The sequence below is a fragment of the Podarcis pityusensis genome (assembly GCF_964106645.2).
Source record: "Podarcis pityusensis genome assembly, chromosome: 8".
NCBI lineage: Eukaryota > Metazoa > Chordata > Lepidosauria > Squamata > Lacertidae > Podarcis > Podarcis pityusensis.
This window is the reverse complement of record NC_138033.1, coordinates 26315184-26437079: the sequence shown is the minus strand read 5'-3', so window position 1 is coordinate 26437079 and position 121896 is coordinate 26315184. Positions and strand designations below refer to the sequence as shown.

The 121896-nt window shown below is 45.3% G+C and overlaps 4 protein-coding genes and 1 long non-coding RNA gene across 18 annotated transcripts; 1 reads left to right on the top strand and 4 right to left on the bottom strand.

Moving 5' to 3' along the window:
* The first annotated feature begins 1348 nt into the window (after window positions 1–1348).
* Window positions 1349–23156, top strand: MTFR1L (mitochondrial fission regulator 1 like). 9 transcript variants are annotated; one of them, XM_081016835.1, is made up of 9 exons: window positions 1433–1579; window positions 4128–4487; window positions 6996–7089; window positions 8913–9017; window positions 11154–11263; window positions 12373–12584; window positions 16237–16549; window positions 21317–21359; window positions 22756–23156. In XM_081016835.1, exons 3-8 carry the CDS (start codon window positions 7075–7077, stop codon window positions 21348–21350), a joined length of 789 nt encoding a protein of 262 aa, XP_080872961.1. In that variant the 5' UTR covers window positions 1433–1579; window positions 4128–4487; window positions 6996–7074; the 3' UTR covers window positions 21351–21359; window positions 22756–23156. The 9 variants fall into 9 exon arrangements, with proteins under 9 accessions (XP_080872962.1, XP_080872961.1, XP_080872957.1 ...); XM_081016831.1 differs by lacking the exon at window positions 21317–21359 and adding an exon at window positions 6081–6160; XM_081016829.1 differs by lacking the exon at window positions 21317–21359 and adding an exon at window positions 5835–5868.
* A 2311-nt stretch (window positions 23157–25467) lies between these two features.
* On the bottom strand, window positions 25468–55716 carry LOC308483200 (membrane progestin receptor alpha-like). Of its 3 annotated transcripts, XM_081016799.1 has the most exons (4): window positions 55190–55716; window positions 31791–31929; window positions 30848–30974; window positions 25468–26533 (listed from the first exon to the last, which is right to left on the bottom strand). In XM_081016799.1, exons 1-4 carry the CDS (start codon window positions 55699–55701, stop codon window positions 25620–25622), a joined length of 1692 nt encoding a protein of 563 aa, XP_080872925.1. In that variant the 5' UTR covers window positions 55702–55716; the 3' UTR covers window positions 25468–25619. The 3 variants fall into 3 exon arrangements, with proteins under 3 accessions (XP_080872925.1, XP_080872926.1, XP_080872927.1); XM_081016800.1 differs by lacking the exons at window positions 25468–26533; window positions 30848–30974; window positions 31791–31929 and adding an exon at window positions 47556–52232; XM_081016801.1 differs by lacking the exons at window positions 25468–26533; window positions 30848–30974; window positions 31791–31929 and adding an exon at window positions 47556–52213 and having other exon boundaries at window positions 55190–55328.
* Window positions 55717–59547: 3831 nt separating this feature from the next.
* On the bottom strand, window positions 59548–80975 carry STMN1 (stathmin 1; the record flags this gene model as incomplete). Of its 4 annotated transcripts, XM_081017709.1 has the most annotated exons (6): window positions 59548–60008; window positions 60689–60880; window positions 61303–61475; window positions 62330–62394; window positions 69245–69447; window positions 80835–80975. In XM_081017709.1, 4 exons carry the CDS (start codon window positions 62340–62342, stop codon window positions 59937–59939), a joined length of 450 nt encoding a protein of 149 aa, XP_080873835.1. In that variant the 3' UTR covers window positions 59548–59936. The 4 variants fall into 4 exon arrangements, with proteins under 4 accessions (XP_080873835.1, XP_080873834.1, XP_080873833.1 ...); XM_081017708.1 differs by lacking the exon at window positions 69245–69447 and having other exon boundaries at window positions 80914–80957; XM_081017707.1 differs by lacking the exons at window positions 69245–69447; window positions 80835–80975 and adding an exon at window positions 64737–65152.
* LOC308483645 lies at window positions 69352–71656 on the bottom strand. Its single transcript, XR_013989742.1, has 2 exons — window positions 70394–71656; window positions 69352–70238 (listed from the first exon to the last, which is right to left on the bottom strand). It is a non-coding gene; the product is annotated as an uncharacterized lncRNA (long non-coding RNA).
* A 16253-nt stretch (window positions 80976–97228) lies between the features above and the next one.
* Window positions 97229–112356, bottom strand: PAFAH2 (platelet activating factor acetylhydrolase 2). The gene is made up of 10 exons (XM_081016821.1): window positions 111784–112356; window positions 109191–109341; window positions 108067–108163; window positions 106006–106074; window positions 105543–105684; window positions 104336–104449; window positions 101844–101935; window positions 100515–100685; window positions 99130–99278; window positions 97229–98904 (listed from the first exon to the last, which is right to left on the bottom strand). Exons 1-10 carry the CDS (start codon window positions 111871–111873, stop codon window positions 98810–98812), a joined length of 1170 nt encoding a protein of 389 aa, XP_080872947.1. The 5' UTR covers window positions 111874–112356; the 3' UTR covers window positions 97229–98809.
* Between the last annotated feature and the right edge of the window lie 9540 nt (window positions 112357–121896).

The following is a 121896-nucleotide window of genomic DNA, read 5'->3' as shown; positions in this document are numbered from 1 at the left end:
CTACAGTACTGTATTAGCAGCTTAGCGGGCTTAGTGGATCAGCTGATAAGCGGCTTAACGATAAGCTGATAAGCGGCTTAACGATCAGCTGATAAGCGGCTTAGCATCAGCTGTTAAGCGGCTTAAAGATCAGCTGATAAGCAGCTTAGCATCAGCTGTTAAGCGGCTTAAAGATCAGCTGATAAGCGGCTTAGCCATCAGCTGATAAGCGGTTTAGCGGCTTGGGAAAAAGGGGGGGGAAAGGAAAAAAACCCCGCAGGAACTCGCAAGACATTTTCGTCTTGTGAAGCAAGCACATAGGAAATTCGTTTTGCGAAGCACCTCCAAAACGGAAAACCCTTTCGTCTAGTGGGTTTTCCGTCTTGCGAGGCATTCGTCTTGCGGGGCACCACTGTATAGAGTAAGCTACATCCCACGGAAGATGAGAGCAGAGGGAAAGTGGTTTCTTAACTGCAAAGGAGGGCAGGAAAAGCTACATCTGTGGACTGGCCCATATCGTGAAGCTGCAGATTTATTTTTCCGCTGTGCACCCAAATCCTATGCATGTTTATTAAGAAGTCTCACAGATTTCAGTAGATTGGAGGATCACAAACAGACCAATTTCATAGCATCCCTTCTATTCCAGATGTCCAAGTGTGAGTGCTGTTGCTTATGTAGCAGCAGACTTGAGGGAACGCCAAAAATCTTTAGGGGAGAAACACCCCAAGCAGTTCAACCAGGACTGAGTGAGGTGGGAGGGAATGGAATGGAATATCCTGGAGCAGGGCATTGAACACTCCAGGCAGCAACATTGTGTTGCGGGACTGCTTCTCTCACAATTGATTTGTAGCACTGAAAGAGTGAAAACAAAGGGTTGTATCCGACCACTCCAAGTAGACCCAGTGAAATTAATGGATCGAAGTTAAGTTTTGCCCATTAATTTTGATGGGTCTACTGCAGTAGGACGAGCCTTGTTTACAACCCTGTGGCACCTTAAAAGACCAACAAATTGATTATGGTGTAACGCTTCCGTGGTGCGCGGAGTATTATCCTGAATTGCAAGCGCGCTTATATTATGGTTGGGGTGAGAGAGCTGGTAAAAGTTAAGATCCGGAAGAAATGAAACGCAGAAAACTACAGACGGTGGTCACGGCATGCTTAACGGTGCGTAATGAGGCCGTTATACTGAGCAACCGGCATCCTCCTCGCATCCTAGGAGAGGGCCGCATCAGTGGCGGAGCTTCTGCCTCAGGGAAGATGCTTATGCCCGTTTCCCGCCCTTTCTTGGAGAGCAGCCCAGGTAAGCGGAGAGAAGGGAACTCCCGCGGCTCCCCTCCCCTTTCCCGCACGGCGCGCATGCGCGGAGAGGGACCCGAGGGGTGGGCTCCGCCGCCGCCGCAGCTGTTTCCGAGCGGAAGGGCGACGCGGGGTTGCTGGGAAGCGGCGGCTTCGCCTCGCGGCGTTTCTTTTCTCTCCCCCCACTCCTCACTCGGCGGCGCCGTCTGTTTTTTTCCGAAGGCGGGTCGCCCCTGCTCACCCCGAAGCGACACAAAGCCCCCCTACGAGGGGGGCGAGGAACGGCCTCCAGGCCGAGGGAAGGGTAAGCGGCGGAGAGGGAGGCGGCGGCGTTGGTTGTCACAGGGAGAGGCGTGTCAGGAGGACGTGCGAAGGGAGGGAGGGTTTCCCGGGAGGGTTTTAATTTCTGTCATGGCCGAGGAGGCGGGTCTCGGCCTCCCTGCCTGGCATCTTTCTTTCCCTCCCGCCCCCCACATTTTTAGAAGGCCCAGCCCTTGGGGCGGTGTGACGTCAGCATGGACGGCAGTGCCCCTGAGCAGGTGCAGAGTGCCTTCCCCCCTCTCCGCCTTGAGGGAAGGGCAGAGGGGTGGCCGCGGCAGTCCGTTGCAGCAAAAGCCGTAAAAGAGGCGTGTGGCGCCCTAGAGGAGGCCGACAGCATTATTATGGCGTAGCGCAAGGTTTTTGGGGGGTGGGCTGCAGCTTTGCTTCCTTAAATGCATCTGATGAAGTAAGACTCTCCAGACCATGAAAAGGTTACGCTGTGGGAAATGTGTTGCAGCACAGTCCTAACTATGACTACTCAGAAGTAAATCTTGTTGAATTCGGTGGGGCTTGCTCCCAGGCAAATGGGGATAGGACTGCAGCTTTAGTCTTCAAATTGCATCACAACATTATTTGTTGGTTTTGCTATAGAGAATTTATTCTCTTATCTCCGCATTCCAGTACTAACTACAAAATTGGGGGCTTCTGGGAGGAACGGCTTTTAGATCAAATACTGTACTTGAATCTTATTAATAACTTTTGTATAAGATTATCCATTGTGCAGAGCCATTTAATGCTCTTCTCTGTGTGCTGTGTACACACACACACACACACACACACACACACATTTTATCTTATTTTAAAACAGGGCTGGGGAATATGTGATGTTGCTGAACTCCAGCTGCCATCAGTCCCAGGCAGTATGGCCAGTTGTAAGGGATGATGGGAGCATCTGGATGGCCACAGCTTGCTTATCCCTGCTTTAAAACTGTCAGTCTGCCTTGAGTACAGTATATTCAATTGAAGAGTACAATATAAATTGCCTGAAACATGTTTGTGCAGAAGTAGCACCTGCTGGTTTTTCTTGGAAGCTTGTGCAGGATTGCAACCTGACAATGTAGTTGTATGCACATGCCCTCAAAAGTAAGCTGCACTGAGTTTAATGGGACTTTCCCCCAGGTAAGTGTGTAGTTAATTGTAACATTAGCCCCTTGTACCAAAAATAGCTTACCAAAGGACTTTATCCCTACCTACTTAAAAAAAAAAAAAAGCCTTGCTAGGCCTATTCATTATTTAGTAAAATGTCTTAATGGCATAATAAATGTGCGAGGTTGATAGTAGTAAGTCCTCAGTCTTTGGCATTTAAGAGTCTTTTTTCCTCAAATTGTTAAATGTTTCCCACAGGGATCAGGTTGTTGATGGAGTGGTAATAGTGGAGCTGATGACCCACCCTTCACCATAAGGCAGCTGGCAGCACACTAATTTTAAATGTGCAGACACACTCCTGGCAACTGCCAAAACCAAGAGTACACCTAAGCTGCAAACCTGAGTTTTTAGGGGAAGAGTAACACCCACCACAGGTCAATTCCCTATTCCCTGATCTTTCTTTCAACTGACCACAAACACCTCTGGCTTGTCTGGATTAAGCTTCAGTTTGTTCACCCTCATCCAGCCCATTACTAGCACTAGACACTGGTTGATAGAAAGGAGAGGAGATGTCACCTGTGGCTACCAGGTCAGTGCTTAGATGCAGGGCTGTTGAAAACTGATAGATGCATCCAGTATAGTAACATAAATTCTCAGTATGGTTCAGCCCCTCTCATGGCAAAATTTGGGAATTCCTGGACCAAAGTGATTCGATGCAGAGGGCACTTTGCCTCTCATATCTTAAGGAGCTATAACTATGATTTTTCTTTTTCAAGTGTTTATTTGTTAAAACATATCTACCCCACCATTACACTTGAAAACAACGCTACCTAGGCAATTCAAAGCTTTCTTAAAACAACTCGGTTGAACAGCAATAAAAAAACAAGACAAAAATACATTGACTAAAACTGCATCTACTGGTTCTATGTTTGTTGCTCAGAGTGCATTATTAAAAAGCACATATAAAACAAAACTGTTTTAAAGCAGATGCCTAAGGGCACATAAAGAGACAGCTAGGCAGACTTGCTGTGGTATGGAGTTCCATAACTTGAGTTCCACCTCTGAGAATGCCCTGCCTCTGTTGCCCACCAGGCCATACCTCATATGGACACAGAGCAGAGGCCCAAAAGCATCCAGACAGGTTTAAGAAGGTGGAAGTGGGCCATTCAGACAGTTCTGTGCGCTATACAGTTGGGCCCACTCCTCCTTCAATAGACAAGGTTGGAGAGCACTTCAAGCATACAAGTCGAGAATCCTTACACACACAAAGAGAGAAACACCCCCTCCTTCCCCATTCACCAGTGTAAAGTGAGCGAAATGTGAGTGCATTTTGATTTTTCAGCTGAGAAAGCAGTTGATTTGTCCTCAGCAATAGATTTTAATCTCTGATCTGCTGTTCCTGCTACTGACCTTGTTAAATCTCTCTCTGGCTTCTCTTCTTTAAGCTGCAGGCTCCTGTGCAGACAGTGCCTTCACTCAACATAAACAGCATGTGAGCTGGGGGTAGATAAGCAACAACTCTACTTAACGCCTCTGGCTGAGTGACTTGCCAAAGAGCCCATCGCTGTCATGCATGGTTATCCTTGGTTGGCTGAGTTGTGATATCATTAGCCGTGTGTGCCAGTCTGTTGACCTTGTCTCAGAGCAGAGGAGGCTGCTGAAGGCTCAGCTTTCTAACACTTTTATCAGACCTGTTGCTGCTGAGGAAGAAATTTTGGTGGCTTTTTTCTTCTGAAGAATGTAACAAACATAAGAGGAAACTAGAAAGTCATTGGTTAGCACACTGGGAGATCTTATTGATGCAGGTACCAATCTTTTAATTAGACCTAATATTACCATCACTTTTCCTTGTTTGCTTTCTCCTCCTTGCAACCCACTATAACTGGAATTTCCTTCCACCTGACACTCTTGTTTTTACATTGAAGTGCCTTTACCCTGTCTTTTCCCAGTGTAGACTCTTTTCCTTTCCTGCCTCACATACCTTGCATTTTCCTTTTAGGGTGCTTGTACAGGGACAGTTTATAATTTTTTTGCAGAGCACTTAGCACTGTTAGTGGTAAGGTTATTTATAAAATATTATTAATGGTCATATTGCTTTCTGTAGCACTTGTATAAAGTGCATTACAGTCATACTTCATAGCTGTGATGCATGTGGCTATTGTTTCCCCTTTAAACATGGACAAGCTTAGGTTGAAAGCTGTTTTTTGCTTCTGGTGGCTCTATTGGGATTTGAACCCAATAGTCATATGCAAGCCAGTGCCTTTTTGCTCAGAGCTGGCAAGCTGTATTAAATCTGGACAATGTTTCATTTGTAATCACTTCAGATAAAACTTGTAATACAGATCAGTGGATCTAAGGGCTAAATGTTCTCATGTGTGATCACTGCTGCTTACTTGTAGTAGACTATATGTAAGATATGTAAGACAGTATATGCAATTTCTCATGGCAAATGTTAAAAGTATTGTAGGATACTGTATCCTACTCTAGTCTTGCCCAGTGGTGCATAATTCTGGAAAGTTTTGATATAAAAATATTTCCTATGCAAATCAGGTTAATTTGCACTGGAAGCTTTCCTGATGCCTTGGGAAATTATTTGATTTAACAAGTTTATGCTATTTGTATTTGGTAACAAAAGCTAAAGATGTTGAAACTTCCAAGCTTGTCTAAATTTTATTTGCAGTTGGCATCTATTCACTGTTACTAATTAACTTGGGAAACAGAAGAATTTCTGCAGAAAAACAGAGCACTGGAAAACAATCTTTTTTGGAAACTTTTCTGCCCCACATCAGTGGTCTTATTTTTGTAGAGGCCAATAAATATCCTTCAGAGGATGAGTTTGTTTTCCAAGTAGATCTCCAAAACCAAATTGGTCTAGTCTCTAGTGAAATTTGGTGAAATCGGAATTTACGTCACCTTTGAGAAGCTTTATACCTTGCTTATCTGGTTGGTTGTAGAAATGGCAAAATTGTTATTGGGCAGCATGCAAACAAATAGCTGAAAGGGGAGAAACTGGAATACAATATGTTCTAAACAGCTGAGTAGATACTTTTGAAATATATTTCCCATAGGCAATTCCTGGTGGTCTCTTATTCTTTCAAAACTTTAGGGTTTTACCCCTGTCTTGGTAAGTAAATGGGTTTTTCTTTCTGCAGAGTCAATCGTATGAAAGTGGGAACAACTACAAAGGTGTGGATTGCTGATTTGTTCTATATACATTTGTGGTGAATGTGACATCACCTAACAACTCCATCATGAGAAACAGCTGAATTTCTTTTGGTTGTCCTGTGAGTCCCATTTTTAGAGAAGGGAATGCTGTAATTCTTCAGCAGCGCTTGCCATCTTCTCTGGGGTCTCTAATTCTTATATCTCCGTTTAAAAGGGTAGAGGGAGACTAAAAGGAAGAAAGGCCCTGCATCATCCCTCTGTTGTGAAGAAATCTACTGTCAGCATCCAAATCTAACAGACTCAGACAATTTAGGTGCATCAGCCTTACCCTATTGTGATTCCTTTGACAGATTATTAATGCTTAGGTTGGATTGTATGCTTGGTAGGCTGGTTACAAAGGGAGAAAACTGGAGGAGAATCTTCAGAAATTGTAGTATATCTGTGGCGGAGCTGCTGACTCAAAAGTCCCAGTTTCCATTGTGGTTACTGAACTATTTGATGCATATTTCCTAACTAAGTTCCATCTTGATGGAAGGTTCATTAGGGTACCACTTGTTCATTATCTGCTGCAAGGTTATAAGGGCAACCAGCCGTTTGCTGGCCAGAAGGGTGGCTTAGCTCTCCTTAAAGAAGACATTTGTCTTTCTGCTTGAAACATTAGTCCTTCTACCAGGATAATATTCAAACACAAGGATAGTCAATGTGGTCATTTCCATAAGTTCTTGGACTACCACTCCCATCATCCCTATTCATTGGTCATCCTGGCAGGGTCGGATGGGAATTGTAGTCTAATAGCATTTAGAGGGCACCCTTGCCTCGTTCTGATTGTAGCAATTGTTGGGCAGTGAAGTTAACTACCCCGGGAATTTGCAAAATCAGTTGCATTAGGTTTTAAGACATTATATGTGCCTGCCAGGAACAGTTTCTGTAGAGTGCATTCTGCTGCACCATGTGTATGGTGAACTACATAATTGATGATATTCTGCCTGACTCTTAAGTCTGTGAGCTAGTTTAATCCTAGAATACAGTTACATAACTGCTTAAGATGTAATTGGGATTCTTCGTATCACTGCTTATCCGCTTTAATGAGACAAATTTAGAACGTGCCCTTGTCTATGTTCATAATGAGCAGATAATTTTCTTCCAAGGGTGGAATACTATGAAGCTAGTGCACAATCTGGAGCTGCAGTTTTGACCTTTGACTTACTTGTTCCTGTTTGGTCAGAGATGGAAGCAGATTCAGTAAGTACACAGCTGTTAACATCATTTTTTATTTTTACTTTTGCAATATTGAAGACCTTTAAAGCTTGTGTTTTCCAAAACATACTGTTCACTTTGAGAATATGGCTCTTCTGAATTAGGCTTTCTTTCCAGGGTCTATACAATTTCTGCTGCTCATGAGACACTGAAATCATCCTTAAATCCAACTGAACATTGTTGGAATTCAATTTCCGAAATCTCTTGGGCATCTTTGAAAACTGTACTTTTGTAAAATGATGATGATAATAATAATAATAATGTTCTTGTGTTCAGTGTGTATAATCGTGCCTGCCCACGTGACAGTTTTCTATTGCAAAGCTCCCCAAAAGTGAGAAAGTTAAAAGCTTGCACCCATTTTTTTCCAGGGGTGGCTCTCAGTCTGAACGTACGTTAGGTGAAATAAGGAGGGAACGCGTCCCCATTGCTGAGGCAAATGGGCCGATTCCTTGTTTTGTCTCATGCTTTTTTAATTGTCGCAGTGCAAATTGACAAATGGGGTATGCTAGCCTGGTTGGACACCCTTAGAGCAATGTGTTTGGAACTTAGTGATGACATCATGTAGCTAAATCTGTTAGACTATGTGGTGCCAGAGTGTCATTGCATTACAGTTCCCATCAGCCCCAGCAAGCATCGCCAGTGACCATGGATGATGGGAGTTGTAGTTCAGCAACATCTGGAGGGTCAAAGTAATAAATCTCCTGTGGTGAAGTGAATGCTTGGACTTTCCTCCTTCATGTAGCCTAGTCCACGTTTTCAGCAGTATATATTTTAGCACCAGCAGAGATCCTTTTGCTGTCCAGATGTTACTGGATTATAGATCCCATCAGCACTGACCATTGGGCTTGCTGACTGGAGCTGATGGGAGTTGGAATTAAACAACATCTGGAAGGTCCCAGGTTTTTTACCCATTTTCTAGCAAAGCATTTGTAAATCAAGGTATAAACTCTTTTACTTAAAATGAGAAGTCAGCTTAGTGTCTGTTTTATCAGAAATGTGTTTCGCAGCCTTGGGGCATCAGTAATAGCATGAAAAATAAACATTAAAAAATGTAATAGACAAACTGACAGGTGGCCTAGGCCCCAAGGTATGTAGGGGTGTATTTATAGTACCAGCTGTTGACAACTTTCTTAATGGATTAAACAGAAGTTCTCTCTTACTTTAAACAAAGTGACCTTAGCCACTCTAGCAAGGAAAACATTTTAAAATAATGGATTCAAACCACAATTCCCAGAATTGTGTCAAGGCAGACACCTCTTAATTTTTTACTATCAAAATTGCATGGTTTGTATTATTTAGGCCTCCTTCAAAGCCCTTGCCATTGATTGGTTGTGATCAGCATACAGAAATAGGTTCCTGCACATAGTATTGGTGTTAGAGAGGGTGCAATACATGACAGGATAGAATGTGGTCAGAGTGGAAACCCTTGCAGCAGTCTGCTAGTTCATTAGCACAGGTGTCTGTATGGGATGGTTTTGGTGGCCTCTCCCAATAACAAACTGACTGCAAAAAGCTTCTGTCAACTGTTTGGCAGGGGTAGATGCAATGACCAGTTCAGCAGGTTCTCCCAGGTCCCTTTATACTGGAGTGATGGGGTTCTGATCTCTCACAGGCTTCTGATCTCTCTCCTGGGGCTCTGTGTCTACTGTAAAACCCGGTAAATTGCACAGCGCAGCAATTGCTGTGCTTCTATTCCTCTGGGCCTGGGCTATTCACAGTTTCATCCACAAAATGAGGGAGACTATCTAAAAACTGAACTACTGATTATTGGTTAAAAATATCATTACGTGTTTTGTTTCGACCCTCAGACTGTCCCAATTTGGCAGAACAAACCTTATGGCTCGGCACGCAGCTTTGTGAGAAAGATTGGGACAAACCTTCCTTTGAAGCCGTGTCCTAGAGCATGCTTCCAGGTAAAATACTGAAGTTCAGATGAATTTGCACACCTGTTCAAGGCAGGTTTAAATGCGGAGCCCTGCTCTTCAGCCTTGCTTTTCTTAAAAAAAGAAGTTTCTTTTTATTGCTACGTGTCAGTCTGTCAGAATTCTTCGTAGAAAGGTAATAATTACTATTCTAGCAGTGGTTTGATGGTTTTTAGCCACTTTCAAGCCCGTATTTTAATGACTTTTTCCTGTAATGAAATAAGTGTAGCTTGTGACTTTCAGGACCTGCATAGGAAGTGTAGCATGCTTCTAACTAAACAAATTCTTTTTGCTACCCTTTAGGATATGTTGGCATACGATTTCTTGATGTAGGGTTCTATAGCACTCTTATTTATAGCCCAGTACTGTTCATGTTTTCTCAAAAAGAAGTTTCTTTTACTTTAATGGAAGCTACACTCTACTAAATGTGCATATATAGGACTGGCATCCTGGGAAATGGGGTGCAGCTCCTGAGAGAAATTTGGCTTGGTGATCTAAAATCTTGACAGTCCTACCATAAGCTTTAATACTTTTTGCCTTAATGACTGCTTCATATGCTGGTATATGTACGGACTTTATTTGGACACAGCCTCTTCATTCTAGGAAGTCCTCAGCTAGCTATAGTTTTGTGCTTGGTCAGAACTGGGAAACCATGGTTAACAAAGCCTGGCTCGATTCAAAGCTGCCAATGATAGTTTCGCAGTTCAAATGAAACAGGCAACTACAGTTAATGGAAGACTCAGTTGGTTTGCATGCTGGCTCATGCAAAGGAGCTGCATATGTGGCTAAAAGGTGCAAAATGTGTGTATTGCCTGGCCACTGTTGGAAATGGAATGCTATACTGGGAGGACCCTTGCTTGTCTAGCAAGATGATGCTTGTGTTTGTATATTGATAGTTCAAGTTTAGGTTATTTTTAGTTTATACGCTGCGTTTCCAGGGTGGACTGTGCCCAATGTTGCTCACAGTAAATAGGAAAATTACATGAAACCAGAAAGCAAGTCCTAACATCCTCATTATTATTTTGAGGGGGGGGGAGATTTTAACGGGTCATGTAGGTGGGGAGTGTTTAGCTATACTAGAACTTGTTTATAACCCCATAAACTTAGAATTCAGATAATGTGTGTTCTTGCCTTCTCAGACTTTGGGGCTAGGGGTTAGTATGTCTTCCCAGCTGTCAAGCAAGAGAGCTTAGCCTGGGATACCTAATAGCAAAGAAAGTAGGCAGTTCTACATAACCTCTGCTGCATGAGGCTCCTGAACTACAGCATTAATTTCTCCAGCTGTTGAGAAGCTTGCAAAAAGGTAGATAGTTATGTTGTGTTGTAGTAACTCATTACCTCATCTTCTTGCCACTTGCACTATTGTAGGCTTCAGAGGCCATACATAGGCCACTTTTCCAACTCCTATGTAACACAGAGATGCTTGGAGGGCTGCTTATAAAGTATTAAAATGTGTGCACGATGTATCCCTTTTGGAAATCATAAATTTGCGAATAACCTATCATTGCTCACTTAGGTTTGGCTAATTGTTTGTCTAGCGCATGATCTCCTCTAGTCCCACGTGACACCTCAGAGGAGCATCCAACCTTCAAGTTGATGCAAATTAGCTACAGCCTCTAAATGATCTGTAGCATGATTGTTGGTGCTGAACAAGTTGCCCACACATCACTCCCTCTAATAGTGGAATCAGTGCCGCTGTACCAACAGAGATGGAGCCAAATCAGGGAAAAGGGGGAGGTATTGGCAAGCTCAGGGGAACCCCAAGGTTCGCCCAAGGCAATATATATATATATTTTAAAGGGTGAGAAGGTGCAAAGCCTTTTCCACCCCTGCATGTACTGAATGGACACCAGGATCCAGGGAATGTTAAGTGACAGCTGGAAAAGAAAAATGGCAAAGCAAACTGAAAGGAGTCGTTTGGGTTGCTTGGGTCTGTAATGGCTCATGGTATCCTGAAGGAGGTCATGGCTGGCTGGCTAGAATCCTGACTCAGATCACACCTGTTGGGTAATGAAGAAATATTGCATTTTGCTGCAGGTCCCGTCTCTCTCCTTAAGTCAGAACTGATCAAAAAATGATTGTACAGCCCCATGATAATGCTATTTTCTTTTCCTTTCTGTTCCTCAGGAATTACCTAATGTTTCAGATCTTTATTTAAATGACACGCCCCCTGTCCCCACTCTGGCAGACGTAGCATGGATAGCTTCAGATGACGAAGAAACATATGCTAGAGTCAGGTACAACCCTTTCTCCTTTTCTTCTCATGCCTCCTGACTTCTTCCTTTCTTGGTCAGTTATTGCTGGAAACAGGGCAATATTGAGGTGGCTTCCTATCTTTATCTTTCTTTTAATAGTAGGTCTTTCAAGGTAATGAGGCATGGGTGCCATTTCAGAGAGAGGGGGGGAAAAAAACTTTTTCATATATCTTGGTAGCCAGAGAGGTGCTCCAGACCTAAGGGATATTCATGTAAGGTCATAAACCCGGAGTAGGGGACCATTGGTGCTCATGTTGAAGAAAGAGTGACACTGAATTAGAAGTTGACTCTTACACAAAGTGCTAGGGGGAGCTATTGGTGTAGGAGAAAATCCTGCATGAAGAATTGAGCTACTTAAAAGGTTTAGGCAGGTACAGAAGGCATTTGTAGGACACACCAATATATGGATTGTGAAGTGGCAGCAGGCAAACAAAGAGGAATAAGGGCTAATTCATACATGCAAGATGATTCAGTTTTGAACTGCTTCTATTGGAAAATACTATTTTCAGGTGGTTTCAAAGCTCTGTAGGTGGTGTCTAGGCTGTCTTAAGCCTTTTTTATTGTCTTAAATACCACCCGTCTTTCATTGCTTTAAGACTTAAATTTTACTCAAGAGTAATGCTATTGAAATTAATGAACCTAATTTAGGGTGGAATTTCATGCTAGGCGTACTCAAAGTAGAACCATTGGAATTGATGGACTTGACTAAGTTAGGTCTATTTCAATTGATGTGCTCTGAATAGAAGTTAGTTGAACTCCACCCTTAGTTATGTTCACTAATTTCAGTGAGTCTACACGGAGTAAAATTTGGTTAAACACTTCTTCATGTCTTTATGAACTTGAATTAGGGATAGTGTTGTCTAAGAAAACATTGCACCATGGGTACATATTCAGGTTGGCTTGAAGTGATGGGAATTTGAGAGATAAATAATGAGAGAGAAAAGAGACTAATGGGTAGCTAAAAATGGGGTCCTGTAGTGATGAGAGAAGGGCCAGTCACAGCTAGCACACTTTGTATGATATAATGAGCATGGACTACTATTATTCACTGGGGCCAGTTTCATTTGAATTTCTGGGATCTTGACTTGTAGGACAGACACTCGTCCACTAAAGCACAAATGGAAGCCCACGCCACTTTTCGTTATTCAGCGGAATGCCTCTGTCCCAAATTTGAGAAAGCAAGAAGAAAAGCTGCTGGCTTTGAAGAAACCAGGTTTACCCGCTTTGAGTCGGACAACAGAACTCCAAGATGAACTGAGCCATCTGCGTAGTCAGATTGCTAAGATTGTATCAGCAGAGTCAGGTAGGTACCCAGCATCAAGCGCTCAGAGGAAACGTCTCAAAATCTTGTGCACAAATTTGAAATGGTGTGGGTGTGGGTGGGTGTGTAAGCGTTTGCAAGCCTACAAGAGTGGATACAGCAGATGAGCAAACAACTTGGAAATTATATTTCCACTTTGATAACCAGAAGTTGTGGCAGAGAGGATGGTAAAAATTTGTTTTTTTTATTGTGGAGAAAGCATGATGCATGTTTTGTCCTGTTCTCTTCTAATTTGGGGTGGAGATTCTACTCAGAACAAACACATTAAAATTAAGTGACCAAAGTTTTGCTTATTAATTTCAGTGGGTCTGCTCTGAGTAGGACTAGTATTGGATACAGCCCTTGGAATTGTGTGTCATGTTTGACAAGTACATAGTAAGTTTGGAGATTCACTTGGGAAGTGCAGTAAGGGTTTGCTGTCTCTCCTGGTGAAGAGTCAGGTTGTTAACAAAATGGTGTAGATATGACTAGTTTAAATTTGGAACACATGAGAGGGAGCAACATATGCAGGTGTTGCCTGCCACCTTCCTTTGTTTGACCTCATTCCACAAATTTCCTTAACTTTCTTGTATGGCTGCTGCCTTTATTCCATGTTGAGAGGGTACCAGAAAACTTTGCCCCTTTTCACTGCAGTGCCACAGCAGTAGGGAACCTGCGACTCACAGGCAATTAGGGTTAGGTATTCAGACATAATGTTGAATTGTGTAATGGCCACATTTGAAATGTGTATTTTGTAAGGGCAAGACTATGAAGAGCATGGAGCACAGTTAGACTAGATAAAGTGCCAAGCAATTATAGTCTGGCAGCTTTAAAAGATCACTCTAATAGCACAGTATAGCTTGAAAGGTGGGAAGTTCTTATTCTTTCCTGATATTAGTTGTATATCTAGGCCCATCACCTGAGTAGCTGTTGATATTAGACATTGTGTGGTTTTTCTCCATCATGTAGCTTTGGCATTATTCCTTGGGGCCAAAAGGTGTTCTACCTACCAAGCTTATGTGCTTAATTTTAGATATCCCACAGTCAGTAAATCATTTCGGCAGTTGGTTTCCCTCCCTAAAGCAGGTTTTGTAGCAAAAACTTTTATTGGTCTTTGCCAGTGCATATCAATCTATTTGATTACAGCAGGTTTTTTTTTTTAAAAGGGACAGTAAAATTCCAAAATCATTGCTTGTTTAAAAATATTATTCAAGCTATTACTATATTAGATAAATGAAGTCTGCACTAATTTTCAAAAGTTTGACACACACATTTCATACCCTTGTTTGTCCATCCGTTCCCTAAATCAGAGGAGGCCATACTCAGCACTGACTTGGACATATAGCTGAACCATAATTGAGTATCATGTGCATCAGCTGTAGTGAGCCTCATGGTGGCGTGTGGACACACCATTCTCCTGCATGCCAAGAGGAAGAGGCTGAAAACTTCCTCTTCTGATTGAAAATAGAGTTCCTTGAACAAGCTAGCATTATCAACCACAATTTGGTTCTTTCCTGTTCTGTCTAACCATAGTTTAGTCAGGGCTTCTGGATTCATACATAAACTCCTGGTTAATCTAAAATCCAAGGCAGAAGTGTTAACGTCTCCTCCTACTGGCATGCAAAAGAGGGAAGCTGGGGAGCATGCAAACTGAAGACTAACCACGGTTCAAGCACATAACTCTAAATTATGGTTTATCATTAAGTTTGAACCAGCCCTTGGTGTCTTTGCCACAGGAAGTAAAGTTGGCAGGAGCCACAAAGCAGGGCCCATCTGTCCAAAGAGACCCACACTGATGTTTCCTTGTGTACTTTGAGAAATAAAGGTTCAAAGTTTTTGTTTTATTTACCCATTACTATTAACCGGGCATCTGTCTCACCCACTTTAAAATGCTATGGTGCTTTTTGGTTCCATTTTATGAATGGCAACTTTATCAACTGGTTTTATTGTATTTAAGCTCATAACATTACACTTCTATATAATGTGTGTGCCCTTACAGCATTTTGATAAACAGACCAGACATAAATGAGAGACTTCTATAATGTTAGAAGAAATTGCACAGAATTTGTCACAAATTCTAATTTATAATGGCCAGGATCCTATGATTTCTGCATCCCCGGTTTTTCAGGCAAAATATTTTGCTTAATTTTTAATACAATGTACCGTATTTTTCGCTCTATAACACGCACCCGACCATAACACGCACATAGTTTTTAGAGGAGGAAAATCCGTAGGCATGCCACCCGTAGGCATTCCCTCCATAACACGCACAGACATTTCCCCTTACTTTTTAGGAGGAAAAAAGTGAGTGTTATGGTGCAAAAAATACGGTAATTTGCTTATTTGTATTATTGTTGAGCCAACCATTTGCATGGTGCTGTACAGAGTAACAAACAAAAAGACAAAGTCCATGCCCTGAGAAGTTTACAGTCCAAAATTTACTATGAGGAGTGTTAGAGGGAGAAATAAAGGTAAGAGTAAAAAGGAAAGAAGATGCATTCTGCTTCATTCTGCTTCATGCCCTTTTCTTGTAATGGCCTATGACAGGGATGGGGAACCTTTTCTGGCCCACATGTTATCTCCTCGCCCCCTGATGGACCAAATTTGACAGGGTGGTGGGGCCACCCACATCACTTTGATGTCAGTGATGCTTCCAGAAGATCAAATGGGGAGGGGGCTTCTTGGGTTTGTTAAGCCACAGTTCCTCTTATGACTAAGCTCGTAAAACAGTTGTGTTTGCACGTAACTCTAAAGTCAGTGTTGTGAAGCACTGATCACAGACTGCCACCGTTGCATAATATTCCCTTAACAGAGCATCAAGGTAATAGATTTCCCAAAGATATTACCGGATGACTTTGAACGTAGATAAGGAGTTGTGTTTGTACCAGCACAGGCGATTTGTCCATTTAGATCAGCATTGACTGGCAACAACTCTCCAGGGCCTTGACAAAAGGAAGGTCTTTCCCATCACCTGCTGCCATCACCTTTCCATCCATTTTAGCTGGAATGCCAGGGAATGAACCTGAATCCTTCTCATGTGCTTTGTTCTCCTCCTGTGATATCCCATTTGAGATCTTGCACCCCAGGCACATGAGCTCTCACAAATGTGTGTCATTCTAGACTAAAAGACAGATATCCTGGTTCCTGAAATTGCTTCAGAGTTAGGCTTTCCACCCTCTCAAGGGTGGCTCTTAAGGAAAGTGATTCAGTAGAGGTGATTGTGTGCACAGGGCTGGGTTGGTTTTAACTGGGAAGGCGAGGGATGGGCCTTGGTTGATGCCAAAAGTGGCCTCCTGTGGCTGTGGGCCAGTTCTCTTCCTATCTGTGATATAAAGTGAATAACATGCTTCTTCTGAGAACTTCATGCTCAGTGTTTGGGGTGGCAAGACAGGAACAAGATAATCTTAACAATATACAATGAAATACTGCCATATAGAAGATGGTGGTTGTAATGGGAGGGTGTGAGATGGAAAAGTGCTTCACCCCTTTTGCAGCATTATAACCAGCATTTGAGTAAAAGCAAGAGGCAGGCTTATGATGTCCATTTGTCAGGAGGTTTGCCTATAGGCTTGGCGTACATGTTCTGTTGCAGAATATAAAACCTGTAGTTTGGCACTAGGTTTATGTCAATGTGTATTGTTCTTTTTTTTTCCAGCTTCCACTTCATTAACACCTGATTTATTATCACCAGGAAGTTCAAATGTCTCTTCTCCCTTACCTTGTTTTGGATCCTCATTCCAGTCTACAACTTCCTTTGTCATTAGTGACATTACAGAGGAGGAGGCAGAATTAGAAAGCCCAGAGCTTCCATCTGTTTCCATGCTTTGTTCTGCAACCTCTGAATGTTGTAAAGCAGACCCAAAGGATTCCGACGACGAAGATTCGGTGTCCCTGTCCAAGGCCAGCAGTTTTGCCGATATGATGGGCATTCTTAAAGACATTCATAGGATGAAACAGAACAAAGACTTGTAAGTTTTTGTTTGTTTGTTTTCTCTTTTTCCATCCCCAAAAGTGTCTCTCTTTCTTTTCTGATTGGAAGCTTTGCAGTTTTGCTTTGTGTGATCTCTGCTGATCTTTAGCACTGTGACTGATATTTGCAAGGGTTAGTTCTTATGTACTTTCCCTGCATCACCACAACACAGGCTTTTAAAGCCTTTCTTATAATAGGCCCTACAATATTGATCTCTAAGGACAACTGTGCAAATCAGTTCACCAAAGTTACTAGCCTGCCTGTGCTTATCACAGTCAATTTTGGCTAATAAGAAAAGAATCAGTTTTGGTAAAGCTTCTTTGCCTGACTACCAGGGCAATTTAGTCACCATGGTCAAAAAGACAAGTAGCTTCTTCTAAACTGCCTCCAGATTGAAGTTATTATAACCACTGCCCTGAAGATCTGAATGTTCTAAACTAGGGAAGGGGAATCTGTAGCCCTTAAAACACTATGGACTGCAACTCCCTTCATCTCTTAAGCATTGGCCATGCTTGCTGGGATTGATGGGTCAGTGCATTTGACTGTTAACCAGAAGGTGGGTGGGTGGCTGTGGTCAGGAGTCCTGCATTGCGGAGGGTTGGAACAGATGAACCTTGGTGTCCCTTCCAACTCTATGATTCTGTTATAGGAGTTGGACTCCAGCAGCCTTTGGAAGGGCCATAGGTTCCCCATTCCTGTTCTCACTGGTCTGCAAATAAATGCTGAGATTATTACTATTCTAGCAGCTGAGACAAGGGTAACATGAGAGCTACAGGTCGGAGGTTTTGCCTTGTCTCTTCCTGTTTGCCTGCTTCTCCCTCTGCTACTTCCCAAATTGCCCATTGTACAGTTTATGGTTAAAATTGCCTCACTATGTGTCATTCTGGAGATGGGTATAAAATGTTGTACTTCGATAAGCAGAAAACCACTTGCCAAGTGTTCTGCAAGTTTCTAGGCATGAAGCCTTCCTAGGTTGCTACAATATATGCATATATGATTACATGATTAGCATGTTGTGGCCCTTCAGATGTTGAACTACAAATCCCATCACCTGTGACGGTTGGCTATATCTGATTGAGGCTGATACGATCCAGGGTGCCACAGTTTCTCCATCCCAGGATAAGGGAGACGTTAGTTTAAATCCTTAGTCAACCATATTATAGCCATTGGCTCCAAACAACAAAACCTGAACTTGTTTCTTAAGGTTAGTAGCTAGCCATTCTTTATCACATAATTGTTGTAAGGGTAAACAGGGATCACCCCCATCCATCTATATCCTCCTGAGCTCACTGGAGGAACAATAGAATAAATAACTAAAACAGTAAGCTGGGAATGCTTGCTAAATAATAGATAGTTTTTTACATGCAAGTTTTTGTGTTTTATTTATTTAGACTATTTATATACCACCTTCCAACAAAAAAACACCCTTTTATGCATTAATATTGGGCAAAAATCGAAACCTCTTTCAAGCTAAACTTTTCACTATTGTTTCATCTGCACTCTGTTTGAACATAGTGTTTCTTGAGGTTTGGAGGGTTCAACAGGCAGATGGTATCATAAGTTGAATTCATTAGAGAGAGGGAAGTAAGGGGAGCACATTTAACAATAATTACAATATTTCTTATTCATTTAATGCACAATCCAGTTAGAGCAATTTAATTCTGGTAATAAGCAGTGAGGTACCATGGAAACATTGAATTAAAGTGTAATTTGTTTGATCAGCTGCCCTTGGTTTGTCCCTTCTGGTTTCTTAAGGAACAGAATATTATGCAGAAGGAAGAATCACATTCTCATTTGAGCTTTCTAAAAAAATTTGCTTGAGTTTATTGGAAACTGGAATAGGATTCTCAAAGCTGAAATTGATCTCTTCTCTGCTGTTGAGGTTATTCCACTCTATATATTAACTTTTAAGAAGAAAAATCTCAGTTACAGTAAAAGGGGTGCAATCGCTACTGTTTTGACCTGTTGCAAGAATTAGCAGCAATTGCTCTACCTCCTTTCAAAAGTTAGACTCATTTGCCTTCAGATTTGAGTAACTTACAACATCCAGTAGCGGGGAAATTGCATTGCTGTTCTTCCAAACAATACGTAATGTAGCTGTACTTGCACTTGTTGGACACGTATCATCTCATCTCATCTCATCTCATATCATCGTGTCAATGTTATTCCTTGAACAAGTAACTGCTAATTCTTTTATTAGACTTTATTTTCAAATCTCAGATCTTACAGAACTTGTACAAAGTCTAAACTTAAGCAAATAATAGCAGAAAGTCTATCTACATCCATAACTGTGTTTCACAAACCCATATTTGTGACCATGATTCTTCTAAAAGAGAGTCAGTAGTTTCCATAATCGAGTAAACGTACCCATATGTATCTTTTCTTTCTTTAATTATACTTTCAACAATTGCCTCCATGACTATTTGTTTCTTTTTTCACAATTTTTTATTTATTTTATTTATTTATCCCTTCAACCTTAGGGCAGTCAGTGTACATAGCTTGACTTTAAGCAATTCCTGGCCCATTCTTATTAAATAGCTAGACTGGGAGACAATCGCAAAGGAATACAGCAAGGCATGGGGGAAGAGGGGCCAGTTTTAGCATAGCTCAATCAAGGTGCTCTCTCATTTTTATACCAAAATGTGGCACGGATGTGAATCAATACAAGTGACTTGCCCTGTCAGTGTCCAGTTTGGACCAAAGAGCATAGGGAAGCTACCGTATTCCATCTAGCCCAGTATCGTTTACTCTGATTGGCTGCAGGTCCCCAGAGTCTCAGGCAGAGGTCCAGCTGTGCCGTCTTTTCTTAACTGGAGATACTGGGAATTGAACCTTGGAGTTTCTGAATGCAAAGCTTGCATCTAAAGCCCACTTCCCTAAGGCCAGTGGCTTTCACTACATATTTTTTTTAAGAGGCTTATCTTTACAGTTTTAAAAAGCAATCCAGATTTGTAGAACTTTTTAAAAATGCCGTTTTAATCTGCCTCTTGTGTCTCTTCAAATTCCATTAGTTGCATCATATATAATGTGCACATCCCTCCTTGCCATACCCACAATGACCTGAATTGTGAGTGCTGAAAGTCCATGGTAAAATGATGAAATTAGCTTCCTTCTTAGTAGAAAACAGGAAATCCTGCTTTCCCCTTTTTAGCAGCAAATGGGACCCTGCCCTGGCAGAAATGTGTGTCCTTCGTTGCAGGGTGGAAGGAACTCTGGACAACAAATGTTGCAGAGTATACCTAGCTACAGCAGCGAAGCCACTGGACACATCTGAGACAAAGAGAATTAAGGCGCTTAAGAGCTGCCCCCTCCCTTTGTGCTTTGCAGTGAGCAGCAGCAGACAAGGGCTATTATGGGAGAGAACTGTTCAGCTGGGTGCAACCTCATCCTGCTGAGCAGAGGAGACGGTTGCAAACACATGTCAGATGCCCACGGGAATGTTGGGACTGGATCTCAGCACTACAGCTCTGCACAACTGGTCCCTCGGATAAAATTGAATAACCTCTGATACAATGAAATATGAATCAGAAAGGTTTGCCATTATCCATTGTGCCAGCAGTTTGAGGAAGTTTAGTCTAAGCATCTGTGAGAAAAACAAAGAGACGAATAGATAAAAGGAGTTTACTGGTGCTTTTGCCAGTCTTACTGATAAATTACAAGAAGTTATAGAAATTAGAGTGGGTGTCTGTCAGATGAATTTGTAGAACAGCAGAGTCAAGGGTTGCCCTTGAAGCTGCTTCGTCTTACAGCAATGCAGACCACTGCATTTCTCCCTGTGCATGACACAAATTTAGAGCATGGCGGGTGGGTAGCTATAGCTGGGCTTATTCTTGAATCTTTGAGTTGCTAAAGTGCTATCAGAGTATAACATTCCTTAATCTGTAAGTTGCAGAAGCAAGCAGGGTGTGACACTGTGTAATGAGTGCAACACTTTGGACTTGCTCTTGACCCAGCATATGCTGACTATGAAGAAATGATGAGAATGGTGATAAATGGAAAGCTGTAATTAAATCCATTTTGGTCAGGGCGAAAGTAGCCAAGTGGTGCCACTCACTTAAAAAAAAAAAAAGGAAGGTGCAGTGCTGCTGTCATTCAGAATCCTTGTGAAATGGTTTGCCCTAAACTAAATGGGTCAGTTTGCCTCCTTTCAATTTTTCAGGGTGTGGGTTTTAGTTTAGGAACTGTATGCTAATGGCTGAAATTTCAGGAGCAATGTGGTGGGGGTCCTAGGGTTCACATTTCTTACCACTTTTGAAATCTTGAGTCCCATTGTCATGCTTATAGATGAGGTGCTTAATGAATGGTAAATATATAGGTGCCCCCTTCTTTTTAATCACATGCTTATGCATGTTGTAAGTTTTAATATACTCTAGTCATGGTGAAAACAAAGGAAAATAATAAATCTGGACTGGTTCACACAGAACAAGGAAGTGAATGGCTTTTGTGTCAGAGATTTTATTTTTTTAAATTATTATTATTATTATTATTTATTACCAACTTATGGTTACCATGAGAGAGGAGAGGAATCTGCCAAGTTAAAAGTCACAAAGCCGGTATGATGAGCCTGTGGCCCTCCAAATGTTGTGGGCTACAGTTCCTGCCCCCATTGGCTGAGATCAATGGGAGCTGGGAATCCAACAACATCTGGAGGACCACAAGTTTCCCATCTTTGGAATGAAGGAAGATACAAATGTTCTTTTGCATGGAGGAAATCCTATGACTTCTGTGCCTCTTGGGCTCAAAATGACTTTTCTTTGTCCCAAAGCATGCTGCTCCTATTTGAGGTTGGCACAGTATGAAGGAACTTGGTAATGTATGCAGCAAAACTGAAGAAAAATGGTTGGAGTCCTTTTGATAGATTTACAGAATAATGTTGCTTAAAATCATCAATATTTAAGTTGTTTTTTGGGGGGTGGGGAACCACCACCCTAAGAATCTACCAGGAGAAAATTAATAACGTTTTGTAGAGAAGCCTTTCATTTGCTTACCCATAGGGATTCCCGCCCTCACCCCCTAGTTAATTAAACTGGTAAACAAAATTATCTAGGTATCGGGGGAATGTAAGGTTGTTGAAAACCAGAGCTACAACAGATGTGAGTAAACGTGTTTGAAATAAGAGAGCTAAAATTTAAAACTGGACAGATTCCAGATCCTTATGATGCTTATTGTATAAAGGAATCAATGTTCTTTTGCACACGCAAACCGCATACATTTACCTCAGAGACTTTAGTTGTTGCTGTGCGCTTGAAATTCCACACATCACCCTGTAGTAGCCCATATTGCAAATCCATGCGTACAGACATTGGTGACTCTTCACTTCTGCATAGTGTGCTGGGCAGAGAAGCAGATGGTGAATTGCTTCTGCAAGAACAGGAATGAGAAACCTCCCCCCCCCCCGCCCCCAAATGCTGCTGAACTCCCAACTCCCATCAAGCCCAGCAATTCCTGGCTAATGGCTGGGAATTATAGGCATTGAATTTCAGCAATATTTGGAGAGCCAAAGGTTCTCCACAGAGTTGAGTGTGTAATCTGTTCTTTATTGCGCCAGCTTCATCCTGGTTTTTGTACTTTTGCCAGAAGGTAGGCTTCATCCTTGCAGATTTTTTGGAGAAGTTCTCTAACTGTTACTAATTCTACTCAGACAATAGAATAGCACTTCAGGGTGCAAGAGAGAGATTGCTTTATTGGGTGCTTCCTCTCCCCCATGACATAAGGTTCCTTGCACATTGAAAATTAGCCTGTTGGAGGAATCCAGTCTAGCATTATCCTTGACAGTTCTGTCGAGGGGAGGAAGCCATGTCTGGTGCATCCAGTGCATTTTGTAATTTGTGCATGTGGAATGTCGCACAAATAATCATGGCTGTGGCATCATTAGGGATCAGCGAAATCTCTAGAAAGGCCCTAAATTTGCTAGGTAAAAACTTGTATGCTGGAAGTAATTTTTAAAAGTCTTTCCTATTTTTACTGTTTACCTAATATCAAATATATGGGATTTGATGGTGACAAGAATTAAAAAAACACAAACCAGTAAGAGATTTGGAAGAATAGCCCCTTTGTTGAAAAACATGCAGTTGAACCACAACTAATTTGTTAGCTTACTTTATTTTATTTTTTAAATCCTGTTGAAGAAAGCAATTGGGGATGGTGGAGCAGAATGTGGTTTGCACTCCTGTTAATACCCTTCATCTTGTATCCTCCTTTCAGGAACAGAACTTTACTGAAAGAGGAGGATCCTGCAGTTCTTATAGCAGAGGTTTTAAGAAGAAAGTTTGCCTTGAAGGATGAAGATGTAAACATGAAGAAGAACTAAAATTATGCTCATTGGTTACCTTGTAAAGTAAATTATCGTTCTCCTAAGATCTTTCTCCACAGTGGCTGCCTTCCTTGAACATCAAAAGTCCTTTAGGGATTAGGTTTCTGCTCTGAATGTGCGTGTGCTGGAGGGGGGGAATAATTCCTACCCAAGCAGAACTGTGAATTTGCTGTTTTCCACACAGCCAAGAGAGACTTTGAAAAGGTAAATGGTTTTCCACATTTTGAACTGAAGCATTGTTAGCAAAGTAGCGAGATGAATTAAAAAGGATCTATTCATAATTTTGCTGCAATTCTGAAGCCTGTGATAACTTACTGATAGAAATGTATCCCTTCCACATTCAGGTAGAGATGTTTTTAAAATTTAATCATTGAAAGATGCATTTTCCCTATTTCTCCGGACTTAACTTTTCAAGGCGATCAAGTACCTTTTCAAAGTGGATAGATATTCCAGCACTGGCTGACAAGGAAAGGGAGGCACACCATATAGCACTTGTAACCAGGTGGAGAGGTGGTAAACTTGCAGCATTCAACCACATGCTTACCAAGTGTTAGCAAGGCTACCTCCCCTCCAGAGTGTTTTTTGGGGGAAACCTAGGAGTGAAAGTCTGGGCAATGTAAGAAAATATTGACTCCCCATTAAGTACATGCATTACAAGTGAGCTTTAGCATGGCTATCTGAATCCATCCTCTTGTTGACTTGGAGAGAGAAGCCTCGTAGCAGTCTGTGCCTGCCTATGGAAGTTAGATTGCTTTTACCCTGCAGATACTAAACTGATACTGTAGCTGAAGGACGCGTCTTCCAAAAAACTTTGAACTTAAGGTATCTCATGTGAGAAGTATTTTTTATTTTATTTGTGTAGGATTTTGAAGAGCAAACCAGCTTTTGCACCCAGAGCAGTGGGGAGCCTGTGTCCCTCCAGCTCTTGCTGGACTACACCTCCCATTATCCCTGAGCCTTGGTCATGCTGCCTGAGGCTGATGGGAGTTGGAGTCTGTCATCCACTGGTGGGGCACAAATTTCCCACCCCTGACTTAAGTGGGGATGCATCTGTACTGCAAACATGGTTGAGCGTCATTTATTTTATCTTTTAAGTTCCTTGGCTCCTTCAAAGCTTGTAATTAAGGGATAAAAAATGCAGAATATCAGAGAGCAATTACGGAATAAGCAGCAGGATTGGATTTTGTCTGTTAAAGGTAGGGTTGTGTTTAAACTCATGGGGACCTTCTCAGCCACTGTTTATTCTATATTTAAGAGCAATGACAGATACCGTAAGCAGTTATATTGTGCCTCTGTCCTCTATACAGCTCTAGGAGCATCACTGCCATTTTCTTTAAGCCACGGTTCTGAATCTGGTGCATCACGTTTTCCATGTAGCAGAGCAGGGTTCCTCTTTCTGCATTTTTCTCACAAGAGCCTTGTAGGTGGGTGAGGTTAAGAACTCATTGAATGGGCAGTTTTGACCCCTGACCTTCCTCAGAGTTAATTTTGAAATCAGGTCTCCCTTCTTAACGTTTGACAGCAGCCTCTCAAAGTAATGGCTGCACTCAGAACTCCTGTCCAGTCCTTTGGGAGAGCGCAGGGACGAGGAGAGGATTTTTGCACGCATTAGTGCTAATGTGTGGGTCTGAAAGGGACTCAGTTAACTTTAGAGAAGTCAGCAGCCTTTCTTAAAAGCTTGTAGAGGCTTAAGTTGTAAGGTGAGCGATTGACATGCTGTCACTTAACCTGCCTAAGCTGTGTCCTCTGTTAATGTGGCCTGTTTGGCAGATCATTCAAGGTTTTATATATCATGTATTATAAGCCAGGAAGTTGCAGTCACTCTCGCATGAACCTGGGATCACTCAGTTGGTAGAGCATGAGACTCTTAATCTCAGGGTTGTGGGTTCGAGCCCCAACGTTGGGCAAAAGATTCCTGCATTGCAGGGGGTTGGGCTAGATGACCCTGGTGGTCCCTTCCAGCTCTACAATTCTGATTGCTTTGGCATGAAGAGCTTGCTATATACTAAGCCAAAATTCTCCATTATGTCAGTTACAGACAAGGGCCATATAAATGCTTCCCTTCTAGTGTGTTGTAAGCTCAGTGCTCGTTAGCCATGCAGGCTTTCTGTAGCATCCACACAACACCGTTAGCATCAAAATGCTAATCTGTATTCTTTTGTCCTTTATCTTTTCCAGGGGAAAAATCTGATAAAAATAGTAAGAAACCAGATGAAATTTGCAACGTTAAAGCAACCTCCCCCCCCCCTGCATACAAAGATCCAGATTTTTTAAAAGGTACCAATTCATTTTAAAACACAGAGAACAGAGTCCAAGGCAGCCTCCACTTTAATTCTACCTCCACCTGATAAAGAAAATTCATAGAAAACTGAATGGTAGGTAGTTGGGAAGCCTTGCAAGGAGCAGTGGGCAAGGCACAGTGTAACAATTAGGAATACAAGCCTTATCCCACAAAGCAACAGTCTTCTTGCTTAAGACAAAAATGACCTAATAGAGCACATGAAGAAAGACCCTGCTTGTTTAGAATGTAATCTGGGTTTTCTTCCTGACACAGCTGCATATTTTCCAATTGCAGCTTCTGGAACCATTAACAATACTCCATATGATATCCTTTCTTTATTAGGCAATGTACAAGTTATAAAGAAACCGGCATGCAGAATAAGTATGAACGCTACATATATACACCTAAGGTCTGCATCAGTTTGTTTTGAAAGTCTGCATTAGGGGCATTTCTCTCTCACTGAGCAATTATGAGTTAGTGTTTAATGACTCTATTGCCTTCCGAATCCTCTGTGAATAACAAGTCATAACATGACTTCTCACTACTGTCTGTTAGAACAGACATGCTCCCACCTGGGGATAGGTGGGTCCAACTCTCTGCAGAGCAGCAGGCCCCCAAGCAGCCATGGTAGGATGGGCTCATTACAGAGTTGCTTTCATCACCAAGAAGCTTCTTTTGTAAAGATGTTTTGCCTCTCCCTTGAACAAAGAGGTGAGAAATGACTTTGTGACCCTCAGAGTCCTGCGTAAACATTGGCAGGCCTACCTGGCTGTCCTCAATCCCTTTATCAGAATTGCAGACGGCCTTGTTGATTTTCAAACAGAGCCCAGCAACAGATTGATTGCTACTCTTCAGAGGCTTCACTTCCATTGTACTCTGCTCTAGCTGAGGATTTATGTTCTCAGAGTCACAGGAGTGCATGAAGGAGCTATAACAAGAGGGTGGGCATCTGTGTCTTCTCGGAGTCTTGTTGTCCTTGCTTGTAACTGTCAGGCTTTGGCTGCTTCGAGGAAACAAGGTGGTATGTTTTTCTCTTTCCCAACCACTATTTTTCTCTCTCAAAGCCAAATCAGAAAGAGTTCTGTGATCAGGATCCCTTTTCTCCTCTAGCTGCTGAATGAAGTTTAATAACTGACGATCTTTTCTCTCCACAGCAGAGTCTCTTATTTCAGTTGAAAGGATGCAAGTGGTAGTCTGGGCTTCAGGAGGGGTAGAATTGCAAGGAGAAATGTGTAAACCTGGTGTTTGTTGGGTCCATCCTCCTCCTTCCTGAAGCATGTCAGCTGGCAACATGGTTTTTCCACTCCTAAACAGTCCATGGTTGTTCACCTTGGAGGCACGGTTTGATGCAACAGCCAGCCTTCTGTTTGGATTGGTTTTCCTTTCCTCTGCAAAAAAAACAACCCCAATCTGAATATAACCAGACAGATCAAACACACAGCCTGTACAAAAACTTAGTATGATGCTGGAATGGCAAATACAAATCAGCAGCCTTCCATGGGCAACTTTTTAAAAAATAGGTATCACATAATTGATTCCATGACAAACTGCTCAACCCTTGCCTCTGAACAGATTAGTAACAGTACAAAACTACCAGTCCCCTGTGGAATCACTATTGCCTCAAAGACTCAGAAGAACTACCCACCCCAGAGGAATCCACATGGGCACCTTTCTTTGTCATGGGTTTCTGCTACCAGTTGTGGGGGGAGGCCCAGAACAGTGACTTATGCAAACAACTTGCACATGGACTCCGACACATGCGAGTGGATGAGTATATAAGCAAAAGGTACTGCAGCTTTTCAGGAAAAGTGTGCCTTAGCCACCATAAGTTTGGGAAAGTTTGATGTAGCAGTCCCCCGTCCCCCCCAAAAGACACCACTGTTGATAACTGATAGAAGAAACATTAGAAGTGTTGTTATAGGCTCCCCCTTTTTGCAGATTTGTATCCTGGAAATGAAGGATCGTTGCATGCAAGGTCTATGTTTCAGTAGGTTTTAAGTTACTTTAAATTAAAAGAGCAGGAGATTTCTGGTGTTGCTGGATGGCCATGAGTGCAAGCAAGATTTTCCCTATTTAAATCAGGCATAGGCAAACTTGGCCCTCCAGATGTTTGGGGACTACAACTCCCATCATCCCTGACCACTAGGCCTGTTAGCTAGGGATGGTGGGAGTTGTCCCAAAACATCTGGAGGGCCACGTTTGCCTATGCCTGATTTAAAAAGTTGACTCCTCTAAACTCACTCCACTGGCCCTAAGCAAGTCACTATTCTGCCTTTACCCACCCACCTTCCTGCAATATGAGGGCAATAGGTCTGATCAATATTCTGCCTAAAAGGAGGACTGTTCAAGGAACACCAAGAAGTTTGATGCTGCACCCTTGTTGCTGCCGCCTGGCAAGTTAATCCTCAGACTGATGCCAGCAGACCACACTCTTATTTCCCCCCAGATCTCTGCAGCTCTCCCGTCATACCCTTTCATGGGACTGCAATCAACAAAACAGCTGGTCTGTCCTTTTTGAGAAAAGTGAAGTGAAAGCAAAGTAGGGTCACTTTTTGCTGCTCTTCTCAATTACCTTTTCCCATCTGCCTCCGGTTCCTCATAGAATTTTTCAAGTGATTCTAAATTTGATGTAGAGTGGGCAGTTGCTACCTCCTCTCTGCACCCTTGTTTGCAGACAATGGAGAAGCAAAGCTTTTTAAAGGACACTGTGTGGTTTTGTATAGTGTTTACACAATGCAAGGTGCGATGGAAGTGTGAAATAATAAATCCTCTTACAGAAAGCATTGCAAATGTTGTGCAAGTTATTAAACCCTATACTTTCCTTTTCATTGCTGTTGGGATAATGTGCAAACTACTGCACCTTAAGCATTTTGGCCAGCCTTCGCCATGCTGGTGCCCTGCAGATGCTTTTGTATTTCAAGTCCCATCAGCCCCAGCCAACATGGCAGCAGGGTGACAAAGGCAAGTTTAAGCTTTCCACTCCATGAAAAAGAGTTTTGTGGTTGCACAGCAATAAAATTTTCTGAACAGAACACAGAGAAGTCTCCAAACCCCACAAAATTAAACACGATGATAGCAGTCTCAGTATAGTAATGGAGAGGTGGTCTACATTTAAGGAATGGTACAAGCATGTTGGAAAAGAGTATTTTTCCCTTCATAGGACAGCACATCTAAAGAGTTAAATATTTAGTCAAAAGTAGCATGGCTTGCATACCACTTATATGTGCCAATCCAGCTAGGACATGCGTGCCCATATCTATCCACCAGGCATACAGGTACGGAACACTAATCAGATATTTCACAATCAGTCGTGCATAAAAATGAATGAGATTGGATTTGGTCACTGTGCTCCCTATCCCAAGATGCTTGGCACTATTGATGTGTACCTGACCAGAGGCCAGACACGCAGCTGGATCAGGTCAAAGTGTTTCTCTCCTCACAAAGTCCAGCCTTGGGGTATTTGACTGTAGTTCCAGCCTATACATTTTCACTCACGTGAGTAAAAATCACACCAAAATTTTAGAGATTTGTTTGGAATGGGGTTAAAATTTAAATAGGGGATCTAACCTAATTTGCTATAAAAACAGAAGGCATCCATTCAGCTGAACACCCAGTGCTCTGCTTCTTGTAAAGGTAAAGGGACCCCTGACCATTACGTCCAGTCGTGACTGACTCTGGGGTTGCAGCGCTCATCTCGCTTTATTGGCCGAGGGAGCCAGCGTACAGCTTTTGGGTCATGTGGCCAGCATGACTAAACTGCTTCTGGTGAACCAGAGCAGCGCACGGAAACGCCGTTTACCTTCCCGCCAGAGCAGTACTTGCACTTTGACATGCTTTCGAACTGCTGGGTTGGCAGGAGCAGGGACCGAGCAACGGGAGCTCACCCCATCGCAGGGATTCGAACCGCCGACCTTCTGATCGGCAAGCCCTAGGCTCTGTGGTTTAACCCACAGCACCACCCGCGTCCCTCTGCTTCTTGACAAATCCAATATTGTAAACAGAGGTGCTTCCATTTGTTTTCAGCATATGGAGCCAAGTGCAGCAGAAGCCCCACTGACACGTTGCTCATGTATAGGGTGCAAGCAGGTACAGTAAGGGTGGGTGTCAGGGGTTCAGGAGCAGAGGCACAGGAAAGGGAGGAAATAGAGAGCGAGGGGGAGGAGTCCGAAGGTAATGTTAGCGATGACAGCGGTCCGAGGTCTCTGAGTCTTTCCAGCGAATCGGAAGATTCACAGAAAGGGGCTCCCATGGTCAGAGCAAGGGGGGTGCCGAGGGGGACACCCCAGGAAGAAGGGGCCAGAGGGGACTCAGAGAGAAGCAGTTGGAAATCAGGACCAGCGTCCACACCAGAGTGCAGTAGGGGGGAGGAGTCCCAGGCATCGGGATCAGGCGGCGCACTGCCAGTGGGAGGACATGAGTCAGGATTGGCCACGCCTCCATCGGGGAGCGAGGAAACGGTCGAGAGGAAGGTTGAAGGCTGGGCGCGCGCGCCAAGTTCAAATGTACAGGAGGGCGGTGCAGTTGGCAGCCCGGATAGGGAGCCAGGTCCCAAAGCCCGCCGAAAAGACGGGGAGGAGTCAGGGGGGTCAACGTCAGCGTCAGAAGAATCCAGGAAGGAAGGGACCCCGGGGGGTAGCAGGACCCAGAGGAGAAAGGAGAGACGGAAGAGGTGGAGTAAGGCTAGAATCTTAAACTGGTGTACAGGGGGCGGAGACTCAGATGGAGCTTCGCCGATCTAACCATGAGACGTAGAGTTGCACGCAGCAGCTTGAGAATGGAAACTGTAACTCAATAAAGACTTTTGTTTAATGATCGCTGGCTAGCGTGATCCTCTGTGAGCTAGGATCTGGAAGCAGCTCTGACAGTGGGAAAACACTCGTATCAGATCCTCAGAACTCTGCCCGGGACTTGCGTCTCCGTGGCCCTGCTTTGCACCCTTGAACTCTTAATGCCTCTTGCTTGCCTGGATGAAGAACTGAGAGGGCTGTATGCAGAAACTAGCCTACTGCACAAAAGGTATCATTTACATTCATTGCTCAGCTCACTTTACCTCTGGCTCCTCCCACCCCGTGGCATGTGGCCCTTGAAAAGTCCAATGAGGCACTCGGACTGAAAAAGGCTCCCTGGTGTAGAACAATGAATGCTTTAAGCCCTGCCGCCCGCCCACAAAATAATCATTGCATACGGTTGTGGAATCAGAAATCCCCATGCACAAACCCCTGCTCACAAGTAGGGGCTCTGCCCAACTGGGGCACTTGAATATTTGTCCTGATAGCATGTACCTGCTACTCATGAGTGGGAGCTCCTGCTTTGAGATTTTCTGCTCACACCACCACATGCAACTGGGTTATTTGCAGGGAGAGAAGAAACATGATGTCAGAGGCAGTGCTCGGAGTGCAGCTCCGCACCTTACTCTAGACATGAATAGGGCTGCAGATTGATCTGGAAGAGGCTGGAGCCAGACTAGGAAACCCACATCCCTGCAGATGTTGCTGGATTCCCAGTTCCCACCAGCCCAAGGGTCAGGGATGTTGGGAATTGTAATCCAGCAACCTTCGTAGGGGCGGCACAAGTTCCCTAGCCCTGACCTTGAGTATTTTGAGCATCACATCCAGAATCCCAAGTTCCAGTTGCCCGGCTTCCTCCCATGACATGTTTTGGCTTTTGCCCTCAGCTAGAACACAAAAAAAACACCAACATACCTGCTTGTTGTGTGCTGAAGAAGGTGGAAATGGTGGTTTGCTTGGTGCACTGAAGAGGTGCTTTTGTTGGAAGAGGACAGTGCGAAAGTTGGTTCAATGTTCTTAATACTGGCTTAGCCATGAAGCTCTGGGTGGGAAAGCAGAAATTCTATGTCAGAATTCATCACCATGCAGGAATTCATCCCTTTGAATAGCAGTTGTTGGGAGTCACAGGTGGGGAGTGTTGCTGTCGCACTCAAGTTCTGCCTACAAGCAACCATGAAAACAAAGTGCTGGGCTAGATGAGCATTTGGCCTGATCCTGCAGGGTTCTTACGTTCAGTGTGGTGTAGTGGTTAAGAGCGGTTGTCTCGTAATCTGGGGAACCGGGTTCGCGTCTCTGCTCCTCCACATGCAGCTGCTGGGTGACCTTGGGCCAGTCACACTTCTTTGAAGTCTCTCAGCCCCACTCACCTCACAGAGTGTTTGTTGTGGGGGAGGAAGGGAAAGGAGAATGTTAGCCGCTTTGAGACTCCTGAAGGGGAGTGAAAGGCGGGATATCAAATCCAAACTCTTCTTCTTCTTCTTCTTCATCCTTATTGTTCAGAACTGATTTATTCCCATAAATGTTAGTTCCATGGGAACAGGACTTGCATGTGGGCCCTGTGACAAAGTGTTGCAGCACCTATTTAGGGGTCCTTCCAACCAGTCATGGCCCTCCTCCAGGACAGTTTGTTCCAGGTTTGGGCAGGCCCTCAGGCCAGACAGCCTGCATGGTGTCTACCTCCTCACTGCACATTGCCCAATATTAAGTGATATCCCAAGTATACACAAACCACAAACTCACCAAGTAGTCTTAAAATTATCAGCTGGCACCCAGGAATGACAAAAAAAATTCTCCACCGTATGCAGATCTTAGAATGTGGAGTTATAAAAACATATTTTCAGGCTTGTTCCTCCATTACCTGTATTTTGCGTTTTTTAAGGGCTGATGTATCCAGCCAGACACCACAAGACTCAGGCTGCTTCTGCACTGGGCTTTTGGCCTTCTGTTTCATGAGCAGTTTGTCTTCTGTGCTCAGATGATGCAAGGCTTTCTGCAATCTAAGAAGAGAGGAGAGGCATGCATACTAAGTTATACCAGCCTCTGTGGCTGCAGAGGAATGGTTGAAAAGTATACACCTGCCTCAATAGCTTCAGGGCTGAAATAGGCAATGGATAAGGCCAGCCTATATTATTGTTTCAACACGTTGATACCATCTGCTTCCACACCCATCTCAGTGGTTGGTTGGATGCAACCTTCATGGTAAACAATTCTGCGCCTGACAATGAATGTGGAAAAGCAAACTTCCCAGGAGCTCCGCCCTCCCCGTTTTATCCTCATATGAACCCAGCCAGGTAGGTTAAGCCAAGAATATGACTAGCCCATAGTCTCCCACCAAGGTTCATGGCTAAGTGGCAATTTAAAACTCGCATCTCCCTATTCAGATCAGCGACATGTAAATTCCACAGCAGCCACCCCCAGCCCCAAAATGCTGCAGACCTCCCCACTACCTCTGTCAGTTGCTATTGACTGCCAAATCTTTTTAAAAACCTTTAATTGGTTTTTTATTTTTTACAGCCTCCCACCTTTGAAGGGAAAGGCTTCTCTAACAGCAAACTCAGTTCCCCAAGCACTGACTCTTACGTTGCCATGCACATTCAGTGAAGCCCCTGTGGTGTAGTGGGAAGGGGGTTGGCCTGAGACCTATTCCCCACTCAGCCACGGAGCTCACTTCAGCCAGTCACTTCCTCTTAGCCTAGACCTATACCACGGAGGTGTAAAGATAAACTGGGGAGAGCCACATACACCACATGGAGCTCTTTGGAGAAACAAGGCGGAGGTATTGGCGGGCTGAAGGAAACCCAGAGTTTTGCACACACAAACAGCTGAGGGCGAGAGGGAGGTTAGGAAGACCAAACTATCCCAGGAGAACTGAGCATGCTCAGTGGGCACTGAATGCTTCCTGGTAGAGGATGGCAGGCAACATTTTGACTTGCAACCTTTTTTTAAAAAAATAAAATAAAATCCCCACCCTTCCTCCAAGGAGCTCAGAACAGCGAGCACAAAGTTCCCTCCTCGCCATTTCGTCCCGGGGAGGCTGAGAGAGAAGGAGCGGCCCAGGTTTTTCTCAGGGAGGGCGGGATTGCAATCTGCGTCTCGGAAGCACTACACCGCCCTGCCTCCCTCCCTTCGCCCCCCTTGCATTTGCAACAGCATTACCTGCATCCGAGGAAGCGCCAACAAGAGCCTCTCCCACCAGGAGACTTTGCGCTTCGGCCCGGACTCGCCCTGTTGCAAAGCGATTCCCAGAATTCAACGTTCCCGCGTCTCAAGCCCCGCCCTTCGCCCTAGGAAATGCCCAATAGCAGAGGAAGCAGGAACCTTGCCCCGCCCACTAGCCTTGTTCCCGCCGCCTTGCCCCGCCCCCTTCTCGCTCTCTCTCAGCTCTCTCCCAGCGGGTCTCTGTGAATGTTTTGCGACATTCCGAGCTAGTCGTCTCTGTCCCCGCATCCCTCCCCACACTCTCTCCAACACACACACAGCCCCACCCTCTGCCTATTTACTTTGCAAGTAAGCCCAGGCCAACAGATGCAACAATTTTAATAGCTATAACCACGGAGATTACTCCCAGGGGTCCAAGACAACTCTCATTGTGCCAGAGATCTGGACAGACACACCAAATACGAAAGTGGCTGTGTAGTTCAGTTTCAAAAGTAATCCCACAAAGAGCCAGTGTGGTGTAGTTGTGAGAGTCAGATTTGGAACTGAGAGACCAGGGTTCAAATCCCCACACTCAGCCATGAAGCTCACCAGGTGAACTTGGGTCAGTCACTACCTCTCAGCCTAACCTATCTCACAGGGATGTTGTGGGGATATAAATGCAATAAACAAATTAAAAAGTCAAAGCAGACGTGTTGATTCAGAAGGTGGAGCAAGGGGGGGGGGGTACAGAATCCACAATCCATACTGGGGCAATCTCCCTGCATTAGGCCCACACATGACAGTCAATGAGTGTACAGCCTGTGTACGCAAATAGCTGAGCTGTACACTCCTATGTTATTCACATGTAGCCTTCGACGAGTGTAGTCTGTACCAGTGTACACAACAGACTGGGACAAATCAACTGAAAACATTATTTCCGTATTTTAATATTTTGTTGGAAGCCGCCCAGTGTGGCTGGAAAAACCCAGCCAGATGGGCTGGGTATAAATAATAAATTATTATTATTGTTGTTGTTGTTGTTGTTGTTACTATTATTATTATTATCAGCTGGGAAAACATGAAGACAGGAAGCCCACATTTGGCCACAGTCTTAAGCCTAGACTGTGGGGCAGAAATTCAAAGGAGACTGTGTTAGGTACTGCACAGGTTTCAGGAAGCACCACCAAAGGCTGCTTTGAAAAAACACAACTTTCAAAAGCATTCATTCTTTATCAAACAAGCTTTACTTTTCATGATGTATGACACCAGTCTGTGCTGCGGATTTTATTTCCTGCATATTTTAGCATAGGTTTTGATTATATTTTACCACATTTCACACAGGACAGAGAAGGAAGTGCATAGCAGCACAAAGTTAAATGATGTAGGGACAACAGCCATCAACCTAGATGACTCTAAGGGGAATTAAGACAAATTCATGGAGGATAAGTGCAAGTAGATAAATAGGTACCGCTCTGGCGGGAAGCTAAACGGCGTTTCCGTGCGCTGCTCTGGTTCGCCAGAAGCGGCTTAGTCATGCTGGCCACATGACCCGGAAGCTGTACGCTGGCTCCCTTGGCCAATAAAGCGAGATGAGCGCCGCAACCCCAGAGTCCGCGACTGGACCTAATAGCCAGGGGTCCCTTTACCTTTCTTAATACTATCAAAGGCTACCAGTCACAATGGGTATATATTACATTCTGTATTGGGGCAGGATATGCCTCTGGATCCCAATTGCTGGGGAACACAAGTGAGGAGAGCCATGCTGCCCTCATGTCCTTGCTTGTAGGGCTTCCCATGGACATCTGGTTGGCCAGTGGGGGGATGCTGGAGTAAATGGGTCCTCTGGTCTGATCCAGCAGGGCTTGTCTTATGTTCTTAGAACGAGGGCTCCCAAGCTGGTCCCTGGAGCATCCATGGACTGAGAGCTTCTTTCTTCACTATCCATAAAGTTGTGGAATTCCCTCCCCACAGAGGTGCTTTACAGCTTTCAGTGACTGCTGAAGACACACCCATTTACCCTGTCCTTAGATGTATGAGGTATGTTTCCAGGACCCACCCTATTCCTCTGACTGGAATTTGTTTTATCTGTTTCTAAGGGTGGGTCATCATATCTCAAGGTGTACATTTTAATCCACATGTGTGTCCACTATCCACGTGTCTCCCTAGGGCCCAGGCACCCTCCCAAGGCAAAAAATACTATTTATTTGTTTAGCCAAAGCCATCACAAAAGATAGAACACTCCCAAGAAGTTTAGGATCTTTCTACTGGAGTTGTAATGAGCATCTGTTATGAGTATGTGTTTACCCTTAACCTTATGCCCACAAGAAGTTCACACACACCCTCCATGCACATTTGCGTACACACATATACAGGCTGGGAGCCTCAAGTGGGGCCCCTCACCCAGGGCAAAAAAAAAAACTAGCTAGAAGCCACACACACACAAACACAAACACACAAACACACCCCCATAGCTACAGCTTTTCTTGAAGCCTAAAAGAACACAAAGTCTGAGGTGAGAAACAGGTAATGAAGCTTAAGCTTTAGATGTTATAAGAATTTTAAGGTCTTAGATATGTAATAAATGTTAAAACTGTTAAGATAATCACTCAAATGCTTGATATCACCAGTTCTGCTTCAAAAACATCACGGCTTCCACCTCTCACCCTTTAAAACTATCTATTCTAAACTCTAAAAACCAATCTTTCCATCTTTCTGTACCAAAAAGCAAAGCTGGGCTAAATTTCAACCCATCACCATACACCAGAACTTAAGAATTACCGGTACCCTCCAATGCTTGCAGATACACGTAGCCATAAATTGGCAGAGTTGGAAGGGACCCTGGGGTCACCTAGTCCAACTGTCTAAATTACAGGGTTCACAGCAAGATTTGTACTATCAGAGAGACACACACATGTAAGTACAGACGCACAACTGGGAAATGCCCTATCATGCAAACACACATGTGTACTAAAGGAAAAAAGAAGGAAGGGGAAGATTAAAGTACCAACTTCATATAGAAGCCTTTAATAAACCTTAAGATAAACAGTTTTAAGAGGGAATTTACTTTCTTAAACGAAAGAGTCTAAGGGGTGCTTATAACGCATAAAATACCCAGATTGGGCAAAGTTTCTAGAGAAGAGTTATAAAATAAAGAGTGAACAATTTCCTGAACTTGCATCATAAGGGTAAGCCTACTATATAGGATAGGAGTAACTTAAGGGTTAAAATAAGCACACACAGAAAGTGAAAAGGGGTGAGAGTACCTTCCACACCAAAAGGAGTTCCTAGCAAACACTCTCCCCCCCTTTGCAGTTTCCTCATGAAAGGAAGCTTACTTGGGAGTAAATTTACCTGTTAAGGCACAGAAGTAAGGGGGGACGGGACTGAAAGAGACTGAAACGAGGGCGGGGGGCATTTTCCAAGAAAAGAGGTCAGGAAATCCTGGCTGACCTTACAGAGACTGATATTGGGAGTCAAAATGGTTTCAGGGAATCAAAATGGTTTCATGAGGTCTTCCTGTGCTGCTCCAGACATTGGTACATTTATGAACATTTATTATATATATATATGACCTTAAAAGTCTATTACAGTACCAAGCAAACACGTACATAAATATATAAACCAAACCATGTCTGGAACAGCACAGGAAGACCGGGCTGAAACCATTTGGACTCCCGAACTGACCAGATGTTTTTTTCTGCAAGGAGGGAGGGGGTAAGGGAACCTTCCCATTGTCTCAGGAATTTGGTAATCACCATTTCAAAGGAATGGCCAGACTACCAGGAAAGGCAATCAGATAAGGCATTATCAGATAACCTGGCAGACAGGAAAAACAACAACATTCAAATTTCTGTTGTAGACCACCTCTTCTGTGATGTAGGTATGATGTTTGTGGGGGGTGGTCTTGGGTTACACCCCTTCTGTGATGTATGTATGATGTATGGAGGTCTTGAGCTCCAGGGCAGGGAATTTAAAATGTCTATATAAGGGCGGGCACACCTTTGTTCTGGGTCCTCCTGCGTGTGAGGGGAGCACCCTGTTGCAACAGCTTTAATAAAGATCAGGTTTACTAGCTGCTTTGCTTCTCAATATTCTCTGGTTGACCTCAATTATCTTCTCCTACCGGTAGAGAACCCACTTAAGGACTCTATATGGGCTCTTGGATACCCCATAAGGAAAGAAGGGCAGATTTTGTTTACAACACAGAGCCCTTGATCCCGTGGGGGCCCCAGAAGCAACATTAAACCCAGTTTGAGTTGCACTACTCAAGTTGATTAATTTTTTGTATTTCAATCATAGGGACCAACTCCCACAAACCATAGAAGAGGTTCAGATTGGCACACACCATTATTGTTATTATTATTATTATTATTATTATTATTATTATTATTAGTGGCATCTGTAAAAATACAATTTAAATTGTAATAAAACACAATAAATGAACTATTGGAAGCAATGAAAATAAAATGAAAAATCATACAGCATCTAACACATCCTATTACAACAGAAAAGTCATTAACTGACCCTCAAGACCCTTAGCAATTTTCAAGTGGTCCATGGAGAAAAAGTTGGGGAACAGCTGTCTCAGAACTTACAGGAGAGTGTTCTTTGCCAAAGCTGCTAAGAGAGTCTTTGCGATAAATTGGGTGAAATAATTAGCTGTTTCTTGAGCTGAAGGCCAACTGACGTAATAGTACTGGTATGTTACTGAAGTCTAACTACTGTGTATTTTTGTTATTTTCCACTGGAAAGACTTCCAGTGACCTTTACTTAATGTAGATAAACGGACTTTGAACAGAGAAAAAGAAGCAGCTTGTGAGACTCCTCAATTTTATCTCCCCTCTCTCCTAGCCAGTGGCGAAGCTGCATGCTCTGCTACTGGGGGTGGCGAGCAGGCAGGGGCGTAGCTGGCGCCCCCATGAGGGCATGCCACTTTCAGGGGCATGGCGCGCGTTCTGGGGGCATGGTGCACCGCCTGTGGGGGCTCGGCGCCCAGCGTGGGGGGTGCGCAGCTTGTGTCCGGGCAATGGCACCCTACTGGAATAGTGATGCTGGGGGCGGTCCACTCCCTCTGCACTCCCGTTCCTCTGCCAGCGCTCCAAGCAGGTTACTCAGGATGCCTTGCCAGGCAGTGCTAATCCTGGGAACAGCACTGCCCGTTATCCAGCGGAACTGAAGAGCATCACTCCTTGGCAGCCATTTTCTGATCTCTAGTCCTCCATAGGAAGCTGCCCTGTACTGAATCAGCCGGTTGATCCATTTGAGTCAGCATGGTCTACGCCCAGTGATGGGGAGCTTCCAAATGCATTTTAGGCATCTTAATTTCGCCCGCAGGACTGTTTTCCCCAAGCCACTCTGTCCTGCACCTGCTGTCGTATATGACATCAGCTGTGGGACGGGTAAAGATGGAGCTCCCTGCCAAAAGTGGAATTTGCCAAACCCCTAAACCTTTGCCTGTGTGGCTTGATTTCAGATTGCCCAGGGCAAGCAAAACACTTTACCTAATGGCATGATGATATCAGGCAATTGACAGATGAGCAGCCGCATCCACCTGCCCAAATGGCCTGCAGGCTGGGCCCAGTTCCCCCTCTTTGACTCTTGATCGATGCTGACAGCGCTCCATGATTTCAAAGTGGGGACATTCCCAGCCTTATCTGGAATTGAACCTGGGCCTTCTGCATACAAAACAGATGTTCTACCACAGAGTTACAGCCCTTCCCTGGGATCTCAGCAGTTCTTGCAATGGGGATGGTTGGAGCAGGCATGGCCAGCCCTGCCCCTGGGCACAGTGAGTCACAGGTATCCACATTTTCCTTTTCCCTCCTGGCTTCCCTGCAACACACCAACCTCTCTGCTCCTCTAGATTGCAGGCTTGAAAAGTCCACCTCACTCTTACGTACCAGAGGGTGGGAATAGGCACACTTCCACAGGGGAACTTGCAGCAAAATCCTCTCTGCTCAGAAGTAAGTTTCAGCCCAGGGATCTCATACTCCTAATGGCTTAAAGAGAAGAAGGCGGAAGGGGTCTTCCAAACCACGGGGGCAACCACGGGAAAAGCTCCCTGTGACAACCTTAGTGGATCCAACAGGCCTGCAAATGGGGAGGTAGTCTTTAAGAAGATAATTCCATCTTCTACACAAGTTTTTTTAAAGAGCAGGACAACAGAGGTCCTCCTTTGCCTCAAGTCCCCCTGCCAGGAAGAGAATTGTAGCCACTTGCAAGATGCTTTCAATACAAAGTCCGACCATTCGCCTACGTAGTTCAGTCAGGTATACCTGGAGATTTATTTATTTACCCCATTTCTATCTCACCTTTTTCTCCAAGGAGTTTACATGGTTCTCCCCGTCCTCATTTAATCCTCACAACAACGCTGTGAGGAAGGTTAGGTTGAGAGGCAGTAACTGACTAGAAGTTACCCAGGGCCAGATTACACCCTGTAGAGGCCCCTAGGCAGTCAAAATCTCAGGGCTCGCAAATTATCTCCTAATACTTTTTTTATTTTTCCAACCAACAGTTTTAATAAATGAATTTTATTACACAGTATTATTTTCATTCGTTGTTGTGGGGGCCCTAAAAGGCATGGGGCCCACTCTGTGTATTTGGGAATCCGGCACGGAAGTTACCCAGTAAGCTTCATGGCTGAGTAGGGATTTGAACCCTGGTCTCTCAGGTCCTAATCCAATGCTCTAGCCATTGCACCACCACTGGCTCTCTGTTCCAGGGACTGAACCTGGGACTGTCTGCAGGCTCTACCACAGGGTAGACTAGGGCTCAGACAGACACTACCATAGAGTATCCCTAGGACTAACCCTAACAGGAATTAGAATTGAAGGTCTGTGCCCCATTAAAAAGCAGTGCATTCAGGATGCACAGTTTGGGGTGGGGTATTTTGGCTTCCCCCCTCTCAGGCCCCCACATGTCTTGGCCTTTCTCTCTGTCAGGCATCCAGCCCAGACAGGGTCAAGCGACCACATAGGCTTTTTATCAGCTATTTAAACATGGCATACATTTAACCTCGCTTTGGGCTGTCTGACTGGACCTTTGCACAGCGGGTGAGAAGAGGACGATGGACTCAGCTATTGGGGGTACTGATAAAGCCTGCTCAAAAATCAAGGTCCCTTCATTCATCCCTCTCTGTCCCCAGGGACTCTGATGCAGGGACTGTCTTCCGATTTGGCAGGCTGGGAGGACTGCACCATTATAAGACTTGGGAGACTTTACTCCTGCCAAATTATCTTCCAACCACCAAAGAGGAAGATCTGTTCTGCACATTGGAACAGGGTTTGCTTACCTCTGGCCCTCCAGATGTTTTTTGACTCAAGCTCCCATCAGCCCCAGCCAGCATGGCCAATAAATTATCCAGCAATCATCTGGAGAGCCACAGATCACCCCCCACCCAAAAGAAAACTTTTTATGCCAGGGATGGGTAACAATTTTAAGTCCAAGGGCCACATTCCCTTATAGGCAAACTTATGAGGGCCACATATGAATAGTGGGTGGGATCAGAAGCAAAAGTGAGCGGAGCAATGAATTTGAGTTTTGCCTTTGTCCAGTACGTTGATTCCTAAACACACTCACACTTCCCTCTCTATCCTCTGTCCAGACAAGGAACAGCCATCATCAGATGGACACATTCCAGCGATGCAAAAATACTTGAGTACAGAGCAGAGTCTGTGAGGGGTGTGGCTTGTAGAAAGTCCTGAGGGCCAAATGGAGAGGCCTGGGGGCCGCATTCAGACCCTAAGCTTGGAGTTCCAAACCCTTGTTAATAGGGGATTAGACCAATTGACAGAGGATAAGTCTTTCAGTGGCCACACCATGTGTAGATTTAGGCACAAGACATTGCACTCCCTTCCTTCTGCACTTCTACTTCTGTTGCTGCCTCTCCCTCTCCCTGACCTGCACAGTTTTTGCTGCCGCCACCAGCGCTCTCAAAAAGTGCTCCCAAAATTACAGGGGCCATGTCACCTCCCGCCCCGTTGTCATGCTCTGAGAAAAGGGTCTGACATGGGTGGTGGTGAGGAGCAAAGATTTAGTCTGCTGAAGCAAACAGAAATGACTAAAGACCCTAGCAGCTCCTTAAAAGAGGAACAAATAGCATTTAACAAATTAACTTTTAACATGTCTACCCTGAAATAAATCCCCTGGAATTTAAAAAGGTTTTTGCCCAGCTAAGTGAGTATAGAATTAAACTATTAATTGTCTTTTAAGTAGTTGTAGTTTTTTAATAGCATTTTCTATTTAAAGTGGCCAAAGATTATTTTGTTATTTTTAGACATGGGACTTATTTGTGGAGCTAATTAGCCCCCTTGTTTTTGCACAGCTTCTGGACTTTTCTGGATCAATCAGGCTGCAGGACGGCGGGGCTGTTGGCGCTGCGTTCGTTTCACTCTGGCTTCCTGCTGTGGGTTGCAGAATGGAGGCAGGGTGCAATTGCTTATCGCATGTGAGCAAAAGGAAGGAAGGTTCTTCTGTGGTATATACAATGACGCACCCTCCACGCCACATCTGCTTTGAGGAGTACCAGCTGGAGTCAAGGCAAGGAATCCAAAAGGGGCCAGAGGCGCCTGGGGAGCTCTCCTGAGCAAGCTCTGGGCACTCTGGGGGTCTCTGCCAACCCAAGGGCCGCAATCCTTCATGGGCAACCTTCCAAGGGCCACATGCCAGTGATGGGCAGGGCAACAACTGTTACTTCTCTATGTACAATAGGTGACAGTCCAGCCACACAAAAAGGAGATGTTTCTACAGGCCCATGGCAAGCTATGTGTTTCTTTTTAAGCCATGCAAGGGCTAAAAATGCAGATAACATTGTGTCTAAGTGGGCCTTCATCTGCTTGCAGTAGCCGGCAACAGAGGGCAAACCCCAGCTGGACACTTTAAAGAGCCCTGTGCTTCCAACAAAGCTTTCTCAGCTTGGATGAACAGAGTTCACATCCTAACTATACATTTAAAGCACTCTTAGTCATGGAGAATCCTGGGAACTGTAGTTTATTAAGGGTGTGTGCACACTCAGAGAATGACCTCCAAACCCTCCTAAACATCTCCGCAGATGCTTACGAAAAACTTGGCCTATCGCTCAACATTCAAAAAACCAAAGTGCAGTACCAACAAGTACAAAACAACCACTCTGCAGTGCCACAAATCCACTCAATGGTGTCATGTTGGAAAGTGTCAATCACTTCTCCTACCTGGGCAGTTATCTTTCCACAAGGGCTGACACTGATGCCGAAATCCAGCATCGCCTGAGCTCTGCGAGGGCAGCTTTCTCCCAATTGAAGTGCAGAGTGCTTGAGGACCAGGACATTTGCAGGGAAACCAAAATGCTCATTTACAAAGTTATTGTACTACCAACCTTACTGTATGCTTGTGAAACGTGGACCTCTTATAAACGCCATCTCCAACTCCTTGAAAGATTCCATCAACAGTGTCTCCGGAAAAAATTACACATCACTTGGGAAGACAGGCGAACTAATGACAGTGTACTGGAAGAAGCAAAGTTCACCAGTGTCAAAGCAACGATTCTTCAACATCAACTTTGTTAGACTGGTCATGTTGTTTAGATGCCTGATTATCGTCTTCCAAAGCAACTACTCTATTCCGAACTTAAAAATGGAAAGCGTAGTGCTGGTGGTCAACAAAAGAGGTTTAAAGACTCTCTCAAGGCAAATCTAAAAAAAAGTAGTATAAACACCAACAATTGGGGAAAAACTGGCCTGCAAGTGCTCCAATTGGAGAACAGCCTTTACCAAAGCTGTCATGGACTTTGAAGACGCTCGAACTCAGGACGAAAGGGAGAAATGTGCTAAGAGAAAGGCACATTTGGCAAACCCTCACTGTGATCAACTCCTGCCCAGAAACCTATGTCCCCACGGTGGAAGGACGTGTGGATCCAGAATTGGCCTCCACAGTCACTTATGGACTCATTGCTAAGACCATGTTTATGGAAGACAATCTTACTTGGCTACGAGTGATCGCCAGAGAAGAAGAATGGGGGTCAGGCCTACCAGGGATCAGCTGCTGTGCTCATTAGGCGTGACACCCTGCCTAGTGCAGATCATATTTTTAGTAATGAAGAGTTAACTCCAACTAGCATGATGTGATTTACTGCTGGCTCGCTTGTGACAGTGGAAGACATTCAGTAAAATAAAACTACCATTTTTAAGCTTTTGGGGCCCTTCCAGGCGACCTGTTAGTATACATCCTGATTTGCTTACATGGTGATTAGACTATTCCGATTTGATCATTGGGAGGTTATGCAATAATGAGCATTTATCCTGACTTACTTGCATGCTATGTTTACACATCTTCCCATTAACCATTAGTTCATCCCATACTTTTCATTAAATTTCCCTGTGACGTTCCTAACCACAAAAGATCCAGTTGTTCCTTTTAAGTGGATCTGTTGTCCTAGGGAAACAGAGAACCTTAATTCACTTTAATTGCACAACCCTAGTGTTCAAGAATGGGCTTGAATCCTTCCCTTAAAATACTGACAGTCTGGAGGCAGCTTTTATGACTTAAAGAAAGAAAGAAAAAATGTGATGATGGTTCTTCAACATCAATATCTGTATAAATACCCTAACAGTCCAAAGCTCTTTGGGGCTTTTGGCTGCTATCAACAGACATTGTCAATCATTTAGCAAATGTCATGTGTAATCTGCCTGATAAATTCTGCTTTGGTTTCTTGGGTTCAGAATATACACAGGAAACCTCCAGGCTGCTGCAACCACATGCCTATTATACAAACAATTGTTCTTGAGAAGAGGAATTCTTATTAGGCAATAGTCCTGATCTCCACCCAAACCAAGCTAAGCCAAGCACATAGCATTAGCATCAATTTTAAAAAAGCAAGTCTGGATATCGACAGAGAGGGCTACAGTTTGCAAGCTTGGTTTGCATGGATAGAAAGTGCCAAATTCAGAGCCTGGCATCTCCATTCCAAGGCTGCCTCTCAAGTACCAGAGCTGGGGAGATCTTTTCTGTAAAAGCTCCTGCAGAGCCAATCTGGGTATCACAGAATTGGATCACAGAATTGGATAAGGTTTTGTAGGTGATCTAGCATGGAATATTAGGTGGCTCTTAGACAAAATTCTGGCAGCTATAGACTGAAGTGGAGATACATTGTGCTGAAACTCTCTGTTTGAAGCCCACCCCCTAGTTTCAAAATGAGCTGCAGGGATTATCACCTAATCTTCCTCCACACACTCCATCATCCAAAGCATATGGACTAGAAACATAATTTTAAAAACATTCTCCAAATGTAAACTGCTATTTACAGAATGCTGAAAAACAAAACAAAAAAACCCTGAATTTCATTAGAGGCCATGCTTCTATTTAGTCTTGAAGGAGCTGCAAAATCAGCATCACTTCCTGAGTCTTACAATGTAATGATGTTTTTTGCAAGACATAAGTATTTCAAGCTTGATATGTCTTGTAATATTTTTGTAACATGGGCCTATTTTTAAGGATTGTCCCATAACTATTTTTTTAAAAAAGGTAAAAAAAAGCACTTGAGATATATGCAACAGATAAAAGAAGACATTGCATAATTGTGCCTGTGGAGTGTGACTGGTAAAAATTGGGTGCATTAAGAACTGTTAAGGAACAGTATTGTTGAAATCCCCAGTTCTCAAATAGCTGACTCTTGCTCACAAGTTGCTGAGCGAGAAAAACCTGCTGGCAGTTGTCATCCAGAGGCTCACGTGTAACTTGTCTCCCACACATGTAGAAGCAACTCTTAGCTTTATTAAAACTGAAAAATAGCTCCCGAAGGCTGCCAATGGGAATGGAGAACCAGGGGTGCAAGCATCTGCTTAATCCTTTCCCTCCAGCTGTTTTTCTGCTCAAAATCAATCCCTCCAGTTGCTTTTCCACCCAAAGGGAAAAGAGAATTATGCTGCTGTTCCTCTGTTCCCCATCAGTCTCCTGTGACTGCTTTTTCTTACAAGCAAAACAAGAAACTGTTGTGGACATCTCTGATGGAGCCCCAGGAGACTTTGGCCAAAACCAGGCAATGGATGGCTGGCTTTTCATTGGCGCTGGCTGCTAATCTGAGGGGGTTCTTGGCAAAGGGACCTTGGTTATTATATAATAGGTTCCCCTCCCTGCCCCCTGATTTGTGGGACAGAATACCATATAACAAAGCAGTGGGTTTTATTTTATTTTTAAAGTGACAGAGCCCGTGTGGGTGCCTGCCTCCCAGTAGCTGCCATTTTTATTTATCTGCAATGCCCCCAAATACTATGTCAGTCTAAGACATTGTGGGGGAAACAAAATGGTAGCTACAATAAAAACTTAAGAACATAAGGTGAGCTTGGTGGGATCAGACCAAAGGCCCAGGATCCTGCTTTTACAATGGCCAAGCAGATCCCTATGTGACGCGAAAGAACAGGGCCGAGGCTCAACAGCAACTCTCTCCAATTTCAACTCCTAGCAACTATTCAGCAGCATATTGTCTTTGACACTGGAGGCAGAACATAGTCATTATGTCTAGCAGCCATTGACAGCATTATCCTCCATAAAGAGGATGGGTATCATATCACAGGTGGAACAGACTCCCTCGGGAGATGGTGGACTCATTGGAGGCTTTAACGCATAAATTGGACAGCCAACAGTCATGGATGGTTTAGCTGAGATTCCTGCAATGCAGGGGATTGAACTAGATGACCATCAGCAGCCCTTCCAAGTCTACAGTTTTATGATTCCTCCCTTGCAATGCTCTGGACTGCCTGAGGCATTCCAGCAAAACAAAATGGCAGCCACCAGCTGAATTATGACTGCTATACCTAGGTCTGCCCTGCAAGCAGTGTGGGGGGCTGAGGCCATGCAGGCAGCAGTGTGAGGGGGCTCTACCAAGGTGCCAGTGCCAGATGTTGGATCTGCTTCTCATCTACTGTATGCAGGAATATGTTCCTCCTCAGAAAGCTGCCTGCACACTGTTGTTGGGAGACCCTGTGGAGCCTTTTCTTCACCAGTGGTCAGATTGTGACACCCCCACCCCCCAAAAAAGACACAGCTGATCACAAATTGGGAGAGTCAAATGGCAGGTCAAAATTGCCTTCCTTAGGTCTGCCTTTCACAGAACTGTTTGTTGATTTCAGTTCCTTCTGGATTCCCCTAGTTTGGTTGCTGGTAAGCTTTGTTACCGCTGCTGGATAATTATTTGACATTTTCCTTTAAACTGCATTTTTGTTTTAAATGGTGGTGTTGCTAAGTTGTCTTCCTTGAAATCCACTCTCCGGGGAAGAAATGAAAGTTATGAGTTTGCAGGTACCAGAATTTAGAAGTGCCAGACTCCCATCGTTCATGAATTTAGTAAGTGTTAGAATTTAATCAATGCTTGAAGAATCACTAGAAGTCAGATTCTTAACAGCTGGACTCAGCTACTGTGTCAGGAGATTGCCTGAGAAATAGGTCATTAACAGAGAACAAAGACAAGGAAATGGGCTATCAGCAAAGCAAAGACCCTGCGCCAGCCCCGCCCTGAGATAGTGAGTAGAGACAAAAGGAGAGCAGTTGTTTAAGGTTGCAGTGGTGATGATTTGCCCTAGCAGAAAAGGTTCCCGTTTGTTGCAGCATGTTGGAGAGAGGAGCTGGAGCACAATGTGGACTGCCTGTTTGAATCATAAGGTTGCAGCAATGGGAGAGAAAGGACTCTCTTGGAGTGCAGTGCTTTGAACCCCTCCTTCGTAGGCTCAGGTCATATATATGTACAGTGGTACCTCTGGTTACGAACGGAATCTGTTCTGGAGGTCCATTTGTAACCGGAAACCGCTCGTAATATGAGGCGTCATTAGCGAAAGCACGCCTCTCGATTTCCGTTCGCATCCTGGAGCAAAGTTCGCAACCAGGAGCAGCTACTTCCGGGTTACCAGAGCTCATAACCCGCAGCGTGCACAACCAGAGGTACCACTGTATAAATAAACCATATTTCATATATCACAAGGACATCATGTTCTCCACTGTGCCTCATTTCCCAAGGAAAAATGAACTCTGGAATCTCACACTGCTTGGAGACTGGGGCACCATGCAACACTACTTTCAGAAATAAATAGACTACTTAGGAAACAAGCTTAATTCCTGCAAAGCATGACATTATTATAACCCTCCCTTCTGTATCCAATGTCCAGGCAGTTCGTGTTGGTCCTCATGTAGCCTAACCATCCATGTACAAGAAAGAGGTAGCAGAAGACTTGAGGGAACCCCAAGGTTTGCAGAAGTACAAAAATACTTCAGGGTGGAAAATCATAGAGGATAGGAAAGGGAAGACCCTCCTCCCACAAGAGCATATCGGGAATGAGAATGTCCAGTGGTCACAATGCCGGTTGAGAGGAGAGAAAGCCAGGAGGAAACATCAATATGTGTTTGGGACTATTGGTAACTAATTTTGCACCCCTATCAAAGTTGTCTCTACAGACGATGTCCTAGTTATGCTGCTATCGAAAGGGTTGCTGTGGGGATGAACGAGACAGAAGACTATAAAACATTTGGCTTGTGAAAATTGCTTTATAGAAACAAATGGCAGAAACAGGCCCATTAAAACGTATAAAATATAAGACAGACAAGAAAAAACACACACAACATGACCTTCCCAGCCTTAGTTCCTGCAAAATTCTGTCTAACTCCCTGAAATTTCTTTTATATGAAACTCTGAAATTGCATCATATTCATTAGGTGAACACCAAACACATTCAGAAATAGTGTATATCTGGTATATCTCTCTTGAAAGGATACCACTTTAGAATTCCGATGTGGGAGCATGTTGCAAGGCTTCCCCAGAGAGAGAGAAATCACTGCCATGTGGGAAAGGAGCATGTTCTGGACCAATCTGCTCCCTAACATGATAGGTTTTGTTCTTTAAATTTAAAAAATGTTCATGATTAAGTATGGCCATTTGAAGACATTAAGATCATCTTTCCAAAATGTTGTACAAGACCAAAAGTGGCTGTGTTGAGATATAAACAACAACCCCCCAACACACACAGGGATAGTCACATGCAGCCTTCAAAATAATGCCATGCAGCCCATGGGGCTTTTGCTCCTAACCCCTCTTCATCTTCTCTGCTAACTATACAGTCATGAATGATGCCACATTTCTGTGTCCAGAGAGGTTTCTTCCCGCCCCCTCACTTTTAAGCACCAGAAATAACTTGAACAAGCAATTCCGCCAGGTATTCTGAAATGGCACTCTTCCGAGAGGTCTACTTTAAAAGCAAGGGCTTTTTAGTCTGACTGAAAGCAAGACTCAAGCCAGCTAAAAGCCACACCTTTGATTTAAGAGGTTTGAAGAGCACCCATTTCCAACCAAGCCCACCCCACCCCTTTAAGGAAGCTCATAAGTGCCAATCTACACAACTCTTCAGACAGGGTGAAGTCAAATCCGATGGCTGCATTTTGAAAAGCAATGAAGATTCCAACCAGGTGGGTGGCCACATCCTGTCTCAAGACACAAGGCATTGTTGTCTTGCCACATGCCGCCGGTAGTTGGGAGTATTTCTACAAACTTGCTTAGGGGCACTGAAGTGCAACATTATCAGCCCCTTTAGGCTGCAATTCTATGAATGCTTACTTGGGAGTCAGGAGCCCTACCGGACACAGTAGTGCCTACCTCTGAGCAAATTAAGGAGGATGTTGACAAGCTGGAACGTGTGCAGAGAAGGGCAACCAAGATGATCAAGAGTCTGGAAACCAAGCCTTATGAGGAACAGTTGAAGGAGCTGAGTATGTTTATCCTGGAAAAGAGGAGACTGAGAGGAGATTTGACAGCCATCTTCAAATATCTAAAGGGCTGTCACATGGAAGATGGAATCTTGTCCTGTTCTGGAGGGTAGAACTCGAACCAATGACTTCAAGTTAAAAGAAAGGAGATTCTGACTAAATAACACAAAGAATGTTCTGTCAGCAAGAGCTGTTCAACAGCGGAATGGACTCCCTTGGAAGGTGGTGGACTCTCCTTCCTTGGAGATTTTTAAGTAGAGGTTGGATGGCCATCTGTCATGGATGCTTTAGCTGAGATTCCTGCATTGCAGGGGGTTGGACTAGATGACCCTTGGGACCCCTTCCAATTCTATGAAATGTTCATAGGCTCTTCCTGATGTTAAATGCCTTTAAACCAGTGGTGACTGACCTACTGTCTTCTGACTGTTGTTGCACTAAACTGCCCTTATCACTGACTATTGCTGGCTGGGGCTGATGGAATTCCAGTAACACCTGGAGGGTTACAGGTGAGCCACCACTGCTTTTAATGAAGAAGGAGAAGCCTTTTTTCATCAACTGCATAATTAACATGGGGATTTATCGGCACAAGATTTCTCAATGGTCACAAGCACAGACGGTCTTTTAAAACAAGACACACACAGGCTTGCAAACCATAGAATCGTAGAGTTGGAAGAGACCACGAGGAACATTTAGTCCAACCCCCCTGCAATGCAGGAACCTTTTTGCCCAACGTGGAGCTCGAACCCACAGCCCTGGGATTAAGAGTCTCATGCTTCACCAACTGAGCTGGCACCTCCAGGCAAAGTACACCCTGGTGTTCAGGGAAGTGCTATCCCCAAAACACCCCACCAAAGAGCTTTACAGGCATCTCTGGTTGGGGATGGAACATGTGCTCAGCGGCAGAGCAGAGGGCAGTAGGTCACAGGTCGAATCCTGGCTGCCTCCAGTGAAAAGGCGCAGCTGCCAGTCAGCGTAAATCCTGGGGTAGATGGTCACATGACCTGGCCTGGTATGGCAGCTTCCTGTGTTCCTGCTGGAGACAGAATGTTGCTTTAGATCAGGGATAGGGAACGTCAGGCCTGGGGGTTGAACGTGGCCCTATAGGCCTCCCTATCCAGCCCCCTGGACTGTCACCAGGCCATATGCACTCCTAAGCTACACCCGTCGCCAGCTGAGCTTTGCATCCTCCTTGAGTGTCTTTGGTTGGCTGAAACATGTCACTGAACTCTAATAATGCCTCTTTGCTTGCCTGGATGGAGGACAGAGGGGTGTGGGTGTTTAGGAATTACCATCCTGTACAAAGGATGCCCACTTTTGTCTCTGGCCCTGGAAGGTTGCCCAGAATGGAATTCAACCTTCAAGATAAAAAAGGGTCCCCAGCCCTGCTTTAATTGGTCCTTTGGCCTAACCACTTGTGTGTGTGTGTGTGTGTGTGTGTGTTCATTTTACTTTTAAAATCCAGCCACAAAAGCCAGCCCTACTCTAGATAAACACATACAAGACACTCATTTTTCCCTGGATGCATCACCTTCACCTAAATTACTAGGGTGAGTTTTACTCCAAATATTACCATTCGGCTTTACCCCATCCAAAGGGTTATGGGGTTCCACTCCTTAAGGCACGTAAACATGGCAGCTTCCCAACTAGCTGGATGATTGTTGTTGTACCTGACAGGAATGATATTTTTCTCTGGGACACCCCTACCTTGTGGAAAGTCAGAAAGCAATCTGTGAAGGCACCACAGTCTGACCCAACCTTGCTAGGGTCCCTTCCCCCAGCAGCTGTGGAGATGCACCATGGGGTCTGTGACTGCATAGGTCAGGCATGCCGAAAGAGCATCGAGGGATGGCTTTGGCATGGAGCAAAGTTGGCATGTGCCCAGAGGCCGTTGATGCTTGAAGGACCCTCCCACCTGGTCAGGTATGGACTTGGTGCTAGCCTTCGTCCATCTCTCCTGGAACTCTTCCACCACTGAGAAGACCAGAAGGGAAGACATATTAAGTGTGTGAGTAACTGTCTCTCTCAAAGGGAAGGCAGGGGGGAACAGAACCACCTCCTGGGAAGTCCTATTGCATCCAGGAAGCAGGCCTCTTCCTCCCACAAGATGGCTGTGCTCATGTCACTTCCTTTCTGGTGCAATATCTGACCCACCCTCGCTGCTGCTCAGATGTAGTAAGCAACCCCAAAGTGAGCAAGCGACGTGCTCTTAACCATAGGAAGAAACACCAGCTGTGCCAGGCAAAAATGTCCAGTCCCCTGAATTACAGTGACACAGGCACACCCAAAGCGGGAACAAGGAAACTGGCAGGTCAACACCCACCCACCCTCTATTCCCCCACTCTGTCCTTCTCACTCCTCTTTCCGATGCAGTTTGCGCTGCACTCTGGCAGTCATGAGGAGGGCCGTAAAGAAGCAGATGGATGCCACAAGAAGGCATAGGGAAGAAAAAAGTGGAGCCAGGTCGCCGTGGAGCCGTGAGTAGATGGGCCGCCTCGTTTCGTAATCCAGAAGCACCGCCTCCACCTGGGTAAGCGTGCAAAGCATCAGGAAGACGTGGAAGATCTGGTGCCCCTGGCCCACAAAGTGGCACTTGCCGGGAAACCACTTTTCGGGGTAGGGGTAGGCAAAGAAGAAGGCCGCAATCAGGAAAAAGAGGACGTGGCACTTGTGGTATAAAACGGCCACGTCTGTGAGTCCGGAGGAAGGGGAGACGTAGATGCGGTGCAGCACCGGGCTGATGTCCAAGGCGTACGCCAGGGCAGAGGGCATTTCCTGGCAGAGCCTGCCCCGCAGGGAAGAGAGGTGAGGGCTCCTGTATTTGGCATAGCAGGAGCCGGCGCACGAGAGCCAGGCAAGCAAAATGGCTCCCGGGATGTAGAAGCCCGCAACCCTTATGTGCCACTCGGGCTCAATGGCGTAATAGTAATGCACCAGAGCACTGCTGTACTGGTATGTGGCTACGCCCACGTAGTCCAGGAAGAAAAACGCACAGTGCCAGAACTCAGACTTGGCCTGCAGGAGGTGTGCCAGGGTGCTGAAGGTTGTGTAGATGACCGAGGAGGCGGCGATGACGAAGAGGGGCTGCGTGTGAGGGTCGCCTAGGAAGTCCACCGCCTGCGAGAGCCGCCAGAACCTCACCACCAGGACCAAGGCGGCCACCAGGTGCGTCCAGACATTGACGGCCTCGTTGTGCCGCTGGAAAAGCGACAGGAAGTAGTACTTCCAGGTCTGGTTGAGCGGCCGGTAGCCGGCCTGGATGTAGGGCTTCTGGAAAAGCCGGGGCACGTCCGATGCCTCCACCGTGCAGGAGGCTGAGGGGAGGGCCTCCTCCAGCAGCCGAGGGACTTTCCAGAAGTGCTGGGCACTGATGAAGAGGCGGCTGAGCTTTTCGGACACGATCGTTGCCATGGCAGGAATGGGCAGGCCCTGCAGAGCAAAACAACCCCTTTCAGGAAGAAAAGAGGAAGCAGAGTTGGGTTTGTGTTGGTTTGCATTTTGAAACAATGGATGCAATAACTGACAGTGGTTGAAACGGGAGCCACTGGGGGAACAGGGGGAATTGGCAGAGCAGGTGGCTGCTTGGGGAACAAAGGAGAAGCTCAGCAGTGTAATCCTAACCCTACTTACCTGGGAGTAAGCCCCACTGCAGTCAATAAGGCTGAGTTCTGAGCAGTCATGGTTAGATTGTAGACTGTTAGCGTACAATCCTAAGCGCAGTAGGAGGAAGCCCCTTTGAGCAAAGTGAGGCAACTTATAGGTAAACATGCAGAGGAATTGCACTGCCTGGCTCTGATACCTAGCTGGAAACAAGACCCTTTGAAGGAAGTGGGTCTTGCTTCTGAAATGAAATGTGGCTGGAATTGGCCTTGCAAAAAGGAGCGTATTCCCTTTAGAGTAAGGAGGGAAAGGTGTAAACGATGTAGGCAGTATTATAACATGAATCTATGTAACGTTTTTTCACTCCTGCTTTGATTACATCAATCACTTTTGCAAGGCAAGAGGTGAGAAGCTGAGAATGAGCTTGCGAGGAGGCATACCATGGGCAGACTGTCAGGCAGAGAAGCGCAACAGCAGCTGATCAGTGGTCCACTGTTTGCAGACTAAACTTAGTGGCCTGGTTCACAAATAAAGCTAAGCCATTATTAACGTTAAGCAAAGCAAAGTTCATAAACCAAGAAAAAGCCATGGGTTGCAGGTGTGCCTTTTTGTAGTTAATACACAATAATCAAGCCATTGGGTTGACTTGAGCAATCAAATCATGATAGAGGAAGAAGAACACTGGAGATACGGGATTCTGGCCAGCTGGCTAGCAGTAGCCAGCAGCTTACTTTGTACAACACCATTCGAGCTAAATCCATTACAACAGGCTACCTGAGCAATGGGAAATTAGGATTCCAACACCTGTATCCTTTAAGATCCAAGAACACTCAGCTTCCATCCCAGATTTTACCAAGTTCTTTCATCAAGGCGGGGGGGGGGGGAATCCTGTTTCATGCTTCTAACTTTTGTAACTACAACTCTAGATTTTTGTCAAATAGATTGGTGTGTGTGGGTGTGGGTGTGGAAATTCTTCTTCCCTTTTTTTTTTAAATCCCCAAAATGAATGCAATAATTAATCAACAACAAAAGCATTGCCTGGCCCTGATTTCCACCACCATTAAACTGCAACCCGCTCAACCTCCTCCTTCCAGGAAACGCCTTCTGTTCAAAGGCATTTTTTCATCTGTTGCCAAAGATGGGCTTGGTCAGAATTCCTAACACCACGAGCACCCCCTCCTAGCCAAAGATTCGTCTGGCTGAGATCACTTTCTTAACATAACAAACGTGGGTTTTTTTGCAGTGCTCAGAGGGAAAATGCCAGGCTCTCTTCTACTCTGAATCAAGCCATGGGGCGCCAGAACCTGACTAAATACCAAGGCAGGCAATTTAGCAGTCTTAAGTCAAGATGGATTTAGTGAGAGAGATTAGGTGGCAGCTGAAGGGAGCCTTCTCTCTGAAACCCTGGAGCCCCCTTTCCCAATGGGGTGCCCTCCAAAGTTTCAGGTGAAGGGCTGGCTCTCCCTTCAACTACTAACTGATTTCGCCACCTGCCACCCAAAGAGTGGCTGTTCCTCAGCACTTCTGAGCAGGCCTTGTAGATTGAGGCTGTGTACCTGTTACTGTTAAATATGCTTACAAAAATAAGACGGCCAAGTCACCTCACTACACCAACTCTGCTAAAAAGAGCAAGACAGCCTGCTTATTCAGTGATAGGTGGCTTTTTTGAGACAATGAAAGTAACATGAGGGAATAGGCACGCGTCAGTCTTTGAATCAGCTGAAAGTCTGATGATCATTAGACTTCCAATTCTCCCACAGGCTGCCAACAGCACTAATAGCAACCTCTTCCCAGTTTTCCCCCACAACCCAACAGCCTGGATACATAACAGAACCCCATTGTTATATAATGCAAAGGGATGAAGGCGGGGTTTGAATTGTCTATATAGGAACGGACCCGTAAGCAGCTGCTTAAGCCGGAATCCATGTGAGAACTTGTTTATTTTCCTGCATTCAGAAATTCCAATACCACTTCTTTCTTTTAAAAACAAAGATGCCTGCGAGACTTCGCATTCTCTTTAACACCTCACCCAACATTTGCAAGCCCTGGCTTGCTTTGCCTCTCCCTGTACTCAAACGTTTGGTTCCATATTTTAAAGTTGTGAAACACTCTTTTTTTAAAAAAAGCCATATACACTGGCTGACCGACGCTCTTTTTCCAAGCAAGGTACACACACCCCGCCAGCAATGGAAAGATCCACAGGCTGATTGCCCCATTTTATAGCCCTAAATCCAGAAGGGGAAAAAAAATATCACGCCCATTTTAGAAGAAAAACTGGTCTCCCCACCCGCGCTCCCTCCTGTTAGAAAAGCTCCCTGATCGCCCCATAGTTTAAACTGACCAACTTTTCTACCAAGATGTTAAAAAGTTTGAGGCGGTAAAAGCTTGCAGACTAATCCTATGCACGTTTACTCTGGAGCAAGTCCTCGTGAGCTGTGTGGGGTTTATTCCGAAGTGTAGCCAAGCTGCAAAGGAAACCGTGATCCTGTGCACACTTGCTCGAGAGTAGGTGCCGCCTGATGTCTTTGGGACTTACTTCTAAAGCAAAGCTTGCATAGGATCGGGGAGCAAAAGAAACTGCCCCCACCCACCCACCTTAACTCAAAAGCGCGCGCACTTTCCTCAGTTCCTTTAAACGCCTCCCGGACTCGCGTTGCATTATGCAAATAATTGCTCCCCGCAGAAATCTCTCATCCCCGGTTTGGTTCTATTACTACACAGTCCCGTCGCACTGGGCATCTTGTCCCTTGAAAGGCGGGGGACCCCCATTTTCTCACTCCGGTGCCCCCCCCCCACTCCTCTTACCGATCGCCAGCAGCTTCTTCCTGAGGATACTCGTCTGAAAGCGCCGAAGGAAGAGCAAAGAGAGAGAGGCGCCGACCCAGCCTAGCCGGGCAAGGCCGCCCCTCTGCGGCAACAGCCGCCTCTCCCCAAGAGACCCGCCTCGTCTGTTTTGCTTTTTCCCACGCAGCTGCAGGCAGAAACCAAACAGAAGCGCCGCCGAAGACTTCGGACCAACGAGGCGCTGCGCCCCCTGGAGGTTGCAGCCGACACCCGAAAGTAGCGCCGGGCGGGAGAAAGGCGCGGGGGGGACGACCCCAATGCGGAAGCTGCAGGAAGGGGACGTGCATGCTGCGTTTCCCTCCCTCAGACGCCGGGGGAAGATGCATGTGGGGAATCCCGGGAAGCGCAGCTTTTCTCGCCTCATGTGCCAAAAATTTCATCCTCTGTACAGTTATTAAAGGCAGAGGAGCCCTGTTCTCCGTGTCCTTATCCCCAATCGCCTCTGTTTCAAAACATGAGCTGCCATAAGGCATGGTGGAGATAAACTGACATGGTCCAGTGAAGGCTTCCTCAACCTCGGCCCTCCAAATGCTTTTGGCCTACAACTCCCATGATCCCTAGCTAGCAGGACCAGTGGTCAGGGATGATGGGAATTGTAGTCTCAAAAAACATCTAGCAGGCGAGGTTGAGGAAGCCTGGTCCAATGCCTGCCAACCCATTGGACTCTGCACTAGGATCCTGCACTGTTCCTCTAGGCCCTGGGCAGCTTCTTTCCGCTTTATGTTTACATGGACCCCAATGGGAAGCAGCAAAGAATCATAGAATTGTAGAGTAGGAAGGGACCCCAAGGGCCATCGAGTCCAACCCCCTGCAATGCAGGAATTCTGCCCACCACCATCCTTGAGTGGGCTCCAACCACTAACCTGCCTTACCACAAATTCACCAGTATAGGGTCTCCCAGAAAATGACTGCTTTGCTTCTCATTGGTTTCTGCTGTTGCATCACTCTGTGTCAACTTATCCACACCCATGGGCGTAGCCAAGAGGGGGCAGGGGGTAGCTGCCCCTCTCCAAATCAATAAAAATACATAGCTAACTGAAGTGCTGCCCTCCCCCACAAATCCTGGCTACACCCACGTCCAGACCCACTGTTTTTCTCTCCCCCTAGACTAACTGCAAGGTTTGTCAAGGAAAGCTAAACCAGGAGCCCAGGTTCAGACAACACACTAAACCAAATCGTACCTTAGCACAACAGCAAAGGACCAGGGAACAAAGCAGCCACAGTCATCTTTCATAGATCCTATGCTTTCATGCCAAGACAGGTGTGGAAGAGTTCTGGGGCACAGACCAAATTAGGCCCAGCACAAACCCCAAGTAGGTTCAGGAGGCCTTGTTCCCTAAACTACACTCACTTGACTCAAACCAGTCATCATGAATGGAGTAAATGCATGGCTGAAAGACCTACTTGTGTGAAAAACTTTACACAGCCAATCCCTGCAGAAAACATTTTTGCCCAACTCAGGTCTAACAAAGTCCCATGCCGCGCGTTTCCCGTGCCCAACACCCAGTAGGCTGTTTGGGAAATGCTGCACAAGGGACATCAACCTTTTGATCCACCCAACGGCTAATTTAGTCCTCCCCCTACCCCATGGCAAAGCCATTATGGGAAAAATCATACTATTAAGTATGAGTTTCACTTCTTCTGAGTTTTATGCTCTCAAACATTGCTTACCTACATTTATGTGCTACAACCGTTTGAATATAAATGTGTACTGCATACTGGTAATCTTATTTGCCCAGTTTGGAATTCATTGATATTTTACTAGACTAGATAGCAAGCTAAATCTGAAGTACTGAATAATGCAAAATCTGTGTTACAAGTCCAAATGGCTGCTAGCTAAGGCACACTAAGCTGTATTTAGTGTTGGACCATATGCACAGCTATTAATCATTTAGAAGTTTTGAAAACTTCTCAATAGTCTTCCACCACCCACAGTACACACCTTTAATATTTTTTATTTATATAGTCTTTCATCAAAGTTCTCAGGGTGGTTCACAAAATAAAAATTCTTATTCATTGGGGTAGAGAATTAAGCGACTGCTTATTTGCCCCATTAAGTTTTAAAGCCCTGTTGTGCTTTTTTCAGAGCAGCCTCTCCTGCATGCCTGGCTCATCCCTTCAGAATAGCAGCTGCATTGTGCTATTATATTTGTTGTTGTTGTTTAGTCTTTTAGTCGTGTCTGACTCTTTGTGACCCCATGGACCAGAGCACGCCAGGCACTCCTGTCTTCCACTGCCTCCTGCAGTTTGGTCAGACTCATGCCGGTAGCTTCAAGAACACTGTCCAACCATCTCGTCCTCTGTCGTCCCCTTCTCCTTGTGCCCTCCATCTTTCCCAACATCAGGGTCTTTTCCAGGGAGTCTAGTCTTCTCATGAGGTGGCCAAAGTATTCGAGTCTCAACTATAGTAAATAGTTATATTTACTATACATTAATTTACCCATTTCTAGTCTCTGCACTCAGGACTTGACAGCGGAAATTACCAGAAAGGCATGTCAACTGGTATGTTTCTTCATCATTACCTTGTGAACTTTGGTATCAAACTAACTTTCTACCTGCACAAGGTCTGTTAAGCAAGATATTTCCATCTGGTGCATAGCTAGAGGACAAGTGATGCAAAATACTGAATTATTCCAGACTATGGGAGAGTTTGTGTACCTCCAGACTTGCCACTATTATCCAATTGAAAGTTCTAAGGAGCCATTAGCAACAGAACAGGGACAAGACTATCCTGGATGCACTTACCTCAAGTTCCATTGAGGTAAGCAGGAATGCACTGAGGCCCTATTTCTCCAAGAAAACTTGGGATATGTTTTAAGAATACTTCCCAGTTAGCAATTACACACATTCAGCATTCATTTTTCTCCGCCCCCGCCCCCCATTTTAAAGCATCACAAGCGCTTTCGGTGGCAAGGTATTTACTATCTATAGAAGAAGAAATTTGGATTTGATATCCCGCCTTTCACTCCCCTTCTGGAGTCTCAAAGCGGCCAACATTCTCCTTTCCCTTCCTCCCCCACAACAAACACTCTGTGAGATGAGTGGGGCTGAGAGACTTCAAAGAAGTGTGACTGGCCCAAGGTCGCCCAGCAGCTGCATGTGGAGGAGCGGAGACGCGAACCCGGTTCCCCAGATTACAAGACTACCGAAAAGAAACCAATTTAGTTATGTCTATTTATTGATGGCTGACTAAATCTAATAGGTTACAGAGTAATGTTTATATGTTGATGTAATGAGCAAGTTGACCAAGCACACATCTGTACAGAGACATGGACAGGAAGCAATTTCGCATTTATGCCATTAAAATACAGCTTGAATAACCTGGTACCAGTCACACTACTTATGAAACATTCCAGAAGCTTGGGGGGGGGGGGTTGGGGGAGAAAAGATCTGTTAAGTGGCTCTCATCAAAGTAGGTTGGTTATGAACACAGTACTAGCTAGGTTGGGCGTTCTCCGTACTGCAAGTGAAGAAAAGCCATCTATTCTTTAAAGTATTTGTAATTTATTTTCTGAATTAAGTATTGTGCCTGCAGTAGTTGTTTGTGCACTGAACTGTTAAGTATTTATTACAAGCCCATACTTCAGAATGGAATATTGAATTCCATACTGGGACTATGTAGTTACATTTTTTGCCACATGGGGGAGTTGCTCCAACTGGCAAATACATTTTACAACACTAAGATACAAAACAAGCACTATTTGGCAGACACTATCTTTCAGATCATTGTTTTGCTATCATTCCCCACACCCAACTCCCAAAACCAATTTAAGGCTCTACAATGCAATCATTTTACAAGATCCACAAGTTCCCTTTTAAAAGTATTAAGTCTGTATGTTTCAACAATAAAGTCTCTTTAATATCCAGCACCACCTAAGCTTTCTCTTATCCCAAGCACTATACTTGAACCTAGAGCAGTTTGCAAAAATGGCGACTTTGGAGCTTGAGGGTTGTATGGACACCCCAAAATTTTAAATGAAACTTAAAAACTAACAGGCAAATGCTTTAGAAGTCAGATCACAGTCACGTTAACAAGAAGTTATTTGTTACAAAGTGCAAGCCTATCCAGGGAGGGAGATGGTTCTTAATTGTTTAACAAACCACCAGCTGACAACTGCTGAGGTGCAAGACAAAGCTCTTATTGTGAAACTGGGACAATAGGCAACAACTAAGGAAGCTGGCTACTGTGAAACATCACTAGCCATTGGATATATTGCTTGCAAGCATTTTTTGTTCTTTATTGCATCAAAATGTTCTAGCCATAGCTATGCCCAAGTTACATATTTAGTCATGCTAGTCTCAGAAACAGTCACCTGTGATAACAGCACTGTGCAGCTTTTATTAAGTCACTTGGTTACAGTAATATGTTTAAAACCGACAGATTCTGAAGTGTAACAGATTCAGCATGAGCATTACACTACATATTTCTTTCACAAATATGTCAGAGCTGAATACAGCACTAGCCATCAATCCAGGAACAAATGCACTGGAATAGAAGAAATGCAACAAGATAGCTACACTGGAAAGACAACATTTTAGAAAAAGAGTGAACATGAAAAGGGCTCCCCTCTAGCTCCCCAAAGCATGTGTACAGTTGGATCTAACTATACAGCTCTACATCAGTTTTCTAGAAACTTAACAAAAACACTGGCCAATACAGTCTTTGGATATTTAGACAAAGGGGAGAAAGTCAGTTTCCAGGATGAAGTCAGTCGCTTTCGTTGTCACCAGATTCTTTCCCCCCTTCTTTGTTCTTCCGTACTTCTTCAATATGCTTGTCCTGGTAAAGCAAGAGTTAAGAAAGTGAGATAGAACCTGGTTCTTCAGAGGTTTTACTGCTACCAAAACTGTTTTGTTTCTATAAACACAATGCAAAGTCTGGACTAAAATAAAACTTACAATTTGCAGTTTCTGCGGAGCATATCCTGGGGTTTTACACAGTGATGCACTCAAGCAGATTGGCACCCTATAGTTTAATGACTTGAGAAGCATGGTTTTCATCCCAACAGGTTAACATTTAAGCTTCATGCAGCCAAAAAAAATCCACCCATCCAGTTTTTAAGTACCTCCAGCTCTGTGCAGTTCTCATTTATCAAAAGCATTCTTTAAACTCTACCACTAAATACCTATTCAACACAGTATTTAACACAGGGACAAAACAAAGAACTAACTTCAGCTATTTTGTTTTAGTCAAATGTTAGGGAAGTGGTTATCAGTAGAAACCTGTATGTATTAACTGTCTATTTGTTGACTTGGTCTTACCTTATTGCTACTTAGGAAGTCCTGTGATTCCAATAGTTCATTCCCTTCAAAATTAAATAATTATGTACAAATTCTGAGCAGTTAGGTGTTAATTTTTATTTTTTCAACCAAGGTCTACTGTTCCTAGTTTGTAAATGTCACTGGTGGTCCAAGTTCATATTCCATTATTTTATAGAGAATCTTAAATACCAGACTTACTTTCTCTCTCAAGCGCTCCAGTTTAGCAGCCATTTGTGCTTCTCTGTTCTCTTTGATAGCTTCCATTTTGTGGGTCAACTTTTCCTCTGCCATTTTGCTGAAGTTGTTATTTTCTTCAATTGCCTTCTGCAGCACCTCTTTCTCGTGCTCTCGTTTTTCAGCTAGCTGCTTCAACACTTCAGCTTCATGGGACTAGAATATAGATCCATTCCATGTTTAGTTGAGAGTGGTCTGTATGCAATTACAGTTGTTGGGCTGTGTTAAGTATCATCTGAGTCATTGATAGTGGCCTCAGTCTACTAGCAGCTAAGCTAGTTCCAAATCAGGGCAGACATGGAATAGACAAGTGTGTCTCCCCTATTTGTCTTGGAATCTCTTTCTCCACTTCCAGTATACTTAAATTCAAACAGAACTGCAGCAATTCTATTTGAACTATTAATCTTTATCTAATCCTCAATTTATTATAACTATTAAGGTGCTGTAACATCCAGTTTGAGGCATTTTTCATGGGCTACGGCATTCCTAATGGTAAATTCTATAAACTGGCTACCATTTCAAGTATACACTTGTGCACAATGTAGTGTAGTATTTAGAACTAGAAAAATAATGTTTACCTTGCGCCTTTCTTCTGCTGCTTCTAGCTTCCTTTGAATTTCTTCCAGTGAGAGATCTTTTTTCTTTGGAGGAGAGAGGGGAAACTCTGGAACAGCTTCTTTTGAAGGAGGGCCAAGTATCAATTCAAATGCCTGTCCAGAAGCACGTTTTTCTAGTTCTTTCACCTGAATGTCTAGAAGAGACATTGTAAGTAATAGTTAGTATCCTTGAGCCACATCATGCTAATACACACTTCTGCTTAAAAGTGCCCTCAAGCTCAAGGAAGCAAATCAAATTTCAAGTCTGCATTTGCAGTACAAACTTTATAACCTGTTTGACTAGTTAATTGAGGCTCCCACTTCCCTCCACATCATTAAGTGTTGTTTGAGGTCCCTGGGGGCCTATAATGGAATACAAAGTACCTCCACAAAGGCACAATCCCTGTTTCCTTGAAAACAACAAATCAAGTTTGAAAGTGCCTTATGTTTTAATACAAGCATTTGCTAAATATTCACACTTAAGACCTGTACAGTTATTCTACCATCAATATTTGGGCACCTACAGCAAAATTTAGTTTCACACATAGTCAAACTACAATAAAAACACCATTTGAGGACAGTTATAGACATTTTAATAGTTGTCACAGGATGTAGGTATGAACCTTAGTTATATCGCACCTGACAAGAACACTATCATTCAAGCCTAGACGTCATCTGTGCTTTTCAGTATGTGTAATATAACTGTAACACTGGCAGGTTAATGCTGATGCGATTGAAAAAATTATAATGCATTTTAATATACATTTTACTGATGTTTAAGTATTAAGTAACTTAGAATGCTTTTAATTTATTAAAAATTTATCTTGAGACATCATTACGTATATCTGGATAGCTCAGTTGGTAGAGCATGGTGCTGATAATGGTAAGGTTGCAGGTTTGACCCCTGTATGGGACAGCTGTATATTCCTTCATTGCAGGGGGTTGGACTAGATGATCCTCAGGGTCCCATGATTCTAACACAAGTATTAGTAGATAAAGTAGCACTTACCAGAAGACGCCATGGCTGAAGTAGATTCCAAAATAATTTGCTGCAGGAACTCCAATAGGTGAGCACTAAGAAGATGGAAATATTAGATAGATAGTATCATTACATAAGTGTTAGGACTTGAACTTCTCTATTCAGTGTTTTCCTTCTACCAGTTTCTAGTCCTTATTTAGGTTTGGATGACATGCAAAACAACACATCTGGAAAAAAGAAACCAATCTGCTATACATAGTAAATATCTAGAATGATGTACTCTGAATTAAGTTATGTCCTCAGATCAGCCCTACCCCCCAACACTAAGGATCCACCACTGTTAACTCATATTATTCAAAACTGTATTAAAATAAATTAATCAATATTCTACAACACAATCTTGGTGCTTTACTGGAGCGAAGCAGACCAGTCTTACACTGCATTACCGATATACACAATAAAACAGGGGCTGGTCCTGTATCTAAAGCTAGGTGAATATGAATAGTTTTCAAATTACATGTGTCCATTTCAAACATCCTGTTATTTATGCCTGGGATTAACAATTCTGTGCCCCAAGCTCTTAAGTAGATAGTGGGCAACCAGAAGTGCAAGTATTTTGTAAGAAGGTACATCAGATTTTCCTACCAGCTAGTCAAATGAAGGCACCTAAGGCTAGATAGATTGCTAGAGTGCAGGCTGCTTGGGCACCAAGAAGTTTGATAACAGCACCTGAGAATTGTATTGCCTCCCCCTCCTCCAGCTATATCCAAGGGTACCATAAGACACTATGGTTTGAAATTTATTTCCAGCAACGAATACTAATCCACTGGGCAGATGTGCTCCATCTGTCCCTTCAACATTGATTAAAAGCAATCAAAGCCTTACATATATGCTACTAGATTCACTAAAACCCTCCCTCAGGAGCCTCAGAAGGATGACATATTTCCTTTTTATCTGCTAACCTAGGATTGGTATGCGCCATTGTTCTTGCTACCTCGAGACACAAAGGGTAGCTCACTATAATCGAGATCTAGAACCGTTTGTGCTAAACCCAGTATTAACAAAGCAAGGCGGCATACATTAAATAAATCCGAGCCTTGCCCTAACCTCTTCTCTTCCGCCCCTGACCTCTTGAGATAATACCTAATTAAATGTAGCACAATGGCACCCATATGTATGTTTGTATTCCCAGGCAAACAAAGCTCTTTTGCGGGGAGGAGGAGAAGAAATAAAACACGCACAATAGCAAAAAGCTGGGGTTCTTAAGGGGCACCTCTTCTGCGATCAGGCTGAAAAACCAAAGGCTAGCAACAACGCCCAAGATCTGAAAGCAGGGGTGGGTGGTTTCGAAAAAAGCCCTCACTGGCTTTCTACTACATACTATGGGGCGGGACCAGGAGAAAATACTCACAGCCAATAAGGATCAGAGATAATGCAAGATAGTGGAAGGGGGAAAAGATGGAGGAGGGGGAGAGAAAATGAAGAGCGGCGCCTGCCTCGAAGCCCCGCCCACCCCACGCGCCATTCTAGAACCGCACCGAATTCAAACAGCCCGAGAGCGCGCGCGCGCGCGCTTCCACCCTCAGCAAAAAAAAAAAAATTAAAAAAAAATTGAGGGGGAGGGAGGGAAGAATCTGAGCTATAACGGTAACATCCGGGCACCTGCGGCTCGCGCGTTCCTCCACCCTCCCCTCTTCGGCGCGCCAAAACAATCCCGAGCGAGACGGCGTCGCACACAAAAAAAAACCCGCCTCAGCCGCGAGCGCGCGGGCCGCTTTCCTCTCCGTCTATTTGGGCTCGGGGCTTCTTCTCGCTTTCCTCCCGCTGCACGCGGGGTCTCTTCTCTTTCCCGCCCTCTCCCACCTTTTTCCTGTGTCACATTTCAGCCTCTCACGCCGCTTGAGGAACGCGCCTGCCGCCCCCTCCCTTTAATCCCCGTTGGCGGGCGCGACAAGGTGGCGGCAGTGGTGGCAGCTTCGACAGCAATAGCGGCGCCGCCCCTTTCCCTCCAACAATAGACGGGCTACTCCTGTCAAGAAGAAAACCAGAGGACGGGGAAAGGGAGCGGGCGCCGCCAGTCCGTTCAGGAACTGGGGTGGGGGCGCGAGCGAACAATAGCTTCCGCGAGGAGAGCACGCGCCCCTTCTGCCTTCCTCACTCGCGGTCCTTTGTCCCCCGCTCCTACCCGCTGGTCACCACCCACTCGCTTAAAAAGCAGCAGCAGCCCACTCAGGTGACAAAGCAACGGAGCCGTCTTAGACAAAAGCGGATTTTTCAGAGACCCCGCCCGAGAACCCCCCTTCGCCCCTCTTCCCCAACAACGCACTCCGCTGCCGCCCTACTAAACGAAGCCCCATTTGCCCCTCGCAGTGAAGGACCAACCGCTCGTTATCGCCGGCCCCGCCTCGGATTCAAACCAGCTTCTTAGGCAACCCACCTGCTCCTGTCACTGCGGCGGCTACACACAGACTCAGCTCCTAACCGCCCAGCGCTCCCCACAAAAGCGGCAAACAAAGGCACGTGACCTGCATCGGCCACGCCCCCTATTGGCTGAGAAAGGCGGCACGTGCCGCGCAGCGGGGAGGGGGAGAAAACGAGGGGAGCGTTCTCTTTCTCTCTAGCCCCTTCTATTGTGATGGCATGATGGGAAATGTAGTGCAGGGGAGTGTCTCTGGGTGCAATAAAAGTTTTTTGGGTTTTTTTAAGACGGGTGGATGGAGGCAATATATGGGAAATTGGCAGGCTCTTGGTTTCCTTCTCCAACTTCCGTGCAACCTTTGTGGGCGTCGCGGTCCATTCCTTGCCTGGGGCAACAGAAGAGTGCCCCTTTGTTCTCATTCTCCCTCCTGTCTCCGCTGCTTACATGTCAATCATTTGACCTTAGAATAGACGAAAACGCCCTCCCTCCGCAAAAAACCCGAGGTCTAATCACACTCCCTTCTACTCAAAAAGGCCTTGCAGCCCCTGCATGTGGCCCTTTAACTCTCAAGCAAGCTTCACTGAGCTCAATGTAGCTTACTCTCTAATAAGATGTTTATGTAAGCTTCAACTTTCAACTCATGCCTGAACATGCTTACCTGAATTCACTGGGTCTTGCACCACCATAAGACTGCAAGTGTGTAGTGTTAGGATTATAGTCCTAAAAACAAACTTAGTTGGTCTCTAAGGTGGTACTGGACAATTTTTTAATTTATTTTGACTGCGTCAGACCAACAATCACACCAGTCTTTAATTAAGCAGTTCCACCTCCTTTAGATGAAGTTATTTGGTACCTCACTTGATGATCAAGAGCTCATTTCGGTGGAATCTGGCCATATAACAGAATATAGGATGTCAAAATCTGCTAAAAGGAAACTGAGAAGGAAGCTTTAAAATGTGGGTGAGGAACTTGTGGCCCTCCAGTTGTTGAACTTCAACCACTGTCAACTTCAGCCAGCATAGCCAATGGCCAGGGATGGTGGAACCCTGAGCCCAATGGCAAGACCTGGAAGGCCACAGGTCACCTACACAGATTTAAACAAAATGAAACCTCAAAATATACCGAACAAATTAAGTACTTAACCCAAGGTACCACTGTACTGTAGATGTGTTAGTCTTTAAGATGACCCAGTACAGTACTCTAAGATGTCTGCATTCTGGTTAAATCATTCCTACATCCCTTCTCTGGAACTGCAGTTCTGTGCAATATATAGCACATCTACCCTACATCTTTAAATTAAACCCATTTGGAAATTGTTTTAATTCACTGGTAGAACCCTAGCCATACACTATAGTTAGAAAAATAAACATGTGCACACAGCTCAACCAATCCTGTTTCCTAGTGTAAGGAAACAAACTACAGAGTGGTTGGCTTAGTGTTAACATATGAACCAGCATTCATGGGTTATTTTAATCACATACAAACGATGAACAATCAAGGAGGTTGGGGGGGGGGAATCACAAGTGCTGGTTTGCATGTAACATTAAACCAGCTGTGCCATGGTTTGCTTCTCTAGAAAGAGAGCAGCAAAGCAGAGTGCCCTTGAGCTGCACACACTGGCTAATTTCCCTAACCATGGTTCACAGCCAACATTATGTTTGAATGATGTCACTTTCACATCTTTTGAACAAAGAAGTCGGATACACGTTAGCTCAGGAAGACTGCAGAGCCAATTCTAGCCCACTTCACGGAACTACAGTCCCCAGGATTCCTTACGAGAAATGGCAGTGAAACAGGCTTCAAGCTGATTTAAGTTTGTCACACAGCCAAGCCCCAGAATCTACATTTAGTTTGGAAATAGCCATTTTCTGCTTTTTTAAAACCTACGAACAACATTCTGACCATTTTCCTGATTGACACTGAAGCAGCTTCTCCTGTGCTGTTTGTGTGCATGGGTTAACTGTATTCCCTGGAGAACCTCTGCCTCATTATTTTCCAGCAGGTGTCCTCGACATATTTGGAGGTCTGCAACAATAGGAAGTGAGTCTGTTAGTCACACCCTGGAGGCTCTTTGCATATCGGCAGTTCCTCCATTTGGTACATTCTCTGATAGAAGTTCATAAATTACGGCTAATTCAGAGGAGCATTGTTAGAGTTCATTTACTAATGTCTGTAAAATGCTGGCAGATGCTTTAGTGGAAGCTGCTATAAAAATACTAATTATAAACTAAAAACCACTCACGTGTGTTACCATAAATTGTATGCTGTAACTTTAACGAGGATGAAATATACAAATTAGACATCAAATAATAAAATGCAACTGCTATATCAAAAATGTACAGTCCTCAACACATATTTTGTTAATCTTTTAGCTGATTTATTTTTATTTTTTTCTGGCAGAAACGAGAGAGAGACCATGACACATCCAGAAATAAGGCATGTTTAAATCACATTGATTTCAGTGGGGGAAAGTTCCCATTAAACTCACTGTGGCTCTAACTTCTAGGTGTGCACAGGATCAGCATATTTACTCCTTGCCTTACCTCCAAGGAGCTTCAAAATGTACCGGTACATGGTTCTGCCCCCTCCACTTTTTATCTTCAAAGCAGCCCCATGAGGCAATTAGGCTAAGAAACAGCGACTGACCCAAGGTTACCCAGTTAGCTTCATGGGGGTGGGGATTGGAATCCTGGTGTCTCAGGCATAGCTGTCAAATTTTCCCTTTTCTTGCAAGGAATCCTATTCGGAATAAGGGAATTTCCCTTTAAAAAAGGGAAACGTTGACAGCTATGGTCTCAGGTTGTAGTTTAACACTACATGGTACCTATATCAAGGCCTGTGCAGAGCTTGTCTGAGGCCTGGGACAAGAGTCTTGTTAGAATAAAGTTATAAACTCAAACGAGTTTATAACTGGTCCCTGGTCCCATTTTTAAACATAGCACTGGGTGCTTGGGATTAATTCTGTAAATTTCTCATGCCACATACCTAAACAGCAAATCTATGCAGGTTACTCAGAAGTAAGTCCAACTATGCTCAGTGGAACATGTCCCAAGTAAGTGTTGCAAAGGATGCAGCCCCAATTCCCTGCCCCTTCTCAAGAGTTCAACACAGAAACCATTCCAAACGTCTCCTCTTTCTTCTCTGATTAGTTTTGTAGCCACAGGTGTGTGCGCCTTATCCCTGTTTATTGGTAGAATTAAAAGCATGCTGGCAGTATCTTATCCAATTGCTTACTAAGGCCACATTATTATTATTATTATTATTATTTATTAAATTTGTATATCACAGGCAGTTCACAACATAAAAATACAAAATGAAAACACAATAAAATAAAAACAGAAGCAAAACAAACCAATAGCGCACCCCCCCCCCCCACTGACACATAGAATGTTAATCAGCCTAACACCTGGTTGAAGAGAAACATTTTCACCTGGCACCTAAAGATGTGTAATTAAGGTGCTGGGCGAGCCTCCCTGGGGAGAGCATTTCACAAATGGGGAGCCACTGTCTCTGTTAGGTGGTGATGATTCCTCAACCCATTAAATCCCATTTTGAGACCATTTCTGGCTATTGGCTTGCCTCTGTCCCATCCCAAATGTCATAACTATCTGAAATATATCATGCTTCAGTTCATCTCAATATTGTAGGGGATTGCTTTCTGCTGGGGTGACAACTTTGCAGGAAAAAATCCTACTAGTATGCCGCTATGCCTTTAGCAGCAGCATCATAAGCAAGAATTCACAGGTGAAAACTTTGCAGCACAGAGATAAGCTGAAACACTGGTTAATGCCTGTAGAGTTAAATACATAGTTAAAGGTTGGTTTACAAATCTGACAACCTTATGGCTTCCAATTGTCTCAAAACAATAGTCTTCCTCCCCCCCCCCCCCCATCTCCCAGGCTTGACAAAATGATCAGAGACAAAGCACTAGTTGCTGAACACTCCCTTTAGAGCACTCGGGACAAATGTCCCATTTATTCAGTAGGTGGCTGGGCTGGATCCACAATTCACATAAGCCAAATGCTTGAACTGAAGCCCATTTAGTGCTGTCTGGGCTGTGGAATGGTAAGAGGACCGTAGATAAAGCATATACATAAATGATCTGTATGGGTTTTTATTGTTAAGCTATTCTGCCTTTTTCTCCATCTGTCCCCATCTCAAATACTGAATATCTACCTACCTAAACACATGAGTGTGCACACTCAGGCACAGCACTCTCAAAGGTTTGGTTTCCTACTGGTAATGGATGGGTTTTTATGACCTTTTCATTTAAATCACAGTAGAAATCAATATACATGTCAAGGACAAATGACCATGGACTAACTGCACCAGTGGTGATAAAACCAAGCCCTTATTTTCTGAGCTCTTGCCTTACATTACCCATGAACTGAGCTATATCAAGAGGACCCTGATGTGTTACGTATCTCTACTTTTAAAAAGCACAACGATTTCTGCACATGAATTTCTAGATTAGAGTGGGTTAATATTGTGACAAGCAACAATAGATCCTTCAAAACACACATTACCTTAAAGCTGGGTTGTTTTTTCTCCTCCCAATCGGATGTCTGTTTCCATGGAAACAAGCATCTGGCAGCCAAACATGGGTAGATTTTTCAGACTGAATAATCAGCAGTAGATGTTTTTTTCAAGCAGATGTTTACAACCCGAAAGACTCCGCGGTATTTTTGATGTGGTTCAGCTTCTTGACCCCTTGATGAAGATTTCTATGCTAGAAATAACCATAATTAATTAAGTTCTGTGGTGTTTAACGTGCTGTGTTTGCAGTTCAAACCCTCCCTAGTTTTACACGTTGTTCGTCGTTCTAAACCAGTCTTCACCAACTGGGGCTGATGGGAGTTGAAGTCCAAAATATGGGGGAGCACCAGGTTGGAAATGGGTGTTCTAAACATTCTGCTAAAGCAGGAATGGGAAATCTGGGGCCCCCGAGATGTTGTTGGACTAGAATTCTTAACTTTAACCACTGGTTGTGCCAGTTGAGGCTCATGGGAGTTGGAATCTGCAGGGCTACACATTCCCCAACTCTCATCTACGAAAACAGCCGAGAGATTTTTAAAAAGAACTTCTAGCATTAAAAAGTTTTCAGCACCAGTCAAAAAACATAGAGAGGGAGCATATAGGATCTCTGAGAACTGAGCTCCATAAGTGCAGTGGCACCATTGACATCACCCTATCATTTGATACCCTTTAAATCAGCTTTTGCTAACCTGGTACAACTCCCATCAACCCTTAGGCCCCTTGACTGCAACAACATCTGTAGGACCACAGGTTCTCTATCTCTAGCCTATTGCTTGTCAGTTATTCCAGTGCCTTGACATTCATTGGCCAGAATGATGGAAGGTGGAAATAAGTTTTTTTTTTTTTTTTTTAGAAAGCTACTGGGCAGAATAGCCTGCACAATGTCCCTAAGAGCTGCATGAGGCAAATGGTCTAGAGGCTTACTTTTCCTGATTGCAAATTCTAGGAAGCGAACTAGAATAACCTTGCAGGACCAGACCTTTACTGTTCCCCAGTGGCCAGTGGCGTAGCGTGGGTGGTGCAGGGGGGGCCGGCCGCACCGGGCGCAACATCTGGGGGTTAGGGTTAGGGGGCGCAAATCCACGGGTTAGGGGGCGCAAATTACTTGCCTTGCCCCGGGTGCTGACAACCCACGCTACGCCACTGCCAGTGGCACAGATTACAGCCCTGTATCCTACCTCTATTTTAGGTATGGGTGAATCAGTCAATTTCAGTTTCTCATCTGTCCAATCTTAAGTTCAGTTGTTCATATTTCCACATCAGTTTGCACTTTAAATAAAATTCTGGTGAAAATTCATCAGCATTTTAGTGCAGGTTTTTCTGAATATACATGTTTGAGTACAATTTTGCTAAATATGCACATTTTGAAAGCAATTTCCCCTATAATAATGCATTTTGTATGTTATTTTCACTAAAATGTGCATTTTTATGCATACTTTACCTCAATTTTGAAGAATGATTGTCTTTCAGTTCTCATATTTTGGAAATTGCAAATTAGGTAGATTTGCCTTTAAATGTGAATTGAATCACATTTCTCTCCCATACCTACCATCTACCCCAACTCAACAGATGTTGAATAAAATATAGATTTAGATTTCTTTCTTTTGACCCATCTGGGAAAATTATAAAGTTTGGAGGCATCAAGAAGACCCTCACAACTTCTAGTGACAGTTTAACTAACTAACTAACTAACTAACTAACTAACTAACTCTCTCTCTCACTATATATATATATATATATATATATATATATATATATTCAGATAGTCTAGAATTAAAATTGCATTATTATTAATTGTGATGTTGATGAACAAGACAGGAGGGGGTGCAAATAACCAAAATACCCCTTCAACTCCATTGTCCAACAGCAAGTGAGATAATTATGCAGCTCACAGAGAAACAGAACACAGAAGGGCTTTTATTTTTGATCAAGGTAAAAATATCTATAGAGAACAAAATTAATCTGTGAGTGAGAGGAGGGTGTGCATGTGTGAGAGACAGAGAAAATGTGCAAAGCTGTTTAAGCGTCCAAGCTGCATTTTTCCTACCAGCAGCAAACCTGTGTCTAGTCTTTTTGATATTGCAAGCCACATATTCAAATAGATTTAATATTAGATTTGCCAAGTCAGGACCATCCTAGACCCTAAGATTTCAGGGCCCATACCTGAGACCTAAGGGTGGCCCCTGGTGATGACACAGGGGCAGGCCCTGGATATAGAGGTTGTTGTTGTTATATTTTCTATACCATCCTTCATTGAAAGAGCACAGGGTGGTTTACAATATAAAAAACCCAAAATGCATACCATAGTAACAAACAAAAACAATACCCCCCCGCCCATACAGTTTCAAAGCAATACCTGGCATCAGGTCCATACAGATGTGAGAGCAGCCGGGTACACATACCCCAGGTGCTGCTTAAGGACCTGTCAAACTTATGCTGTCTTGCCAACAACAAGACTCCCACCCTGGGCCTCAGACAAGCTCTGCACTAGCCTGGCAGGCAGCTCTCCAGCCAGCAAAACAGTGGGCGAAGGCCAGTGGTGTAGCGTGGGTTGTCAGCACCCGGGGCAAGGCAAGTAATTTGCGCCCCCTAACCCGTGGAGCCAGGTAGGGGCAGAGAGCTGCGAGTGCGACCCCCCCAGATGTTGCGCCCGGTGCAGCCGGCCCCCCCTGCACCCCCACGCTACGCCACTGGCGAAGGCAATAGGCCAATAGCTGTGGCAGGTGGCCTGAGGCCAAAGCACTGATCTGCCGCACCACCTGCTCTGCCACCTGAAGCAAGGGGCTCCCTTTGTTACAGTTATCCAACCCGTACCCTCTTTACGGGGCTGACACAGGAATAGCAGAGATAGCTGCCCCGACACATTGAGTTGGGCCTAAAAACCGAGACTTAGTGCTTGTGCAGATTGTAAAAAAATGGTTGAACCTTCACTTTAGCACTTTGAACTAGTTCTAATCCACCACCAGCAGTGTCATGTTTACATGTGATGTGCATGTGTTTGATAGAGAGCCGGGTGCGCATAGTTTAATTATGACAAGATGTGGGGACAGCCACCAACTCGGCTTTAAAAGGCGATTAGTCAGCTTTGTGGAGTATAAGACTATCAGCGGCCTCTAGGCACGATAGTTCATATGCTATCTTTGAATGCCAGTCACTTGGAAACAACAGCCAGATGATCTCACATCCTGCTTGTGGGCTTCCCATAGGCACTTGCTTGGCTACTGTGGGATGCAGAGATGCTGGGCTAGATGGGCCTCCGGCCTGATCCAGCAGGGGTCTTCTTAGGCTCATAATTACTGAAAACCCTGGGAGAGAGGCAGTGCACGTCCCACACAGGACAAAAAATACAAACAGGAAAGGTTCATAAAATAGTTAGGCTTTGTTGCAAGAGATGGAAGGGCATTGCTTCTCACTACACCCCTTCCCCTACCCCTTCTAAAAGGGCTTTGTGGCAGTGTCTTTGCTTGAGTGGTATTGATGGGGACTGCTCAGCTACAAAAAAGTGGATTACGGTAAATCTGTGAAGGATATCACAGTAACACAGTATGGGCATGAAGCGGGAAAGCTGCAGGGCTGGCGTTAGGGGCAGCATAACCTAGAAACAGCCAAGGCTCCTTCCTCATCAGAAGACATACCACTGACCTCTGGTGGCCCTGCAGCCTTGCTGTTTCCCCCGTCTCCTTTGCTGCCACTTCCTGCTCACCTCACCTCACCTGCCCTCTCTAAGTAACCGAGCAGTGACAGGAGTGAGAAGGATCAGCAGCCTCTGCTTGCCTCCTCCCACCGTCCTGGGCCCACAGAAAGAGGGCAAGTAGTGGAGGAGGAGCCTTTTTAAGGAGGGGGACACAAATGGTATCCTCCTCAAGGTTATTCCCCACCCCAATCTGGAACCAGCACTGGTAGCTTGTGTCCTTATGATCAGCAATGTGGCAGGAATGGTCTTTGGACCAATAATGTTTGTATAACTGCTTTGCAGTCAGTACTCCTAACTGGAACAACCTTGTTAGCTGGAGAAAGACGCTGACTTCCCCCAGAACCACATATACATGGTTTAAGCACCAGGGAAATGCCTGATTCATGAACTGGAAGCATCTTCTTAATGGAATATTCCTGGATCTTATGCAACAAATGAGTAACAACCATGCAATCGACTGAATGTCTGGGAAGTAGGTGTTTAAAGTGGCAAGAAGAAATGCACATCACAGTCTCCAACAACCTCCACTTTGTGACATATTTTGCTAAACACACATTGATGCAGAGTCATTGTAACGTAGTAGTTAAGAGTGTCAGACTAGCACCTGGGACACCAGGGTTCATATCCTCAGTCTGCCATCAAGCTCGCTGGGTGACTTTGGACCCGTCTCAGTGTCTCAGCCTAACCTACTTCCCAGAGTTGTTCCTTGGAGGAAAGGCCGGATAGAAATGTAATAAATACATCAACAGTATTTGAATAGTAAGAACAGGGGTGAGAAACAGCCCACAATAGTTAAATCAGGGATGGGAAACAAAAGACTGTTCAGGCCTCACTGTCTGGCCCCCAGGACACCCGAAGAGCCACAACTCCTCCCCAGGCCTCCCCCTAGGCCAATATGGAGTAAAATGCAAATATCCAAACATATTATTTCTTATATTTTTTATTCAAAGTCATTAGAAACACAGTTCCTCAAGGTGTTGCGGCTTACACCTCTTCCTTAGAGGTCTCTCGCCATTCTTGAGCAAGCTTTGCTACTTGTGCATTGCCAAAGAAGAGGAAATAAATCACCAGAAAACAAGACAAAGGAAGACACAGATTTGCATTAGTTATTTTCACCAATATATTCACTTTTATGCATGCTTTCCTTTAATATAAAACCTTTGTTGTAAACAGTTTAGTTGGAGAACAGTATCACAAAATTAAGAGAAGTGCTAATTTCAGAGGACGGTGTGTTTAGGTTCTCACATTGTCTTGGGAAGTGTGAATTATGTAAGTTCACCTTTAAATGAGAACTGAATTGAATTTCTTCCCCAACCTTAGCTTAGAGGTGTGGGAGGGGGCTGGAAGAGCTGAATGAACTATCGGCCTGAATTCGCATAAGGCAATTTTGTATGTTTGTAAGAGCTTAGTGCTCTGAAGGGTCTGTCTTAGATCCCCCTGATCTAAGTGCCTGTTTCCCCATGCCAAATTGAATTAATCTGTATAAAAGCCAGCCCCCTATCCACATACAGCATATAGTTGCTTCTGTGCTTTGTCGCAGCAATGGCTGAAGGAAAAAATGCAGCTTGTAGGGCAGCTGTTCAGGGACATATCAGTCCCTTAAGAAGAAGATTTATGTAATCACAGAACCTTCCCAGATTCATAGAGGACCACCTCCTGCTTCTGCCATATATGGTGTGCTTATGTAAACCCCAACATTTGCTTGACTGTTATGTTCAGGATACCTATATTAAAGATGGATAGCTGCTTCTCCCCCAGTCTTCAGATCACCTCTGCCTTCGCCTCCACGTATCACTGCCTCCATGGAGTCCCATGAAATTTCTAGGCCAAGTGTAGAAAACAACTGTTTTGGGTCCCAAAATAACCAATCTGCTCATTGTACATCAGGCTTCTGCTCTCTAATAACCAAACAGCTGCTGTGAGGAGGGGGATTTCTCTCCCCCTCAGCCTGCATCATAGCTGACATGAAATGCACTAATTGGATTTCAAAAGTGTCAGGAACAGCTCCCTCACCTTGGATCTAGAGCAAAGACAATGTGATTCTTGACAACCCGCAGCATAGCGATGCAATGCGGAAGAACCATAAAATATTCAACACATACAGAAAAAGAGATAGTGTGTTCCAATCAGATATTTGCTTTTGCTCTTTGAAACAGAAATAGAATGAACTAAAAGCATTGGGTGAAGCACTAATTATTCCCCAGTCTCTAATTAGTCTTTGGGATTCAACAAAGTAGGCTCAGGCATAACAGAAGCAGCAATATCCTTTGTATTATTAACACCACCTTGCGATGAGATGGTTAAACGTACACCTATGATACAAGAAACCAGGGCCTCAGTGGGAGGAGTTCTTACATGGAATCCCTCTTAGGTGGCATGTCCTTTGTAAGCAAGATCATTTGCAGTATTGATCGGTGGTGGTGGAAATTAGCTACCGATCCTGCTGCTTTGATTAAAACGAGAAACCATAAACTGCTTGGCTTCTGATTAGCAAAGCAGTTGTTCGGGAGGTCAAAACCCAGCAAACAGACCACAGCATCCATCTCTTACTATGAGTAAGCCATTCACTGCATGGCAGAAATATACTGTTAACAAGAGCCATTGAGTGAAAGGTAATGGGGCAACAAAGAAAAATAAGAAGTACAAAATGAGCTGGATCTTGCAGACAAAAAGTCACTCTGTAAACTCAGGCTTGTATTCAGTGAAGTTCTACTCAGAGCAGACCTACTGCATTTAATAGATCCAAATTAGTATTGCCCATTAACTTCAATGGGTCTACTGTGAGTAGGAATAACACTGGACACAGCATTCAGTTCTAAGATATAAAATGTATGCTATATAAGTCTTTTTTAAGTGCCACAGTTATCAAGCTATACACATAAGATTTTGGGATAGAAACAACAACGGGTGCTCCCTATTTTTAAAAACATAAAAATTGCTGTTACTGCAATCTGTCCCTAAAAGAAGTTCTTGGTGGCTTGAACCAGAGGTGGATTTAGGGGAGCGTGACTGGTTCGGGCAAACTAGGTGCAGAGCCTCAGGGACACTGCAGTGGGCACTGCAACTATGATTTCAAATGGAGCACAAGGGGGGACGTGGGATTCTGGTGTTGCCCAGGGTGCCGCTTTAATTTGAGCCCCAAAGTCCACCATTGCTTAGAAATGCTTCCTTAATGGTTCTTGGTACCCAGTTGCTACTGGCTAGCTGCTGGACATCCCTATCAGACAGGATGTGAACTAAGGGTATATTCACATTAGCAATTTGAAAATGTGAGGTGGTTTGCCTTCTGCTGTATTTTTGACATCGCTTTCTCCTGATGCTGTTCACACCAGAGTGGGGATGTTCTCACCAGAGGATTTCTTTCCCTGTGCTGAACCCCAATTCAATTATGTTTTCATCTGTGCATGTGCAAAAAGCTGCCTGAACTATTCTCACTGCAATGGAGCCATGACTTTGGTTTTTGAATCACATGGAAGTTTAAAAAAATATATATATATATATTTAAAGAGTGCATCACAGAGGGATATTTCTCTTAAAGCCACTAGATTCAGATGGATTGTGGTTAACGCCGTGTGATTGTGGTTAACCTCAATTAAAAAAAACAGTGGTGGGAGCATGCTGGAGCTGCAGTAAAGAATAATTAGAACATACTCTAAGACTAGCCGCTCTGTATAGGTATGGCAAGAAAGCTGGGAGTTGGCATGTAGCCAGAGAAAGAAAGGAGAGTTTGGGTTATGCAGTTGGCTTTGTGGCTTCCAAGGTGTGCCATTTCCTTTTGGAGAAATCTATAAAGCATCAAGATGGCTTCAACTATACTCTCTTATGCTCAATTTGCATAATGCAAATAAGGAAATGTTGTGGAGGAGGAAAACACCCTGTAAATCTCCAATACTTTCTTACAGGGAAACTGTACTTGAAAATTCATACCACTGAAGAAAATAGAAAACTTCAGCTGTATGTTGCAGCCTGTGGTGTTGAAGGTTAGTGGGCTAAAATAAAAGACCCTTTTCTTTTTTCTCTCTCAACATGGTGTTCTCTATTAACCCTACACAGCTTACCTCCTGGCAGAGTTAGGGCTGCAGCAAAATTGGGGTCACCAGCTGCTTAGTGGCACAATTTAGCGTGCTCATTACATTAGTGATCTAAGCTTTATATGTTTTGGGTCTGCTGTATCTCTGGGAACACCTCTTCCTTTACCAGTCTTCCAGTTTTTAAGATCTCAATGGGAGGCTCAGTTATGTGAAGACTTCACAGAGAAAGAAAGAGAAAGAGGGAGACAGAACGGTCTCTCGCTTTCACTTCTGAGGGCAGGGGACAAAACTCACCAACAATGGCCCTTTAAAACAGGGACGGGGGACCGGATTTGGCCACTGGGTCAGTTCCTTATCTCTCTCAGTTTCCTGTGGGCCAGGTTTGATGTCACAATGATGTCATGTGACCTGTTTTTGCCAGGTCGGTCGATTGTCAGATCTTGCATTGTGCTGTGCAAGTCAGTAACATCTTAACTGCCCTGCAGCTGACATCATGTAAGAACATAAGAATTTGTATTATACTGAGTTAGATCATTGGTCCATATAGCTCAGTATTGGCTGCACTATTCTTCAACTTTGGGTCCCCAGATACTGTTGAATACAACTCCCATATTCCCCAGCCCATGGCAGGGATGATGGGAATTGTAGCCCAACATCATCTGGGGATCCAAGCTTATAGAACAACAGTGTTTCACTGAGAATTTCTCCTAATATAGACTTTTCCATGCAATTTCCCCTGATGCAGACTTTTTTCAAAGCAACTGCCCGATATGTTGCTTTTATGTATTTTCCACAAATTTATGAATTATGTACACTTTACCCCAATATATGTATTTTTATATACATTACTTTGTTGGAGAACTACACTGCAAAATTTGGAGAAGAGTGAATTTCAAAGGATGGCTGTGTTTCAGTTGCATATTGTTTCGGAAAGGGCAAAATAGGTAGGTTCACCTTTAAATGGGACCAAAATCAAATTTATCCACCATCCCTAACAGAGGTAAGTCTGTGGGTGGAGACTAAAATTCTCCTATGAATGCCTTCTCATTGCAGTGTCAGAAAGCTCTGCTGACAAAGTTCCTCCAACAATGCTCCCGCGGTAGTAGCAGCTGAAAAATGATCACGTTGAGTGCAGATCAGGGCAGGCCTTGGATCTTTCAAACAAGGGAGGCAAGCTGTGCTCGCCTTGAACCTGGTGCCATTATATTCCCAATAACTGAAATCTATTAAGGTAGGTGTGGGTGTAAAGCAGAATATAAGTATTTTAAATAAATATAAAATCAAGGCATCAAGGCTCTTATTCACATAGTTGAAAGCATTAGAACAAGCACAGTATCAACTGTATTAAAAATGTATCCATATACAAAAAGGAGAAATGTCATATCTATAATTCCTTTTTCAGCAGCTACAAATCTTCATGCTACAGATTTGTCCTTTTTTGCAGCATCAAATATACTGTCCAGAAATTTCAGTTATTTTCAAGGGGACTGCATAGCACTAAATGAATACAAGGCCTTCATTTTAACAAAAAGCAGATTGCTTTCTTCCCTACATAGTGCCTCCAAACAGTTTTTTATTTTTGGAGCCTGTTAAACACACTCAACTGTCTCTTCCCCAGCTCTTTTCTGTATAGATAACCTCTTCTAAGAGTCACACATTTACAGCTCCAATAACGATTTTTATTCTTTTAAACTACCCTCTCCACCAATTAAAAGCTGCTTCAGAATGTGCTGGTGTTGCAGTCTCCACAATAAATCCATTTCTGTATAGCCATCATTTCCACCCTATCTTCTTTTATCTCCATCTCACATCGCATGGGAAGAAGATATGCAGGGGCGCTTCTGGCCTGTGCCAGTAAGGAGGGCTTTTAGCATCTCTGTTGGAGGCATCGTCTAATCTAATGCATCATTATAACAAACACAGCTGGGGAACGCTAATGCTTGCATATTGTGCACCACACAGTACTTTGTTCTTCTTGTTTTGTGTTGCATCCCACAGACATTTTAGCACTGGAATATTGTTAGCGGCCAGATGAGTTAGCTTCGAGACTCACCTCTTGAATTCACATTGATCGCTCCTCACACACATGTGCTCTTCTGCAGTTGCAGGCATTGACACATGTGAAGGGCCTTAGCTCAGTGGTGGAGCAACTGCCTTGCATGCAGAAGAGCAACGGGGGAAGGGCTGCACTTGGTGTCTTAGCCTGCTCTCTGCCACCTTCCTCCTAGGCCTGCTGCAGCTGCAGCTTTGGTGTTGCTGGGACATCGCCAAGCCTGTCAAGGAGTGCCAGCCACTGGTCCCACTGGGAGCTCGCCAAGCTGAGAGGACAAACGCAGAGACTGACGAGCAGGCAACCTTCATGAGGAGCGGCCACTGCAGGAGTGCAGCAAAGTCTGCCTGTTGCCTCCCATACGGCACCCGCAAGGAGGTTGTGGGGGGAATCCTTGCCTTGCCTTGGGCACTGCCAATGCATGTTACGCCACTACTGCTGCTGCCCATCAGTATAGACAATAATAAGCTGGATAGGTCAATGGTCTGAGTCAGTATAAGGCAGTTTCCTCTGTTCCTGTGATGCCTTGGTCCAGGCATGGCCAAACTTGGCCCTCCGATGTTTTGGGACTACAACTCCCATCATCCCTAGCTAACAGGACCAGTGGTCAGGGATGAGGGGAACTCTAGTCCCAAAACATCTGGAGGGCCAAGTTTGGCCATGCCTGCCTTAGTCCATAGGTGAAGTCTTTAACATGTGCATATGTAGGTTGAACTAACAGTGATAATGGCTCAACCAGATTTGTGGTGGTGGTCTTACATCTTCCGACTGTGGCAACCAAATAAGATGATTTTTTTTTTAGATGAGCCAATAAAATGTAGTAAGTGGATTCCCAAGTCTTAGCTAGAAATGTCTGATGTGGTAGCATAAAAGCAACGTGGGGGAAGTATGGATGAGTGAAAGCAGAATAGTTAGATCTTTAATACAGGTACTTTAATATATTTACAGTTATTTAATTGTTAACAATTAGAAACGGCAAACCAGGTAGCATTCCATCTGTTTCTAATTAGTAACAGAAGAATTGGTTATTGTTAAAAGGAAGAAATCAAACGCAATGATACCAAATGAGTAATACCTAGTGCAGTACTTTGTGGGAAAGTAGGAGATATTACTGAATCACTGGAATTCATATTGTTATAAAATCTTTTTCAACTTATTATTATTATTAAAAATTATCCCAAGGTCCCAGAGCAGGTTACAACAATTAAAACACAACATTAAAAACAGGGTTTTTGGGTTTTTGCTATCCCTTAAGTATTCCTTTATTTTATGTGTTTCTTTGTGTTAAAAACGTTAAAAACGGACCCATACTCATCTGGATCTTTTCATTGCTCAAGCAACTGTCGCAGACACTATACATCCTGAAAGTGTGATCGCATATATAGGGTTGCCATATTTTGAAGAGCAAAAAAAAGGACACATTTGCCGGCATCTGGGATGGGGAGGGGGTGCGGGAGCAGGCACATTGTACAATGTCCCTTCAAAATATAAAAAAACAAGGACTGCTCCTTTCCTGCATCATGTAAAACTCACACAATATATATATGTTTTGCACTTGGTCATCTAGTACTGTGTATGCAAAATAAAAAGTAGCCCACTCACACAAACACCCCCCCCCCCAGACATTTTGGAAAATTCAAAAAACCCACCCGGACAGAAATTTTACTCCTGAGAAAGAGGACATGTCCTGGAAAAAAGAGGACGATGGCAACCCCTTGTTATAACATAATGAGCACAAATAATAATGAACACTCAATAAAAAGGACGTTTGGAGGAGCCCAGTACGAAGGGGTTTGTTGTCTTACCAGAATATGAAACAGCTGGCCACAATAGGGTACACGTTAGTCCTTTTGGCTTACACATTCAGCAGGAGGAAACTGATACCTGGCACTGTCCGTTTGGGGCCATCCCATGCCATCTGATCTGCTGGGCACAGTCTTCCGCCACCATCTTTCAGCCTCCTCCCCTGCATCTGCTGTCTGTCTCTATGGCAACAGGGGCAAAGGCCTCATCCACTGGGCTCTGCAGCTAGGCCTCAGCCTCCAACTTGCACAGTGTTTTCCTCTCAGATCAGCTTTTGCTAGTCTCTTATCAGCAGATGGCCAGAAGCAGAGCAGGTCACTTTATGGAGTGCCTAGTCTAATTTCCATTAAAAAAAAAAAAAAGCAAAGGGGAGGGAGATTAAAATGAAGGGACTTCCTTTTCCTCTCTGCCTATAATTTGACAGTGCTGGTCGAATCCTTGTGCTGACCCAACTGAAGTCGTGGTCAGCCAGGAATTGAAATGCTGGCCTCTTCATCCTGGCCCAATCGCCTTGTTTTGCTCAAAGATACAGTCCGGGAAGCACAATGGAGCTGTTCAAAATGTTTGCTGAACAGGAATGGGGATTTTTCAAGGGGCTGAGCTGTATTGCTGCCAGGAAGTAAAAAGGAATCACTTCCAGCGGAAACTAATTGCAGGATTGTTCCATGACGTTTTGCTGCCAGGAAGAGAAGGACAATAAGGCAGCTCCCTCCCATTCACTCATCAAAGGCTGGACAGGCTAGTAGTGCTTGAATGTTAAGACAACACTCCACTAGCTTAGGTGGTGCATGGCCGCTTATATGACTTATTTGTTTTATTTATAGCGCCCTACAAATTTCTGCCACTTTCTTCCAGTACCTTCAAACAATTCGCCAACGGTCCCTGCCTCCCACCACCTGCCCCTGAGGCAGATGCCTCATTCTGCCTAATGGTAGGGCCAGCCCTTACTAGCTGTGAAATAATCTGGGAGACTGAGGGTCACTCTCGAAGCAGCACTGAGTCACATGTTCTGTTAGCACAAGGATGTTACCTTGTGCAATGGAACTGTCTCCCCTCTTCTCTCATCACATGTGCCCCTAAATCTGTTATGGGGGATAGGGCACAATGTGCATTAGAGTTTGAATTCGACGGAATTTAAATTATAATACACCATATAATAAATAAAAGAAGCAATAAAAATACAATTAAAAACCATGCAGCATCAAGCACAGGGCATTACAATTGCTACAGTAGGCAGAAAAACCATGAAGTGATCTGCCAAGAATCTCAGCAATTTTTATGTGTTCCACGGGGGGAGAAAGTTTAGGAACCACTGAACTTGAGGAAGGTACCAAATTTTCCCAGCAACTTTATTTTTTAGTTTGAAGACTGGGAAAATGCAATTTGCCTGTGCCACATGTTTCTGGGGATCCGAAACCCCGGGTTGTACAACTCTGTACAGAACATCATTTTTAATTGCTGTGTTGCTTTAATGGATTTGTGTTATTGTCTCTTAATTATGGATGTTTATGTTTTAATGTTTTCATGGGATTGTTTTATTGTTTATTTTAATTATGGATGTTTTAATGTTTGTGTAATTTTCTTTTATGCTTTGTAAACCAATTGGAAGTCTATTTTGGCATTGGTATGAAAAGTAGTAGTAACGGAAGTAATAATAATAGTAATAATTCCCTGTGCGAACAATTATCCGCAAAGACTCAAAAGTCCTTTGTTAAGCATGCATTTTATTTAAAGTTTTATTTTGTATATTGCTTTGTGCACTCTAGGAGTATTCTAGAAATCTAAATCTAAAAACTCTAAATACACTTTTCCATGGGACAGGATTGAGAGACAGACATAAATGCCAGGGAAAAAAGGAGCATAAGTACTTTGTCCTCTGGTCTTCATCTGGAGGAATATTGGGAACTACCTTAAAGAGAGTCAGACTGTTGGTCACTCTAGCGTAGAATTGGCTACACTGACTGGCAGCTGCTCTCCAGGGTTTCAGACAGGGGTCTCTCCTTGGAGATGCCAGGGATTGGACATGGGAGCTTCTGCATGCAAAGCAGATGCTCTTCCTTTGTATGATCCCCAAGTGCCTCACTTCCCAGCCTAAGGTTGCTCACTGTTGTAGGAGCATTACCATTCTCTCCCTCCTTTTTAAAGAGAGTTAAGAAAGACAGCGATCAATCAGGGTCAGCTTCAGGAACCCAGGCCCTGGCCTTGGCTAATGAACCTTCCTCAACCAATGTGGGAGGGCAGAAGTGAGACACAGAAACAGATCGCCTCAAACATATCTGTTCAGATGACTTGTGTGAGTTTTTTCCAGGGGTGAAGTTCAATAAGATTACTAGACACGCACATCCCTGCTTGGGGGTGGTAGAGAGAAAGGATGTGTTGTGAGGGCACCACCACCCTCCCAAAAGCAAGCAGATTTAGCATATTAAGACATTCATGTCTTGTTGATGCTGTCAGATTTCACTTGAAAACCAAAGTTCTGCTCAGCTGCCGTCAAAGCCTTTGAAGTCCACAAGGGCTGAGAACTGATGCTGCTCTCTAAAGATAAGACAGGGCTTTTTAAAATGTATTCCTTTTCTGAGGCAATTGGTATTGTCAGAGTTGCTTCCAGATCCTAGCTCACAGAGGATCACGCTAGCCAGCGATCATTAAATAAAAGTCTTTATTGAGTTACAGTTTCCATTCTCAAGCTGCTGCGTGCAACCCTACGTCTAATGGTTAGATCGGCGAAGCTCCATCTGAGTCTCCGCCCCTTGTACACCAACTTAATATCCTAGCCTTGCTCCACCTTTTCCGCCTGACTGTTCTTCTCTGGGTCCCTCTGCCCCCCGGGGTCTCTTCCTTCCGGGATTCCTCTGACGCTGACGCTGACGCTGACCCCCCTGACTCTTCTCCCTCCTTTCGGCGGGCTTTAGGACCTGGCTCCCTTTCCGGGCTGCCTACTGCGCCACTTTCCTGTGCATTTGAACTTGGCGCGCGCGCCCAACCTTCCACCTTCCGTCTGACCGTTTCTTCGCTCCCCGATGGAGGTGTGGCCACTCCTGACTCGTGCCCTCCCCCCTGTTGTGAGCTGCCAGCGCTTGATCCCTGGCGCCCTTCCTCTTCCCTGCTCTCTGGCGGTGACGCTGGTCCCGATTTCCAACTGCTCCCCTCTGAGTCCCCTCTGGCTCTATCTTCCTGGGGTGTCCCCCTAGGCTCCCCCCTTGCCCTGGCCACTGGTGCTCCTTTCTGTGAATCTTCTGATTCACTGGAAAGACTCGGAGATCTCGGGTCGTCGTCATCACTCATCTTTTCTTCTGCCTCCTCCCCCTCGCTCTCTGTTTCCTCCCTTGCCCTTGCCTCTGCTCCTGAACCCCTGACATCCATCCCCCCCTCGAAGCCCCCTCTTCCTTCCTCCCTCCCCTCCTTCCGGTGCGGGATCTGGGTGCTGCCGTGTCAGGGGGACGAATGTCGGATACAGTTCGCTTCCCGTGGCGGGCCGCCATCCGAAGTCTTCCGGTTCTTCCTCCCTGCTCTCGTTGACGACGGTCACCTCCGCTTCCATCTCTGTGCCGCCGTGCTCGAAACCCGGGTCGTCCCCGAAAACGTCCATGTCCGCCTCTCCCTCGTTGCCTTCTGGAGACGTTGCTCGTCCTGGACCCTCCAGCCACCTTCTGCGGAACTGCTCCTCTGGTCGATCATCCCACCAATACGAGGGTTCTGAAGCAGATCCCGAGGGTGACCCCTCCGGGGAACGGGCGTCTCGTGTCGGTTCCTCGTCCGAGTCGAACCCCCGGAACGTGCTGGCTGAAAGCGTGGGCGTGAAAAGCCAGTCGTCGAAAAAGTCTGCTGGCATTGGCCTATGTGGGAAGAGGGCATGAAACTCTTCTTTGAGCAGAGGTTCGTCTAAAGCGTAGCCCGGCACCCAGCTGTTGGCACTGGCCGGGGTGCCCTCCTTGGCGAGAAGGTATTCTACCCCCTCTTCCCCCCATCTGGAGTCCAAAATCTCCGTGACTTCGTTGATGCGCTCCTCCTGTGCCACTCCCCCTTGCCCGGTTCTCTCTCGGAGCGGACCCGGTGCCGTTCCTGGTTCCTGAAACCTGTGAGGTGCCTTGTAGGGAGTGAGCACCGATCTGTGGAACACCGGATGCATTCTGGAACCCTCCGGAAGAGCCAGCCTGAAAGCCACCGGGTTGACCTGTTCTTCGACTTGGTAGGGCCCCAGTTGTTTATGCCCTAGTTTCTTCTTCGCCAACGACCTGGCCGGCACTGCGTGGGCTGCTAACCAGACCCAGTCTCCCACATGGATCTCTTCGCCAACCCTTCTGTGTTTGTCCGCTTGTACCTTGTATGCGTGTTTAGCCAGCTCCAGGTGCCGCCGCAGCTGATCGTGGACCTCCTGCAACTCCGACGCGAACGCATCTGCTGTCTGCGGCTCCCCCTCCCCCATTCTTTCCAGTCCCGGGAAGGTTCTAGGGTGCCTCCCGTTGTTGGCGAAGAACGGCGTGACCCCCGTGGACACGTGCTTCGTGTTGTTGTAGGCGAACTCGGCGAGAGGCAGGTAATCCACCCACGTCGCAGGCTGTTGATTCGCATAACATCTCAGGTACTGCTGCATGATGGCATTGACCTGCTCCGCTTGCCCGTTGGTCTGCGGGTGTCTAGCCGACGCCAGGTTGATCTTGACGTTCAGGAAGCCCATCAGCCTCTGCCAGAAGTTCGAGATGAACTGTCGCCCTCGGTCGGACAGAATAGACCGCGGCAGACCGTGAACCTTGAACACGTGGTCTATGAACAGTTTGGCGGTTTGTTCCGCCGTGGCCACCTTCGCACACGGAATGAAATGTGCCATCTTGGAGAACAAATCCACCATCACCAGCACAGCCGTCTTGCCCCTCGAGCTGGGCAGATCCGTGACAAAGTCCAGGGCCACTCTCTCCCATGGTTCGAACGGAGTTTGCAGCGGTTCCAGCAGTCCGGCCGGCGGTCTGTGCACTGGTTTGGACCTCTGGCAGGTGTCACACCTCGCCACGTAGTCCGCGACTTCCCCTCTCATTCCGGGCCACCAGAAGTCTCTGGCTACTAATTCCACCGTCTTCTCCTTGCCAAAGTGCCCGGCAGTGGGCGCGTCGTGCAGCTGCTGCAGTACCTTGGCGCGAAGTTCGTCTCCCGGCACGTAGATGGCCCCTTTACGGATGAGCAAACCATCTCGCAGCTGGAACTCGTCGGTCGCTGCCGTGCCCCTGTGCACCTCTGCCATCTTTGCTTGCGCGAAGGAGTCATCCTGCAACGCTCGTCGCACCGCATCCAGGTCAACTGTCGCCGCCGCGCACGCCCACACTGTCGGTGCGAAGATGTGCATGGCGGCCGCTGGCGTTGCCTCCTCCAGATACTGTGGCTTACGGGAGAGAGCATCCGCCATGATGTTGGTGTCCCCCGGGACATACTCTATTCGGAAGTCGAAATTCGCAAAGAACTCAGCCCAACGTATCTGCCTCTGGTTCAGGAACTGTGCCGTGCGCCAGTGCTCTAGATTCTTGTGGTCCGTGCAGACCTGCACCGTGTGCTTGGCGCCGATCAGGAAGTGCCTCCACGCTTTGAACGCTGCATGAATGGCCAGCAACTCCCTGTCCCAGATGGTGTAGTTCTGTTCGGACTTGCTGAGCTTCCTTGAGTAAAACGCTCCCGGCCTCCAAACCCCCTGCGGGTCTTTCTGCAGCAGGACTGCTCCCACGGCTCTGTCCGAAGCGTCTGTCTCCACCCTCATCGGCCTGCTGGGGTTGACATGAAGCAGCTGCTCTTCCGACGCGAAGAGACGCTTGAGTGCCTGAAAGGACTGCTCCGCCTGCTCTGTCCAGATGAACTTCTTTTTCTTGGAGCTGAGCGTGTCCGTGATGGCCGCTGTCTGCATCGCAAAGCCTTTGATAAACTTGCGATAGAAGTTCGCGAAGCCGACAAACCGTTGGACCTCCTTCCGGTTGCGTGGGCTTTTCCAATCCAACACTGCTCGGACCTTGGCGCTGTCCATGGCGAGCCCTTTATCAGACAACTTGTAGCCCAGGAAATCCACCTCCGTCACGTCGAATTGGCACTTCTCCAGCTTGGCGTAAAGCCTATGTTGCTGTAGCCTGCTCAGCACTTCCTTGACGTGTCTGTCATGCTCCTGCTGCGATTCCGAAAAGATCAGGATGTCATCCAAGAAACAGACGCACGTCTTGTAGAGGAGCCCCGCCAACACGTGATGCATGAAAGCTTGAAAAACGTGGGAGCCATTTTGCAATCCAAAAGGCATAACTCTATATTCGTAGGTGCCCAGGGGCGTGAACATGGCTGTCTTCCACTCATCTCCTTCCCGCATGCGAATGAGGTTGTATGCCCCTCGCAGGTCCAACTTGGTGAACACTCTGCCCTTCCGTACCTTTGCGAGGAGGTCGTCGATTCGGGGCATGGGGAAGTCCGATGGCTTGGTCACACTGTTCAAGATGCGAAAGTCCACTACAAGTCTTTTTTGGGGCGTGTCCCGCTTCTTAACAAAGAATACCGGACTGCCCCCCGCTGCCTTGGACTCTCGGATGAAACCGCGCTCCAAATTATGATCTATGAACTCTTTGAGTTCCTGCAGTTCGTCCTCAGACATGGAATACAGCTTCCCTTTGGGCAGCGCCGCCCCCGGCAGCAGGTCAATTTTGCAGTCATATGGTCTGTGGGGGGGTAGCCTGTCTGCCTCCTTCTCGCAGAAAACCTCCAAAAATTCCGCGTACTTGTGGGGAACCGCTTGCAGCGTGCCTAGCTGCAGCTGTGACTCCTCTTCCCCTCCTTCCTGCCTGGGCACGATGCAGTGTTCAGCGCAAAAGGAAGAGCCGAAGGTCAGCTGCCTCTGGTACCAAGCCAGCGTCGGGCTGTGCTTGTCCAGCCAACTCATGCCCAATACAATGGGCGTGTCCGATAGTTGAGTGACATTGAAGCTGATGATTTCCCTGTGATTCCCAAGTCGCATCACCATTGGTGGCGTCTGCTTTACCACTTGCCCCCCGAGCAGCTCCCTGCCATCCACCGTGACAACCTGCAGGGGCAGCGTGGCAGGCAGCAACTGTATAGCGTGCCGGTCGACAAAGTCCTGCCCTATAAAGTCCGCATTGCTTCCGGAGTCAATGGTGATTGGCACGTCCATGGTGATTCCATTGGGCAGCTGGAGCGACGCGGTGAGCCTCACTACCGGTTTGGGCGGGAGGGGGTCCATGGGCTGTAAAATCTCTGGGGACTGCTTCACTGACACGTCTGGCTGGGCCCCAGTGCCTCTTCCTCCAACCAGACTCCGTCGTTTCCCTGCAGTGGTTGTCCTTGCTGCGTTGCTGCAGTTACCATTGCTGAGGCTGCAGTGTGCTTGTGGAGCCTCTGGGGACACTCTTTCGCCATATGCTGTGGATCATCGCAGATGTAACACTTCCTGTTCCCTCTAGGAGGCTTCGCTTTCACTGCTGCCGGTGCTAGGGCTCTGGCTGCTGACTGAGCCCTTGCACCTCCAACCTCCATAGGTTCCGCTCCTCCTCCTGGCGGAGGCGTGGATTGCGCACGCGCTGCTTCTCTGGGAAGGAAGGAGGAGCCCCTGGCTGGTTCGCGCCCTCCACGCCCTTCGCCACTGCTCCACGGACGTTCTTCCAGCCGCACCCCCACCGCCAGCGCCCTCTGAACGATCTCCTGCGTGGTCCGGGGTCTCTCCCCTCTCGCAATTTCATCTTTAACCGAGCCGTGCAATCCCTCCCAAAACAGGTCTCTTACAGGAGCCGAATCTCTGTCCCATTCCAGAGCACTGACCAAAGCGAAAAAGCGGGCATGGTACTGCCTTACGCTGGCCCTCCCTTGCTTCAGTCCATGTATCTGCTGCCGAGCAAGATCCACGTCAATGCTTGATAAAAAGCACCCATCCATCGCTTTAATAAAGGCATCCGCATTTTGGAGCGCCGGATCCTTATCTCTCCACAAATTGCGCAGCCATGCTTTAGCATCTCCATGCAAATGGGACATGATGAATCCCACCTTCTCTTGCTCATCTCTAAAGTCTTTGTTCAGCAGTTGCAGTGCACACATTACATCTGCTCTAAAGTTGGGGTACTGTTGCAAATTCCCATCAAAGTGAGAGACCAGACCGCCTGTTCGTCTCCCCAACCCAATCCCCTCCGGTTTGGGTGTCAGTTGCCCTTGCTTCGTAAGCACTTCCAACCTGACCTGGAGATCCCTGTAGGCGGCAGCTGCGTCCTCCTCTCTCTTCCTGGATGCAAGAACCTCGGCATTCAGTCGCGACACTGCTTCTCTGAGTTCCGCTATCTGCTGTTCGGCCGTCATGTTGTCTGCCGTTCGTGAGCTCGCTAGTAGGCACCCACTTTCTCTCCTCTCCGCGAGGCTGTAGATGCCCACAATTTACTGAGATGGAGCTTACTGTCAGAGTTGCTTCCAGATCCTAGCTCACAGAGGATCACGCTAGCCAGCGATCATTAAATAAAAGTCTTTATTGAGTTACAGTTTCCATTCTCAAGCTGCTGCGTGCAACCCTACGTCTAATGGTTAGATCGGCGAAGCTCCATCTGAGTCTCCGCCCCTTGTACACCAACTTAATATCCTAGCCTTGCTCCACCTTTTCCGCCTGACTGTTCTTCTCTGGGTCCCTCTGCCCCCCGGGGTCTCTTCCTTCCGGGATTCCTCTGACGCTGACGCTGACCCCCCTGACTCTTCTCCCTCCTTTCGGCGGGCTTTAGGACCTGGCTCCCTTTCCGGGCTGCCTACTGCGCCACTTTCCTGTGCATTTGAACTTGGCGCGCGCGCCCAACCTTCCACCTTCCGTCTGACCGTTTCTTCGCTCCCCGATGGAGGTGTGGCCACTCCTGACTCGTGCCCTCCCCCCTGTTGTGAGCTGCCAGCGCTTGATCCCTGGCGCCCTTCCTCTTCCCTGCTCTCTGGCGGTGACGCTGGTCCCGATTTCCAACTGCTCCCCTCTGAGTCCCCTCTGGCTCTATCTTCCTGGGGTGTCCCCCTAGGCTCCCCCCTTGCCCTGGCCACTGGTGCTCCTTTCTGTGAATCTTCTGATTCACTGGAAAGACTCGGAGATCTCGGGTCGTCGTCATCACTCATCTTTTCTTCTGCCTCCTCCCCCTCGCTCTCTGTTTCCTCCCTTGCCCTTGCCTCTGCTCCTGAACCCCTGACAGGTATCTTAAACACAACCATGCAAGGAATTCCAATAGGGATGGTTGACTATTCCCAGCCATTCATCTCCTCTTACAGCTGTACTTGGAATATATATATATTTTAAATCAGAAATAATTTGTACAACAGCAGTTTGGAGGACTAGGTATTAGTATTCACACCACCTTCATCTGAGAGTGCTGGAGGAAGGATTTTCTTTGACCCAATCCCACAATTCTGCACATACGTATGAATCTTTATAGGGAACCTTTTAAAAGTGTGTACTGTACCCCACTTCCTCAAAAAAGGAAGCCCTTGCCAGTGCAGCCAGGAGGACTTGTAACGTAGACTCTAAAATAAAATAAAATAAATTTTATCAGGAACAGATGGCTCATTATTCAACACTGAGAGTGGTGGAGGCCACACCATAAAAGGAGATTGCATTTTCTTGCACTGTTAGAAAAACTGATTAAGTCAGACTGATTTGGATCATCTTATTTGTCCCGTATGTAAAGTTGAGGTACGCCTCAGAATAGCCATTTGTATTTGGGTTCAGATTATCTTCTAAGATAATCCGTTTGAGAATATAGTCTTATATTTATACTTACTTTTCTTATTTTGTGTTTGTTTCTAGATATACAGTAATGTTTAACTAATCCTTTCCCATGATTTTTGCATATGGATTTTGAAATTAGCTATTGCAATTGCTTGTAATTGAAACCTTGTACGTGATCAATTCAGATTTTTTTTATTAAAGCCTGAAAAATTCCCCCTTTCTCTTTGTTCTCTGTACATTTTAAACTAATACAGTTTTTAAAAAGAAGAAAGGAGATAATAACTAAAATTATCAGGTAATGGGAGCACCTTTCCTGTCAAGCTGAGTTGCCATCCTATATACCAGCTGCGGGTAACTTCTGGCCTGCAGATATAATTAGCCTGGCAGACCATCCCTCTTGCCTGGTAAAGCCATCTCATTCCCAAGATCCCCTACACCTGATGTCAGCTGATTGGTGATGCCTGTAAAGTCCTGTGCTTTTGCAAGGACCCCATGATTGCTAGTCCTTGCAAAAAGCAAAGAACTTTGCAGGTGCCAACAACTAGCTGACTGGAGGTGCTTGCAAAGACACAGGGCTTGGTAAATGCCAACAACCAGCTGATTGTCAGTGCCTGTGACTCGCTGTGCCTTCACCTGTGATATCAGATCATTGATAAGTAGCCCTACCCAGCTCCCTACTCCTGCTACATATTAATAGCGAACTCAATTCTCCATGTACATTTCCTGATGCAGCCCAAACAGCACCATCTGCACAGAAGGAGACCTGCAAGATCACTTAGATCAGGAACTGCCAAACTGTGGTCTGCAGACAACAGCTAGCCTGCAGTTGTCTCCCTCCTTATTTATAACCTGGCCCTGGCTGTAAGCTTCCTCCTGCTTTTTTGTCTCAGTGTTGCCCCTGTGGAATACTGAGTTCTACGGAGAGGAAAATGGGGACAAAACTAGAATGAGTTGGCTCCATCAGCCATTGGCTCTGGCTCCGCCTACTGTTGGGCTCTCTGTCTTCCACCTAACCAGTCCCAATGAGCACCAGCCACCACTGGCAGACACCCAGCTGTTCCCCTCTTTGCCCCTGGCTCCCATAAATGTAGTTCTTCCTGGAAAGCTTTGCCACAGAAGTGCGGAAATTAAATGCAAATGTAACATGTTTGAAAGCTAGATTTGCTTTCACAGTCAGTGTTCGTATTTGATGAATATGTAGATTGCTTTTGGTAATAATGCCATAGCTAAATACATAATTTGAATGATTGGAAATAGCCTTCGTCAATACTTTGATGTGGCCGTACACACACATACACACAAACAATTTTTCTTGTTTAAGAGTGCCCAAAGAGCAGATGATCTGCTATGAGATCACAAATGTACATCATTTCCAGCAGGGCACATTTGCATGACTAATATGCTAACTACATCCGCTTTTCCTATAGTGAATAAATCTCAGAGGCCCTGAAGAAAAGCTATGTGATCAAAACTGCCTAAGACCGAAAATAGCTCTTCTTCATGTCACTGTTTTTAACACCAGATTTTCCTTCCCTATGCTCAGCCTGTGTTTGCATGCAAGCTTACTGTTTTTGAGTAGGATGGAGATTAAAAAGAGGGGGGGCGATGCGGGGGGGGGTGTGACTGGAGGAAGATGCTTGAGTCCCAGTTTTCAATGACAGGTGGTGGAGTTAATGGAGCCGAAAGATTATACAACTGTATCAGTGGAAGAGACTCGGAGAACTCTTAATTCATCCTTTGGCTTTGAAGCCAGAGGTTCTTCCATAATTAAACATCCTACTCAGATTATGCCTTATATGGAAATGCAGCCTAATAGCTTCCTATAGGGAACACCTAAAATCCATGAAGTACAGCATTGGACCCTAGGTCCCTGGCTTTAGTGTGGAAAGGGACTCACATCTGCGCCCCCCCCCCCCACATTTAAGTTTTTGGGCTACATTGCAGTCATGAAATGCAGGAGGAAATTTAGCTTTGGAGGGCAGGCATATGTCTCAGGCAGGACGGCACTGCCCCTTACAGCTGTCCACCGCTCCCTGGGGAAGGCTGTTCCTCTCGCTTTTGTCAGGCCTCATCTTGATCAGAAACAAATGCATGTCTGGGGCTGCAGTGGGTGGCAGGGGGCAGCTGCTCCCAATGAAAGCTTTCTGCCCCCTGTGCATTGCCACCTGCAGGAGGCCACTTGAAAGATGAAAACCTGTTTGAGGACGGCAGCATGTGTGCGATCAAAAGCCAAGCAGCATTGAGAGCAGGGGTGAAGTTTTCCTGTGCTATGCGCAGGCACCTCCAGAGGTAGCTCCACTGTCTCTCTTTGCTGCCCAAGATGCTCCCTGCGCCGCCCCAGCCCTGTTACATAACCACATTGCACAACCTGATATGCGCCTTTCTCTAGCGCTGCCAGGACGAATCGGGTGAGACAAGCTAATTCTCTGTGCTCTGTGTCGCTGTCAGAACAAATCCCTAGCAATGCTGATTCAGGGTGGGAGTGGGCTGTGATTTCCACACCAGTCGCCTTCTTAGGCTGTTATGAAAGGAAATGACAAGAGTCTTTCTCACAACAGCCTCTGTGCGCCTTAGCTCTGGGTGGCAGCTGAAAGGCCTCTCCTGTCATCATAACCCCAGAGTCTAGCAGTGACCAGGAGAGCCAGAGACTTAACAGGGTCTCCCATACATCTGAGTTCATTGGCTCCATCATAAGCTTGTCATCGACCCCAACTCAAATTCTTAGGAATGTAGATGAAATAGTCAAGAAGTATCAATATATACTGTATTTTTCAGTGTATAAGACACACCTATATATAAGACAACTCCTATTCTTTTGAACCCCGAATTATGAAATCGGGTCAGAGCCTGAACCCAAGCCTGGGCTGCCCACTCCAGAGCCTGAGCCCAAACCCCTGTGCATTCACCATCTGTGTAGAAAACAACCCCCCGTTTTTGATTATTATTTTTTAGCAAAAAAATGGTCTTATACGTGGAAAAATATGGTACTCAACATTGATTAATCATCAGTCACCATTACCAGAACTCATAAAATGGAAACAAAAAATATTATTAAACACAGAGGTACCTCATTGACAAAGAAGGTGCACTCTGTGCATGCCCAGGCCCTTTATTTCTGAGGCTCAAGTTCCTAATTAATTTTTTCACACTATACCATATAAGCTTCTTTCCCACTCCTAGGCCCCTTCTGACCCCTTTCAACCCCTATATCTTCATTTATCCCCTGCACAGTCCCATCGATCTCAGAGGGACAATACTGATCACATTGCAAAACCCCTGGCTACAATCTCATCAGTTAGGGTTGCAGGAGAAAACTGCCCTACTCACCTGATACAATCTGGGTGGATTGTGACCTGTAAATTAACAGTCCACTTCAGCATCTAAAATCCAGTGGATTCCATTATGAGTTTAAAGGCTGCATGCTGTCTCCCTGCTCTGTCCCCATTCCCTTTAAAACAGTGTATGCAGCTTCCCACACTCTCTGTGGCTACTGCATGGGACTCCTTGCCACTGTGCACATTTAACAAGCACAGAGCAAGGCTGTGTGCACACTATACATTTAAAGCACAGGACTTCCAAAGAATTCTGGGAACTGTAGTTTGTTACAGGTGCTTGAGTTGCAATTCCACAAGGGATAAACTACACTTCCCATAATTCTTTGGGGGAAGTTATACAGGGTCAGCCATGCTTTTTTTTCTGTACAGTTCCCATCGCTCCCAAAGAACGAAGTAAGCGCACAGCACTCGGATCACTTCATAAGTTCTTTTAAATGTGTACTTCCCTGTAGATTTTAAAGGATTTTCTATTGAAAATACTTTCCTTGTTTAGGATCACTCTGGCTTGTGTGATTCAGAGCTCTGGCCTAAGCCCTGATGGGAAGCAGCCTTCACCAGGCAAGCTGCTCTGTTAGCACAGTCAGTGAGAGGGTGACAGAGTTGTGGGCAAGGTGAGCTCATGACAGCTGCCTCTTGGCATCCCATCACACCGTGCAGAAAGGAGGAAGAGGCCTTGTAGGGTGAAAACAGGAGATGGAAAACAGGAGGCGGGCGTGGACTGACCCAAACCAAGATCCTTCCTGGTGTGCCACAGCAGTCTGATGAATATTGCTCCTCTTTAGCGACTCTTCCACAGAAAGAACGAGGCTGTCAGCACATTACTGCTTACTCAGGCTCCAGTGTGTTCCCACTGCTGGGATCTGAAGCCAAGTACCCAGTTTCTTGAGAAATGCTGCTGAATGATGGCCTTCCCTCAAACCAGCTTCCATCCAATTTGAAAATGTTAAGCTGTGGTTATGCTGAGCTGTGTACATTTTAGGTGGCTGTTGCACATGCGCAGATGACAGCACATGCGCAGATGATGGCCTCATTGAATAAGAGTTGGAGGGTGCAGATATGGGGAAGCAAATTATTTCATTTGTTTTATTACATTTCTATCCCTTTTCCTCAAGGTGGTGTACATGGTTCTCTCCCTCCTCATTTAACCCAACAAAAACCCTGCAAGGTATGTTAGTCTGAGAGGCAGTGACTGGCCCAAGCTCATCCAGGGAGCCTCATGGCCAAGTGGGCATTTGATGCCTGGTCTCCCAGGTCCCAGTCCAACACTCTAACCACTACACCACACTGGCTTTAGAAATGCAGCAGGGGGCAGCCTCTCTGTGCTTTCAGCTGGCAACACATACATGTCCAGAGTGTGGCCTTATATTGCCAACAGATCATCCAGATCCAGCTCTTTTGTATGTGTGATGGGCACCGTGGTTTACACCTTACATTTTAAGCACTTAGTTTCCTCCCCAATTGCAGCTTCCTCCCTCCCCAGGCTACAATTCCCAGCACCCTTACCAAACTACAGCTCCTAGGATTCACTGGGGAAAGTCATGGTGCTTTAAATGTGCGGTGAGCTTCCGTCGTTCGGTCCCAGCTCCTGCCCACCTAGCAGTTCGAAAGCACCCTTAAGTGCAAGTAGATAAATAGGTACCGCATTCTAGCGGGAAGGTAAACGGCGTTCCGTGTGCTGCGCTGGTGCCGGTTCGCCGGAGCAGCTTCGTCATGCTGGCCACGTGACTCGGAAGTGTCTGCGGACAGCGCTGGCTCCCGGCCTCTAGAGTGAGATGAGCGCACAACCCTAGAGTCTATCAAGACTGGCCTGTACGGGCAGGGGTACCTTTACCTTTAAACATGCTTTACACGTATGCTGTGCATGTGACGTGAGCCAGCTTCGATGTTTTTATGAGAGTTATTAAGGCCAGGGCCCAAGTCTAGGGCCCTCACAGCCCGGGGGCCTCCAAATGCATGCCAGGCTGAGGATAGGGGCAACGTGGCAACAAATGAACAAGACATCATTGTGTGGCAAGGAAGTGCTCCAAAGTACCAGTCAGCACAACATTCCTCCTTCTTTGTTTTTCAAAAACCCTTTCCCCAACCTCCACACTGAAAAACTGTTTTTAGGGAGGAAAGATGAAGGAACCTGCTTCTTTCCCATCGCTGCCTGCTAAGCTTGGGGGGGGGGGAGAGCGAGTGAGCAACCAGGGCATCTGTGTGTGGGGTTGGAAAGACAGCATCTACATTGCCTAGCTAGGGCAGTGCTGGTGGACGAAGTGGGGCAGGGGGAGCAGCAGAGCATGGAGGGGGCACCACTGTCCCCTGAGAACCTGCAAGAGCCAAAGGGCACCGGAAGGCTTCGATTTCAAGCATCCTGTGCTAACTAGCTATGCAAAGAGGCTGGACATGACTGTGGGAAAGTTGGTTCTTCAGCCTGTGTTGCATAAGCTGCTTGATCATTCTTAAGAGGGAGGCAGCAGCAACCTGTGTTCTCTGTGTTCGCCTTTTCATCACCAACAGAGGCTCACAGCAACCACCACGCAGAGCCACAGATGTCACAGCAAGACTTTGCTGCACCCAGCCAAAAGTGGACCGTTCTCGTTGCTGGAGATCGGTTCCCTGTTATGATCAAACAGCCCCCTTTATTCAGCAAAGAATAATTTGGATCACATTCTGGGTTCTGTCACCATTGCTGTGTGGAAAAGTAATTTTGTTTTCAGATCCAGGATGTCAATCCACTAGCACACAATTTGCTTTCGACATTTATCTACAGGTTGGGTTAAGCACCAAAGGCTTTGAAAGAAGGACTCAGTTCATGTGTGAAACTGGGCAACTGCTGTGTACAAAATGGTTCTCTCTTCCAGAGAATCAGCCTGCGGTTTTGGTGATCCAAAATGATATGCAAACCGAAACACAGCCACACTCCAAGGTTTGTACTTTCCAAATTTTGCAATGCCTTTCTCCAGCCAAGTGATGTGTACAAAAACGCATCTACTATGGGAAAGTGTGCATAACAATGCATATATATTAGTGGATATAAAATACAAAAGTGCATTATTCTGGGGAAAACTGCTTTGCAAAAATGTGTATATTAGGCAAAATTGCATAGAAAAATATGTACATTAGAAGAAATGCATAATGCTGATGAACTTTAAAGAGCGCTTTTGAGACAAAAAATTGCAAACTGGCGGGAAATGTGGATAACTGAAGATTGGAAAAATTAAAAAATGGATGGAAACTGAACTTGACAGATTTGCCTATCTCTCCCCCTAACCATATAACCTGAGTGGCTATTGAGAAGGGTCCTTTGCTCTGTCCTGTGATCCCACTGTCTCCTCCCTCCTTGTAAAAATAAAGAGTCCAAGCAAAATGAATTTCATATAAACATGTTATGAAGCTCAAGTTTCCAATTCAACAGAGTTCAAACAAACGAAAATCAACGCAGGCACTTTTGACAGACACAAGAGGGACATTAGGGCTGTGCACTTTCTGAAATTGCACCGGGGCTGGAGAAGGCAACACGGTGGAGGTAAACTAGGTCTTGGTTTTTGCTGTCTCGGGCATACAGTAAACACAGGAGGGTCATTCAAGCATTCGGGAAGATCCACCATATGTGGTGGGTCACACCTTGTACCAGACAGGGTTAGGTATACCTGACACTCACATTCATCAGCAAGACTCAAAGGTGGCACTCTTAGCTACTTTCCCCATTAAGTCCAAAATTAAAGTGCATACACGATATGCAAGAGTGCTGCTTGGAAAGTGCTCCGAAGCAATCTGGCAAGTACTTCATGTGTTGCAGGTTCAAGCCTTGCTATTGAACTCAAGGGTTCTGGGATGCAGCCTTATCTTAATTAAGCTTAATTGGCTTATCTTAATTAAGGCCTTCCTGCTGAGAGGCATTAACACTTTTGGGGCTCACACGCCCCCAGGTGCATTCTTGGTACAAGGCATCCCTTCCCTATGATGGTATCACTAGAAGTTCTTTTCTTAGCCTGCAGGCCAGCTGAAGAGGAGTTTCCATCTCACACAGAAGTATAACTACGGCTAATGCCCACTTCTCCATGATTAAAGGAGTTGTGAGGGCCAGCAGATATTATTTCAAGACATATTTAAGGACCAGGATCTCCATTTTGTAGAAATCAAAGTCGCAATTGCTTCCCTACACTGTCTTTGCTACATTTGGCCTATTGTAACTGTATAGAGAGATTCACTATGCCCCAAAGAGATTGCATTACTGTTTGGGTACAATTAAAAAGAAGAAAAGCCTACAGAGGCACCAAGAGGAATCAATCTGAAAGATGATGATAGTTCTGAGAACATCTGTGAAATAACTGGTATATATATAAAAAAGCATTCAGAGAGAGATGCTTCTACACAGCACTGAACTTCTCCAACCTGGGATAATCTTCATTCTAGTGTCTATGGTGAGCTGTAAACCACTAGGCCCAATCCTTCATTCACTTGATGCCACTATTTGGCTGACATTTTTTGTCCTGTTCAGAAATGTTTCACAACTCCAAAATAAGCACTCTTCTAATTTTGTATGGCAAAGGATGCCGTCAAAGGGGGAATTCAACCCAAACGTGCTATGTTGTGGTCAAGCTCTCTTTCATTTCAGAAAGACTTTGTGCAAGAGAACTTCCTCAAGGATGGGTCCCCAAAGTGACAACCCTTATTTCTATTCCTCCAAAAAATCACAGAGGAACAGACAGATCAGCCCAAAAGATGGAAGCATTTCTGATCAACTCTCTGTAGTCCTGGAGGGATCAGGAGCATGTTTAGGGAACTCTTGTAGCAGCAGCAAGAAGAAACCCACCATGAAGTTGATAGCAGGTGCTGTGTCTGGACAGTGACTGATTTTTAGAACGTGCTCCTCCCAGCTTCATAAGTTGGGGGAAACAGAGACTGGCCAAAAGCACTTGAGAGAGATAAGTTCGTTCCCCCAGGTCTAGAGGCTGGACTTCTGCAAAGGGCTGTCCGGAACTACAGAATCACCAACGCCTTCCAGAAGACTATCCCACTGATCAAAATCTTCTTTCAGCTCTAGGGAAGGATGAAAAGAAATGGGGATTAGCCTAGGAAGATGATTATTGCACATGATGTAACTGCTGGCAAGGCTCCGCTACAAGCATTAAAAGGAAGAACACCACTGGATCCATTAGTACCCAGAGGAAATGGCAATTCTTTAAAACCCTCCCAGCTCGCTGGAACAACCACCACCTTCCTCCAAAGGCACGGTCCATAAACACCACCACCACATTGACTTACGGAGGTGTTTCTGCAGGAAGGCAAGAGAGGCCTGGCTGGTGATGTCAAGGCCCTGGTAGGGGTCGATGGTGCCTCTGGTTCTGAAGACTTTGTTCACGAGGTTCCCCGCAAGGAAGGTGAAATCCGTCTGACTCTGGTGGACTGTACCCCTGAGAAGTGGACACAAGCACTTTGACAATGCTCTTTTCATGAACATATGCATTTGTATGCACACACTGCCCTAGTATATGCATTTTTGCACACAAAAGTTGGCAGGAAAACTGCAGCACAAAATTCAGAGAAGTGCCCATTTCGAAGGATGAGGCCACTTCGGAAAGGGCAGATTAGGTACATTCGCCTTTAAATGCAAACTGAATCAAACTTCTCCCCCAGCCCTAGGTCTGATCCACCAGGCCCCTTCTTTAAAGGGAAAATGCCACGTTTATTTAACTGCTGGTTAAAAAATAGTTTCCTACGAATTTGACCTCCAAATCCCAAATGAACTTTGCACAGCTTAAGTTTGTTGAGTGTACCAACAGCTGGAAACTGCAGCAAAAGCTTCATTCTAGCTGATTACCTTTATGCTCTAGAAATTCCCAAATATTATAGCAGAGCTTTCACTTAGACCTACTTTAACCATTTAGCACTTGCCATACTGGTAAATGTGTAACCAGTGTGTCTGCCCTTGTCAATTGGGCATCAAAATGGCTGAGCGTGCATAACTATACTGTTCATACTATAAAGACATTTGCTCCTTATATATTACACCCATTCAAATTAATTTCTCAGGAAGAGCTGATAATTTTTACACCTCCCTCCTCTTCCTGTCAAGACACCCCTAATGAAATTACTACCAAAATGGCAAAATTCTGTGCATCAGAATGCATGACTAGGAACCGGATCTTCTTACTCAGTAATCCATCCTAAGTATACCAGTGAACCACACACACACACACACACACACACACACACACACACGTCTTAGATTTTGGGCTGGGCTGTTAATTTTTCATAGTCTGCTGGCTCGTAAATTGCTAATTGCATGTGTTTGATTGTAATTTAGTGGCTGATCTGTGACTGCAATAATAAAGAACTGAACAGTTTAAGTATGAATCAAGGCGGCATGTCATTTCTGATGGCTGATCCTATCTTGGTTCTTTTGGGACTCCGCACTCCTCTTTTATGTTTTATTATCCTTTCCTTGTGCTTTTGCAAACTGGTTTTCATCTCTTTTTCTGCTTATCATCTCAACCCTCCCCTGTCTGTCTCATTCCTCCTCCTCGCTTCCTCTATGCGCCACAGCCGCTTCAGATTGCAAACCTGCAATCATTTACTCCCTGTGTAGAGCTGTATTATGACAAAGCTCTGATCACACCAGTTGAGCAAGTCCAGACCTTCAGACTTACAGGATGGTTATAACCTTGGTTTCCTTGCTCACAGCACTGATCTTTTTCATTTTGGCCACGCTCTCCGCAGTCTGGAAGGACTCAGTGTTGACAAAAAGCACTGGCTTGGTCACTTTCGGGTAGACAGAGTTCTCCAAAGGGAACATCCAGGCATCGAGGGCAACAGCACACCTGCAGGGGGAGATAAAACCAGGTAACCAAGGCCTTGGATTCCCACCAGGCAGCGTGTTACTAGAAGGACGTCCCCAGCTACCGCTCTGAAGTTTTTAAAAATAGGCTGCCCCAAAGTCTCCCAGGCAGCCTCTAGAGCAGTGTTTTTCAGTGTGCCGCGAGATGTTGCCTGGTGTGCTGTGGGAAAAATTGAAAAATTCGAAAGATTTTTTAAAAAAAATATTCAAATTTTCGCCCACTAGGCGGGCGCCGGACTGTGTCCTGGGTATGGGTGGGGTGGGGTTTTTGACCCCACCCTCGGCCAGCAGGGGCGCCGATTGGCGCTCCTCAGGGGGACACCCTCCACTTTTCTGATGTCCGGGCTGTGATTGGTCCAGACTCCAGCCTGGACCTATCACAGTAGGACATCATCTTCCGACTTCCTTCCTGCCCAAGCACAGTGTGCGCAGCAGCGGAGAGAAGAAGACGTCGCAACTCGAGTCACCAGGAGGACTGGAGAAGTTGTCATTTTATTTCTCTTCAGTCTCCACTGAATGCCTTGACTGGGTTAGGGACCCTTATAGCTCAGCATCAGTTGGTGGAAAGGACATGACTTTACAGGAGCAGGAGGAACTAACTGAACTGAGACAAAATTGTGGTTTCAAGCTAAGATTTGCTGATCTACCTTTGGACAGTTTTTGGTTGGATTCTGCCAAGGAGTTCCCCCTTCTGGCAAACAAAGCTATTTTGACATTGCTCCCATTTTCCACTACATATCTGTGTGAGATGAGCTTTTCAAGCATGATTGCTATAAAAACTAAATACAGAGAGAGACTGAGAGCTGTTGACGAAGAGCTACATGTGTGTCTTTCTTCGATTCCAGCCAGAATATCAGCTTTGTGTTCAGCCAAACAGGCCCAGGTTGCGCACTGAATAAAGTATTTTACAATTTTTCATATTTCTGTTTACTTACTATTTCATAATAAAGTAATTATAAAATACTTTCTTTGTGTTTATTTGATTCCTATTCAAGAGAATTACTTTATATATAGTCAATATAGGCACAGAGTTAATTTTTTTAACATTTTCTAATGGTGGTGTGCCTCGTGATTTTTTTCATGAAACAAGTGTGCCTTTGCCCAAAAAAGGTTGAAAAACACTGCTCTAGAGCATACTCACTTAAACTGGGCTTCTTTAACAAGAGCCAGCACAGCCGTCGTTCCTCCAAAAGAGTGGCCCATGACAGAGACTTTGGACAAATCCACGTTGTCCTGGAATGGAAGGAAAGGGAAGGAAACCTCTGAAAGTTGAAGCCACTCCCCAGAGATTTCATTCTTCAACAAACTATCACCAAGGAATGCTAAGAGAGTCGTGGCTACAAGGTATGGGGAGATTGTATGTTCAATGAACTGTAGGATCTCCTGAATCGATTGTTGCCTGAATTGGTTTAAAAATACGACACCATCTCTTTTGACTCAAATAGTACAAACAATCCCTAAAAAGCCCCAAGTTTTTAAACGTTAGCACTGTCCAACCTGTTTAATGAATCAAAACGCAGAACTGAGCTAACAAAAGTGTCACAATTACCGAAAAGGTTTTTTGAAAGCCAGGGCTTCCACCAACCAGCAAAAGGAGGCATTCCCGGGGGGGGGGTCCCCACCAGAAAAGGGCCCGCCCCTAGTTGAGTTTGGTTGGTCAGTTTAGCAGGATTCAGTATGAACCCCTTTCTGATCATGAAGGGGCTTGCATTGAAACCCCTGCTGAAATGAAGTTCTCCCTCCTCTGTTTTAGTAGAACCTTGCTGCCTGCAAAGTGCTTTGAAGTCCTGACCCTGGGACTTCAAAGCACCATATCGCCTGATGTCATTGCGGCACCAGGTGACTGACAGGTGGTGGCCCTGCCCACCTGCCAAATATGTTCCATGCGGCCACTCCTGATAAGGATCTGGCCTGTGCAGCCAAAGAAGGTTCCACCCCCCTGCTTCATAAGGTTCCTTGGTGGCTTTCTGCAGAAGCCACTGCTGGCAGGTCTTGCAGGAAGCAGGGTACGTGATGCAACAGCTTCTGCAGGGCTGGTAACGTGAATGAGGCTTGCTAAATATCAGGAGGAGGAAAGCAAGAAGGGACTAGGAGAGGACACAGAAGGATTTCGCTTTTTCAAGAGAAACAAAAAAAGGAGAGGCAGCAACAAAATGCTTTGGAGAGCCTTTCTTTTGTTTCTTTCTGCTGATTCTGCTCCCACGTGGCCAAGATGTACCTTTTGAGAAAAGCAAAACAGGGTCTGGCTCCCCCTGGTGACCAAAGGATACAATCACAGGGAGGCCTCAGGAGGAGGAAGACAGATGGGAGGGTGGGTGCGAGTGAGGCCAGGCTGTTAACAGAAGCAGCCTGAGGTTGCTTGCGTGAATCATCTCCATGTATACCCCGCAATGTTTTACACAGTGGTGGCAGCTGCCTATTGGGACTGGGAGGGCAGAAGGCAGGGAAGCCAACGGAATGTAGAGCCAGAGCAAAGTAATTCTCATTGTCTTCCCTTCCTCCTCCCTGCTGAGTTCTATAAGGACAACACTGAGGCTAAGGAGAAGGAAGCTGACAGCCGAGGACACCCCCAGGTGGAATTTAAAAGGACAGGTGGGGGGGACGACTGGCTGGAGGTAGACAGAGGTTGTTGGGACAGTGTCCCCTCTGCCCTAATGGACTAGCCCACAGTAGTTTTACAGGTGCACATAGGCACTCATAAAGTAACATGCTTCACCCTTCCTGTTTTCACATCAAGGATTGCTGCCCCAGCCACAGGGAAGGGACGTAGCTCAGCTCAGTGGCAGAGCATCTGTGGTGTGTTCTGCAGGTCTCAGATTCAATCCTTGTCAACTCTAGGCAGGAAAAGTCCCCTGCCTGAAATGCGGGAGAGATGCTGCCAGTCAGTGTCAACAATACTGAGCTAGATGGAGCAATGGTCTGACTCAGCTTCCAGCATCCCCTTCTCTCTCCTGCCTGCTGCTACTATGTTTGCTTATTCTGCAGTGGTATGCCTTGTATTGACTTCTGAAGCAAGGTGAATTGGTACAACTGCCTCTAGTTCAGAGATCCATTAAAAGCACCCCGCAACACATGCCACACACACACACACACACACACAGAGAGAGAGAGAGAGAGGGAGAGAGAGAGAGAGAGAGAGAGAGAGAGAGAGAAGTGGAAGAGATAACAGGTTAGATTTAAAAGATTATGGGGGGAAATTTTAAAGTTCTTAATCTAGCACTGAAATGACATTGATGTAGATGGCAGGTGGGTCTCTTGGGGGAGAGCGTTCTACAAATGGGATGCTGCTAGGGAGAAAGAATAGCAGCTCCCAGAATCCCCAGCAATACACACTGGTTTCTCAGCACACAAAGCTGACATTGAAAAGATTTGAGAGCTACTTATGGGGACCTAGATTCAAATATCTTCTCTGCCATGAACACAGAGCAACCAGCCTCAGTCCTCCCTTCTGTAAAATGGAAACAATGGCAATCTACCTTAAGCAGCTGTGAACACAAACTTCAGCTGTGGCACAGAAATTAATAGCAGCAGTTATTTAGAATTAAGCGCTATTTGCTCTCTGGCAAGCCATTAAGTAAGGTATATGGTTGCCTCACATCACATGACAGACCAGAAGAGCGCAATGTGTTTTACCTTCAGCACAGACAGATCAAAATCTGTGCGCAAGAGGTTGACGACATCCTTGCCGCTATCGATGCTCCGGATCAACTTAAGTCCTCGTATGCATTCGTTTGCTCTTTGATGAAGCTGCAACAACAAGAAGAAGGTCTATGGTTAATCCTCTTGTTCGTTAGCTGGCTTTAATGAGGTTAAGCCCTATTTAAAAGTGCTTGTGTGAAAACAGAAAAGAAGTCGAAAGCCTGACATCCAGGCTTGTTGCTTAACTGTTACTAATAAATCACAATTTGTAAATCATAGGGCAAACCTTGCTTACAGTTTGTGATTAGTCTGGAACAGGGATCAGGGATCAAATTCACACTTTCTGAAACAATACACAAACTGAAACGCAGCCATCCTTTGAGATCTGAACTCCTCCAAATTTTACAATGCAAAATTGAAAATGAAAATAAAAAACATAAAAAGCAGAGAGAAGAGCGCCCAGAGACATGTCAAATGTCCCTGACAAAGAACCAAATGTCAGCCACAAAAATTCTACTATGGCTTTTTATTATTTATTTATGCAGGGTCATATTTTAAACAATTTTCAAAAGATGACAAGTCTAACCACCCTTTTCTTCAAGCAACCAGAAACCTGCAAGGATGGAAAGAAGCTTCCACACCCTTGGGGCCACCACTGTGAAGGCCTTGCCTCTGACAGCCCACGTTCTAACTTCCCCTACTGATAGAGTAGACTCAAGATATAGATCAATGTTCTGTTAACCTTTCTTGGATTTTTGGGCACGGGCATGGAGGAGTGGTAAACTACCTTAAATGACTTTGATCACAGCAGCTGATAAGACCTTGAAAACACTCATCTCTTTGTGATCCAAGTTCAGCCAACAGTGAGGAGCATGTACCTCTCCTGATGTTGTCGAACTTCCATCAGACAACATGGCCAATTTTCAGGCATGATGGGATTTAGAGTCCAGTAACATCTGGAGGGTGCCACCCCTGCTTTGAAAAACACAATCTTTGTGCCAAGTTCAAGCTGCAAGGGCACACAGAGAGGTGCTCAAACATATTTTTTTAAAAAAAGAAGTACTACAAAATCTTTTTGGACTGGTTGCTAGCAGGGGAGTCTGCCAAGGGATATTAAGATTTTAATATTTATTCTTCTTTGCACCATAGAGGAGTTGACTAAGAACAAAACAAATGTGTGTGTGTTTAAATCAGAGCATACCTGTGGGTTTCGGAAGCGAAACTCCTTCTGACCTTTCGGCACCCCTTGATACGAGAGCCATTCTTCCCGTATCTGAGCCTCAGGGAAGTCTGGCGTTTCAGGATCCAACTTGCAAAAGTAAGTGGCAGAGGCAGAATGGTCTCTGGGGAAAAACAAACCAAGTACAGACAGTCAGGCAAAGAAGACGGGTCCAGTTCAGCACCTCAAATTTTCCAGAGTCCCAGTTGGAACCAAGATTGTAGGAATGTATTTTAGTCCCACAGGATTATTTCACACACTTGCTCTTTTAGATACCAATTTCCCTTTCATACTGCTGGAATTGTGGGAACAGATGCTTACTAACCGTGGATGAATCCAGCAAATGCACACGTGAGTGAGGTGGGCAACTGCAGCATATCAGAGTCATACCAAAGCACACAAACAATGGGATGTCTTCCTGTTCTAAAGGGATTCCACCTCTCACCTGTGCTCAAGCGCCATCACCACAAAACCACGGGAAGCCATTTCAACACAGATGGCAGAGTACACAGTTCTGGAAATTGAAACAGTGAAGATAACGTTACAAATAGTGGAAAACCCCTGTAATTCCTCTGGATTTTTGTTTTGTTTCGTTCAGCAACATCTAGAATGCCACAGGAAGTGTGTGGGAACTTTTGATCCTTCAGTTGTTGTTGAACGACAACTCCTCCCAGACCCAGCAAGCGTGGCCAATGGCAAGGGATGATGGGCATTGTAGTTTAGCAGCATCCAGAGGACCAAAGGTCCCAACACCTGGGCTATAGATCAGCCAGTCCTGAACCAAAGTGTGTCTGCTCCTGAACCTCAAAATAAAAATTAATCTACCTGTATGCTATCTATCTCTGTCCAGGAGACAGAGATGACATTCTTCAAGATGCACAATACAATACATTTCTCTGAACATAACTGCTCTGCTGGAAAACATTCAAAGGTGTGATGATGACCCAGATCAGAAATTGGCATTCTACACCCCTCAGTAAGCTTTGGGTCACCTGAAATCACACCTTCAGAGGAGTATATTCTACAAAATATTGATTCGCATGCAGCCCTGAGTCCAGAACACTAAAACCTGGCACCCCTCCCCTCCATGCTCCTTCAGACCACCTTTACACTGTACATTTAAAGCCTGATGACACCACTTTAAACAGTCATAGCGCCCATAAAATAATCCTGGGAAGTGTAGTTTGTTGGGGGGGGGGTTAAAGGTGTTAGGATACTCCTATTCCCCTCATAGAGGTACAATTCACAGTGTGGTTTAACAAAATCAATCCTTTTTCCCAGGGACCTTTGGGAATTGTAGCTCTGTGAGGGGAATAGGTGTCTCCTAACAACCCCCAGCACCTTTAACAAACTACAACTCCCAGAATTCTTTGGGAAAAGTCACGAGTGTTTAAAATGGTATCACAGTGTATGGTATGAAACCGACTGTAGTAGCCTCGCTGTTGCTCAGCCTCCCTCCAAAGAAAAACACGACTTCTATGGTTCCTTGCAGCTTCCTACATAGAAATCCTGTTTACAATGGTAGTGTAAACGGGCTGTCAGTTTGGGAGGGGAATTAAACACAAGATCACAGCTAACACTAAAAGCGCTTTAAAAAGCAACAACCATTCACCCAAGGTCTAATGCAAGATGTGTCTGGGCTCATGTGAACTAAGCCGTTCTAGTCGATATTTATCCCTTGGTGCTTTCTAATGAGCTCTCAAGGATTTGTGGGAAGACTGGACGGCAGAGAGCGGGTTTTTCACATCTAAGGCATCTTTCCAATCCCTCTTGAAATAGATCCAAACCTGTTGGCAGTTTTAGTGCCCCATAAGCAGCTAGAGGACTGCTCTTGTTCCAGATGATTGTGCCCAAAAATGCCACTCAGACAAGGAACACTGCCTGTTTTAAGAACTCCAGGAATGCTAAAGATTGTGACGCACGTTGCATACTCTGAAGTGCCAAAGAAATGCCAGGTATAGTGGTACTTCGGGTTAAGAACTTAATTTGTTTCAGAGGTCCGTTCTTAACCTGAGGTACCACTTTAGCTAATGGGGCCTCCCGCTGCTGCCAGCGCATGATTTCTGTTCTCATCCTGAAGCAAAGTTCTTAACCCAAGGTACTATTTCTGGGTTAGCAGAGTCTGTAACCTGAAGTGTCTGTAACCCGAGGTACCACTGTATATTGCAACAGGCTAATGCAGTGACCTCTTGGTCATAATCCATTGTTTTTCCCAGCATTACTGTCCTTTGCTGAAAGGCCAGCTCCATTGGGCCTCCCCCCCCCTACAGTCACCCAGTAGCAGCCGTTCCGGCCTAAAGGCCCTTCTAGACTTGGGTGTGTTTTTCTGGAGGTGTATCTCGCAACATGTCATTGATGCAATACAACACTGTATTAGTGGTGGATTTACGTATACTGTACCAGACAAGCCACGTATCATCATTCACTTTATCATTTGCACTGTCCATTTTATCAGTCCACATGAGGTCTTGAAAAGATGAAGGAAATGTAAGCAGAAAAAACTTACCGAAAGGCTCCTAATCCGTGGGAGAATATGATCAACGGATACTTGTGGGAACATGGTTTAAAAGGAGCATCCCAGCTCACAGGGATCTTGCACGAACCTGTGGAAATCAATGGTCACATATGAATGTTCCAAGGCCTTGTTATGCAGCAAGTGGTCAGTGCTTCACTATCTCAATTATGCTACGCTACCCAAGAAAACCTTTCACTCTCTCATTTTTTCTTAGTGGTTTCTTGAAGTTCAGAATTGTTTCAGATACAAAAGGCACAACCCTTTTGCATTCCCTGCAAGGTGCACATCGCAGGTTAGCAGCATCTACTGGGCGTAGTTCTTGCTTGTACTGGTGGCACAAGTTAAGTAAATTTAAGACACTGGATTGACTGATCTTATGCCTCTCTTCCAACAGATGCTTTTACTGCACTATATATTTAAAGCACATGACTCCTTCCCCCCAAAATCATGGGAACTGTAGTTTACCCCCTACAATTCCTGGCACCCATAGCAAACTAAAGCTCCCAGGATTCTAAGTGCTTTAAACATATGGTGCAGATGTGATGTTACTTCAAATTGTTGCAAGCCAGCAACTGTTGCATTTGGGAGGTGGGGGAATTCCAGTTCATTCTGCTGAGCAGCAAGCTTCTGCCCCAAAGTCCTGCCCTGATGGTACCACTGGTCTGAGCAAATTTCAAGATCTTAAGGGTTACAGGTAGAAGAAGGGCACAAAAGCAGCACTACAGTGGTGCCTCGCAAGACAAAATTAATTCGTTCTGCGAGTTTTGTCGTCTTGCGATTTTTTTCGTCTTGCGAAGCACGGTGTCGGGAAAGTTTTGGAAAAGCTTCAAAAATCACCAAAGTCTTTAAAAACCTCAAAAAAGGCTACCACACCGCGTTCTATGAATTGCTCCTCGAAGTCAAGTCGCAACTGTATTAACGGTGTTAAGAAAAAGGAAACAAACTTGCAAGACGTTTCCGTCTTGCGAAGCAAGCCCATAGCGAAAATTGTCTTGCGAAGCAGCTCAAAAAACAAAAAACCCTTTCGTCTAGCGAGTTTTTTGTCTTGCGAGGCATTCGTCTTGCGAGGTACCACTGTACTGCACCAAGATGCTGGCAGCCAGCAAACCCCTTACCGAAAGTCACGCTAAGCAGTGGGGCACACCATTTCCTGTTCATGTTCAAGTAGTCGGAGATTCCATAGTAGTACTCATAGCGAGGGATCCAAAAGGGCTGTTCTGCCCCATCCTGCTGGATGCAGGGGTAAAATAAGCGGAAGAAGAGGCCCTGAGGAAGAGAAAAGAGATTGTAGCGTAAACTCAAGTGCCTGCCTGGAGAAGGAGGACTCCACACTTTCTCCCACCACCACCTTTTTCTTCATTAAAGTCTGTAGGAATGAGGTACGGTTGTCTCCTTTGCGCTTACTGAAATTAATCCAAGTTACAGCACAGGACTTGTTACCAGAGCCCTCACTGGCACTGGGAAGTATCTGGGGGCAACCAGAACAAAGATGGGAAAAGTTAAAACTGTACTTGGATTTGTTTTGATGGCTGCAGATCTATTCATCTCTAGATACTGGAAATATGTGGAGGGCCTTTCTATAGAGGCGTGGTATAAAAAGGTATGTTTTTGGCAAGTTTCAGAGAAGTTGATCACTAAAGTGTGATTATTTAGGGGACAAATAAAATAAAAACAAATTTGGCCTGACTTCATTGATTATACAGTATAGCAAAATCAGAAGAGCCCAACAGAATACTGGTATTGTTTGCATTTATATGGGACCAATAATCTCAGCTACTTCTCTTCAGAGTCTGGATACATTTGATGAGTATAACAAGTTAAAATTTATTAACGTTTCTGCGAAGCAACAGATAACCATCTTATGATTATTTTTTATTTAATTCATATTTGTAGGTAGCATTAACATTTGTATTGCGGAAAGCATGGGAGGGGTGTCAGGGCGCTATTGTCAACAAAAAATAACTATCAGATGTGTGCCTTCATGGGTTGGGGGTGCCTAGGACAAGGGGAAATCTAGCTATCTGTAACCACATACATTTTGTTTTGTTTTAAAAAGTTAATTTTGAAAATTAAAAAGCCTGTTCTCCTAATCCCACCTTTTCTGTGAAGCTTTGGGCACAGCCTCCCAGTTCCCATCCTATGCCCTAATGTAATTCAGTCAGTACAAAAGGGGGAGGAAACCTTCTCAGCCTGAGGGCCACATTCCATCCTAGGCAGCCCTCTGGGGGCCACATGACAGTGGAGGATGACTCCAGAGGTAAAAATGTGCCAGGCATATGGATATTTTGCACAGAACAGTAGGCTTGTTTCAACATACAAATCTCTTCCTCTCCTTTATCTAAGTAAGCAAGAGGCACTACAGTATCCGGGTTCAGAGGACACTTTCCTGTCACCGCAGGGAGTGACGCAAGGCCAGTGAGGGGCTGTGGCTTGTGGAGAATGCCAAGGGTCAAACCAAGAGGCTGGGAGGGCTGCATCTGCACCCCTGGATCTGCGATTCCCCACCCCCTGCTACACAAGAGAGCATGCCAGAGCTATGCCCTCTTACTTTGGAAGGAATAGATCAGGAATGTTCTCCTTGTCATATGTTCAATAATATGTTGGAGGCACAGGAGTAGATCAGGCTGCGTTTGTTTCCTGCAAGTTGGTCACCTTGTTAGATGACATCCAGATTATTCATTTTCCCTCTGTGCCCAACCCTGTCTCCCCCCCACCCGAAAGAACCTTAGCTGGCTTTCCTGGTGACAGTGAGTCACCAAAACAAAACACCAGAGAGACCAACGATACCAGCAGAGGGCACCCTCTGGATAGTTTCACCACCACCTGAAGTGCAAAGGGTAGCCGGGGTGTCCGGGAAGCTACCTTCCCTGGGGCAGCCCCTAAGTTGTGGAATCCCCCTCCCCACAGAGGCAAGGCTGCCACCTTTATTATGTGGTCATCCATACTAGGCTATGAAGCTCAAGAGGTGACCTTGGGCCTGTCACTGCCTCTTGGCCTAACCTACCTCACAGGGTTTTTGTGGGGAATGCCACCTTGAGTTCCTCAGAGAAAAGGTGGGCTAGAAATGTGACATACACATTTTTTAAGAACCCACCCTATTTTCTCTGCCCTGAAAATTGTTTGAACTGATTTAAAAATATTTTAAATTAAGAATTGTAACCTGCCATGGGGACGTCATGGTGGAGGGTGAGAAAAACAACAATCTAATAAACAAATAAAAACAATAAAGGAAAGATACAAAACCACTAGTTGCCCAATTCATACGACTGCTGTGTTAGAATATGCTCTCTCTCCAACCAGCCTTTTTTTTGAAGGGGGAAGGAATGGGAAATAATTGGTGTGACATAACTGGGGGTTCCCAAGCTGTGGTCTGTAAACCACCAGCCGCCCCTGAGCTTCGCGCCTGTGAAGGACACTGGCGATCAGAATCCTACAGAGTCTGTACGTACTTGTAACGCAATAAAATACAATGTAAGGAATGCAGCAAAGCAATAAAAAAATCACACAGCAAGCTAGCACAGCGCATTACAATGACTACCACAGGCAGGGGGACGGATACATTATGTGGCCCGCCAAGATCCCCAGCTACTTTCAAGTAGGGAGAATAGAAAAAAAATGCCACAAGACGCAGGTCGGCGGACCCTCCAAGCTGACAGGCTGGGCCAGCCTCACTTCTGCCCCCATCCCCGCCCCAGCAAATCACTGTACCTTTGGCGTCTGCCCCACCATGACATCCGTGCAGCCCACCGGGAAGGCTCCCTTCCCACGAGGCAACCCCAGGGACTGGCTGACCCCCATGCTCTCCTGCTGCTTCGCTCTCAGCGTGAGCCGAAAAAGACGGATCCGCGGGCGCCCCTTATTTGAGAAAGACGCCAGCGGGCAGTTTCATTTCCTCCTTCGGTTCCTGCTGCGCCTCGAGAGGCGAATCTGACGCTCGGCTTGCGCATTGGCCGGCATGGCGCGCCCCTTGCCTCCGAGGCGCGGTGGGAGGAGACGGGAGACCGGGAGGCGGGAGGAGGAGGCGGGACCCGAGTTGGGCTCTGTATTGTTTTGCTTCTAAAGTTGGGAGAGAAACGGCTTAAGGCACAGAAGTCGAGAAAGCTGAAGGATCCCTTGCCCCTTCACGCTTCCCAAGCCTGCTTTGTTGCGCTCAGTCGGTAGAGCATGAGACTCTTCTTAAGCTCAGGGTTCTGGGTTCAAACCCCACGTTGGGCGAAATGGGGTTGGACTAGATGACCCTCCCGGTCCCCTTCAACTCTACCATTCTATGATTTGTCCAGGAAGGGCGATTTCTTCCGAAGGGGGATCTGTCACGTTTCAGGATCCTCTTACGCCTGCCCTCCTCTCCGTCACGCGCGCCTTGCGACACAGCCCTTGGTTTGTTTTTCTGGCGTCCTTGGGCGCAGCCTCGTCACAGTTTTTGCGAAAGACAGAAGGAAGGGGGACTCTTTCTCAACAGTATTACGCTGAACTCGGGGTCAGATCTGTCGATTTGTGTTTTCTTGTTTGTTTGTTTGTTTGTTTGTTTACTTATTCGAAGCGTTTGCACCCCGCTTCAGCCAAAGGCTGCCAGAGTGGCTGGCATACAGTACAATCAGTTAAAACTAGATAGTCTCTGCCCGCACATGCTTACAAGCTGACATTACTTCAGTCTTCAGTTCAGCTCTCCACATCCAATTGAGGGTTTTTTGTAAAATGCTCGTGGGAATTTATCAAGCTTTTATTGTTATTTAGCTTTTTATGTACCGCTATGTCATAAAAAAAAATCAAAGCAGTTTACAACAAAATCTACATAGCAATAAAAATTGTGTAAAAAAAGAAAGAAACATAAACCCTCAACTCACTATTATGGAAATGTGTTTTCTTTAATTGTTTACTCTGACCATGAAAAGTTTTTAGCCAGTGTTTAAAGGCATTTTGGTGCATATCTCTCCTCGTGGAATTTTGTCTAGTATGCCAATTATTTCAAGCAATTTTCTCTAATAAAAAGGCTTTAATTTTTTAATTTTTTTTGCCAATATCTGCATTTTTCATGCACATTTTATAGGGTAGGATAACTCTGGTAAAAGTCAGATAAGTGCAGATTTCCTGTGAGAATTTAAAGCAAAGTGAATTCTTTTCTCCAGCAGATAGGTGAATCAGCATGATAATGGAAAGTTTCACCTGTTGAGTTACTGCCTGCACTTAATCTGCACAGCATGCACTGCCAGAATGCAGGGGTGCAGCTGGGGAGCACAGATACATTAATCTTGCAGCCTAAGTGTCAAACATTGGAGCACATCCTGCAGCTGCACTTATTTGGCCTGCAGGATATCAACTTTCACGCTCTAATGCTTTTTAATGTGTTATTTTACTATTCTGAAAATTATAGGATAGGGGAGCTAAGTGTGTATTGCTCACTGGAAAATGTACAGATCTGTGGTTTGTGATTGTTTTTTTAAGTGTTCTTAGTGTCAGGGGAATGTGCTAGTTGGATTTTCCATAAATCTGATGAAGAGATTTTCACAATCATGTATTATTATCATTATATGGTTTTTCCCTTGTCTGTGTTTTCCTCTCATCACCATCCTTGTCGCTACCTCTAACAGCAAACTCAGGCCATGAGTGCCAACAGGATTGTTGCCAAAATGGGGCCACTGAGAATCAAGGAGGAGGTATCAGTAGGTACATGTATTGGACATGCAACAGTATGGCTAAAGCCGACTAGCCAAGAGAGGGATGGGATGCTGCTTAGCAACCAGACATGAATCGCACTGAGGTAGCACATGCTCTGACTGGCTGTGTACTTCTGAGGGAGTTTTCCTCTGTATGTTTGGTTGAATGTCTTCCTGCCAAACCGAGAAAGACAAAACCTCTGTTTCTATCTCCTCAAATTATATACCGCTTTTGTTCAGTTTCCTTAATAAGGTGTTATCAGATTTATTTTTTTCTGTGGACTCAGTCTGTGTTATTTAAGTGTTATTGCTAATAAGGAGGTCATACTATATTGGTGCTGGAGGAGACTCTTGAGAGTCCCATGGACTGCAAGAAGATCAAACCTATCCATTCTGAAGGAAATCAGCCCTGAGTGCTCACTGGAAGGACAGATCGTGAAGCTGAGGCTCCAATACTTTGGCCACCTCATGAGAAGAGAAGACTCCCTGGAAAAGACCCTGATGTTGGGAAAGATGGAGGGCACAAGGAGAAGGGGATGACAGAGGACGAGATGGTTGGATAGTGTCTTTGAAGCTACAAACATGAGTCTGACCAAACTGCGGGAGGCAGTGGAAGACAGAAGTGCCTGGCGTGCTCTGGTCCATGGGGTCACGAAGAGTCAGACACGACTAAACAACAACAACAACTATATTGGAGGGGGGAGCCAAGGGACAACCCCTTCTCTAAATAACTTGTTGAGGAGGAATGGGCATGTTTAGCAGTCATGGAAGGAGCATCTGGAAGTGCTCTTTTTGAATTGCTTTATTACTTATAGCTAGGTTGAGGAACCTGGGGCCCTCACAGGTGTTGTTTGTTTGGGGCGGAAAATAGAGGCAGTGATGTAAACTGGCCTGCTTGAATTCTTTACCATTTATATTGTCCTGGATGACAGCATGGTTGGTTGGTTGGTTGGTTGGTTGGTTGGCTGGCTATATGGAACCCTGAACAGGAGCACTACTGTTGTGGGGGGTGAGGCTACACTGCAACATTTTGTTGCAAGCCCTACTTGTCAACCCTAACTTTTTGCCTGCAGTGCAAAGCAGGAATGTGCAGTCCAGCAGAGGGTGCCACTTAACCATTCAGTAGCAACCACTCCTCCTGTCTTTAACTTGCTTCCAAGGGAGCATCAAATGGATTGAATGGAGCTGAAGAAGAGCTGCTGAAGGAAACCTTTCAAAGCAGAACAGAGGGGCCTGTGCGCCCTCCAAATGCTGTTGGACTCCATCTCCCATCAGCCCCAGCAAGCACAGTCAATAGTCAGGGATGATGGGAGCTGTAGGCTGGCACCACCAGGAAGGCTCCTGCTTGCCAGTTTCCCATAACCAGCTGGTTGGCCGCTGTGGGAACAGGATGCTGAACTTGATGAGCCATTGGCCTGATCCAGCAGCCTCTTCTTACACTCTCCTTTAATGGCAGTTTGATCTGCAGAAGCAGACAGGTGATCATATCTAGGAGAGACATGTGGTGCTGTCATAATAATAATAATAATAATATAATTTATTATTTATACCCCACCCATTTGGCTGGGTTTCCCCAGCCACTCTGGCCGGCTTCCAACTGAATATATAAGAGTGCTGTTAATTCTCCTTAAGTTGATATAAAACTTTCCCCTCGCAGGGTGCAGCTGCAGAATACTCATGACTGTCTTCTCTCTGTTGCTGTGCAGACTAACACATAGTGCTGGCCTCTATCAGAAGCTCCAATTACAGCATTCTTTGTGGAGAAGGATTGTTGGAGACAAAACTGTAAAGAAACTGAATCCTGAAGTTGTAGGGCTTTGACAACTTCAGACCTCTCTGGGCTCGGAGAGAGAAGCCAATCTGAAGCAACTGTGTATAAGAATGCCCAGGAAAGGAATACCAAGACCACCTTTGTCTGCAGGTGTATATAACACACTGTGTCTAAGTCTTGATCATTTGCCTTGACGTATAAACGAAACAAGGAATTTGGGCCATTTAAAGTATTATCATTAGTCTGTCATGGAATGTTTTGAATGAGAAAAAATATTTTAGGTAATGTCATCTTAACTGCTGCCATACATCATGGCAATGTTGTCTTTTCTGGTTACGTATCTTAGATGTGAACTCAGAAATAACAGGTGAATAATCTAGCTTTTCCAATACAGTGGTACCAGACGCTTCAGGTTACAGACGCTTCAGGTTACAGACGCTTCAGGTTACAGACTCCACTAACCCCAAAATAGTACCTCAGGTTAAGAACTTTGCTTCAGGATGAGAACAGAAATCGCGCGGCAGCAGCATGGCAGCAGCAGGAGGCCCCATTAGCTAAAGTGGTACCTCAGGTTAAGAACAGTTTCAGATTAAGAACGGACCTCCAGAACGAATTAAGTTCTTAGCCCGAGGTACCACTGTATAGAAATGTCTTTGGGAATTAAAATACCAAGATACTGAAAATGCAAAGTACAAATTTTGAGTCCAGATACTTTTCGTAGGTTTAGTAACATGTTGGGAGGAGTGTGAATGCAGAGTAATTCCGTCTTGCTATAATTTACAGCAAATCCCGATGCCTGACCAGAGCCTGCAATTTCTGACATAATTACAGGTACAGACTTAGCTGGATTGGAAGTCATGAGAGTTACATCACTGGCAAAAATAATAATTATATGTTTTTGACCATTAATAGTGACACCTGATAGTCAGTCTTATACACACAGTTACTTTCAGTTCCCTTGATTCTTTGTGGGTGAAATGGGTGAAAGAGTGCTTGAAAAGTAAGGTGCAGATGTGGCCAATGCCTGCACAGACTTACTCCCACCTATCCACCCATCACCCCAGACTTTTATTTAGAGAGATCTCACCAGTGGAAATCGGAATGCGGAACCGCAAAGTGGATGCTCCACAGTTTGGCTCTGGCAGCCCTTAACTTGCTGGGGATGATGACTTCACCCCTGTCATTTTCCTGCCTGCTTTCTTGTGTGATCTGAGATAAAATGAAGGCAACTAGGATGAAAGAATGAACAGCATGACCGTCGCCAAACCCACAAGGAGCAAAGAGGATATGAGAAGCCGAAAGTTCTCCCAAACCACACCAGATCTGCAGTCTTCAGCGGTGTTGGGAAGAGGGCAAACTCCTTTCAGGCATCTGGGAGCTATTTTCTTCTTGGGCTCAGCGAGAGTGACTTCTCTTTTCTTCTTCCTCTGCAGAAACAGTTTAGCTCATCCCTAACGAAAAACACAAAGCTGCACCATTCTAATAGATCCTTCCTCTTTTTTATCCTTCATTTTTTTCTTTTTAACCAAATGGAACCGGGGGTGGGGGGGCGGAGGAGAAGCCATGCTGTCAAGATAATTACATTTTCTGTTTAATTAAAAACAGACACGGCCAGTATCTTGTGGTACAGCTTCGCATGAAGGAGAAAGCCGGTTTTTCTTGCTAATTAATATGTTTCATTGTGCTGCTTGAGAGGAAGTTAGCATGCGGAGCAAAAAACAGGTTGAAGTTGAATTTTAAGGTTGTCCTAACCTTCAGCTGCATGTCATATTTAACAGATTCAGCACCTGCTCAAGGCAGGACCAGTAAACTCCTATCTAAAGGACCTCCTTCTGCTGTACGAACCTGCTGACCCACTGAGATCATCATCTGAGGCCCTGATCCTATTGGTTTTCAGTAGTTGGGTGGTCATTGATCAGAGGCAGGACTCCTTCTGTGGTGGCACCCCACCTGTGAAGCTCCTGCCTGAGACATGTTTGCCTGGCCTCATTAGCCCTCTTCAGGCATTATCACCAGTGATGGCTGATGCTGACTGAGACTGGTAGGGCAGAAGACAGGGAGCTGAACAGCAGGTGGCGCCAGAGCCAATGGCAGGTACAGTCAGCTAGTGCTAGTTTTGTCCCCATCCTCCTCCCAGCTGTGTTCTACCACTAAGGTGGAGGAAGCAGGCAGGCAGGCAGGCTGTGGCACCACCAGGACTGACTGTACGTAGAAAGGCTGGCAAATGTAGTGGGGGCTGGGGCTGGCTGTAGGTAGGCTAGTGGAGTAAGACCCCATTTATCTCTAACAGACTAGCCCTCGCTGGTTATTCTAAGATGCAACCCGGTAAATCTGGGCTGTGGTGACACTTGTCTAGCCAGGGTCGGCCCTGCCATTAAATAGGCAGCAGGTGCAGCAACCATTTCAGGCAGCAGGTGCTGGAGGAGCAGCCCCTCAGCCCTTCCTCCTGAGCTCCTCTTCTGTTGGGAGAAAGGGGCTGTGTGTTCCCTGTGGTCTGCCCTGCACCCATTTAACTACCCTCTTGCCCTCAACAATATCCCATGCCTGTATTGAACTAAGATTCAACTCCCAGTCCTGCTGGTTCTGTAAGAGGAATGGGGGTGCCCTGTTAGGCACAAAGGAAGCTGCCTTATACTAAGTCAGACGACTGACTCCTCCAGCCCAATTCTGTCCATGCTGACTGATAGTGGGTACCCAGAGTTTCAGACAGGGTTTTTGCCAAGCCCTACCTGGAGATGCCGGCAATTGACAATACACAAGACTCCCTGCTATGGAAGTTTAGTTTAATCACACAAGGGCTGGAATGAGTGGCACAGCTCCAGGGCCAGGGCTAAACGTGGATCCCAGAAGTCCCAAAGCCTAGGCTGCCAACCTTTACCCTTGTACCTGGGATTACTCCATCAAACACTAGCACTTGTAGACATGTATACAACTGTACTCTAAGTTAGCTATACAGGGAATTCTTAACTCCTGCACATCAAGAGACATGACTAAGTCTCTTTGCAAAGTTTTGACACTTGTCTTGGGGGGGGGGGGTTGAGGATTCTTTAACATCCAATCATGCTTGTTGTGTAATAGTAGTTGCAGAAAACAATTTCCAGGGACTACTTGATCTCAGATGAACTCACCCCAAGAAAGATGCATCCTGGGTCCTAGGGGCAAAGGAAGAGCCAACCAAAGGGGAGGGGGCAACAGCAGTTCTTTAGGACATCATGAATTCTTATTGCCTGGTGTCCAAACAACTCACTCATCAATCACAGTTTTGACTTCATCCATTGGCTAAAAACACTGACAGGCAGGAGCAACCAGCCTGGCTCCTTTCACAGAAATTGCTTAGACAGGTACCCGCCCAGTTTGCTTTCTTTCTAGAAGGGCTAGGGACTAAATATTTTTATTCAAATAAATGAATGAAAACTCAGGGGTCTGGGGTCCCTGCTGGCAGTACCAATGAAGGCCTTGGTGGGTGCCCAGGCGCCCAAGGGTGCTGGGTTGGCAATCACTGCACCACTGACTGCACAATGTGGAATCTCTTTAGAAAGACGATGTCATTGCCCTCCAGTCATGTCTGCCATGTTTCCTGGAGGGGACAAGGCACGAGAAGAAGAAGAAAACTACTGTAGAAGAACATTTACATAAAGGGTAGACTGAAATTAATGTTTACTAATGAGAGCTGCCAGGTACTCTGGGGACCAGTTTATGAAAAATAAATCACGGTGTCCTTGCTTTGGAAAACAGGCTGTTAATTACAGCCGGCTCCCCTTTGGGACATTCTCACTCGGAGGCAGAGAAAATAACGGCTCCCATAGAGCAAACGTTTATGGAGCCTTTCCAAGCTTTCAGCTATTTCATCTCTGCTTCACTGTGGCTGGACGCAGCCGACCCTATCCATAGGCAAGGTGAGATGGTTGTCCTCATTTCTGGACCCACGTGAATCCCATTAAAACCCTTCCTGTGCAGTAGAGGCTGGTCCATTGGGGCAAATGGGGCACTGCCCCACCAGAGTGTGGCTTTGTGATCCTCTGATTCTGTAGCTCATAGCCCGCTTGGAGCTGTTAAAAGTTTGAGCAAGACTTAGTTTTGGAGCAAGCTAGGCTATTTTTGCTTCTGGGGAAGGAAGGAGCAGAAAGTCAAAATGCCATCTTGCCTCCTTGACATCACAGCCCTCCCCTTTTAAATGCATCGACAGTGGTACCTCAGGTTACATACGCTTCAGGTTACAGACACTTCAGGTTACAGACTCTGCTAACCCAGAAATAGTACCTCGGGTTAAGAACTTTGCTTCAGGATGAGAACAGAAATCCTGCTCTGGCGGCGCGGCAGCAGCAGGAGGCCCCATTAGCTAAAGTGGTACCTCAGGTTAAGAACAGTTTCAGGTTAAGAACGGACCTCCAGAACGAATTAAGTACTTAACCCGAGGTACCACTGTATATTCTGCCTTTGATCCAAGAAGTTCACAGCAGCGTATGTTGCGCTCCTCCAATTTCATATTCATAACAACCCTGCGAGGTAGGTCATAACGAAAATATAGGAAGGTGCTTTATGCAGAATCAGGCCATTGGTCCATTTAGCTCAGTACTGCTAAATATACTGGCAGTTAGCAGCTCTCCAGGACTGCACAAAGAGAGTATTTCCCAGCCTATCTGGAGATAGTGAACATGGCACTTTCTGCATATAAATCCGATCATCTACCACTGAGCTCTGGCCTAGATATTTTTGAGAACCAGGATTGTGTTGGACTGTGTGACTTATCCCCATTCCATGCTGGTGTTCCCCAAGCACTCTGTTTCCTTGGGGAGGTTCAGGAACCTGCCAGTCCTGGAAATTTAAGAGGTAGCCCCTACAGGCCTGGCTGCTTTTTTGATCTTATGCCACCTTCAGCCCATTTCCATGCTGAGGGGCCAAAGGCAACGCTCCAATCTGATTGCTTTGCAGCTGGCTTCTGTCCTGCGGGGCGTTTTGACTCTGTGCCGAGAATGCGGTGGAAGGGTGTGGAAGTCCTGTGGATACAAACAGAACTGAAACCAGGGGAAGGGAGAGGCAGCCAGTTCAGACATGCAATCTGCCAACTTTTATTTTCATGACGATTACAAAACATGCCCTCTCTAAGTGGTGGCAGCTACTCATTCCAAGTCTTGCTCCCTAGAACCAAGAACTCTGGCATCAGGACCCAGGGGCAAGCAGTTTCCCCTAGTATAATGCATTTTGTATGATATCTTCACAGATAGATGTATATTTTTATGCACGCTTCACCCTAGTTCATGCATTTATATCTGTCTTGCACTCATTACTTGGCTAGAGAACTGCATAGCAAAATTTGGAGAGGTGCAAATTTTGAAGGATGGCTGCGTTTTGGTTAATTCATTGTTTTGGGAAGAGTGGGTAGGTTCACCTTCAAGTGGGAACTGAACTGAATGTCTCCTCCATCTCTTGTGGCACTGCAGCTTCCAGCTCAGGGTGAGTCAAGGGAAACCAGAACCTAGATGTGGGTGGGTGGGTTTGCGGGGAAAGAAGGTACTAGTCAGTACTGGAATTCCCCTGGTCACATAGCCTTACCTGCCCACCATTCCTTTGTAACTTATTTTCTATTTATTTATTTATAATTTCTTTACTAGAAAAACAAAATTATAAATATAATATAATTTAAATATAAAACAATACGGATTATAACAAATGGATGAAAAAAGAAACACCATGAAAACACAATTTAAAAAATGTGTTTATATCCCACCTTTTTCTCCAAGAAGCTCAAGTTTACATACTTCTCCCCTGCTCCTCATTTAATCCCCACAACAACCCTGTGAGGTAGGTTAGGGTGAGAGGCAGTGACTGGCCCAAGGCCCTCCACTGGGCTTCCTATGGTCAAGCAAAGATTTGAACCCTTGGCCTCCCAGGTCCTAGTCCAACGCTCTGACCACTGCATCGCACCGGCTCTCTTTGGTATGTGCTTGAATCCATCCTGAAAAATACTCAGAGACTTTAGAATTTAAGATTGCAGGAGAGGGGTGACCCTGAAAATGGAAGACCTTTGAAGCAAAAGTGTGGGAGGAAAAAAAGGGAAGGAGCAAATTAAGTACTTAATAATCTCCAGTGTCACCAATTTTAAACTCTCTTACTTAATTTTATATGACGGGGCTTCTAGGTTGTGGAAGTATTTTAAATTGCTGTTTTAAATGATTGTATTTTGTTAGAATGTGATTTTTGTAGTGTTTTTTTTGGGGGGGTGGCATAGAAATGTTTAAGAACCCAGGACCCTACTGGATCAGGCCAGGGGCCCATCTAGTCTAGCATGCTGTTCCCACAGTGGCCTTGGGAAACCCTTGAGCAGGACCTAACAGCAACAGCACTCTCCCCTCCCTCTGGTTTCCAGCAACTCACCCAAGTTGGTGACCATTTACA

What these genes read in the sequence shown, in the direction of transcription:
- LOC308483200 (XM_081016799.1), bottom strand. Translation starts at nt 55,701, where the DNA reads ATGCCTTATGGCAGCTCATGTTTTGAAACAGAGGCGATTGGGGATAAG. An exon ending in GAAGAAGCTGCTGGCGATCG is followed by an intron (nt 31,930 to 55,189) that starts GTAAGAGGAGTG and finishes CTCTCTTCTTAG; the next exon opens with ATTGCAGAAAGCCTTGCATC. An exon ending in TTAAAAAACGCAAAATACAG is followed by an intron (nt 30,975 to 31,790) that starts GTAATGGAGGAA and finishes TTTCCCACCCAG; the next exon opens with AGCTTCATGGCTAAGCCAGT.
- MTFR1L (XM_081016836.1), top strand. An exon ending in GTCCTAGAGCATGCTTCCAG is followed by an intron (nt 9,018 to 11,153) that starts GTAAAATACTGA and finishes TCTGTTCCTCAG; the next exon opens with GAATTACCTAATGTTTCAGA. An exon ending in GAAACATATGCTAGAGTCAG is followed by an intron (nt 11,264 to 12,372) that starts GTACAACCCTTT and finishes CTTGACTTGTAG; the next exon opens with GACAGACACTCGTCCACTAA.
- PAFAH2 (XM_081016821.1), bottom strand. Translation starts at nt 111,873, where the DNA reads ATGGGGGTCAGCCAGTCCCTGGGGTTGCCTCGTGGGAAGGGAGCCTTC. An exon ending in ACCAAGGTTATAACCATCCT is followed by an intron (nt 99,279 to 100,514) that starts GTAAGTCTGAAG and finishes TCCACTTCTCAG; the next exon opens with GGGTACAGTCCACCAGAGTC. An exon ending in CTTCCTGCAGAAACACCTCC is followed by an intron (nt 98,905 to 99,129) that starts GTAAGTCAATGT and finishes ATCCTTCCCTAG; the next exon opens with AGCTGAAAGAAGATTTTGAT.